Raw genomic sequence first — 131,125 nt, 5'->3', positions numbered from 1 at the left:
TTCGCGGTGGTAGACCTGAAGGACGCGTACTTCCACGTCTCGATTTTACCTCGACACAGACCCTTGATGCGGTTTGCATTCGAGGGTCAGGCGTATCAGTACAAGGTCCTCCCTTTCGGCCTGTCCTTGTCCCCTCGTGTCTTCACGAAGGTCGCAAAGGCAGCCCTTGCCCTGTTAAGGGAAGTGGGCATTCACATTCTCAACTATCTCGATGACTGGCTAATCCTAGCTCACTCTCGGGACATGTTGTTTGCACACAGGGACTTGGTGCTCTCACACCTCAGCCGATTAGGGCTTCGGGTCAACTGGGAAAAGAGCAAGCTCCTCCCGGTTCAGAGCGTCTCTTTCCTCGGTTTGGAGTTGGACTCAGTCTCTTTGACAGCACGCCTCACGAACGAGCGCGCACAGTCGGTGCTGGCCTGTTTGAAGGCGTTCAAACAGAAAACAGCGGTTCCACTGAAACTCTTTCAGAGGCTCCTGGGGCATATGGCATCCTCAGCAGTGGCCACCCTGCTCGGGTTGATGAATAAGAGACCGCTTCAGCACTGGCTTCAGACTCGAGTCCCAAGATGGGCATGGCGCCACGGAACACATCGTGTGGTCATCACGCCGGTCTGTCACCGTCATTTCAGCCCTTGGACCGACCTCTTGTTTCTACGGGCAGGTGTTCCCCTAGAGCAGGTCTCCAGGCGCATCGTGGTCACGATAGACGCCTCCAAAACGGGCTGGGGCCCTGTTTGCAACGGGCACGCAGCCGCCGGCTTATGGACGGGCCTGCGACTGCATTGGAACGTCAACTGCCTCGAGTTGTTGGCAATTCTGCTCGCCCTGCGGAGGTTCCGGCCATTGATCCAGGGCAAGCACGTGTTAGTTCGGACAGACAACACAGCAACGGTAGCATATGTCAACCACCAAGGCGGTCTGTGCTCTTGTTGTATGTCGCAACTCGCCCGCCGTCTCCTCTTCTGGAGTCAGCAGCACTTCAAGTCGCTGCGAGCCACTCACATCCCGGGCGACCTCAACACTACAGCGGATGTGCTGCCACGGCAGGTTACCCTCAGGGGAGAGTGGAGATTCCACCCGCAGGTGGTCCAGCTGATTTGGAGTCGATTCGGACAGGCACAGGTAGACCTGTTCGCCTCCCAAGAATCCTCCCACTGCCCACTCTGGTACGCCCTGACCGAGGCACCCCTCGGCATAGACACACTGGCACACAGCTGGCTTCCTGGCCTACACAAATATGCATTTCCCCCAGTGAGCCTACTTGCACAGACTCAAGGTCAGGTAGGACGAGGAGCAGGTCGTCCTGGTAGCACCCTACTGGCCCACCCAGATGTGGTTCTCTGACCTCACGCTCCTCACGACAGCCCCCCCCCAGCGAATTCCCCTAAGGAAGGACCTTCTTTCTCAGGGATGGGGCACCATCTGGCACCCGCGACCAGACCTCTGGAATCTCCATGTCTGCCCCTGGACGGGACATGGAAGACCTAAGCGGTATACCACCCGTGGTGGTAGACACGATCACTCAGGCTAGGGCCCCCTCTACAAGGCACCTGTATGCCTTTAAGTGGCGTCTGTTCGTTAAGTGGTGTTCTTCCCATCGGGAAGACCCCCAGAGATGAGCAGTCGGATCGGTGCTTTCCTTCCTGCAGGAGAGGTTGGAAGGGCGGCTGTCCTCTTCCACCTTGAAGGTGTACGTTGCTGCTATAGCAGCACACCACGACACAGTGGTTAGGGAAGCACGACCTGATCATCAGGTTCCTGAGAGGTGCCAAGAGGCTGAATCCCTCCAGACCGTGCCTCGTTCCCTCATGGGACCTCTCTGTAGTTCTTCAGGGTCTACAGAGAGCTCCTTTGAGCCTTTGCAGTCAGCTGAGCTTAAGGCACTCTCTTTGAAGACTGCCCTCCTGACTGCGCTCACATCCATCAAGAGGGTAGGAGACCTGCAAGCGTTCTCTGTCAGCGAAACGTGCCTGGAGTTCGGTTCGGGCTACTCTCACGTGATCCTGAGACCCCAACCAGGCTATGTGCCCAAGGTTCCCACGACCCCTTTTAGGAACCAGGTGGTGAACCTGCGGGCACTGCCCCAGGAGAAGGCAGACACAACCCTGTCTTTGCTGTGTCCGATGCGCGCTTTATGCATCTATTTGGATCGCACGCAGAGCTTTAGGATCTCTGAGCAGCTCTTTGTCTGCTTTGGTGCACAGCAGAAAGGAAGTGCTGTCTCCAAGCAGAGGATCGCCCACTGGCTCATTGACGCCATAGCTATGGCATATCACGCCCAGGACGTGCCACCCCCGGTAGGGCTATGAGCCCATTCTACCAGGGGTATAGCAGCCTCCTGGGCCCTGGCCAGGGCTGCCTCTCTAACAGACATTTGCAGAGCAGCGGGCTGGGCAATACCCAACACCTTTGCAAGGTTCTACAACCTCCGGGTGGAACCGGTTTCATCCCAGGTAGTGGCACGCAATACAAGCGGATAAGCCCAGGATAGCCGGCCGGGTGTATCGCTTGCACATAGCGCCTTTCACCTGCTCTGAGCTGAAGACGTGCGCCATTAATTCCCAGTAGTGTTCACAAACTATGTTCCCTGGTTGACTTCCTCCGAGCCCTGTGGCAGTCGAGTTTTCGGAGAGACTCGCTGCCAGCCCAGCACACGTGCTATCTAAGAGCCCTGTTCTGGGGTAGGTGCTCCGCATGTGGCAGTTCCCTGTAAGGTAACCCCATAAAATATATATCTTCCGCTAATTCGTTTCCCTGTTGGCAAACTGCGTCTTCCTTGGGCAGAGCCCCTCTGCCACAGTCTCCATGTTTGTAGTAACTCCTCCCCTGTTGGGTAGGATCTACCAGGAGAATCTCCACATGGTCGGCAAGACCATGTGACGTATTTTTCCACTTAAATATCCCCCCCTCTCTTTGGGCGAGGTGTGGTCTCCGCGGTGTGCTCCCCTTGGGAGGGACACCCCCCGACTAGATCTGGCAGCCCAGTCGGATAATCCCCCTTCTTTTTTAGGGAGTGGAAAAAAGAAGGGGAAAAGAGGCCACGACTGGGTTAGCCTGTCTCTATCTTTTGGGTAGTCGACTTGTCCCCAAAGGGCCGTTCGACACTCATAACTATGTTGGGGGAGGTTACGTGTCAGCCTGGTGCGCTGGCTATGAGGCACACAGTGGTCTGCCTGTCACACATTGCCAGTTCAGGTAACACAGTTCAGCCAGTTTTGTATAGGGACCCCTAGTGTCACTACATCGACACAACGTCGAGTGAGTGACATATAGGGAACGTCCTGGTTACTTGCGTAACCTCCGTTCCCTGATGGAGGGAACGAGACGTTGTGTCCCTCCTGCCACAATGCTGAACTACCCGCTGAAATGGCCGGACCTTGACTCGGCTCCTCAGCATAAAACCTGAATGAGTGGTTGCATACCATCTCCTTTTATACCTGTTTGTCCAGGGGAGTGGCATGCAAATACCACTCGCCAATTTTCATTGGCCTTTTATCAAAGACCAGAGGTGTCTCGGGCTCCCAAGAGTGACACCTAGTGTCACTACATCGACACAACGTCTCGTTCCCTCCATCAGGGAACGGAGGTTACGCAAGTAACCAGGACGTTTTCCTGAGCATCCACTGGGCGGCTCCAAGATGATTCTAATTTACCTGTTTTCTGTTTCTGGTCTCAAGAAGCAATGTAAAAACTACCAAAATGAGCAATCCAGATGGGGAACAACAACCAATTAAGTGTTAGTTGGAGTAAAAATGTATTTCAGGTTATGACTGTCATAACCAGTAGCAGATTTAGGCATGGGCGACATGTGCAGTTGCCCAGGGCGGCACCTTGTGGGGGGCGGCACAAGGCACCCACACAGACAACCCCCCCACCCCCGTCAACAACTTTGGCCCCTGACAGCACACTGGTGTTGAAGTGGGATTCGCACAAGGCACCATACACGCTAGAACTGCCACTGGTCATAACAACTCAAAGTATTTAATAATATCAACATAACTAACCTCGGAACATCAATTCATGTCATCTACCCACTTAGGTGAGGTACTGTCAATAAAAACTTTCATCTCGAATCTCTGAAGTATCGGCACTATAGAGCCACATGTTTTTTGACAACTTTTACAAATGTAATACTTTAAACATCACATTACCCACTAAGAATATACACTGAATGCAAGTGAAAACACTGGGGACCAGAAATTGAAAACAGGCGAATCGTCGAACACTTCCGCATTCAGGAAAAAGGTGGATTAGTCTAACTCTGTGGTGAGAGACAAAAACAAAAACAAAAAAAATGTTTGCCAAGTGTTGAAGGTTCTTTTGATATTTGCGTCCAAGAAAATGCATAATTTACAGCATGTTTTTAAAGCCCTAGGCTAAATGAAATAAGATGTGGAAGCAGTAAGTTAAATCCTCTGAGTACTGCAAAAGCCACACCAAGAGAAATACACAGCCGCTCACTGTGGGAATCTCTTGATTGCTCAACCTTTGTGTCAAAGAAGCCAGTAGAGTGAGAACATTGACAGGAGGGCGTACTGAACAGGATTCGGACAGTCAGAGAAATGTTTGCTATGCACAGAAACTCATTCTGTGCATACTACAATTCTGGAGGGGACTGGAACTTCTAAGAGTTGTTTGATTTTTACACCAATATTAGTGTATATATATATATCCTTCACCACTCTGGGTGCTTTAGTGTTTCAAGTCCTTCCAATGAATTTCAGCTCTGGTTGAATAGACAGAGATAAATATAGAGATAGATATAGAAAAGATATACAGTAGTTAGTGCACAGCAGTGAGATTTAATTGTCAATCATTCTGCATGGAGTTAAAAGACATTATCGGGTTTGGCAGCAATTTTCATCAAAGACTGTTTGACTGATTTCTGCAGATTCTTTTGCAGTGAAGTGTGCCATTAGTGTCACCAAAACGAATTGTAAAAATAATGATTATTTGATGATAATGACTATACTGTTGTTAACTTCCATTGGTCACACAAACGGATAGCCCTGTCCTAAATTCACATCATTGGTTGACATGTAGGCTGGCCGTGAGCAATACTGAAAGTGCCACAGAGCCAGAGTCACACAGTGTTTACACTTTTCAGGAAAATCAACCTACAATGGTGTTGGGCCTCATGTATTCAGATAGAAGACAAAGGCAGGCCTAACAGTCATAAAAAACATTCCTCAAGCCCCCTCCTTCTAAGTCATAAATCTTACTGATAAAATCGCGCCAAAATCAAACAAAGGGAGTCCTAAACAGACTACAGATCCATGAAGCCTTGCCCACTAAAGGATCGAGCACTCAACTCCTATTGGATGAGGCACACAACAGAACGTCCCTCAAACATGACATCATCAGGACTTCAAATAATTCTGAAATGCTTCCAAAGTTGCTTCCGGCTACTTCGTTCACCGAATACGGACGTAGCTTTTTGCTGCTCTCCGGTGTAACCTCGTGGCATAAGGAAGTAATGTCCGACTTGAAACTGTAGCCATACAATCTCCATCTCGCTGGACGAGTTGAGATTACTCTGTGTTCAACCAAACACTCTAACGGATCCGAAGGAGACCGCCGAGCAATTCGCATCTTCATCCGTTGGCCTACAGAAGTGAAGAGATTAAAGATTTCTCTTCCATCTTCAATCAAGTCGACATTTCTGAGTTCTCCGCCAGCCCGCCGAGAATCAACAGCCGTACCGCCCTCTGAGAATCAACAGCCGTACCGGCCGCCGACAGCGCGAGGAAACGGCTCTAGTCATCGCACGAGCCTCAAGAAACCGGGTCAAAGTTAAAGGACGGAGGAAAACACATTCTACCTGTGTCCTCATGCGATTCAAGTAAGAGGTTTACGTCTGGGCAGAGATAGAATATTATAGCGTGTTATTCTTGTGTTTCAAGGTTTTTGCTTGTACAGTTTACGGACCGCCATGTCCGCTAATTATTAATACTCAGGGTATTAATTATCACGAATTTGTTTTGCTGTATTGTAGTCCAACCAAATTGGACTGTTGTGCATTTTCGCCATCGCGGGTGAGACAGCAACTGAGTTCATCCATTAAAGAGTCAAATAACAAGGGACTTTTACGAGCCCCGCTCGTAAAACCGCGTCTCTGAGTGATGAACACGGCTGCTTCATCTCCAGCTATCGCGAAATCAGCTTTCGGGCTGTCACTTAATCATCTCTCTCTATCTCTCTCTCTCTCTCTCACTAACCACACTGACACACACACACACACACACACTGTCACACACACACCTTGTGTTATAGGATTATTTTTTATTTCCATATCTAATCATATCACTGTTTAGTTTGTAGTTGTAAGTCGGAAGTTTATTGACTGCATTGTATTAATTATTAATTGATATTACTGCATAAATAAACTTTGTTTATATTACAAAGAGAAGTGTTTTGGTTTGTTTTGCATACGCCTGTGTCGTGCTGACGGGATGTCAGTGCTCGGATTCAAACCTTCATTCATTGTTTTTTTATTCGAAAATCGATATTCTTCGGATGTCGATTTTCCTAAGAAAACAATCTAATATTGAGACTGTTTTAATATTCGGTTATTAGTCCCTGATTTCAGGGTGGTGCCCCGTCAATGTTAATCCTTATTAATATTCTATTGATTTTTGATAATTGATAATTATCTTTGATTGAATTAGAATGATCAATAAGCTAGTGTTAATTTTAATGTTTCTTCGATGTTAACAATTGATAAGTGTTGATTTTAAAGGATTAAAAAAAAAGCTAACATTGATTCTCATCAATGTTCTATTGATTTTAATAATTAATAATTATCTTTGATAATTATTAATTATTGCTAATAACCAAACTTGCTCCTAAACGTAGCACACTACATTTACTGGAGTCCTATATGAGGTTTTAATGAGTTAGATCCAATTAATTAATTTAAATATTGATTAATAACTACAGAAATAATTATTAATTATTTCTGATAGTAACACTGATCTAAACAACCAGTAAAGCCCTACAATGGCTTACTTATAGTTGTCTCTCCATATTATGCTTGGATAGGAGGAAGGATTTAACATTGTATGAATTCAATCCATTGAAGCAGATCTAAGCTTAGCTGGTACATTTAAAGCTTTAATGAAGCAAGGATGTATAAACCAGACAACTAATAAGGGAGACACACTTATGCAACCACCCACTTGTGGTTATCTTTGTGCCCCATGGCTGTGTTTTCTCATCTCTCCCACAAGACAACAAAGAACATGCAGTAAATAGGCACCTGCCAAGGTGTGCAGGTCTATTTAAAGCTAATGGGGCTGTTAAGTTCAGCTGAGCCTTCTTAGCCTTCAGGCTTCAGTTACCAGAGAAGAGATTTAGGTCCCAGCCATGCCTGATATTCAATGGTCCATTGTCCAGATGAAGACAGAGAGCCCTCATCTCTCAGCACATCTGTCCCCCTCAGTCTGCAAGTTTGTCACACAGTCACCAGAAGAAAGGATTTTCCCAGATAGATCCAAAATATACCCATTCTCATTCCACCCCAGGGCCCACACTAACCTCTGCTACCTCTGCGCAAGAGCTTCTGTATTATACAGCTCCTCTGAAAATACAGCTTCACAACACATCATGAACAAAGCAAATGTAGCAATATCACAATCCCCAGAGACAGCTAGACAAAGACTCATTTGTCTTAAAGGTTGATTGGGGCAGGAATCCAGTGGCTTTTTTTTCTTTCAGAAACACAACTCTGATGAACAATGACACACCCCAAAAGCAGGTCACAAAAAAAAGAGATCAGCTTTTTACAAGTTCAAAGCATTCTATAGACTTTGACACACAGTTACTGGCATGTATGCTTGCAACTTTTGAATACAGTTCTGTGGCCAAAGGAAAAATGATTATTACAGAGGGGGAAAAACACATTTTGTAGTGTAATTAGGAAAATAGAACTAAAAATGGGGTTGTTGGTGTAAAAGATTGAGACTATAATATTATTTGCTCCAGAGAGAGCGTATTAAGTGTATAAATTGTGTATTCCTCCACTATACACTATACTACATCGTGGGACCAAATTAACAGAGGTTCAGGGGGAGCATGTTAATTTTAATCTGACAAATTACAGCCCACGAGTAGGAGTATATAAGCCGCTGCTTACCTGCTTCCTGTGACAATTCTCCTGACATGACAGTCTTTCCCATCCACAACAGAACCATGTGTCGTCCTATTACTCTGCTTGAAGCATTCAACCTCCTCATCAGATAAGCCATTTTATCACAATCATTACGTTATTCAACAGAAGCTGCCGCAGCAACTCATTATTTTCAGACATTGTAATATGGTGGCTGCCACTTTAACACAATAGGTGGTTTTTCTACTTTGCCTTTAGGTCCTTTCCAACCATTACTCACCGAAGAAGATTCAATTGCATCGTGGCTGCCTCCTCAAGACCGGCCACTGCTTCACCATATACCCGTGCCAGGGACTGATTAACCACCAGGCTGATTGGGCCGTTGCCCAGGGGCCTCTAAATCTAAAGGGCCCTGAGCACTAAATCAATAATTTATTTATTTTTAGATATCTATTATAAATCCACGTAAATGTCAGCCTAATGTGAAATACCATTTGTTCTGCTGAATGTGTGCTGTAAAACAGCAACGCGAGCACAGTCACTCAAGTGCACGCTCAGAGAATCTGCGTCTCACAGGTGCAGTGCGTTAATTTGAAGGACAGAGAACAGTGTCTGATTTACAAAATGCAAGCACCATATTTCCCATCTCTGGGTAGACTACTGAGTGAGGCTACCTCCGCAAGCCAGCCAATCTGACCTATCTGAGTATACCTATGGTACAACTCCACGTCCGTACACAGGTCCTTTAATCTAAACCTTCCACCTGGATCAGGCCCTTATGTGAGGCCGCCCATGTAAGATGGCTGATTAGATGCAAAATATCAATGGTACAACCCCCTATAGCCGCATAAAAGTCCTTCGTCCAAACCTTCCACCCAGAGCAGGCCCTTGTGCGAGGCTGCCTCCGAAAGCCAGCTGTTCCAATGCAGTTTACCATGATCTAGCACTTCTGCCAGCCTTCAATTTGGTGATTCCTTCACCCATTTGGGGGCTTATATATATTGCACTTAATAATGGTTCTACTACAGCATATTGTCCATTACACCAACCATTCTATTCCTAAACCAATTCAAAGGCATTTAACCAGATCCCACCAAAGGCTATCTGAGCAGTGTCCTTTTTCCATAAATCAATATTCAGGAAGTCTGCCCCAGCATTCAGTAACCCTCAAATTTCTCTGCTCATTAAATGCTCCGGCATCAGAATGCCTCTAACCATCGATATCTTAACAAATGCCTAACCACCCTCCGCCTTGGTTACCATTCAGTAAACATAGCTTGCACGCTCGACGCTATGTTTATCCTAGCCTTCTTGGCTTTCTGCATGCTCAGAAATCACTGTCAATACACTGTTCGATCCCAAAATTCATACCACCTTCTCAGACCTGCAAATGATAGACAAACAAAACAATCAGAATCTTCATTAAACAAAGCAAACAGATCAAGTTTAAAGGGGCATTCGATTTACATTTTCAACTTGTCCACCCCCATCAAACCTTACCAATCTAAGTCCCCTCTTGATCCGCTATTCACCAATGATAATAACCATGCAGCTTCAAGATTCTGGTTCCAAAAGCACCTTAAATCAGTCCACCAGTCTGGCATCCTGGCAAAATTTTATTCCAGTCATTCATTCTGTATCAGCGCAGCAGCCACAGCTGCCCAAAAAGATTTATCAGAACAACAAATTCAATCTCTCGGTCGTTGGTCCTCAGACGCATATCACAGCTACATCAGATCTAATCGTTTCCACATCAGGAAAGCTCATCAGTCACTAATCAGCTAATCCCGTTATCAGTACCACCTGTCTCTATCACTCATGTCACCACCTGCCACGTCTCACTACATCCTACATGCACACACGTATGTGTATGTATCTCTTTGTGCAGGTATGCGTGCTGATATGTGCGTGTGTGTATGAATGCGTTTATGCATATGCATGTTGTAAACATTCCAGCAAGAAGGAAGCGGGAAGCGGGGTGGCAGTCCAGGTAAGTCAGCTTTTTATTCAGCGTTTGTAGCTTCACAATCACAGTCTTGGCTTTTCAGCTTCACCATCAGAGTTTTGGCTTTTCAGCTTCACACTCGACGTATATACTTTAGCTTTACTACAAACATACACTTTATCTTCACAATAAATATACGCTTCAGCTTCACAACTTCATGTTCCTCTGTCGCTAACTCTCTCTGTCTCTCCGGCATTCTTGGCAGGCTTTTCAAGCCCGTCTCCGTCGTCACTGTAATGAGACACAGGTGTTAAGCATCAGTAATCACCAGGTGATGGCCCTTACTGCTTCCTCTCTCCCCAATGACAGACACATGACCACGTCCCGCTCCACATACCCCCACCGCCCGACTCAGGCCCGGGCAACGTCCGGCCTGCTAACCGCCCCGATCGCTATCGCTGCGGTCTTATCAATTTGGGGACATACCTGCCCATGACCCAAGTGGAAGCCCAGATACCGTAATTCCACCCACACAATTGCGTACTTTTTCGGGTTTGCCGTGAGCCCTGCCCGCCTCAGCGTCCTCAGGACGGCTCTCAGAAGCTGCATATGCCTCTGCCAATCATTACTGTATATAATGATGTCATCTAAATAGGCGGCGGCATACGCAGCGTGTGGCCAGAGAATCCTATCCATGAGGTGCTGGAACGTAGCGGGAGCTCCGAACAAACCAAACGGAAGAGTGATGAATTGGTGTAATCCGAACAGTGTGGAAAAAGCTGTTTTTTCTAATGGAGCTCGAAGATCAAGGATGTACTGAATTTCATTCTTGCTTTGGGAAGTTCCTTCCTCCCGTGCCTCCCGTATGATGTCAAGCACCCCGCGGGGCCGGTGTCCGTACAGGAGCTCGAAGGGGGAAAACCCCATGGAGGCTTGCAGGACCTCCCTGACTGCAAATAATAGGGGTTCCAGCCATTTGTCCCAATTCCTAGCATCCTCGTGCACGAAATTGCGAATCATATTTTTCAGGGTTCGATTAAATTATTCCACCAGACCGTCCGTTTGCAGGTGATAAATGCTGGTGCTAATCGATTTAATCCCCAGCAATTTATAAAGTTCACGTAGTGTTCATGACATAAACGTTGTGCCTTGGTCGGTGAGGATTTCTTTCGGAATCCCCACCTGGGAGATAATTTTGAAGAGTGCCTCCACAACACTGCGTGCTGAGATGTTGCGTAAAGACACTGCTTCCAGATATCGTGTTGCATAAGCCACCAGGACTAATACAAACCAATATCCGCGTGCTGACCGTTCTAATGGCCCGACGAGGTCCATACCAATTCTTTTGAAGGGGCCTCGATTAACAGTAACGGGCACAATGGCACTCTTGGGGTGGCCGGTGGATTCACCAACTGACATTCGCGGCATGCTGCACACCATCTTCGTACATCCCCGTGAATGTCGGCCAATAAAAGCGGGCCATTAGATGGTGCAGTCCTCAGTGACCCACCATAGGATTGTGGTGAGCCGCCTGGAAAATGTTTCCCAACGGCTCCTCGGGACTAATAACAGGGTTGTATTTTCATGGGTTTGAGTGTCCTGCGTCACTCGATACAACTGGTCCCTAATAATTGAAAAGTATGGATATGTGAGGGCGACATCCGGCTGGAGCTGCTGGCCATCGATTACTCTCACTTGGTCAAAGACATGCCTAAGGATATTGTCATGCGACTGCTCTAGAGGGAAATCACCCTCCGGGAACTCCCTAAGGACGGGAATGCCGGGGGATTCCCCTCCTGCGTCGTTCTGACACTGAGCAGATGCGGATGGCCCCGGCTCCGCCTCCCCAGCCATTACGTCACACGACACACACCAAGATTTTGGTTTGAAGGACCCATCCACACATAACACTTTAATAATCTCTTAAACCCCGGCCAATTGGTTCCCAGAATCAGTGGATGGGTAAGGCGGGAGTTAACCGTGGCCTCCACTCTATGCTTTACTCCCTGAAATTGAATAATGGTAGTCACTACCAGATATTTGTGAACATCCCCATGCACACACCTCACCATCACCTTGTGTTTTGTACCCAAAGTCCCATCATGAACCAAGCCATGGTGGATCGAGGTTTGATTACAGCCCGAATCCACCAGGGCATGGTATGTACGCCCCTTAATTTTTACCAGTATACGGTACGTCCCTGCTCGATTGGGGGCAGTCTGTGGCGTGTCGGATACTCGGATCCATGTCTCCGCCCCCCTTACTGGACACCGACACTAGGCTTCCTGGCTGCACTTGTGGTGGCGGAGACATCAACCTGGGAAAGATGACGGAGCGGGGTAGGGGAGGGGGCCGGCGCGTAGTTCAGCCTGCAAAGGCAGGGCACCGGTTTGGGTGGCACCACTCCCCGTTTCTGGGGAGCGGGTATCGGGTGAGAGGGAGGAGAGGGAGGGGCAAGAGGAGAAGGAGAAGCAGAGAGAGAGAGAGAGAGAGAGAGAGAGAGAGAGAGAGAGATCTGGACTGTTCACCGGCTTCAGGGTAGGCCCCCATGTGGGCTTTGGCCAGCTGGATGGCGTCATCCACCGACGTGGGGCGATGGCACTGGACCCATTCCGCAGTTCTTCTGGGCAGGCGAACGGTTAGCTGCTCCAGCATCATCAGCTCGATGACACCTTCCATGCCGGGGCCTTCTCTGGCTAGCATCCATCTTCGGCAGGCATCATGGAGCTGCTGGGAAAACGCAAACAGGCAGCTGACTTCGCTCAGCGTGAGGGAGCGGAACCACTGGCGGTGTTGTTCTGGGGTGCGGCCAAACCATTGCAGGACAGCGGTCTTCAGCTTCACGTAGTCCAGGTTGTCCTCAGGTGGTAGATGCTGCGCCGTAAGCTGGGCCTCCCCGGAAAGCAGCGGCAGCAGGTGGAGGGCCAACTGGGCACGCGGCCAGCCGGAGGCGGTGGCTGACTGCTCGAAGATGCCCACGAATGCTTCCAGTTCATCCTGGGGGCCCATCTTGGAGAGTAGGATGTGTGGCTGCTTCGCTGCCTCCGGGGACATGGTGGAGGATCCGCCTGGACCCAGCCAGCTCCGGAAGTCCTGCCGATCCTCGGTCTGGGCTTGGAGAAGCTCCTGGTAGCGCCGCTCCTGGGCGAGAAGGGCTTGACAATGGGTCTACTGGATGCTAGCCAGGGCAAGGATGGGTGTCCAGAGGTGTCCATGGTGACCAGACTTCTTCCTTATCCCAGGTTTCGGCACCAGTGTAAACGTTCCAGCAAGAAGGAAGCGGGGTGGCAGTCCAGGTAAGTCAGCTTTTTATTCAGTGTTTTCAGCTTCACAATCAGAGTTTTGGCTTTTCAGCTTCACCATCAGAGTTTTGGCTTTTTAGCTTCACAATCGACGTATACACTTTAGCTATTTCAACAAACATACAATTTAGCTTCACTATAAATATACACTTCAGCTTCACAACACACACATATAGTGATATATATATATATATATATATATATATATATATATATATATATATATATATATATATATATTTAAACCAGGGTCCTCCTGTTCGAATCGCAGTAAGAGCCCTCCCAATCGAATGCGGAGTTGAGCCCACCCAAGTTCACACGTATAATGTGCCCTGCAGAGTGGACCTGCATTCAGATGCATGCTGGGCTTACCCATTTGAATGCCGCAAGATAACCACTCTCTCTTTCGAGCAGTTACCTGTTCTAATTGCAGTGTGAGCCCTCCCTTCCAAACGTAGCATGAGCCAACCCTCGTTCTCATCTTCCCCGTTCAATTACATGCTGAGCTTACCCGTTCGAATGCCGTGACCAAAACCTCTCTTTCTTTAGAGCAGTCTCACATTCGAATCGCAGTGTGAGCCCTACTTTTGAATGCAGCATGAGCCAACTCTCGATTTCACCTTCCCCGTTCGAATGCCATGAGCCCATCCATTTCTATGATGAGTGGTGGTCCCCCGTTCGAATCACAGTGTAGCCCCTCTCGACCAGCCATAGTACAAGAATGCACCTTCAAACAAATGCATAAAGCGCTCCCTCTATATAGATTTTTGGGGGGAAGAACATATTTTAAGAAGTATCCGCTAAGCCAATTTACCATATAGAATTGTCACTGTCCTAAATATTTCCTGCCATTGTAATGGTACTGATTTTCCACCTTAACACCTTTTTGGGGGTAATCAGGACTCGAGTAGAGTCTCGAGCTCTGAGACCTCCAGTATACGGACAGCAAGTCAGATAAGTTTACCTCTTCTATACAAGATTACATTAACATACGAACTACTGAAATGGAGTTAATTAACAGAGGTTTGGGAGGAGCATGTTGATTTTAATGTGACAAATCATTGCCCGTGAGTAGGAGTATATAAGTCATTGCTTACCTGCTTCCTGTGATAATTCTCCTGACATCCCTCCTCCACCCCATCTCCACAGTTCTCTAGATTCATCATTTATCTAAAGAAGTAAAGTCCGGAGGGTGGGGTGGGGCGGGGGGGGGATCATGACTCGAGTCGAGTCTCGAGCTCCAAGCCCTCTAGTATACGGACAGCAAGCCAAATAAGTACCTCTTCTATACAAGATTACATTAACATACAAACTACTGAACTATCTTTGGTTTGGTTACATTTTACCTTTTCAATTTAAAGTTGTTATTGTTCATCAACTGTTGGGGATTTTAAATACAGGACTAGATCAGTCTTCTGCCAAGAACATACTGTATAAAATTACTGTTGCATGGCAGATATTTCACAGCTTGTTAAACAGCACTGTATGTCTGTCTCTCAAATGGACTGCTTTGCACAGTCTGTTCCTGAGGACACCAATTTCAAACATGAACCATCTCGCTCACTATAAACATTTCTGCAACATAATATCTGGATTCTTATCTCTATTTGCTTAACTCTTTTCTTTATGAAATCTTTAAAGGTATACTCTCTTTCTTGATCCCCAAACAAAAAAATATATTAGGTTTTCTGCAATATTTAAAATGTATCATACCACAGATTTACATTTGTTCTTTTAGCAGACGTTTTTATCCAAAGTGACTTAGAAAATAAAAGATCCATCTTAGGGAGGCAGTAACACGAAAAGTGCTGCAACACATTGTTTCAGATGCATCAGAAAAGTGCTATTCAAGACAGAGATTAGAGTGCAAAATTTTTTTGTAATTATTTTATTATTATAATGAGTGTATAGTGAAGTGCTCACGAAACAGATGTGTCTTTAGCCATTTTTTGAAGACAGAGAGGGAGCCTGCTCCTCAGATGGAGTTCAGATGGTCATTCCACCACTGAGGTACAGTGAAGTCGAATCTCCGGGAAAGTGATTTGGTGCCTCTTTGTGTTTGTATAACAACACCGCTTATTTGCGGAATGCAGACTTCTGGTGGGAATGTAGCTTTGCAGGACTGATTTTTGGTAAGCTGAAGCAGACCCAGTGACTGTTCTGTATGCCAGTATCAGGGCCTTGAACTTAATACATGTAGCAACCGGCAGCCAGTGTAGAGAGACAAGGAGGGGTGTAATTTGCACTCTCTTGGGTTCGTTGAAAACCAGACATGCTGCTGCATTCTGGATAATTTGCAGAGGCCTAACTGCGCATGCAGGAAGGCCGGCTAAAAGAACATAACAGTAATCCAGTCTAGATATGACAAGAGAATGAACAAGGAGTTGTGTGGCATGTTTAGAGAGAAAGGGTCTTATCTTCCTGATGTTGTAGAGAGAAAATCTACATGATCTGGCTGTTTTTGAGATGTGGTCAGATACAATGATCAGATACGACGTTTATAACACGAGATAAGATATGATGTTTATAACCATTTAAGAACTGAATGTCAAGTCCAATGTACATTTCTGGATTTGCTTGCATACACTGTGCTTGCATACACTGTGCCAAAAATTGCTTGCATACACTGTGCCAAAAGTTAAAAGTTTATCTAGGTTTGATATATTGCATTATGTATTCAGAAAATGTACCATGAGACAGACTTTAAGTAATAATAACGAAATCTACACAAAGAAAACATGGTGTTTATCTCTGGACCAAATCAGTTAAAGTTTTTGTAATATAACCTTACAAAATGTGGTTACAGGTTACCACTGAATCCATATGGTGAGCAAATGAAATAACAGTAGAAAGTTTAAAGAAAGACTGAGCTCATTGGAAAGGGTTCTTCACAGTATGAAAGCACTAAGTAGAGCCACAAGGTCAGCCCCTCACCCAAAATCAACATTTGCTGTAGTGGACCGGAGATTCCTGGGGCCTTTTGGTTCTGAGAGCTCCAGATGAATGACACTAATAGGTCATTTTGCTGTAATCAAAACAACATGAGTGGACACTTGTAGATAATTGTAATGTGATGTTAAATCAAAAAAGACAAATGGCTGACAAGACAAATAATTGTCTCTCATTTATGGAATGTTCTGATTTCCATTGCTTAAATGTATCACCACAGTCCCACATTTGGCAGACACTTGGCATTTGGCAGATCCAAAGTAACTTACAGTGCATTTAAGCATATATATTTTATCAGCACAAATGCATTCCCTGAGAATTTAACCCATGACCTTCATGTGGCTAGCGCCACACTCTACCAGTTGAGCTACATTCTGTATTTTATTCAACCGCAGCACCAAGTTCTACAGAAAAGGCAATAGTTAACTTTAATTAATCAAATTTAATTAACCGTGGCCTGGGTAGCTCAGCGAGTTAAGACGCTGACTACCACCCCTGGAGTTGCGAGTTTGAATCCAGTGCTGAGTGACTCCAGCCAGGTCTCCTAAATAACCAAATTGGCCTGGTTGCTAGGGAGGGTAAAGTCACATGGGGTAACCTCCTCGTGGTCGATATAGTGTGGTTCTCGCTCTCGGTGGGGCGCGTGGTGAGTTGTGCGTGGATGCCGCGGAGACATAGCTCGTGTGGAGGCTTCACGCTATTCTCCGTGGCATCCACACACAACTTACCATGCGCTCAACAAGCCACATGATAAGATGTGCAGATTGACTGTCTCAGACACGGAGGCAACTGAGATTCCTCCTCTGCCACCTGGATTGAGGCGAGTCACTAAGGACCTAGTGCGCATTGGGAATTGGGGAGAAAAAATAAATAAATAAATGTAATTAACCAATGAACTTTGATAGGGTTGTAAAACAGACTTACTGTAAAACAGGATCTGGACGTGATTTGTCTCTTATAAGAATGTATGCTAATCTCCCATTGACTGGGTTTGTTTTCTGAGACTCTTTTGCTGTTCCAGATCTGCTCGCTTAATTATCCGGGTCCCTCCTCTTTAGTTACAGCTGTCTGTACTCTGTGTCTGCACCCTACAGCTGGGATGGAACGTCAACTAGGGGAGAGGAGTTTCAGAATTGGCCGAATCACAGAGAGGAGCAAAGCCACCATCAGGATTCAATTAAATCCCAGAGGGACCGGTGGGAAAGTAATTGGAGAATGACAGATAAGTCAGCTGCTCAGACGGAAATGCAGTAAAGAGCTCTTTCACTCAGGAAGAGGACTAAATGTCAAGAATCTGGTGTGCTGCCTGTTCTTCATTGTTCTCTAAGGGAGATGGTCAGAGTCAGGCCACTGGGCTGCTGTTGCCCACTGGCAAGCAAACACAGTCACCATTGTATTTCCATGTCAGGGGTTACCACTGAGGCATGATGGCCTTCACATCAGAGAGCTGGACCTCAGCCATTAAAGATGACCCCACTGCTTTGCCTCTGAGCTGTACGAGTGAAATGTGCTGGGATCCACATCCAGAATTACTCTGGAACTGGCTAATATATATGATCTGTTTTCTTATGGCCTTTTACTATAATGAGCACAGATTTCTGAATACACTCTTACCCTCGTAGTCCTATAATGCTGCAAAACAGAGCTCCTCTGCTAACTAGAAGGCAGTCAAGGGTGTTTTTTATTTAATTTATTTATTTTTTATCTATGCTTCAGAGAAGCACAATTAAGGAAGTTGTTATGGTTGTTCCACTCTATCAAGTGTAAATAATGAATGTAAAACAACCAAGGAAGATAAGCAGAGCTGGTGCAGTGGAATGGCATGACGAAGAAGAGCCAACAAAAACTGCTGCTTGTTCGGACTAGGTTTATAGTTGTCGGAGAACATGTTATAATTAGTGTTTACAACCCAGAGCCAGAACAAACTTCACACTCAGAATGAAAGCATTACTTGTGGCATTCACCCTATGCTTAACCCACAGCCATGAATACTAATAATGAATGAATTTTGAATGAATGAACTCACTAAACATCCTTGATTGTCGTTTCCTTAGGTGTCTCTACCAGGTGATACAGGCATCTTGTCTAATGGGATGTGCTAAAAGGCACCCCACTTTAAACTTCATTAGCATGTACAGTACATAGTACTGTAGGTTTGCAACAACACACCCCCTTCTTACCTATCTCAAGCTGAAACAGGACAGAGTAATGAAAAAATAAAATATTGACAGACAGACAGACAAACAGACAGACAGATATTAATTCATGATTATTCATGTACTGTTATTATAAAGTGTTACCGATAGATAGATGGATGGATGGATGGATGGATGGAATGGAATGGACTAATCAGGATCTAATGAAGAGCTAACATTAACTACAACATGAGTCATATGAATTCATGCATTAATAACGGTCACTTTAATTTCAAGTTAGTACATGTTTGATTGTTAATGCACTAAATCAAACAGGCTTTATAAGAAATAATGTGAAGTACTTCAACCTTGAATTAAATGTGCATAATACAATATGGACATAATAAAAAATTATTATGTTTTTTGTATGTATTTCGTTTCACCACAAACATCACTGGATGAAGCAGGATTATTCTGCATCATTTACTTGGATCATCCTTATTAAATGTTGAACATAAAGGATTAGTTCTCCCATAATTAAATCACCCTCATGCCATTCCAGATATGTATGACTTTATTTCATCTGCAGAACACAAATTAAGATTTTTAGAAGAATATCTCAGCTCTGTAGGCCCATACAATGCATGATGAAAGTAAATGGGGACCAAATATTTTAAGTTCCAAAAAGCACATAATACAGCATAAAAGTAATCTGTATGACAGTGCTTTAATTAATACATGTCTTCTGAAGTGATGCAATCGGTTTTGGGTGAGAATAAACCAAAATGTTAAAAAATTTTCACTGTACATCTTGCCATTGCAGTCTCTAGGCACAACCATGATTTCAAGCTTGGTTACACTTTCTATTGCTTGACGCATGCGCAGAGTGTTAGATGGTGCAAGAAAGTCCCATCGAGAATTAAATCATGATGGCCAAGGAAATTTATTGTGAAAAAGGAGCTATATTTTGGTGTGATTTTACGGAAAAGCGATTGGACAACTTTAGAATACATGGATTAAACCACTGGAATTGAATGGATTTATTTTCTGCTGCATTTATGTACTTTTGTAGCTTCAAAGTTTTGGTCACCATTCACCATTTAATGGACCTAAAGAGCTGAGATATTCTTCTAAAAATATTTGTTTGTGTTCTGCAGAAGAAAAGAGAGTCATACACATATGGAATTGCATGAGGGTGAGTAAATGATAAGTTTCAGTTTTGGGTGAACTTTTCCTTTAATGATTGCCACCGATAATTATTATTATTATTAATAATAATAATTGATCTCAACCCGCTCTGAGTGATTCTCCATTCCTATCCCTTCATATTCACCCTACCACTGTGGGCCCTACCACTCAGTTCACTTGTCATCCAAATGCAGGCCATGTCTGCATCTCAGCTTTTACCTCATGACAAACAAACCAGACGATGCTAAACAATATGTGATTTAACTGGGATGAATTCTAATGTAGTACATACATAGCTGATATTAACTTTATCATGATGTGCCCCACCAAGTAAAGTCATGACATGATGCTGCATTAACAAGTCATCAGTTGATGATAGTTCATGAGTAGTTAACAATGAGTTAATGATGTGCCTCACCAAGTAAAGTCATGACATGATGCTGCATTAACAAGTCATCTGTTGATTATAGTTAATGGGTAGTTAATAATGATGTGCCCCACCAAGTAAAGTCATGACATGATGATAGATTAACAAGTCATCTGTTGATTATAGTTCATGGGTAGTTAATAATGAGTTAATAATGATGTGCCCAACCAAGTAAAGTCATGAAATAATGATGCATCAACAAGTCATTTAATAGACATGCACCAGTGAAATAAATACCAAAATTTTTTTTCAAGATCTGCTTATTTTCATATCAAAATCCTCCAGCATATGTGACATTAAAAAACACAATATTTTAAGAGAAAACACCTTTAATGAGGAAAAAACAAAACAATACTAAAATACAAGTGTCAATCTTCCATCAAGATGCTTTAAATGAACAGAATCTCTTTTAAAACATATACCAACTCAAAAAAAAATCCAAACATACCTCACTTTTAAATGATTTATAAGGTCTGTTTCGTCTCCCTCTATATCTCCTTATGTCAAATCGGAAATAATAAAAATGTTAATGTTAGCACGTTCAAATAACAAAATGAATTCAAAAACTCCGCATAACTTCATCAAAATGCATATTATGAACACCCTGACTTCAATCCTTAATTCAGTTCAACAAAACAGCCAATAATTTTAGATTAAAAATGTCACACCTAGGGGTGGATTTTATAACTGACCTGTGTATTAGTTGCTGTTGACAGATTCTCTGTAGCTTGTCATCTGGTTCCATTGAAGGGCCTCCCCATGGCGCTGGAGACTGCGGAAGTATTATTCCATCATGTCTTTTGGAACTATGGCCTCCCGAAAGACATAGTGTCTGAACGCGGTCCCCAGTTCATCTCACGGGTATGGAGGTCCTTCTTCTCCCTCCTGGGGGTATCAGTAAGTTTAACCTCTGGTAATCATCCACAGTCTAACGGGCAGACGGAGCGGAAGATTCAAGAGATTGGCCGCTTCCTGCGGACCTACTGCCACAACCACCAGAACAGCTGGAACTGTTTCCTACCCTGGGCCGAGTATGCACAGAACTCTCTCCGTCAACCAGCCACCGGACTCACCCCGTTCCAGTGCATGATCGGTTTTCAACCTCCTCTGTTTCCCTGGTCTGGAGATCCTTCAGATGTTCCAGGTGTGAGCCACTGGTTCGAGGAGAGTGAGAGGGTCTGGGACTCAGCTCATGTCCACTTCCAACAGGCAGTTCAGCTCCAGAAGAGCCAGGCTGACGCTAGAAGGTCAGAGACTCCTACTTACCATCCTGGACAGAAGGTCTGGCTCTCCACTTGGTACATCAAGCTCCGGCTTCCTTGTCGCAAGTTAAGTCCCAGATACATTGGTCCATTCACAATACTAGTAAATGCAGTCACATACTGATTACAACTACCCTCACATTACCGAATTAATCCCATGTTCCATGTTTCTCTCCTCAAATCTCACTATCCTTCTCTGTCTCCTCCTTCCCCAGAGCCCAGTGAGACTGAGGAACATCCTCAGTCAGTACTCCTGGAGGATGGTTCGGTTTACGAGGTTCGAGCCATCCTAGATTCCCAACGTTGGAGAGCACATCTCGAGTACCCAGTAGACTGGGACGGTTATGGTCCTGAGGAGAGGTCCTGGGTTACACAAGATGACATCCTGGATCCGACCTTGCTTACCACCGTTCACGCGGAAAATCCCACTCGCCCAGATCCACGTGGACGAGGTCGGCCCTGACTGGCCCTCAGGCCCTCTGGAGCTGTCCCTGAAGTGGGGGGTACTGTCACGGATCCACCGGGCTCTCTCTCCCTCACTGCCGACACTGCGCTCACTTTCCCTTGAGTTCTAATTACACGCCCCTGCACATCATCAGCAGTCTAATCAAGGACTGCATTTAAACCCTGCTCTCACTCACAATCATTGTCTGTTCTCGTCTATGTTCTACTTGTGACCACAGACTCCCTAGTTTGTCGATACTTACCCATTTATACCTACTGTGTTTAGTGTTCTCCTCTACAGAGTTTGGTGTTGTGTATTCCCACGTTATCTCCCCTGTGTTTGGACTCTCTTGTGTTTGTTTATGTTCCCTGCAAAGATCAAAGGACTGTTGTGAGTTTACCTATCATCTGTACATCGCTACATAACTCTGTCTGGATCATACTCACTATCTGTTACCTTCGCTACTGTTTCTGGATTGTCTCACCTGTTGTTTACATTGCTGACTCACTTCATCTGTTCAATAAACCCTGCGATTGAGATCATCTCTCTCAATTTATAAAAAGTCCAAGGTACACCTCATTCTGTGTGGGCCAAGAATAACAGTGACTCAACCCTGCTTGACACAGAATAACTTATTAAGTGTCTGCTTCAGTTGTCTGCAGGATGACAGCGGCCTGTATTTCCAGTTGCTGTGTCCAGAGCTTCAATCCTAATCAAAGGCTCTTGATCCAGATCCTTGGTGGCCCTCAAAGCCACAGCCACAATTCTTGAGCCCCAGTAGACAAACCAGAGACTCAGACACGTACAGATTTTATTTCCCATGTGACAATTTGTGTTGAGCAAAGCTGCTAAAGCACCAGTTTTTTAATTTCAGTAGCTCGCTCTTGCATTACCACAGTCTGGTTTTGAATGTCATTAATAAAAAATTGACATTCAAAATAATCTCCCAACCTCTGGTATGAAAGAAACAGACATATGTGGTGCAGGGGCACATAAATCTGTTATTGCTTCACAGAGGAGGGCTGGCAACTTGGACAATACTTCAGCCAAAATAGAGCAGCCAACAAACCTCAAAGGGATCATTTACTGCTGAAGAATCGCAACTCCTTTTATTTATATGAGCCATTAATTAAAATGCTAACTAGATAAAATCCCATGAGACTCTCAATACAGTGTGGACAGACTTATACTAGAATAAATAGGGAGAGGCAAGAATTTCAAAAAACATACAAAATTTATTATGGGCTGTTCACATAGGATGCATTCTGGTGTTAAAAACAGCTGGACAGGGGGCCTGGGTAGCTCAGCGAGCATTGACACTGACTACCACCCCTGGAGTCGTGAGTTCAAATCCAGGGCATGTTGAGTGACTCCAGCCAGGTCTCCTAAGCAACCAAATTGGCCCGGTTGCTAGGGAGGGTAGACTCACATGGGGTAACCTCCTCTTGATCGCTACAATGTGGTTCTCGCTCTCAGTGGGGCGTGTGATGAGTTGTGCGTGGATGCCGCAGAGAATAGCGTGAAGCCTCCACATGTGCTACGTCTCCGTGGTAACGCGCTCAACAAGCCACGTGATAAGATGCACGGATTGACGGTCTCAGACACTAAGGTAACTGAGATTCGTCCTCCGCCACCCAGATTGATGCGAGTCACTACACCACCACGAGGACTTAGAGCGCATTGGGAATTGAGCATTTCAAATTGGGGAAAAAAGGGGAGAGACACACGGCACACAAAAAACAGCTGTACAGAGCATGATGGAATGAAACACACGGCACACTGGTGTACTGACCCCACCAGGCTTCTTAACCAGCGTAACCAGCAAGACTTCCTTGGTCACCCACCTTTACCAGAAAGACCATGCTGGATGACCTTTTTTTTTTTTTTTTGCTGGTAAACAACATGGCAATGCTGGTCCACCATCTAGACCAGCACCAAACCAGCATAAACCAGCCTGGAACACCATGGAAATGCACGCTGGTTTAAACTGGTCTTTTCAGCAGGGTATGCTTATCCCACCCCAAGATTCATCTAATTGGTCCATTGTTTTAAAATTGACATTGATGCGCTGTCGGCTACATGTCAAATGTTGAGCTATTTTTAACTTGAAACAGCATCCTATGTGGCACTCATGACATGAGACACTGCAAAATCACTGCAAAATCAACTGCCAAAGATGCCTAATGTATCATTTGTGAACAGCCCCTTAAAGGGATAGTTCACCCAAAAATGAAAATTCTCTCATACTCACCCTCCTGGCCACCCTTCTCTCTTTTGCAGAACACAAATTAACATCTTTAGAGGAATATTTCAGCTCTGTAGGTCCTCACAATGAAAGCAATAAAAGGGAATAAAATAATACATGGGAAAATTTGATGGAGATAGTGAAAGAGAGACACAGAGAGAGAGATGCTGAGATCTAGAAATGCAAGAGGTTGCCAAATGAAGAATGGGTGTGAGGTTTTCTCGGTTGCTGATGAATGTCTGCAGTGATGTGTGCAAGGCTCAGGGCCAGGCTGCTCCCTGCTCCAGCATAAATACTGTTCAGCCTGCCTGTTCAGCACTCAGCCACCACCAGCGCCACCAATCTGCCTAGGAAACGCAACACACTCTTCACTTACCATCTCCCTCCCCTTACCTTCCCTCCTCTCCCTTCCAGAAGAGTACAGCTTTTATTTGCTGTTTGCTACAATGGAATTATTGTCATGCATTTCTCACAGGAGTTTCAAAGCAAGAGCTAGTACAACTGCTATGATGTCGTGGGCAAATTGGAAATAACGTGTCTTAAAGGGTTAGTTCACCCAAACATGAAAATTCTGTCATCGTTTACTCGCCCTCATGCCATCCCAGATGTGTATGACTTTCTTTCTTCTGCAGAACGCAAACAAAGGTTTTTAGAAGAATATCTCAGCTCTGTAGGTCCAAACAATGCAAGTGAATGGTGGCCAGGGCTTTGAAGGTCCAAAAAGCACATAAAGGCAGCATTAAAGTAATCCATACGACTCCAGTGAGTTAATCAACGTTATCTGAAGCGATCTAGTTGGTTTTGGGTGAGAACAGACCAAAATGTTCTTCTTTTCACAATAAATCTTGACAGCGGTCTCCTTGGCGATCATGATTTCAAGCTCGATTACACTTCCTAGTGCCATCAAACACTAAGTCCATGCATCAAGTACTAGGAAGTGTGATTGAGCTTGAAATCATGATTGTGCCTTGAGATTGCTATGGCAAGTTGTACAGTTAAAAATGAGAAAAACGTTTTTTACTACACGAAAGCATTCACCATTTTTCAGCTGAAAAGTGACGTTTCAAACGTGTGTGATGAGTTGCCGCTAGCTTTAGCATTTTAGCCAAAACTTATATCTCATATAATGTACCTATTTACACAGCATTCAGCTCACATTTGCAAGGCAGCCCCATGCCTTCCGCTACGTAGGGCAAAGCTGTGACCACTGAGTTGCATGAAATGTCCAACTATCCACACACTATTTTTTTGATTGAAGAAGTACATCATCTGGGTACTTGTAGTACTCTTATTTTCATTTTCTTTTTCAGTGTGAACACACTACTTACACTACAAAATGGCATAGAATAGTGCAGAAGTACGCAATTTAAAACATAAAAGCAAGATTTACACAATTGTTTACATAGTTGACATTTTTAACAGTCCACCTAGAAGCAACATTGTTTTTACAAGGTACTGGGCTGATATTTTGAGCACTTTTTGGAATTAAATAATCACTAGATTTGCCCAAGTTTACCAGGTTAGTAGTATCAAATCTTTGAAAGATATTCAGAGTTTCGTTTAATGCACTTAGTGGCAAGTGAACTAGATGTCCACAAACAAAACTGTATATTTTTACTTTTGGCAGATTTTCTAATCACAGAGTCTATACACATTTTTTCCAGTGTTTTCTGTATTACTGCTCACAGAGACTGCCACACCATTATAAAAATAAAAAATAAAAAAAACAAACAAACATTTAATTTCAGATAAATCTGCTCCTATATGGCATATAAAAGCAAAATGAGCTATGGTTGGTCGCTTTACAAGTACATACAGTCTCTTCCTGTCTAACCAGACGTTACTTGGCCATAAAAAGCTTGCAATATGAACCAAACCTTTTGCCGTTTAGTCAGATCTAACTATGTAAGACTACAGAGTACTTTTGAAGCAACCATCCCACTCCAAGTTGGTGGCCCATTTCTCTAACAACTGAGATTCCCCCACTGATTTGTATCAGTCGATACTATCATTACCAACCCTCAACTATCACTGTCCTCTTCCTCTAACAGCACACATTTCTCTCTCCCCCTATCACTCAGATCTTGCTATGGAGAGAAAACTGCTCTGAGCACAATGTCTTGCCTGTCAGAAGCTGGGACAGCCATTCATTTATGTACAACACGATTGTTAAGATGTTTATTTCTAAAAGCGATAGCAGTTGCACAGTTCTAATGCATATCAGTTAATGTGAGCAGATTGTGAAATTTCAGACATGCTCATTCTTCGCCATTCAGTTCTTATTTTGCTGAAGCATTTCATCGATATGTAATGCTTTACAAGAAAACATCAAAAACCCCTTTGAAGAAAAGATCTCTGTTTTACACTGTATCTTCTTCCTTCAGTCCTTTGATTATGTTGAGATCTGGAGCAGAATAAGGGCAACTTGCCGAGGGGAGTGTCAGTGTGGAATTTGCAGGAATCTGATCTGGATGAGTGTACAAGTGTACCTTCACTTCCATGAAATAATCCTTTGTGTGCAGCTCCTCCAAATGTGGCACAGCCTGGCACAGGCCCAAGAGTGAGGGAGGGCAGTATGTGTACCATAAACACACTCCCCATCTCCCATCACTTAACCCTCCCTGACTTCATCTAAACTTTCCTCTCAGAAAAGGGGTTTGGCAGAGATGTTCTAAACCAGTTGTCATCTGCTGATGGGTCTCAATCCATAAAATGGGTCACAGGTCTGTTCTGATTGGGTCAATGAAATGACTAATGCTAAATGCAAATAATAAACTGTGACCAAATATATAATTGTGCATATGCATATTTAGGATATCAAAATAAATAGTCTTTACAGACTTTAAAACAGTGATTCTCAACCTTTTATTGATGAACACCCCCGACTTCATTCCTTTACCCCAAAAAAAAAACAAAAAAACAACAACATAAAACACAACTCAATATTTGCATTATTTGCTTCATTTCCTCAATGCAACTTCGACTGCATTGCATAAAGTTTTGTTAATAAATTCAGCAGGCTTACGTGTCATGAATGTGAGACCAAACCTTGCATTTCTTAAATTTAAGCAGATGGAAGGCTATATCTGGGGCCTATAAAATGAAAATGTGAAGACAAACTAATAATAAAAGTGCTATTGTTATTATATTTCAAAAATAAGCAAAAAGACCAATAATATTGCATGTTTTGTCCCTCTGAAATGCTCATTCTACATTACAGCATTGATTTTGATTTGGATGTTGGTATCAACAACAGTAAGGTTATCTATTACATCTGTAAAAAATTAAAATTGAACACCTAAATTATTCGAAATTAACAGTGTGACTGAGTTGGAGCTCCTTTCATCAGGTACTTATTGATTCAAATGAGTAATCTCTTGGAATTTCTGAAGGCAAACAAAATCAGTTATAATTTCTTACTCTCAAACAAAAATATTTTAGCCTATTTTTATTTTTATTTATTTTTATTTTTATTTATTTTTTAGGATTTATGCATTTCCATTTCATCTACAAAAATAGTGTATTTTGCATTTGCCCTTATGAAAATTTAAATGTATGTATTTATTTATTTTTATAGTTTTAGCAGTGGTATTTGTTACAAGACCATAGTAAGCACATGGAAGCATGAATCTTCTTGCAGCATGATTTCTTTAAAATACATTATGGCATTTTTGTAATTACAAACAGTAGGCTTACTCTAAACATGTAAAAACGCAAAATACAAACATTTAAAAGTTGTAACAATATGTGTTATATTTCCTCACTCCCCTAATGTAGCCTATGACAAATTTAATAGAGCTGAAGTGGTGATATGATAATATGTACTGTATTATGAATATATTTCAGCCTAAAGTACAGTTAGTGTTACTACTGTAAGCTCAAGGGTGGTCATGTAGAATTCTGTGCCAAATGCAGACGGTTTCCGTGTGTCACGCCGTGCTTCTCATTGGTTCTCGCAACGCTGCAATGATCAGAGGTGCGTGTTTAAGAGCTTGAGACCGCACCTGCTTTGCGCTCGTGCTGCTCTGTCCACTGAGCTGTATCCACCTCCAGAGCCATACAGGTGCATTAGCGGAAGTTGTGACTTCGCCTGTCTATTTGACACTGCTAAACCAGATACTTCAGATTCATCGCTAGACTTCAGAATCCGATGAACCGCAGTACAAATCAAATCAATCAAATCAAATCAAATCACTTTATTGTCACACAGCCATATACACAAGTGCAATGGTGTGTGAAATTCTTGGGTGCAGTCCCGATCAACATAGCAGTCGTGACAGTGATGAGACAGTACCAATTTACAATAACATCAAATTAACACAGCACAATTTAAACATCTGATATACACATAATTACACTCAACAATATACAAATAATAACGTACACTGTACAGTATACAATACGCACTATATAGATACACATTATTCAATAAAAATAAAAAATAAAAATATATAAAAAAGTATATATAGTATATATAGAATGTACAGTATTGTACTGTATTGACATTCAGGCTGTCGGTTGATAGTCAGATGTTAAGAGAGAATATAATATAATAATAATATAATTTATGACAGTCCGGTGTGAGATATAAGAGTAAGGGTAATAAAGTGCAGTGCTGATGTATTTTGATCATGGGAGATCAAGAGTACAAAAGTCTGATTGCTTGGGGGAAGAAGCTGTCATGGAGTCGGCTGGTGCGGGTCCTGATGCTGCGATACCGCCTGCCTGATGGTAGCAGTGAGAACAGCCCATGGCTCGGGTGGCTGGAGTCTCTGATGATCCTCCGAGCTTTTTTCACACACCGCCTTGTATATATTTCCTGGAGGGAGGGAAGCTCACCTCCGATGATGTGTCTGGCAGTTCGTGCCACCCTTTGCAGTGCTTTGCGGTTGTGGGCGGTGCTATTGCCGTACCAGGCGGAGATGCAGCCAGTCAGGATGCTCTCTACAGTGCAGGTGTAGAACTGTGTGAGGATGTGGCGGTTCATTCCAAACTTCCTCAGCCGTCTCAGGAAGAAGAGGCGCTGATGAGCCTTCTTCACAAATGCATATCAACCCATATAATGGAGTCTAGATAAACATTTTAATGCAAACAGAACTTGACAATAGATTTGATTAACATGACTGATAAACGCCCCCATTTGTAACCTAACGCTCCTTCTCTACTAATTTGCTCTCAGCGCCCCCTGGCATCCTTTGAATGCCCACTGGCTTTAAAAGTTAGGAGAAAACACTTCCTATTTTGTTGTCAAAGGCCAAGTGCCTAATCAAACTCTAAGCTATTTTGGCTCAAATTCATCTGTCACTTGATAGAATCTAGCCAAATATGGAAATACCAGCATGGACAGCTTGTGTGACATGTCTTCATACTCAAAAACTGTAATGTTAAAGGGATAGTTCACCCAAAAAATTAAAATTCTCTGATCATTACTCACCCTCATACCATACCAGATGTGTATTACTTTCTTTCTTCTGCTGAACACAAACAAAGATTTTTAGAAGAATATTTCAGCTCTGTTGGTCCTCACAATGCAAGTGAATGGGTACCAAAAACATTAAGCTCCAAAAGCACATAAAGGCAGCATAAGTAATCCATAAGACTCAAGTGGTTAAATCAACGTCTTCAGAAGTGATATTATAGATGTGGGTGAGAAAAAAAGTCCTTTTTTACTATCAATCACATTCACTTTTATTTTTGGCAATTCGCATTCTTCGTTCAAATCGACACCTACTGGACAGGAAAGAGAATTTATAGTAAAAAAGGACTTAATGTTTATCTGTTTCTCACCCACATTTATCATATCACTTTAGAAGATATATGTTGCCAAGTGGAGAAATTTCATTCAACTGATGTCCAGTGTAAAATCTTGGCCCTTCAGCAAAACCAGTTGAAACCACTGTTTTAAACAACCTACCTCACGTACATACACTTGCAATTTCTACTTTTTCTAACCTTTTTTTTTTTTTATTTTTTTTGGGAGGGTGTAAACTAGTTAAGGTTGATTCAGAGATGTTAAATAATATTTTTCATTTTCAATAAAATGTATGTGTGCATGTGAGACATTTTGACAACAGCTGCAAGCTGTAACTCTTCTCGTGTAGATGCAGTTGTCAATCTCAGCTGGGACAGCGGAGCACCTTCTTTGGTAAAACGAAAGCAGATGTGCACAATAGTGCTTCCATTGCCCTTGAATCTGATGTGTCCTTGGCATAACATAAAAGAAGGAAACTTTTCTGAGAGAAACCTTTTCAACTGAATTATGAAACCTAAGTTAGAAAACAATAACAAACCCAACAATGACATTTATGAAAATAATTTGTTTAACTTTCGCTAGACCCAAAACCTTACATTTTACTGTGATGCCACTGCTGATTACATTGTAAACAAATGAAAGTTTGAGACACAAAAAGCATACAAAAAGATATTTAAGGGAAAAATGAACACTTTAGCGTCTTAAGTGATCTCTATCCTTGTTTAAGGCTTTTTGTTAAGAATTGGGATATACCAGCACTTCATGTGCATGCAAATATCAAGGGCCTGCTTGTACTAGTTAGTCATGATATAAGAATTCAAAGACAGGTGCAAGTTACCGTGGCTTGGTTGTGATGCCTGAGGGTTATTTCTATAGGTATGTCTTCATATTTTGCAAGACAGAGTCATGCTCAAATTTCTCTGAGCTGAACCTCTGAGATTGAAAGTGTAGAGGCAGAGGGACTTTAATTCAGGTTCATCCGATATTAAGGAACAAACAACACAGTAAAAACTTGTTACGTGCAGTTGTTTTTACCTGGAAGAATTATTTCTACTTGATCTAATCCTTGAAAATGACTTTCAGTGGTGTAACCTAATAAAGTCAGGTTGATTCAGTCATATAAAATAATATTTTTGACTTGTATAAAACCAGTTAATTTAGATGTTACCACATGAAGCACAAGTTGTGTGACAAAATTTTTTTTACAGAGTATACATGTTATTTCCTTTATATACATACATACATATACATATATATATATATATATATATATATATATATATATATATATATATATATATATATATATGTATGTATGTATGTATATACAATTTTGTAATAAAAGCTACTATATGAAGATTGCACACATTAAAAAACTTTGTCAGATAAATAAATAAAACAAATTTGCTTCATGTGTTAACATCTAAATTTTTGGTTTTCAACTCAAAAATAGTATTTAACATGACCAGTTCAACCTGAATAACTATGTTACACCAACACCAATTTATTTATTCTTTTAAGTAGAAATATTGTATATCCATACCATATGGTAGTAGAAATATGTCCAAAAGGTAATAATATTAGGTTGCCACTTTTTACAGTGCAGGTACATTTTGTACATCCTTAACAAGATGTCTATGGCCAAATGGAGCATTTTAAGATTTGCAATTAATTTTCAGAATTCATTTAATTATATCTTACCCATTTTTAGTTAAATAGTCACGATCCCTTAACTTCCCACATTAGTACCAGAATCCATTGTGCCCTGGTGCTATGGAAACTAGCTGTTTGCACTACATGTACAGTGAACAAACAACTGCCTGTCTAGATATCAAGACCATGCTGTCTCCAGTTAAATGCATTGTGTTACAAAGCGATCCAATTCCTGCTCCTAAAACAAAATCCACATTAAACGATGGTGAGGAATATAGGAATAGTCATTTGCATGGAGCTTAGATCCTAAATTTGATTCCTCTTGGGACTAGAGAGCTTGGTCAAAGCTGGTGATAGGGGTGTCAAAGCATTTCAATCTCAAAAACTCATTAAAGTCACTCTGTTACGGATTTGCACTTTAAAGGCCTGGACAAAGGAGTCTTTTGACATTTAAGGACTTGCTCTGACTTCACCTCTCCTTTCTCCTCTCAGATGTAGCAGCAGTAAATCACAGTTGGCGAATAGAAGAGATGTTTCTGTCGTGACTGAGGCCAACAGTGCAACTTCAGCCCAGAGGAATACGATGAGAGATGATGTCATTTTGAGTAAAACAATCTGAGTGTCTGGTACAGGCCAGTGTATAAAAGATGCCTCATATGGGGAAATTAGCCTCCTGTTATTTCAACAAGCTGTTCAGAGTAGTAGTGTCTGAAGAGGTGGGCATACTGTGAATTTATGAAAGACCCAACAACCCCATGCACCCGTTCTCTAAATTCATTTACATTTATATACAGTACATATGTAAAATGTGTTAGAATGTTTTTTTTCTCATAAAAAAAAAAAAAAATCCTGTTGTAATCATAGTCCCACATAAACTTACAAAATGCATATCAGGGTAAGTTTCTTGCTGGCATGGTATAGAGTACACTGCTAACAACCATGGTGTGGTAACTTGATGTTAAATACATACTGGCAGCCAAAAGTTTGGAATAATGTACAGATTTTGCTCTTATGGAAAGAAATTGGTACTTTTTTTCACCAAAGTGGCATTCAACTGATCACAATGTATAGTCAGGACATTAATAACTTGAAAAATTACTATTACAATTTGAATGTTCAGAACTTCTTAAACTACTTCAAAGAGTTCTCATCAAAAAAATCCTCCACGTGCAGCAATGACAGCTTTGCAGATCCTTGGCATTCTAGCTGTCAGGTTTGTCCAGATACTCCGGTGACATTTCACCCCAGATTTCCTGTAGCACTTGCCATAGATGTGGCTGTCTTGATGAGCACTTCTCACGCACCTTACAGTCTAGCTGATCCCACAAAATCTCAATGGGGTTAAGATCCATAACACTCTTTTCCAATTATCCTTTTCTTTTTGTTTTTCTGTTTCAAATGTGGCTTTTTCTTTGCAATTCTTCCCATAAGGCCTACACCCTTACATGAAACTGGTGTTGAGCAGGTAGAATTCAATGAAGCTGTCAGCTGAGGACATGTGAGGCGTAAATTTCTCAAACTAGAGACACTGATGTACTTATCCTCTTGTTTAGTTGTACATCTGGGCCTTCCACATCTCTTTCTATATATATACTATTTATATACAGTACTGTGCAAAAGTCTTAGGCACATAAGATGTTTCACAGCAAAATTTGTCTTGAGATGGTTATTTATATCTGCTACTTTAATGTGTCAATAGGAAATATACATTTTATACTCACAAACATTCCTTTTGCAACTGGAATAAAATAGAATAGAAGAAAAGGTAGCCCTACAACAGATGGCATGGCCCTCACAGAGCCCCTCACTGAACATCGGGTCAGTCTGGGATTACACGAAGAGACAGAAGTAATTGAGACATCCTAAATAAATAAAAGAACTGTGGTGAATTCTCCAAGAAGTTTGGAACATCCTATCTGCCAACATCCAAGAAAAACTGTGTCCAGGTGTACCTAGGAGAATTGGTGCTGTTTTAAAGGCAAAAGTGTTCACGCCAAATATTGATTTAGCTCTTTTTCTGTTTACTGGACTTTGTATGACGTTAATTGATTAATGAAAACTATTTATGTCATTATTTTTTTAAGAAATCCTCATTTTGAAAGTTTTTCACAAGTGCCTAAAACTTTTGCACAGTACTGTATATACAGGGTTGGGGAGTAATGAAATACATGTAATGGGATTACGTATTTAAAATACAAAATATAAGTAACTGTATTCCACTACAGTTACAGTTTAAATCATTGGTAATTAGAATACAGTTACTTTCAAAAAGTATTTTGATTATCGAAGAGATTACTTTGCATTTTATTGTAATTTGTTTCATTTAATATTTAGTCCTTTCAGATGGAAAACATTTATACATATAAATGATGCGATCCAAAGTGCATCTGAACAGCAGTGAAACACTTTCTTATGATGTGTTACATTCATACGAGCAGACAGAGAAGTAAGTTTGAAGTAAGTTTGGAGCAGAAGAAATAGAAATAAACCTTGTGTAAATTGTCAGCTTTACGCTAATCTAAAATGCTATTTCTAGCCATTTTACATGCACGTTACCAGGCACGATCATATTTTTTATCAAGAAAATTCACGTTTAATTTAAGGAATAAATTCTGACTGGATAACATTTTCATTTTTCTCTATTTGTTTGTAGATTAATGAAGAGTGGAAAGTGAAAAAGGTGATTGAGAATGAAAGGATGTAAAATATTTATTTATTTGACATGTTAGGCCAGCAGAGAAGGCTTTGCTGGCCCTGAGAATTCGCCACTGAGTGTGGCTGATAAACAGCTCAATATTTAAGTAATTTTTTTTACTATCAATCTCAACTTTCACATTCTTTTTATTTTGTTTTTGGTGATTCACATTCTTTATGCATATCACCACCTACTGGGCAGGGAGGAGCATTTATAGTAAAAAGGTCTTAAATATTGATATGTTTCTCACCCACACCTATCATATCACTTCTGAATATATAGATTCAACCACTGAAGTCTTGTGGATTACTTTTATGCTGCCTTTATGTGCTTTTTTGGAGCTTCAAAATTTTGGTACCAATTTGCTTGTATTGTATGGACCTACAGAGCTGTATGTTCTTCTAAAAATCTTTATTTGTGTTCAGCAGAAGAAAGAAAATCAAACACGTCTTGCATGGTAAATGATGAGAGAATTTAAATATTTGGGTGAACTATCTCTTTAAGAAGCTATTTCTACCTGATCTAACCCTTACAATTTGTTTTTGTTTTTTGGTGTAACCTGATGTAGTCAGGTTGATTCAGTGATGTTAGATACCATTTTTTTACTTTAATAAAAATAATTTAATTTTATCACACAAAGCACATTTTTAGGTACAAAAAAAATTCAGTGTAAATAATCTAGCAAGTTTTTAAGAGTCAGATCAGGTAGTTCCTTAATGTAAAAACTGCACATTTTCACTTTTTACAATGTGGTTCCTAGCTTGTTGAAGCAGGTCATTTATGGTCATTGGCTGATGTAGCCAAAGTCTAGCCAAAGTAAATCTTAAGGCTGGTAGACGAGCTTGGTTAATTTGGCAAGAACCCATGGTCTAACCAGCTACCAATGACCCTAATGAAAGGGACATTAATGACACCTATTAATTTAAATACATACTTAACATCAAGTTACCATACCATGGTTCTTAGCAGTGTCCTCTACATCATTTTAAATTTACAGTATGCCCACCTCTTTAGACACTACTACACCACTGGGTGACATGACTTCATGCATGTAAATGCCACCAGAAGTGCATAGCTGCAGCTCCTTCAGAACCTCCTGTAATCCCATAGTCAGGAAACTGTTGTAACTGTAATAATTTTCACACCACACATGGTTTCATTTAGCTATGTTTCATTTCTCTGTAATTTCTTATAGATATCTGCACCCCAGGGCATACAGTAATCCATGTCCAGTTCAATCTATGTGTTAGCAAGACCAAGGAAAATGGATCATCTTTATCAATATTAATTCTTAAAGCTATAGTATATGACAGTGCTATTTTTCTTGATGTAGCAAATGATGTCTGTACAGTAAATGACTGAGAACGAAAAGTATATTGTTTACCTTGTTCTGGTTGTTTAGTTTTACCAAATGTACATAATTTGGTAACTAACAACTCCTTGCAATGTTATCCCTGTTAAACTGACATCCTTGTGACTTCTTTTCAGTAGATATTTCTAATTCTAAATTGACCAAAGCCATACAACAAAAACAAACATCTGTAGGCTTCATCTTGCCTCATAATAAGAGGAAAGGCATGATAGATAATGCAGCAACAACACTTATGATACAATTAAAGACCAAATGCAAGACAAAAGCCTTTAATGCACTTTTCCCCTGACTTGGCAGTCCTGCACCAGGCTAGCCACAGTCTTTTTCCAATTACTGTAATCACTGCACAGAAGTAACACAAATCCAAAATTACTAGGGCTCATTTGGATGGAGTAGCAAAGCACACATGCACCACATGCATTGATTGTGGTGAGGTATGATTATGGTAAATGTTAAACCTACCATTAGAAGCTGTCTGGTTTTCTACTCAACAGAGACTTACGCACTTGGTATATGTTAAATATATAATTTTTGTGACACAATCCATTTCATCAGCAATAATGAAGTGGAACATCAGATGCGTTTGAGAGAGCAGAGAACTTTCCCTTTCTTAGTGCTAATGTTGTACTATTCTTGTATCTTTTATTGTATTGCAAATAATAAATTATGATGCTACTTTATTGTTCTATATGGCTTTGTAAGATTTAATTTACTTGGTATAGACATACAAAAGCCCAATTGCATTGCATATGCTTAATACACAGTAATGCATTTGGCATGACTTGCAATAGTTAATCATTTAAATAAGTTAAAGCATTCAAGTAAAGCAAAGCCTTGATTTATTTTATATTAAGCAGTATAATGACTTGACTGTTCTGATGAAAATTTTGTCATCTTTTATCACCCTTGTGTCGTTAAAACATGTTTCGTACATATTCAGTATGTGTAATAGGTTTGTATGACTTGGTTTAATAATACAAGGTCACTGCTTATAATCCCTCATATTTACCTACCAGTGTAATGCAGTAGGAAATAAATGGAATTTAATGATTAAATATTTTTTCACAATTATTTTGAAGACATCTGAAAACATTTAGAATGAATTAGCTTGGTTCTGTTGCATGTAGTTATTTAGCTATTTATGATAGATAATGAGGTAATATATGAGAAAACAGAGAGATGTTTCTAACCAAACACATAATAATCACATTTAGCCATATGAGGATCTTTCTTATAACAACAGGGCCCCCTTGTGGTGGACATTTGACATGACAACTGAAAATGAGGACATGAATTAAAGGGACAGTTAACCTAAAAATAAAAATTCTGTCATCTTTTACTCAACCTCGTGCTGTTCCAAACCCGTATGACGTTCTCTTTTCCGTTGAACACAAAAGGAGATGTTAGGCAGAATGTTAGTCTCAGACACCATTCACTTTCATTGCATCTTTTTTCTACACAATGAAAGTGAATGAAGTCTGAGACTAACATTCTGCCTAACATCATAAATGATGTAAGAATTCTAATTTTGGGGTGAACTATCCCATTAAAACTAATCAAAAACTGATATCACTGAACATTGCCATCTTATTCAGTATCTTCTTTTTTCGGTTGCTTCCGTTAGGGGTCGCCACGGCGGACCATCCGTGATCTGCATATTTGACTTGGCACAGGTTTTATGCCAGATGCCCTTCCTGATGCAACCCCCATGGCTGGGGGACTCTCACTCACACCTACAGGGCAATTTAGAGTCTCCAATTCACTTAACCTGCATGTTTTTGGACTCGGAGGAAACCCACACGAACACGAGGAGAACATGCAAACTGTCTTATTCAATATCTAAATAAATATATTCCTAACAGGATTCATTATCTCATTATTCACTAACAGAAAATATGTACTGAAATGTATATGACAAAGCTCTAGATTTCAAGTAAATTCTTCTCTCAAAGATCTCATCAATGAAAATGGATTAGAAAGACGTTTCCAGGAGAATTACAACGCATTAAATAAGGTGTTGTACTCTTTTCTGTAAGGAGATTGCCTGTGTAAATATAATATGCTGTAAGTACATTTAAAAACTTGAAGACCACATTTCCCAGAATGCTATATTATAATCCACAGGAAGTTACAATAACTTAAAAAAAAATCTTTGTTGAATTTCTCAGTGTCATATTGTCTAACCTCCTGATAGTTACAGCTTGGGAAGAGAGACACCACTTTATTATGAAGCTGCTTTGCGGTATTACGTTGTTTTTAGCAATTGTTGTTGCCTATTACATCTACATCCCATTGCCCAGGACAATTTCAGAACCATGGAAACTGATGGTGTTGGATGCAGCATTCCGGGGGGTTGTGTGGATGGTAAGTATCACCTTTTAAAAAGTTCACCAGGTGAATTAGGGAAAGGACCATTTTGATTGGCTGGAAAGGGCAGCTGTTGTTCTGTTCTATTCTATTCTATGACAATAGAACTAGTATGTCAGGGTGTCTAATTTTAATACTCTTCAAAAAAAATAAAAATAATAAATAAATAAAATAACAATAATGATGAACGTTCATATTTGTTTTAGCATTGAACTTATGTGGAACTAATTCTCCATAAAATAATTAATTTACAAAGCTAATCAGAGCTCTTAAAATAATAAATGTAAATTATAAACAGCATAAAACTTAACAGAGAACATCCAGCATACAGTCTGATCTGTCTATTCTGTTGAACTGTGACCAACTTGGCACAACCATAGATTATGCCCAAGGGCATGATGAAATGCTCCCTTTGTTCACTGTCTTTATGAACTTTTCTCTCCTTTTCAATTGCAGTGGTTTGATGACACTTGTTCTCTTTGTCAGTGGACCAAAAATATCACAACATGCATACTGTATTTCAAAGCCATAAAGAGGGGAACAGTGAGTTCAGTACACTGATTTCTCACCCTGTTGTTTTAAAGGGAGATGTTTCTCACTCACTGGGCCTGAGCCATAGTGTCCATGTTATCAACTCTGCTGTGATCGATTTTGAAAGTCTAGTACCAGTCACAAACATCAAGATTCAGGTTGAAGATACCATATTTGATGGAGTTCATGTGCGTGTATACCACCCTCCTGGAAAAGAAGGAAAGCTAAGGAGAGCAGTGGTGTTTATCCATGGAGGTGGATGGTCCCTGGGTGCACCAAGTATGCCTCTGTTTCTGTGTGTGTCTGCAAGCATTTCCTTATAATGACTATAATAACCATTATTGAATATGTTTCTCTTTTGTGGGTTCAAAGGAATAAATCACCCAAAAGTTCAAATTCTGTTCTTCAAACAGACTGAGCTCACACTGAAATCAGAAACAGTAGGTTGACGTATTTTTTATTTATTTTTTGGTCTGTGCTAACTGAAATGCAAAACACTGCCCCCAGTGGCCAAAGCGGTAGGTGTTGTTGGGCGTAAGGGCAAGTGTAAGCTAAATTTTCCAGGTGAAATGTCTATGGAGGGGCACCAAAAGCAAATTGTGAACTGTGTTGTTTTCAGCTGTACAGGCTGTAATACAGTGAAGAGTAATGCATATTTTATAAACTGTATCCCCTAACACAAACCCCAAACCTAAACCTAACCATCAGTGGAGTACATTTAATCTGAGTCTGCATGTGGCTGATCCTAGGGTACTGGAACTGTCGGAAACAACATGCCGACTTCCTGTATGATCATATTTATTCACCCTCATGTTGTTCCAAACCCATATGACTTCCTTCTGTAGAATACAAAAGGTGAACTTTCACCTTTTAAATCCTTCAGGCCGTTGTTTTGTTTTGTTTTTGTTTTGCAAAGGATTAAAAAAGATTGAAAATATCCAATTCAAAATAATTCTTTGTTTTACAAATCTGATGTCGCTACTCATCTCATGAATGCGCTGAGAGGAGTTAGGGCAGTTTTCAATGAACAACAACTTAAGTTTCAATGTGTTTCTCACACAAAGCAATCATATGGCTTCAGTGGACTTGGAATGTAACACTCTGGTCTATGTTACCATTATGTTACCTTTATAGTGCTTTTATATCATTTTCAAGTTCAGTCGTTATTGTCCTCTACAGAGGCAATTTGGAATGTAGGCATCTGTTCATACATACACATAAACACAACTCAATTAAAAAAAACAAAATAAAAAAAAAAACAAAAAAGAAATTACAATGAATTATTTATAAAAGTGGTAACATCTGGAAGGAATGAGTATTTGTATCTGTTAGCCTTACAATAAATTTGTATCTCCGACCACAGGGAAGCAGCCAAAACTCAGTGAACAAAGGGTGACTAGGGTCAGAAAGAATTAGCGGAGCCTTCCTAGTTGCTCTAGTCACATACAGTTGCATCAGATTAGTAAATTCAGTACCAGCTAACTTACTACACATATTAACAATGACCCATAATTTACTCGTTTCTTACGTTAAGGTTTCCATACCAGCAAATAAAAGAAAAACATTAAAACTGATTCAATAAAACATTTTCAGAAAAGTGACATACATGTTAAAACTACAATGTTTCCTCAAGTAAAACAGTCGCTGGGGAGCTTTGCCTTGAATAACATCAGTATTAGCCTCAAATTTAATTATAATTACATCAACAGCCTGTATATACAGTGCATACGGAAAGTATTCACAGCGCTTCACTTTTTGTTATGTTACAGCCTTATTCCAAAATGGATTAAATTCATTATTTTCCTCAAAATTCTACAAACAATACCCCATAATGACAACGTGAAAGAAGTTTGTTTGAAATCTTTGCAAATTTATATTAAAAAAAAAAAAATACATAAGTATTCACAGCCTTTGCTCAATACTTTGTTGAAGCACCTTTGGCACCAATTACAGCCTCAAGTCTTTTTGAGTATGATGTTACAAGCTTGGCACACCTATTTTTAGGCAGTTTCTCCCATTATTCTTTGCAGGACCTCTCAAGCTCCATCAGGTTGGATGGGGAGCGTCGGTGCACAGCCATTTTCAGATCTCTCCAGAGATGTTCAATCGGGTTCAAGTCTGGGCTCTGGCTGGGCCACTCAAGGACATTCACAGAGTTGTCCCGGAGCCACTCCTTTGTTATCTTGGCTGTGTGCTTAGGGTCGTTGTCCTGTTGGAAGATGAACCTTCGCCCCAGTCTGAGGTCCAGAGCGCTCTGGAGCAGGTTTTCATCAAGGATGTCTCTGTACATTGCTGCATTCAGCTTTCCCTTGATCCCGACTAGTCTCCCAGTTCCTGCCGCTGAAAAACATCCCCACAGCATGATGCTGCCACCACCATGCTTCACTGTAGGGATGGTATTGGCCAGGTGATGAGCGGTGCCTGGGTTCCTCCAGACATGATGCTTGCCATTCAGGCCAAATAGTTCAATCTTTGTTTCTCATGGTCTGAGAGTCCTTCAGGTGCCTTTTGGCAAACTCCAGGCCGGCTGTCATGTGCCTTTTACTGAGGAGTGGCTTCCGTCTGGCCACTCTACCATACAGGCCTGATTGGTGGAGTGCTGCAGAGATGGTTGTTCTTCTGGAAGGTTCTCCTCTCTCCACAGAGAAATGCTGGAGCTCTGTCAGAGTGACCATCGGGTTCTTGGTCTGACTAAGGCCCTTCACCCCCGATTGCTCAGTTTGGCCAGGCGGCCAGCTCTAGGAGGAGTCCTGGTGGTTCCAAACTTCTTCCATTTACGGATGATGGAGGCCACTGTGCTCATTGGGACCTTCAATGCTGCAGAAATGTTTCTGTACCCTTCCCCAGATCTGTGCCTCGATACAATCCTGTCTCGGAGGTCTACAGACAATTCCTTGGACTTCATGGCTTGGTTTGTGCTCTGACATTTATTGTTAACTGTGGGACCTTATATAGACAGGTGTGTGCCTTTCCAAATCATGTCCAATCAACTGAATTTACCACAGGTGGACTCCAATCAAGTTGTAGAAACACCTCAAGTTTGATCAGTGGAAACAGGATGCACCTGAGCTAAATTTTGAGTGTCATGGCAAAGGCTGTGAATACTTATGTACGTGTGATTTTTTTCGTTTTTTATTTTTAATAAATTTGCAAAGATTTCAAACAAACTTCTTTCGTGTTGTCATTATGGGGTATTGTTTGTAGAATTTCGAGGAAAATAATGAATTTAATCAATTTTGGAATAAGGCTGTAACCTAACAAAATGTGGAAAAATTGAAGCGCTGTGAATACTTTCCGGATGCACTGTATTTTCATTATATGTAATAGTGCCAGGATATTCCTCAAAAATCCACCTTATGTGTCCTATAGAACAAAGTTTAATGGGTTTGGAATGGCATAAGGGGAGTAAAGATTTGTATTTTTGGGGGAACTATTCCTTCAGGTTGCAGAAATCACCTGTTTTGACATTTTTGTATGTGGCGCATGATTAGGTATATGTGGTGAGCCATATGACTTTTATCTGCCATCAGAGTTGGGGTCATATGACAGTCTGTGTAGAAAAATGGCAGCTGATCTGAATGCAGTGGTTGTAACGGTGGAGTGAGTATTCCTCAGAGCATTAATTTAGGAGGAGAGAAATCATCTATGGTTTTGATTATGTCACACTGCATGCCTGTTCTGTTTGTTCAGCTATCGCATGGCTCCGGATGTGCACTTCCCAGTGCAGTATGAGGAGTGTGTGCAGGCCACTAAGCACTTCCTGAGGCCAGATGTGCTGTCGCAATACTTAGTCGATACAGAGCGAATAGCAGTGTGTGGAGACAGTGCTGGAGGGAACCTGGCTGCTGCTGTGGCTCAAAGGGTACACTGTCTGTCTGTCTCTCTGTCTATATTTCTGTCTGTCTATCTATCTGTTTCTCTCTGTCTAGACTATTTGTTTTTAAACAAGTTTTAAAAAATCTGCCAGTGCCACAAATTTAATTCTCCTAAAACATGATTTGCCGCAGCATACTGGAATGTGGTTATGGTGATCTTTTGGGACAAACATGCATTTTCTTTCTTTCTCTCAATAGATTGGAATAGATGACAGTACCTCAGTGAAGTTCAAACTTCAGGTCTTGATCTATCCTGTGCTCCAAGCATTAGACTTCAACACAGCTTCCTATCAGCAGAACCAGAATGTTCCCATATTGTATCGCACACTAATGGCTCGTTTCTGGTTGGAGTACCTAGGTGCCAACCCTGACCTCATTCACTCTATTATTACTAACAACCACACAGCCCAAGACCAGAACTACGTGTCCCTGAGCCTTTCAAAACTTGATTGGACCATTCTCCTCTCTAAACGAATGATAAAACAGTACAAGCCGGTTTTCCCTGTGACTGGGTCTCCCAGTATCTTAAAGGAGGTACCAGCATTATTGGATGCCAGAGCCGCACCGTTACTTGCAGAAGAAGAAGTTTTGCGTATGGCGCCGCATGCTTATGTTCTGACCTGTGAGCATGATGTTTTGAGGGATGACGGGATCATGTATGCCCGGAGGCTGGAGCTGGCAGGGGTCTCTGTTACAAATGACCATTATGAAGATGGTTTTCATGGCTGTGTGAGCTTTGCTTTCTGGCCCAGCTACTTCTCTGTGGGAATAAGGGCAGTGCAGAATTATATAGCTTGGCTTGATGACAATTTGTAATTCTTTGACCTGCATGATATTTGTTACATATTTGCGAAAAAGCAGATAATGCTGTCTGTTATTACACACATTTGTCCATTAAGTTCAGTCATTTGCAACAAGACTGAGGAGTTGTGGTTTATATATTGTAGATAGAGTAAAGTGGCTTAAAGGCTCATATTAAGGAATTAGAGTAATTCATGTTCTGCTTTTAGATAATGGTAAACACGTAATAGTATTACTAATGTACTAAGAACCAAATGCCAAGGGAATTCCTCTTGAAACTGTTGTTCTTACATCACTACAGCTAAAGTAAAAAACATTTGGTCATCATGTTGTTACCAAACATGTATGAATTTCTTTCTTCCAGGAAACACAAAAGGAGATGTAAAGCATAATGTTTATTTTTAGTCACTGTTCACTTTCATTGTATAGGAAAAAAAGGTGCAATGAAAGGGAATGGTGATTGAGGCACATATTCCTAACATCTCCCTTTGTGTTCCATGGAAGGAAAGTCATGCAGGTTTGGAACAACATAATGGTGAGTAAATGGTGACTGAATTTTCATTTTTGAAAGATCTGTTTAACCTAGGTGAGTATGTGCACATTTAAGCCATACTTTATTAATTGTCAGTCAAGAGCATAGGCAGGAAATTACTTTTGGGTGGGCTTCATTAAAAATGGATGGGCCAAGTTTTCACCCAATTCTTTTCTTTTTACCAAATTTTCCTTATCAACAGAGAAGCGGCACATTCAAACAGTTCTTTCACACATTCAGAAATCAGATTTATGCATTTTTAAACTGTTTTTCTAAATATATATTTTAAGTCAAAGACTAATCTCTAATATTCTGGGTGGCCCACACTTGGCTACGCCACTGCTGTCAATTTACTGAATGGTTAAAATATCATTACTACTAATACTGTTATTAACTAAAAAAAAAATGTCACCATAAAATCCATAACATTTGTGTTAGACTTACAGTTTACTTTGAAGATCTGAAATGGAGGCAGAAATTATCACATGCTTACACTGAAATATTATGAGTGAATAAAGGTGTATGCATTGGTGCCGCATGGAAGATTAAAATAATATTCCACCAAGTTCGATTTAATTGTACATTATCTATTATTATATTTAAAAATATGAATGTCAGAGCATTTTTTGTTTGTCAAACCAAGGGCAAAGATTTTACTGCTGCTTTTCCCATTCCCTAATGACAAAGAACAACTACCTTTAGCTTTACCACCTTTATGTTCCTTTTATAAGCGCATTAAAGGGATTATTATTAAAACAAAAGTCTGCCATCATTTAATCACTCTCATGTTATTCCTGTATGACGTTCTTCCTTGTAAAACAAATGGAGGCAGAACATTCGTCTCAGACACCATTCACATTCATTTTATTGAAGAAAAAAAAAAGATGCAATGAAAGTAAATGGAGACTAACATTCTGCATTACATCTCCTTTGGTGTTCCTTGGAAGAGAGAAAGTAATACAGGTTTGGAATAACAGGACAATGAGTAAATGTTGACAGCACTTTCATTTTTGGTTGAGATTTCCAGACTGAACCTCTATGATAAAAGTTTGTTGGATGGTTTTGCTACCTAAAGTCTTCCTAACTCCTACATGCTGAGCTTCAGAAAGTGATATTTTTCAAAGTGAAATATCACATGATGTTCAAATGTGATATTTTAGTCATTTATTGAGATCCTGTATTGCCTATCAAAATACATCTTTAAGATTCGAATTATTTACATTTCATTGAAGTACGTCTATAAATACTGGCAATAATGCCACAATTCGGTCTAGGTTATGAACTACTGCCGACCATAAAACCTGAGTATGCACTGACTACCCAGCTCTGACTTGAGTGCAGTTAATTTAATGACTGCAATGAAACCTAAGCTTACTAAAGGTCTTATAGGATATACACAATCAAATAAGTTTAGTGCATTTGACACCAAATACATGAGACACACACGTTTGAAAAACAAGAAATAAAAAACTATAATTTATTTTTGTTGCAATTTCCATTATTTAAATGTGGCAGTGAATAAACCGGCAATAATAAGAGGTTCTCCAGTAATTCAAATTCAAGAAACTAAGATCTCAGTTCAAGTAATGACCATTGAAAAGCAAAAGGTGGAAACAATAACAACTCTACCAAACCAAAGGATTTGAAAACACAACAAAATTTCCCACTAAGATCTAAGACGATTTTCAATATTTGGTCAAAGGCCCTACTGATAGTGTTTTCAAGCATATTTAAGGATACTGATGAAGCACTGTCTACCCTGCTTCATTATATAAAACGTGAAACTGTAAAGACATGTTCACTGACCTTTCTCAACACATATTTCTAGTTTTGGTCCCTAGGACAGGAATCACAACACAACAGCAAGACAACACTAACAACTATCCAGGGTCAGCATACTGAGGGATCAATGGGTGCTAAAAAGGTGCTCAGGCAAATGCTTAAACAAAAACCACCTTGAATGTCTTTTTTTTTAGGGGGAAGGGTTGTTGTTTATCTAGTATTGATACTTTGATTCTCATATTGCTTTAAAAATATCACTGCCATGAATACATTCGCAGGCAACACATTGAACACTTTTACATTCACTTGTTTTTTTTAATTGTTCTGTTGAGAAATCAGTTTAAACCAGCTATGTCAAAACTTACGAGAAGTGTATAGCTGCAGACAGAGCTCCAATAAGGGGCGGGACCTCCAAACCACCAGCTAAAATATAGGGAGCCCCTTACCTAGCCCTTTCCATAACCCTAACCGTCTGTGGAGGTGTCACCCCCTTTTGGAGTTGGCGCAACCCGCTTTTGGAGTAACCCCACCCCCTTCTGGAGAACACTGTCCTGCAGCTATACCTACTTGAAACTTACTACAGTGGGAATGAAATGAAAAATTAATGCATTCTAAAAAACAACAAACAAACAAAAAAAATACTGTTATGTTAAGAATGGAGAAATTAGGTTATTTTGACATATTTGTGCTTCAACATCTCCACAAAACATTTAAACAATCATCTGGGCAGTAATGACATCATTTCAAACCTTCAACATTTCTAATAAATAGGGGTGGAGGCGCACAACCAAAAGATAGGGATGACACAGGAAGTGATGACTATGCCAACCAGTATAGGTCTACAGATCTCTAAAACAGCTAGCTCTAATGGGACTAAGTGCTACATTTTCCACCATAAGTAAACGCATGTGATTTTATCTTACTTAAGCAGACAATACCGATAATGTATAGCTGTGTTTAAATTTCATCTTCTATTCATGTTTCAAATGAATATTTTACATTTAAAAATACATTTGAATTACTATGACAAAATGTCAGCAGAATGTAAACAAATTTCAGCATGTTAATCATTTAACAGCTTTGGGAAAGTTTGTGATGAGCTATACATGTTAGTTGACAAAGACTGCAGTGTGGAATTGTTTAAAGTAATACTCATGAAACTTTAACATGTGGGTCATCGAACATCAAACAAAATGACAGGTGTTAATGTGACTTGTATCATTAGATCTTGAGTTCTGTGTGAATATAACAGCCACACAGAGAAGCATGCAGTTCCTTCAAAAACAAAACAAAAAGTCATAACACTCAGCTTCACAGTAACTTTCCATTACAGCAGTGTGTATGATGGTAGAAGTTGAACATGAAAATTACAGACAAGAGTTTTGGCAAACAGTTTCTGTTAGACTGAACTACAAAACGACCATGGCTGCCTTAAAGTTGCAACCCTTTCATGAGAGATCTATCAGTAGAGGGACATCCATCAACAATCAAAATGCATTTCAAGAGCATCTTCAAAATTCTGCTCCTCATCAGTACTGGAAGTGAGAAAAGAAGCCATAGGGGAGCCTGCAGACAGGCTAAGGACTCCCGTGTTTGGGCCAGAATTTCTAACTGAAATACTGGTGAGGTTGATGCCCAGAGTGAGCCTCGTTTGCTCCAGAGCTTTTTCTGGCACAGCGAAAGCCTCCAGCTTCTTCTCGCCATTGGCCATGTATGAATTCTGGCATCCCCTACAGATGCAGTCCAAACAGGCCTTCCGGTTTGAGTAGCAGGGACATCTTTGACCTCTGCACGTAAGAACACTTGGATTCTGGGTTGCTCTTCCACACTTGCAGCCTTTCTTCTCTTGCGTCTTTTTGTATACAACTTTGGGTGGCTGTCCCGGTAACATATTAGGAGAGAGCACCCTGTCCTTTGTTTTGGCCTTTGCCTTGGGTACGCTCACTTTAGTCTTAGGCTGAACTTTCTTATTACTTAGGTCGGCATTTATCTGTATGTTCTTAGATGAATCCAGCATGGTCTTGTTGACCTTCAGCACACCTCCATTAGGGACCACGACAGCAGGTGGGGTCAGGGCTTTAGGTTCAAACACTGTCTTCGGTGGTGCTGTGGAGGCTACTGGGGGTCCCTGGATGAAGCTGGTGATGGGCAGAGGTCGCAGCATCTTGCTGTCACTCTCCGAGCGAGAGCGCTTTCGGCTCAGTCTCACTTTTCTGTGGCCAGTGGCCAGGAACGTCATGCCCGTCTGAGGTTGCAGTGGGTGGCCCGGCGCAAGGGCAGCGCTGGTCAAGGACTGTGGTGATTGCTGACATGGCTCTGCTGCTGTTTTCAGCTGTCCACATGACACCACAAGCTTGTGCTGTTGGGCAACAGGATGGTCCTTGTTTACGAAGTCAGATACAAGGTTCTCTACAACACTTCGTGGGAGTTGCTCAGTGCCACTCATCTGACTACCATTGCAGTTTATCACACTGACATTGACAGTGTCTGTACTTAGTTCTTTAGAATTCAGAGGTTCACTTACAAGGACCGTGACCGGCTTGGGTTTCTCTAGTTCAGTTTGTACAATCTCCGAGGGTGGCACAAGTGTCAAAAGTGTGTCCTCGGAAATATGAGCAGAGGCAGGCAGCTTTATGTCAGCAAAATTTTGTGTGGAGTCCGTCTCTGTTTTAAGATGAGGAACATCCAAATTGTCTTTTACAGGCTTGAGCTCTTCAGTGATGCTTAACTGTTCTTGCTCTTCTTTTATCTCCAACACTTCTTCCAGCATCTTCTTCACCTCATGATAACCTTTGACCCCCAAGGCACTCTGCTCTGTTGTGATGCACACTGAGACACACTCACAGAGACTCTTGTAGCAGTCAATAAGAATCTGAAGCTGCTTATTCTCCTCAAACTGTTCATAGTCTTTGCACCAACTGCATGCTGGCTTCAATAACATCCTTTTGCCTTTACAACCCTTGCAAACATAGTGTTGGCAGGATGAATTTTTAGGAGCAATTGGATCCAGAAGCAAATTCCCTAGGTAAGAAAAAAACAGCTGAATTTTAAAAAAAATAAACATTTCTACAATAACAGCTCATTAAATTACTCTTTTAAAGCTACTTACCACAAGCAAGGCAGGATAGGGAGTCTCTAAAGAAAGGCAGGACGTTAAACAATGCTCCGTATGTCTCAAGATCCTGCGGATCGCACTTAAGAAGCGAGCGGCACGCCGAAACATACAGCGCGGTGGCGTTTACCGGGTTCATTTCAGCAACAGCATTCAGCGAAGAATATTACGGACTGATCAGCTAAAGTGAGTCTGACAGAGACTCCCACTGCAGAAGAACTGTGAGAACACAATCAACCAGGCTTGACCGAACGCCACAAACAAAGAGTGCAAGCGGACATGACTCGCGGTTTTGAGGATCCTGTTTGCTAACATGTCAAAGCTTTGCTGGATATAGGATGTTTATACATTTATAAACTCCTTCTTGATGCTCCAGAGATGGTTAGTACGAACAACTAAAATAAGCTCATGTAAACAGTGTGTAGCTTTTAAGACAAAGAATATTAATATCCAAATTGTCTCAAGATGCGGAGGGCTGCACTTTAGTGATAAAACACATACAGATAAAGACGTGGGTGTTGAACGGTATTTTCAACGAGACACACAACAGGCCTCGATATATAATGACGTTCCGTGTGTTATCAGTGCACACGTTTGAAATAAAAAAGACAAGGTCGGTTGCGCAAACATTATATATATATTTAAATAGTCCAGGTCTATGACAGCCGTTAGACTTGGAGTTTGATTGAACAGACCACACAGTTCGCTTGCTCGCTAGCTAATGTTGTGTTCACTTTTCTTCGTGTTGTTGAACGGGCGCGTTTTCCTTTGATTACACTGACGAACTCCCGTTGTAGGTATGCGCTTGTGTAGCGTTGAGCTGAATTCTCTACGCTGCGAAATATTTACATAGATTAGCCTTTGCTAAGAGGCATATTCGTTGATTGTTATTCCTCTGTTAACTTTTGCATCCTGAAAGGGACAATACCAAACAAGAGGAAAGAGCGCCTCGATTCAAACACGACCTCCAGTGACTACTGCCCCCCAGTGGCTGACTGTATGAATCACCCGCTACTGTGAGGAATGAGGTTCTGTGGAGAACATTGAGAACATATCTGCTGTTAAAATATTAGTAATGAACAATAGAGTCAATGCATTCATAAACATCCTCATGGGGTTCTACAAGCTCTACACATATAGTATATGAACGCCTTAGGGGGCGTTCACTCCGAATACGTCCGTGTGTTAAAAAAAATAGGATAGACTCAGCGCTACTAATTCTGGTTCCGGAAGTACAAATTCTTTTTTTCTTTTTTTTTTCATAGACAAATTGTTTTTCCAACTATAACTTCATACAATTTTAAAGACGTACCTACCATGATCTCCGAGATTGTTCATTGATGTATATGCTTCTGTTAAAGCCATCAGTCTGTGTATGTATGTGTGTGTTTGTTTGTTTTTTCACCTTAACTGCTTAAAATGTGAGATTAATAGGTGAAACATGGTCTAGCAGAGAAAGCTTCGCCAATCAAAGATACCCCGCAACATAGCCCAAGAAACAAGCCCTGGAGCAACGCACTGTGAATCACGCAATGGAGTCGGCCTCCCTTTGCCCTTAAACTGGTTATACACAGTATTTGCGCATATCATAATATTTTGCAATAAACATAAAATATATTGTTTCTATACTTATAGTCAAAAACCTAACATAAATAGTTTTATATATTCCCATCGCTTTTTATTTTATTACACCATTCACAATACTTCGTGGGATTGTAGTTTGTGCCCTGCACTGCCCTCATGTAAGTACACAGTCTTCTTGTACCTTTGTCTTTTGATCCGATTTTCAAATACTTTTTTGTTATGTTGTGATTCATCTCGGAGCTGGTTGCTTTGGTTCATGGCTTACAACTCATCTATGGAGGATTTTATGAGAAGCCTTTGCAAAAAAAAAAAACAAACAAACAAACAAACAAACAAACAAAAAAAAAAAAGTGGGTGGTTACTGTTGCGCTCTATTCTTTTTCATTTTACACAACGTCCTAAAAACATGAAGCCCCTGCACGAGACGCGGTGCAACGCTCAAATATGTCCATCTAGCGCAAGTTTATGTAAAATAATAATAATAATAATAATAATAATAATAATAAACTATTGAAAAACAGCGCAAACGTATGCAAAAACTGCCCCTAACACAAATATTGCATGTTTTAAGACTGTTAACGCCTGCTAAGTAAAGGGAAAAGGGAAAAAATTATTAAGGTACATAATAATTTCATGACAATACGGATATTTAACATATTATGTTACACAGTAATATGTGAAGTCGTTTTTAGAGAAAATATTGAAAATGTACAAACATTTGGAATTAAGACTGGAAGATTCGTTACTTTTTCAAAAAGAAAAAAAAAAGTAATCATTTCAATTTATTCTTCAAACCCAAAGTACCTGTTCACACGGCAGACAACAACCGCTTGGGAAGTGTAGTTTTTTAAGTGTAGTTTTTTTTTTTTTTGACATTACAGTGATTGGTTCCCCCATTCACGCCTCTTCGTTAAGCGCGTAGTGATTGGCTGTACAGATTTTGTACTCAACGGTGATTGGCTGAAGACACTGACAGTTATCTGACGTATCCGGTGTCCTTCATGCAGCAGGAATGGCGACCTACACGTTAATGCGAAGCAGTTTGGGACTGTTAAATGGCTTAAAATGTTCTTTTAAAAGTGTAGGCCAGATTCCATACGGGGCAGCGGCTGGAGCAATTACCCAGTCGAAAGTGTTGCAAAATGCGAGATGGTATGCTGTCAGCCACATCTCTGTGCAGGAGAGAATTGACAAGAAGCGAAAGGCAGCGCTTGCGGGAGGAGGACGACAGAGAATAGATGCACAGCATAAAAGGGTAAGATAAGAAAACTCACGTTAGAAGACATTAGAAGTGATGAACAAAGCGCTAGAGACTGAGGGCAGTGGGTACAATACCATGAAATGCCTCTGCGCAGGGTAAACTGACAGCGCGCGAGAGAGTGGAGCTCTTGTTGGACCCTGACTCGTTCGTGGAGTATGACATGTTTGTGGAGCACCGCTGTTCTGACTTTGGCATGGAGGCAGATCATAATAAGGTATGATACCTCTGCTGTGTTTACTAAAGTACTACACTTACTGAATGCAGAAATCATTTGAGTCGATTAGAAGTCCATTGTCTCTGCAATGTCATGCAAGACTAAATGTCATAGGTCACTTTTATATGCTCATTCTCTCTGTCTCTGTGCAGTATCCAGGTGACAGTGTTGTGACTGGACAGGGCAGGATCAATGGCAGGCTAGTCTATGTTTTCAGCCAGGTACGAAACAAGATTTTGAACCTTATTTTAGGCTACGATAGAAAAATATGGCTTTTAATAGATATGAATGTTTCCTTTGTTCTCAGGACTTCACAGTGTTTGGAGGCAGTTTATCAGGAGCCCATGCTCAAAAGATCTGCAAGGTCTATGTTTTGAACTGACTAAAGTCATTTGGTGTATAAACCCAGACCTAATGCACAGAAGAACAAGTTTTGACACAAAACTGAAATGATAACTGCTGCAATTTTTATTCACAGATCATGGACCAGGCAATAATGGTTGGAGCTCCAGTTATAGGTCTCAATGACTCTGGTGGAGCCCGAATTCAGGAAGGTGTTGAGTCCCTGGCAGGATATGCTGACATTTTCTTGGTAAGCTGAATTCTCACAAATATACAGAATATATGTAACATAAATATGTCAGAACTTCAATCATTGGCAATCATTGTTTTTTAGCGTAATGTATTGGCGTCCGGTGTAGTTCCTCAGATCTCTCTCATCATGGGCCCATGTGCGGGAGGTGCGGTGTACTCACCTGCTCTCACAGACTTTACTTTCATGGTGAAGGTAAGTGCATAAAATTACTGAGGTTGCAAATGTAACATTTAATACATTCCCACCTGACCAGAGTCTATTACCCTGTCTTCACCGGACTCGAGCGATGTTGCGTCGCAAAGGCTTGAGGCTGTCTACACTGGACACGTCAAAACAAACATTCTAAAACGTTTATTTGTCTTGTTGGCATGAGCAGCACATGCAGCTCAAAATGGGTGTTTACTGTCAGCGCAACTTGATTTATGCATCCATTGTAGACAGCATCATTGATTATAAAGGAAGTGATTTGCTTTTGTCACATCATGCTGTTTGCATTTGGTGTAGGCAGGGTGAAAGACTTAAAGGGATAGTTCACCCAAAAATGTTATTTCTCTCATCATTTACTCTCCTTCATGACATCCCAGATGTGTGACTTTCTTTCTTCAGCTGAAGAGAAACTAAGATTTTTTAGACAAATATTTCAGCTCTGTAGGTCCATACAATGCATTTTTTTTCTCCCCTTTTCTCCCCAATTTGGCATACCCAATTCCCAATGTGCTCTAGGTCCTCATGGTGGCATAGTGACTCGCCTCAATCCGGGTGGCAGAGGACAAAAGTTGCCTCCACGTCTGAGACAGTCAATCCGCGCATCTTATTACGTGGCTTGTTGAGCGCATTACCGCGGAGACCTAGCGTGTGTGGAGGCATCCACGCACAACTCACCACGCGCCCCACCAAGAGTGAGAAGCGACCATGAGGAGGTTAACCCGACTTGACTCTACCCACCCTAGCATCCGGGCCAGTTGGTTGCTTAGGAAGCCTGACTGGAGTCACTCATCACGCCCAGGATTCGAACTTGCGACTCCAGGTGTGGTAGTCAGCATCTTTACTTGCTGAGCTACCCAGGCCCCCCCATACAATGCATTTTAAATCCTTTTTCACTATGAATTCTCCTTCTTGCCCAGAAGGTGGCGATATGAACGAACAATGCCAATCGGCAAAAAAAAAAAAAAAAAGAAGATTGTGAAAGTGGATTGATTGTAAAAAAGGACTTAAATATTGATCTTGTTTTTTTACCCACACCTATCATATCGCTTCTGAAGACATGGATTTAAACACTGGAGTCATATGGATTATTTTATGATGCCTTTATGTGCTTTTTTTGAGCGTCAAAGTTTTGGCCCCCATTAACATGCATTTTATGGACCTACAGAGCTGAAATATTCTTCTAAAAATCTTAATTTGTGTTCAGCAGAGGAAAGAAAGTCATACACATCTGGGATGGCATGAGGGTGAATAAATGATGAGAGAATTTTCATTGCTGGGTGAACTATCCCTTTAAGAGTGTAAATGCATATTATTCTGATATAAATTCAAGTTTTTATGTGTGTCTGGCCTATTTTAATTTTAGATGCAGGTCCCTGTATTACTGACTAGAAATTATCCAGGCTGTCAGTAAATGTCCTAACAATCCCAATTAAGAGACATCCTTGTGTTTACAGGACACCTCCTACCTCTTTATAACGGGACCAGATGTGGTTAAATCTGTTACTAATGAAGATGTTACCCAGGAGGAGCTCGGTGGAGCAAAAACACACACTGCAGTGTCTGGTAAGTCAAGCCATTTGATTTATTTTTCTTGCACTAATTGTACATTCCTCTAAAAGTTTTTTATGAATGTTTTTGAGATTTTCTTTAGTTTGAATTAGCAAACTTATAGCTCACTCTTTTCTTGCCATTTTTCAGGTGTTGCCCATCGGGCTTTTGAGAATGACATTGATGCCCTTCTTAATTTACGAGACTTTTTCAACTTCCTCCCATTGAGCAACAAAGATCCAGCTCCTGTCGTTGAGTGCCATGATCCCAGGTGAGAGGATGTTTTTGTGCATATTTTTTTTTTCTGTATCAGTGCAGAGAATCTCAGCCAATGTCTTCTATCACATCTGATATTATCATGTCAATTTATTTTCCTCAGTGATCGCCTGGTTCCTGGTTTGGACACTGTTGTTCCTATTGAAAGCACTAAAGCCTATGACATGCTGGACATCATTCATGGTGTATGTGGATCTTTACAAAATGAATGATTCAGGTACTCAGATAAAGGTGGATACTTGGGTCATGCAGTTCTTATGATTCTTATTTCTGTTTTATAGATCGTAGATGAGAGAGAATTCTTTGAGATTATGCCCAACTATGCAAAAAATATTGTGGTGGGTTTTGCCAGGATGAAAGGCCGTACAGTAGGCATAGTTGGAAACCAGCCAAAAGTGGCATCTGGTGGGTGTTTAAACAAGCCTGTATTTTTACATAGTTTTTATATGTTTCACAGCAGTTGATTTTGTTTTGAATTCATTGCTATCCATTTCTTTGTACATTTCAGGCTGCTTGGACATAAATTCATCTGTTAAAGGGGCTCGCTTTGTGCGGTTCTGTGATGCTTTCAACATTCCCCTCATCACATTTGTAGATGTGCCTGGATTCTTGCCAGGTGTCTAGAGAATCCTTAGACAATCTGTTACTTAGCCTGGACTTATGACATTTATCCTGAATTGCTTGCAGCTTTCATGATTTATATAAGGTCATTTTGTGATTGAACAGGCACAGCCCAAGAGTACGGAGGCATCATCAGACATGGAGCCAAACTGCTTTTTGCTTTTGCAGAGGCAACTGTTCCAAAAATCACAGTGATCACTAGAAAGGTAGGAGGCATCATGATTTGCTTGTGTATGAGGTCTTAACTAGCTTGTACACTAAACCCTGCGTCTCCTGTCTCTAGGCTTATGGAGGTGCTTATGATGTGATGAGTTCCAAACATTTACGAGGAGATGTCAACTATGCTTGGCCATCTGCTGAAGTCGCAGTGATGGGTGCAAAAGTAACCCTGAGAACTAAAATGAGTGCAATAGCTAATGCAATTAAATTTTAACTGATTACTGTGGGTGAATAATGGGGATTTCTACACTGGACATTCATCAGCTTTTATTGGCAAACTGGGAACAATGTTGTTTTCATCCATAAAAATCAAGAATTGGTCCTGTACAAATGAACATCTAAATAAGAGTTAAATGCTTTATTCTACAGTATAAATAACATGTGAAGGCATTCAGAGATACACTAGCTTCAGCCTTCATGGTTGATGATATACACTTACACTGCAGCAATGATCACTATGCTTGGCTCCCAAACTTGTTAATTTCCCTTCAACTGGTTTTATTTCTATGTTGGAGGCTGTAGCAGTGAGTTGAATATAAGGTGCTGAGTTTGCAACGCAGCAGCAGAGATCATGTCACATGTTGAACTATTTACAGTACAAACTATAACCATTTCTGCTGGTAGACCTTTATTGGTAATTAAACAAATACTAATGCAACATTGATGCTATTGCTGATATATTCTGCCTGCTGTACAAAGGTAAAACAGTAACTAAACATTTGGTCAAAATTGAGTTCTGACCAAAATCATGTCACTTAGACTATGATCTGTTCTATGATAGACAAGTTTTGCTCACCTATGCTCGGAGTCAGAGAAAACAGAGTGTGAAATTTAATAATACATTTGGCTGGACAATCAAACAATTTGAAGCCATTTTGCTTAGTTTCAGTGTTGCTGTAGTTACTGTGTTTTGCCTTTGTATGACAGTGTATTCATTTGATGACTATATAATCGATTAAGTAAATCACTAAATTGCCCTAGGATGGTCAAAAGTTTTGAAACACTTATTCTTTATTACATTTTTTTTCACATTTTAGAATAATAGTGAAGTCATCAAAACTATGGAATAACATAAATGGAACTATGGGAATTATGTTGTGACTAAACAAAATCCAAAATAAATCAAAACTGTGTTATATTTTAGCATCTTCAAAGTAGTCACCCTTTGCCTAGAATTTGCAGACATGTACTCTTGACATTTTCTCAACCAACTTCTTGAGGTATCACCCTGGGATACCTTTTAAACAGTATTGAAGGAGTTCCCATCTATGTTGGGCACTTAGTGGCTGCTTTTCTTTATTATTTGGTCCAAGTCATCAATTTCAAATACTTTTTTTTATTTTTTATAAAATGTTAGTTTTATAATGAAATAAATGAATATGGTGGCACAATTATATTTTTGTTTACAAAACTAATTTCAAACATTTAAGCATACGCCTTCAGATCAAAAGATGATTTAAGATCACATGAAACATTTCTGTCAAGTGTTTCAAAACTTTTGACCGGTAGTGTATATATAATATAAAATGTATATATTCACACTGTCTGTCTGTTTGTAATTATTATTATATTTAGAAAGCATGCTACATAATGTATCATTTCATTTTTAAGGGTGCTGTTCAAATCATCTTCAGAGGAAAGGAGAACCAAGCTGAGGCTGAAGCTGAATATGTAGACAAGTTTGCCAATCCCTTCCCAGCTGCTGTCAGAGGTGCTCTGAGAACATCTACACAACACACATTCCCCTTTGTTTTAAATTGTGCTCCATTACAGCAGTGATCTGTTATGTGTAATTCTACTAAATATTTAATGTAAATTTATTTCACAGGCTTTGTGGATGACATTATTCAGCCCTCGACCACACGCAAGAGGATCTGCAGAGATCTTGAGGTGTTGGCCAGCAAAAAACAGTCCAACCCCTGGAAAAAACATGCTAACATTCCCTTGTAAATCTATGTGTGACACTACTTATTTTATAGCATTTCACAAATAATATCTGTTGATTGTTAGATACAGACTGGAGAAAAATCATGGTTCTTTGTGCCTTATCCCCGTATTTGTATGCATCATGCAGTTATTTAAACATTCTCGAAAAATAATAAAACACTCCCAGAATTCATGATTACATATTTAATATTTTTCTGAAAAAGTGAATTTTCCATAAGTTCACTGAAGAAAAGTTTTAGAACAGTTTTCCATTAAAAGGGAAAGTGGTACATAATTTCTAGGTATTACAAAAGAAAACCTTTTTATATCGAAAATGTACAATTTACAGGTACACTAGCAAAACTAACCAAGAGTTGGATTGGGAGTAATGACAATCATGGGAAAACTCATGTTGTTGACAGTACAACATTTCACTTTTTGAGATCACATGACCATAAAGCACTTAAACAGAGGCAGTCAGTGTCACAATACTTGAATCTGCCTCGCTCAAAACATGGCACAGCAGGATCTTCTGTTTGACCCAAACAAAAGCAGCTGGCAGAAACCCTCCTCGTTTTAATCAACAATAAATGTTCAATAGACATTTCACACAAATAAAGCCTCACCTCATTGAAAACTTAATCTACTGGAAATAAAAGATGACCATTCAAATGTTTTGCAAGCCAAAATACACAACGTGTAATTCCCTTTTAGGACAATTGTGTAATACACAGACATTATAACACAACTGTAACAACATTCTGACCAAACTTTTCTCACAATCGCTGTTTACCTTCTTTTGTCCTTTACCCAAAAACTACTGAAAACAAGAGAATGTTATTTTTATGTATAAATTTAGACTGATTGGGTTGTCTGGGTGAAAGAAAGAAGGTTTGTTAACCTTATTGTAAAACGACTCCATAATCTAACTGTACAGGGCAACTACATAGTAGGATGGATAAACACAAATATGTACATCTTTAACATATGGGACCATACATTCTTACATGATAAATTTGTACCACAATGTAAATCCCATCCAGTGTGATTCAAATGAGCTGAACAAAACATAGCATTCAACAGAACAATTCACCATATGTGACATGATTAGACTGAATCTGTTAAAATAATATCTGACTTAATATCTAAAGCTCCTCTGATGGAAGATTTGGGTTTGTGTAAAGTTCACTCCAGAATCACTGAAACTGGACTCAAGTGCCTCCATTGTTTGAGTTTGTTTGTTCCTTTGAGAATGTATCAAATCAAATCATATGCTCTTTTTCCATCTGTCATGGCACCTCAGAACATAGGCATCGTAAAACCCTGAAAATAAAACATGAATATTTATTTATTAATAATACATAATCACATAATCAGTTGTCGCATAATCAGTTATTCCCTTAATAGTACATTTGACTTAGCAGGTAGCACTGATTTAATGTCAGTTTCTCATTTCATAAAAAATGATGACTACAGGTGCATCTCAATAAATTAGAATGTCGTGGAAAAGTTCATTTATTTCAGTAATTCAACTCAAATTGTGAAACTCGTGTATTAAATAAATTCAATGCACACAGACTGAAGTAGTTTAAGTCTTTGGTTCTTTTAATTGTGATGATTTTGGCTCACATTTAACAAAAACCCACCAATTCACTATCTCAAAAAATTAGAATATGGTGACATGCCAATCAGCTAATCAACTCAAAACACCTGCAAAGGTTTCCTGAGCCTTCAAAATGGTCTCTCAGTTTGGTTCACTAGGCTACACAATCATGGGGAAGACTGCTGATCTGACAGTTGTCCAGAAGACAATCATTGACACCCTTCACAAGGAGGGTAAGCCACAAACATTCATTGCCAAAGAAGCTGGCTGTTCACAGAGTGCTGTACCCAAGCATGTTAACAGAAAGTTGAGTGGAAGGAAAAAGTGTGGAAGAAAAAGATGCACAACCAACCGAGAGAACCGCAGCCTTATGAGGATTGTCAAGCAAAATCGATTCAAGAATTTGGGTGAACTTCACAAGGAATGGACTGAGGCTGGGGTCAAGGCATCAAGAGCCACCACACACAGACGTGTCAAGGAATTTGGCTACAGTTGTCGTATTCCTCTTGTTAAGCCACTCCTGAACCACAGACAACGTCAGAGGCGTCTTACCTGGGCTAAGGAGAAGAAGAACTGGACTGTTGCCCAGTGGTCCAAAGTCCTCTTTTCAGATGAGAGCAAGTTTTGTATTTCATTTGGAAACCAAGGTCCTAGAGTCTGGAGGAAGGGTGGAGAAGCTCATAGCCCAAGTTGATTGAAGTCCACTGTTAAGTTTCCACAGTCTGTGATGATTTGGGGTGCAATGTCATCTGCTGGTGTTGGTCCATTATGTTTTTTGAAAACCAAAGTCACTCCACCCATTTACCAAGAAATTTTGGAGCACTTCATGCTTCCTTCTGCTGACTAGCTTTTTAAAGATGCTGATTTCATTTTCCAGCAGGATTTGGCACCTGCCCACACTGCCAAAAGCACCAAAAGTTGGTTAAATGACCATGGTGTTGGTGTGCTTGTCTGGCCAGCAAACTCACCAGACCTGAACCCCATAGAGAATCTATGGGGTACTGTCAAGAGGAAAATGAGAAACGAGAGACCAATAAATGCAGATGAGCTGAAGGCCACTGTCAAAGAAACCTGGGCTTCCATACCACCTCAGCAGTGCCACAAACTGATCACCTCCATGCCACGCCGAATTGAGGCAGTAATTAAAGCAAAAGGAGCCCCTACCAAGTATTTAGTACATATACAGTAAATGAACATACTTTCCAGAAGGCCAACAATTCACTAAAAATGTTTTTTTTATTGGTCTTATGATGTATTCTAATTTTTTGAGATAGTGAATTGGTGGGTTTTTGTTAAATGTGAGCCAAAATCATCACAATTAAAAGAACCAAAGACTTAAACTACTTCAGTCTGTGTGCACTGAATTTATTTAATACACGAGTTTCACAATTTGAGTTGAATTACTGAAATAAATGAACTTTTCCACGACATTCTAATTTATTGAGATGCACCTGTAGATTGCATAACCATGCTCAACAAGGCAAACTGTAGGCTCACACACAAAAACAATAATTTCAGCCTCACCGACTCATCCTCAATCATGGCTGCCGAGTCAAAGAAGTCAGGTCTCAACTCCGCCCTCTCACGCCTGTTCCTGGATGGAGGCTGTGCACGATTTCAGATAATATTATTTATAACGCTTTTTCAAATTGTATTAACATTTCATGACCACAGCATTCTGACTTTTTAGTAATAAAGTGGTCTAAATTTCTGGATAAGAGCCCTCTTATGAACAACTGCTCATATGTTAATTAAGACGTTATCTTGTATTAACTCAGTAACTGTGCAAAATGGAAGTTGATAAAAACCAACCATGTCACCAGCTAGGTTTCCATCCAAAATGTTTAGCATTTTTATGCGCATTTCTGAATATTCGACTAAAGAAAATACGAATCATTGCGCGTTTCCATCCACAACGTTGTTAAACTTCCGAATGTCAAGGGCTGTGTAGAAAGAACTGTGAGCCAAGGTCAGACCTTTTGTTGGGCCAATCACATCAAGCTATCGAACACCCATACCAACCGACAAGCATAATGCCATCGTGCTTTACATGCACAAATGGTCAAAAACATCATCAATATGTGAATAAACATTTTAACTAATGCAAAACTCAAAAGAATCCACCTCCTACTATCGCATTAAATTTCTATGTGAATTATGAGATTTTATTCGCATATCAAGCGTTTCCATTCAGGATTTCTTATGCACATTTTCAAAATGTGCATCAAAATAGTTGGATGGAAACCCAGCTGCTGACACCAGATAGGCTTAAGTATCCGCGTTAATTTCTGGCAAGACATAGCCAGCTCCTTACCAGATCAATCACCATGGTGTCTTCAAATTCTTCACTCATGTCTTCCAGCTGTCCGCGAGACGACATCATGACATCCTCAAAAATGGGCTCTGCATCATCCTCCATGAGGCCCCGTCTAGATGCGAGAAATAGAAAATGTATATGAAGAGAACCTCAACCTACTTAAGGCACTTGAACTCTTAAAGTGGCCTTTCATTAGGTTCTTCTAGTGAAATGTCCTACAAAGATTCCCCTGGTTTCTTCACTTACACAGTCTGTCGTACTCCTCCACTTCGGGCCTTAATGTAGTTCATGGCTGTGCGCTCTTTCCTGTTCACCTCCTCCATCTTCTGCTGACCAAGCCAGGACATCTGCATCTGAGGACTAAGACAGAGATTGCAGGAGACAATTTATACTCAACCTCACTAAATATTTCAAAAATTAAAACAATGACACAACAGAACCTAAAATACTTCCAAATGGGATGACCACTTACTTATGGACATAGTCAGATTCAGACCCGGGTTCAGAGTCCGGGTCAGGCATGTGCTCGGCAGCTTGACGAGGGCTTTCTCTGAGTACTGTTGAGGTGAGCTGGGGCGTCTGCAAGGCTCTGGGGGTCTGTAGTGTGTCATTCCTCATCATCCACGAGCCCTCCATACTCTCCTCTGCAGAACCACAACATCACACAAAACAGCCCATGACCGCTTGTTCTAAGCATGCTCAACCTACTTTTGAACAAATACAGGCAGTCCTATTCCTAAATTTGCTTGAGTAATGTGAACCATTATATCCTCACCCTCGATGCGTCTCTTGTGCACGGGCAGACGGCCCTTTTTGCTGCGTACAGATCCAGTCTTACTGCTGCTGCTGCCGCTGGTGATAGACATGCGGTCCTCGTCTCCACCTGTGAGCAGAGAGTTCCTGTAAGAGATAAGAGGCAGCCAGATGTCCTCCCGCCTCTCCATCATCTGCTCTGTCATAAACTTCTCCAGATATGAGTGCCTTAGGAGACACAGAAAACATAAAAGCATAAAAAAGCCACAAGTACACACAGTGTGAATGATGATTTGGTCCTTTCACTATAACAGGGCAGCTCAAAAACACAAAGTGCTCAGACAACTTACACTGTCTTCTTGTCTTGCCGAAGAAGCTTAGAGGAGAATTCACAGAGAACCTCTAGAAAGGCCAGATTTGGAGGGGGATACTCCAGACCTTTAGGATTCTGATACTTGAAGGCAAACTCAATCCCATCTCTGAATACATAAAAAATGTAGCAGTAAGTTTGCAGTATACACACTCAACTCTCAAGAGCCACAGGGCCATTCTACCACAAGCTTACTTGTGTAGTGTGGCCACAGCCTCTCTGGTCTTGATTTGGTCCAAGCCAAATGTGAGGGCAAAGCGACGGGCCAATTCCTTAATGCCGCTCACGTGAGATGACGTCCTGTCCAAGTTAGGCCCCTGATCCTGGATCAGCTCATTAAAGAGCTGAAGAACATAAGAAAATAGCAGGATTATTCTTTAAAATCTCTTCAATAATAATGAGAATGTCATACAAATACCTAGGCTGTTTTCTCACCTGTTGTAAGCTCAGAATGAGTGTCTTGGCACACAATATCTTGTCCGTCTGCCTGGTCTTGCTTAGCGTTTCCTTGATGATGTCTCCATAATCATTGTAGTACTACAAGAAATTACACAAGGACTCTCATAAAAAATAAGTACCAAAAATGACTGCTACCTTTACAGTTTAATAGAGGATGATATTTGGCACCCCTACCCTCATGTAGTGTTTGAAGATATCTGCAGCGGCAGGCATATCTACTATGTCATATATGATGAGCTTGCTGAAGGCTGCTAGAAGATTCCTCCTCTTGTGTAAGGCCTCAATCTTGTTAGCTTCATCCTCTTCATCACCTTCTGCGTACATGAGAACAATACTTTTCAGCTACACTTCAAAACACTGTTGTAGAGTCCTTGTAAACGCCTTATTACGAGGAGACTGTGATTATGAGGTGTGACTCAAGGTTCACCTATGCTCTGATTCTCATCATCCTGGTCAATAAATACGTGGTCAAGGACGAAGTTGAGCAGCTCGTTCTGTAGGGTGCTATCTGGGTTGAAGACAAGAGGCTGCAGACCCTCTCTGGCCCCTGTGGTGAGCTGGTGACTGAAGATCATAAGCAGGTCACATAGCAGCATGAATGCCTGGAGAAAGAGAGGGGAAGCCAAGAGGTTAGTGGCACAGCTTATTTGACTCTTGAACTTGCATGACTGCAACAGGCTGTGGGTGTTCAGCTTACCTGCTCTTTGACCGGTGTGTTGACATTTGATAAACACTGCTGGCACACAGCTAGAAAAGACTTGACAACCCTTCTCAATGCTAGGAGATCATCCTGAAGTTGGGATAGCAGAAAGACAATGTATTTTTGGTTGTAACACTCAAGGAAATTTTGGACTTGATGAAATAATGGATGAATAATTTATTTATTTATTTATTTTTGGGAGGGGGGGGGGTCTAATCACACTCAATAACAGATCAGATCACTTTGTTATATCAAAACAGAATGTGAGAGCGGTGGCCTAGTGGTTGAGGATCTGGGATGCCAATGAAAAGGTTGCAGGTTCAATCCCAAGTAACTTATTCCAAGGGTGCTCCAACAGTATCAGTTTATTCTACATTATGTTGAATCAGAACCATTTGCTAAATGGAAAATCATTAGAAAAATGTGTTACAGACTTTGGATGGGGTGCCTTCTGTGATCTTCACCAGCTGCCAGAGTATAGAGTAATGAGAACACTGAAGAGCCTGCACTGCTATCTACAAATCAAACAACGAAACTCATTCAGTATCAGGGTGCATGATCTTATCTTAATAAAATCAATGTTGCTTTAGTCACCAGACAGCACATCTCCAAAAACTCATCATATCAGCACCTGCTCTGGCATAGATCCCTGCTCTATTCCTGTCCTTAGCAACCTATAGCAATTCCCAAAGAAGTCCCATCTGGTCAAGTCATGAGCACTGATAAAGAGGAGAGATAGACATTGATAGTTCATTAGCACTCAATAACTTCAAGTAGTCAGAAGGATTAGCTTTTGCATCACGATTTAAAAAAGACAGCAGCGTACTTGTGAAAGGCAGTGAGTCTCTTTAGAGTAGAGAGAACATTGTAGATGTCGTCATCATCAGCCTCTTCTCCCTGCAAACAAGACAGACATTCAGAGAGAGCTTTGATCAGCAACCATGCCGCAAAAGCTATGAGTCATACATCCATACACAACTACCTATGAATAATGCTATGCCTCTAGAGACCAAAAAAAACTTCAAGCTGAGGCTGTCCAATTAAAATTAAAAATTAAAATATTAGTTGGATTTAAGTTAAAATGCACATTCCAATGCTAAAATGTGCATTTGAATTTTGGATGTGTGCTTCAAGCACTGACGATGACTTACAGTTCGTTTTGACCGATCACATTCTTGGGCTGAAACAGACGCAGCGCAACAATAAAACAGAATGCAGGTCTCTCAAGATGCGTTTAAAAGGTCGAATTTCTTTTTAAATTGACACAGCATCTAATAAAATTGCAGCACTACTGCACAAAACACTGAAAAAACACTGAGACACAGCGCAACGTTCAAAGACGCTCGTCTCGGAGAGAACAGCCCCTTGAATGGAGATCTTTGGCGGTTGTGTCTTGCTCTCTTATCAGCATCTCACTGTTAAAGCAGTCAGTCCATACAATATAACTGTAATTAATGAAAAACACTGCGGTACCACTGTTATCCTGAAGCTTAAGTCTGTGGTACACTGGTATAGGCTACTGTGCAACACCAAGTTAACATAGAATTTTCTACTCTATTGAACTGTTTCTTTTCTCGTTTTACTTTTTTACTTAAGATTTGAGAATATGAACTAGCTAACTCTTTTGACTTTATCATTTTTGCGGATTTTTGTTAACAGCCAAATATGTTTTTTGCTAAATAAATAAAAAAATAGCTGTAACACAGTGCTGTTTGGTTTATATTGATTCATTGCATCAATATCAAGACAAAATCGATTTAAAAATCAGATGTCTTTCAGCTTTTTTCCCCTAGCTGAAAAAAATGTTTAAGTTTAGAATGTTTAGAATTAAATAATTATATTATAATTTTGCTATTATTTAAGTGAAAATTTTAATTTAGTTTCTCAGCCCTGTTGACAGACCTAATACAGGTTGATTCGCTGATCGCTAATGCTTCATTTGTGACAAATTCATTGAAAAGAACTGACTCAAAACATTTATTTGTTCACAGATCAGACATAACTATGGCTTGCAAGTTGTACGCTAAGAGCAATATTAAGCCTATTAAATATTTTAGAGTAGAGCATCAATAGAAAAATGTTCATTCATTACAGATATTTCCATGACATCTCTAGGCATTTAGTAATTTCCATGACTTTTTGGGCCTGGGAAACACTATTTTAAATCTGTCCGTCACCTCCACAGATCCCTCACCGCCTGCAGCAGCTCTTCCACCGAATGGTTGAAGCGGTCAGCTAGTTCATCAATGAGCTGACTGCGAGTGATGTCCACGCGGTTCATGATGGTGTACTCTTCACTACACAGGATACTGTAGGTCTTACTGCAAGCCTCCAGCACCTCTGTATCTGTGTGCTTCTCCACCACAAACTTGATCTGCTTCAGTAATGCATCCAAGTGCTGGAACATTCAAATCCAGTCATCATCCAACTGTGAATGGAATGCAAAACAGATGGTGCATTTATGGAGATCCAGTTTGAAAAGCTTACCTTCTCCATTCTCCCAGCACTATACATGTCTAGGTCAAAGTACTGTGGGATCTGTAGGAGGTTGGCTAATTTCTCTGCATCTGTCTGATACTGTGGGTGGAAGACAGGTATATCAGCACACAAATGACTCAGTTATGATGTATGTGAGAAGACAAATAGAAGACAAGAGTCATATCATCCTACCTTTGAGAGTAACATGGGAAGAGCCATGATGAAGTGCTCCGTCAGTTTGTTTTTGTCATCAATCTGAGTCTTTCTTTCTTTTGCAGTCAAGACCTACACAGCAAATTAGAGGTATACTGATTAATCGGTACTGATAGTTGCTTTTTGGAATTATCGGTTTTTGAAAAAAATATATGCTGATAGTTTACGATATTTTATTTTTTCCTTATCAATGAAACTCATCTGGTGAAATACTGTATATACATACAAAACTCTACATCTGGTGAATCTAAAAAAAGCTTCAATTGGTAAATACTCACATATAGAGCATTGCAATGTAGCCAAATCTCTGTAATTTCAAAATAAGAGTCCCCGGTGTATTTCGAGCTTGTTTTTTAAAAAAAGTCCCACATAATGTACCAAATCTCTGGTTATTATTGGGATTTTGGTTGCATAATAAACTGCTTTTAGGATTTTATTCATTACCCTTCATAGTAAGAAAGAATAAGATATTTTCTTATTATTATATAGATCAATAATAATAAAATAAAACTATCGGCCAATTAATCAGTTATCGGCCTTTTCCACCACCTTAGTTATCGGTATCGGCAAATCCACTATTGGTCGACCTCTGCAGCAAATCAGAGGAGCTTCAACTCAATATTGAGTCACAATTCAACAATAAAATGATGCTGATGTGTATTAAGACCTTTTACTTTTCAAGTAAGAGCTGCACACAATTATATCAGACCAGAATTATGTAAGCAGATGAAATGTAATGCTAAATGAAAAACGAAATCAACTAAAATGGATATACATGTTTTCAATGTTTGTTCATGATTCCTAATACATTAACTCTTAGATCTGTATTGTTATGTGTTACAGTAAGAACTTTTTACATGTACTGTTTACAAGAACAGGCAGGATTGTAAACTGCAAAGTCAATGGAGGTCTTACCCTTTTTCCAGTTCCTCTCCCTACAGGAGGGTGGGCTTCAGCAGCCTGACGGATAGTACAGACAGTCAATTCGATCAGAGCACCTTCCTGCCTGTCAGACAACACTTTAGACAAACAGAGAGAAGGGGAGTGAGAAGCGCCTTTAAATGGGATGGAAAAAAAAACAGATGTGTGCATATCTGACACGTATCTCTCTAAGCTTTCTCTGAGCTTGTAAACTATGGCTCACAGGTCATGTTTTTTTAGTCCTAGCACCAGTGCAATCTCTCTGAGTGTGTCCGTACCCTCTTCTCCCTGCACAGGTTCCTCCAGCAGCAGCTCTGTCATACACTCCCAGTCTTTTAGCAGCTCCTGTGAGCTCTCCCACAAACTATCCACTAGATATGCAGCATGCTCATGCAGCTGAAAGCACAAACACATTCACATTAAGCACTGAAACACACATTCTCACGAACAATACAGTTGCAATATTGTTATTTGACGATATTCATACAAGATACTGTTTTAGCCTAACAGTTAAACAGTTCTGGCTGTAAAAGCAGCTTTACCTCACTCTCCAGAAAGAAGAGCACTAGCATGCGGATGAGGTTTCCATTTGGGCTGCTCCTGCCCCTGCGCTTGGCCAGAGCCTCTTCTGCCTGAGGATCATGTCTGCTGAACAATCTACCCGTGACGCAGAGAAACAGAGAGGATTGGGTCCGATTTTCTTCCTTGAGACAGTATGAATGTTTCAGGGTTCCCACATATTTTGACTGATAACTTTACCAGTTGTTCACCAGTTGTTTGTGACAACATAATTTTATAGAGATTGCACTTAAAAGAGCAATTTCTATCGAATTAAATAATTTAGAGCTCAGCATAGCGAGAAACATAAATTCCCATATATTTCCAAGATTTCCATGACCGTGGGAACCTTGAGGTTCATAAAATCTAGTATAAGCAATGTAGTATGTGTGCTGGGTACAAAATACCCACATTTTCATACCATTATACAGTAAAAGAACTATAAACAAGGCCCTTTCTATGAACTTGTTCTCTTTTCTATACTTTTCTGCATTTTTACTTATACTCTAGCATTTGTACTGTATTCTAACTTACTTAAACACTTGGCATTGTGATATTGCAAAAACAAATTGGGGACTCGTGATGTTCCTTATTTTTAAGTGGCTTTGGATAAAAGGCCACTATCTTGATTTTTTAGCATTTAAGCTAAGTTAGATTATTTTACTATATAACTTTTACATTTAAAAAACATTTGAGCCATCTTGCAGCCCCCCTTGGAAATTTGCTGAGGCCATTCTAGCAGCCCCCAGCCCCATGGCTGAGAACCACTGTCCTAAATTATTGTAAATGTGCAAATGCAAAACAAAAAAGAGCAGGTTTTGAAAGAAAGGAAGTTGACTCACTTTCGATGCAGGAACTCCCCTGCAGCCACTGCCACAGGCCTATGTGCAGAGTACACCAGATGATAGACATTCTCACAGTCTTCATTAGACAGAGCGTCCTCACTCCCCCTGGATGAATGAAGAATATTATAAATATATATACTGATAAAAAAAAGCTTCCAGACAGCAGAAGGAATTCACTTACTGTAGGATTAAAGTGACCAGTCTGATGGCCTCCACTGCAACATCATACTCTTTATCCAGGGTCATGGACACAATACGATCCTATAAGGAGGAGGATTTAACATAATCAAAACGTACCAGAGATTCAGAGAATTGCAATACCACTCCTGAAATGCTCTTTACCTTGAACCGGTTTGTGAAGAGCTCGAGTTTTGGAAAAAGTTCACGGTTTGTGTAGAGGTTTTGTAAGGCTTTCAAACATTTCAACCGCACTTCACCTTGCTGAAAATGTTACATTCTGATATTATTAAACTGAAAATTAAATTGCAACAGGAGCACAAAAAGCTGTTTATAGGTGTTTGCACAGATAGCATACCCGGTCATGTAAGGTCCATCCCACATATTTCAGATAGCTGTCATTTAGGAAGGCATCACTGTACATTTTCATCCACACACCAATCTCCTCTATACATATTGCTCTGATTTCAGCAATTGCATCCCTGTCAATCACACACAAGATATGATTACACATTGCCGGCTATGACAGCACTATAGTGTGCATCATTGTGAGGGTCTACAAATTTAAATCACCTGTAACGATGAACAAAGATTCCCTTGAAGATTGAGTTCATCATGTTTTCGATTTCATCTTGGTTTTCTTGGAGCTGGTGAGAAAGTTCATATAAGTAAATGATAATTTTATGGCCTACAAATGAGTTTTACACCAAGTGAAAGTTTTACACCAGCATTTAGGGTGTAATACCTCTTTCCTCTTTTGGAGCAAAAGTTCGAGTTTCTCATTGGCTCTCTTTCCCACCATTTTGTTGCGTTCTGCTTCGTACTGTCTCTGTGTGTTGTCCTGGTGAATGCTTAGGTTGAGAGCCACGTTCACCAGAGCTGTCATGAGCTTCATGGCTGAGGACATAAAAACAATGAAAGAGACATTTGTGTGGTTGAGATTCTTCAAGTGATGGGAAGTTAACATGGGCACAAACAACAAACCTGATAATGGCTTGAAAACTCAGAACTATTGTGGTTAAGCAGGTTTGGGAAACTGATTGAAAACAGTCATTGTATTTGAAATTCCATTTAGAGACACTTGTGGCCCAGAAATAATTTTCTTATTTATGTGGCACAAGTGGTACCCAACAAAAAAAGAATTCTCCTGAAACAGATAGTTTGTCCATCACGGCATTGGTTAAACCAGTGTTGTAGTGTAGGGCCGCTCAATCAAACAAAGCAATGTTTTGATAGCACCACAAAGCCATGAGCTGTGTTCCAAATATCACACTTTACACTATGCATTTACAAAATACACTATGCACTCAACCATCTAATGTATGAATTTTCAAAGTGTAGTACCCAAATGGAACACTTAAAAAACATTTTTTACTACACAAAAGCATTGCCGTTTAACAGCTGACAGGAAGTGATGTTTCAAAAGCATGCAATGTGTTCCTGCTAGCTTTAGTGCATTAGCCATCCTCTGTTCAACACTTGTATCCCAAACAATGTATATATTCACACAGCGTGGGGTAATGGTAAAGCATTCAACATATATTTGTAAGGTGCTGTCTTCAACAGACTTATTCACCATCTCTTCAATGGCACGAATGGTATAAAGCTCCTAGATCACATCTGATTTTCCAGAACTCACATTGTCTGGAGTTCTTTGTATACTGAATGTTCTTGGACAGGGACAGATATTTTATCAATGTTTACATGGAATGATCCAAAAACACTTTAAACTGCAGTACAGCCCATTAAAGAGACTGTAAGTCTATCCCTCACAGTCTCGTTGCCATTCCCATTAAAAATCAAAGATGGCGCTTACGTGAATATGGTCTACGAAGTTGCGCAAGTTGCTAAATTCTCCATTATTTAGAATTGTTTTGTCAGACCAGCAATGCAGCCAGGAAACTCCACCCCTTCCGCTATGTATGGCAAGCCGCAAGCACTGAGTGCATTAAGTGTCCAACATTCCACACTCCGTTTTGACGGTTGAAAAAGTGCATCATTCGGGTACTTATAGTACACGTCTCTTTTTTTGCATTTTCAGTGTTAACATGCTACTCACACGACTTACACTACAAAATGACGTAGAACAGTGCAGAAGTGTGTGGTCTGGGCACACCTACAGTGTTTACACTTTTTGGGAAAGTCAACTTTCGAATTATTTTTAAAAGCCATATCCCTCATTCAGACTGTGGCTGCTAGGTTGTATGACTGCAGTCAGATAAAGACATGTGGGGTGTTTACCTGCTAGAGTGCTGGTGTGTCTGAAGGCTCGGACCTGAGAGTCCGAGAGCCCTGTGAGCAGAGAGATGACCGTGTCCATCATGTACTCATCATAGATGATGCTGTACTGGCACTGACGGATCAGAACACTGATGAACTCACAGAAGTTGTAGCGAAACTTCTTCCACAATGGACCTGATATGGTCAAGGGGTAATCTCCACTGTCCTACATTAAAACGCAAAGTACAATCTATTCAGACTGTAGTTCAGAAGTCATTTAAATCCACAACCATTAGTAAATCCAAAAGAAAAGATACCTCATCAAACTCTTCTGTCATTTTGCGGATGATTTCTGCATTCTGCATGTTACGAAACATTTCAATCCTAACAGTGCCTGTGATAAAGGAAGATCAGTAAGAAAATCACTGCAATTGTGAATGAATAACAAATGATTAATATTCATTAATTATACAGAGGGACTTTTATGAGTGTGAGTTATTTGGTACCTTTACAGCCAGAGCACTGGATGAAGAAGTTAATGAGGTCCAGAAGTGCAATATCTCTGTCTTGCTTGTACGACTCAATCCAGTCATCAACCACTGACTGAAAGAAACATGAACAGCTGTGTCACCATTTAAACACTGTGAACCATTTGCTCAACACTTGCTCCTTTGACAGCACAAAATATTTTTGTATATTACTGAATACAGAATTTAATAATTGATTATAATAACTATAAGAACAACCAATGTTTTACATATTCATTTCTTATTCAAATAACATTTCTTGATCATTTTCAGTTGTAAAAAAAAAATGTACATCATAATATGAAACATTATAGGCAGAAAAGCAGAAAAGTGTTTTCTGCTAATTCTATTTGTGTCCTTTACCTGCATAGCGCTCCTTCCCTGTTTGACAACCTCAAACAGAGTGACAGGATCTCCCTCTCCGTTCTGCTGAGCCATGCCATTGGCCTTCCTCCCGCGCGGTGCTCCCACAAAGCCCTTTTCCAATGGTGACTTCCGAGGCTTCTTGTTGGGTGCCTGGAGTAAGTAGGAGAATGGAATAGCAAATTTAAACTATGAATAACACAAGGATGGTGGCCTCACAAAAATATGTTTTCTCCCTGTGGTCAGAGGGCTCAACAGCAAGGATGGCCCGATGGTCCAGGGCCAGTGTGAGAGATTTTAGAGCCAGTTGATGGAATAATCACTTGTACTTTTGGGCCAGTGCTGCACTTATATCTATATAGTTGTCTAACTGAGCGGGTTTCAAACTGGGGTCCAGGGACAACCGAAGGGGGTCCACAAAAATTTCAGTGTAAAAATGTTGACATTACACTTTAATTCTGAAATCATTAGATTAATCACGATTATTTTATTGTATTGACGACCATAGTAAAAAATAAAAATAAATTAGCATGTGTAACACACTTCAACGGAAGGAGGGAGCGAGAACCAGTTTGATGATATAAATAATATTTTAATGAGAAACTGAACCAAAAGACACACACACAGGTGTCGGGCAGCTGGCCGTAACTCTCTCTCTGTCGCACTTCTGTCTCCGTTCGCCTTTATCCCTCTCGGGCTTAATCAGCCTAATTAGGGGCCGGGTGTGCGGAATCACGACCTGGCCCCACCCTCCACCCTGCCACGTTCCTCCCTCGTTCTCTCAGGCCGGGGAGCCCCGGCATGACGTACACCCCCCCCCCCCCCAAACCCCCCACTTTCCCTGGCGGGGGGGGGCGTGCCTTCCGCCCCATCTGCCAGCAGGTCATCCCCGTCTACCTGGATCAGGGAGGGGACAAGGGGAGGGAAACAATAACAAAAACACAGTACCTACACACTATAACAGTGATCGTACCAACTAAAAAACACCAGTAGGGCTGGTAGGGGTCTCCTCTGCCCCTGGCAGAGGCCCTGACCACTCCAGGTGGTCGGTTAGGAGCCCCTCCTCCCCTCACGGTCGGCGGCCGTTCCTCCGCTCTCAGGCGGCCAGGCTCCTCCGTCCCCCAGCGGAAGGCCGTGGCTGCTCCGTTGGGGTGGATGGTAGTGGCGAGGACTCTATTACAGCGCATCCCTCCCTCCTTCCCGGGTTGCGTCACCAGTGTAACACACTTCAATGGAAAGGAGGCGGCGAGAACCGGCTTGATGATATAAATAATATTTTAATGAGAAACTGAACCAAAAGACAGACAGACAGACAGACAGACAGACAGACAGACACACACACACACACACACACACACACACACACACACACACACACACACACACACACACACACACACACACACACACACAGGTAACTCTCTCTCTGTCGCACTGCCGTCTCAGGTCGCCTTTATCCGTCTCGGGCTTCATCAGCCTAATTAGGGGCCGGGTGTGCGGAATCACGACCCGGCCCAATCCTGCCACAGCATATAATTTCATTTATTTGTAAGAAATTAGGGTTGTAATTCACTATTCTTTCTAAAGCTGCTTTGAAACAATATTGATTGTGTTATTGTATACATTTACAAATGTATTAAAATAGCTCTTTTCATAATAAATGTAAATATATTAAAAAATATAATTATTTAAATTGAATTGAATTGAAAATGTTTCTCTTCGGGTTTAGGAATCTAACTTTACTCCAGCATAAGAAAGATACACTGTTATCTTAATAAGAAGAAAATATTTTGCAGATATTTTAAAAATATTTGTATAATTTTTTTTGGCTTAAGTACAATGATGATATAAAAGCCAATTATAATTATTTTCTTTATTTTTTTCTCCCTTTTTCAGAATTCCCAATGCACTCTAAGTCCTCGTGGTGGCGTAGTGACTCGCCTCAATCTGGGTGACGGAGGACAAATCTTAGCTGCCTCCGTGTCTGAGATGTCAATCCGCACATCTTATCACGTGGCTTGTTGAGCGTGTTACCGCAGAGACGTAGCATGAGAGGAGGATCACACTATTCTCCACAGCATCCACGCACAACTCACAACGCACCTCACCGAGAGCGAGATCCACATTATATTGACCACAAGGAGGTTACCCCATGTGACTCTACCCTCCCTAGCAACCGGGCCAATTTGGTTGCTTAGAAGACCTGGCTGGAATCACTAAGCACACCCTGGATTCGAACTCGTGACTCCAGGGGTGGTAGTCAGCGTCAATACTCGCTGAGCTACCCAGGCCTCATAAAAGCCAATTATTTAATTTAGCAAACAAGAAGTCTTTACAATATCATGTTTACTACTTTTCTCACACACAGGGTCCCTTGCAAGGGGAACAAACAAATCAAATTTGAGAGCTTTTGGCATCGGAAATTTTAAAAACTCCTGGTCTAGTTGACTAATACGGAAGAGGATTTGTCAAAATTGCAAGAATAACTTGTGATAGTCTTGAAAGAATCAGTTTTATTATAAATGAATTGTAAAAAAAAAAAAAAAAAAAAAAAAAAAAGACAACACAAATGTGTTTAGATGAATTTATCTAATTAGTATGTTACAATATAGCAATTTTCGTAAAGAACTTAACCTATAATGAAAAAAATAAATAAATTCTGACACATAAAAATGTGAATTACTGGCCCAAATGGGCCTGTAGAAAATATCCTTATTGTTGAGTCCTGGGTCAGGAATGTAAATATAGACGTACAGGTGGTCTGCCAGGCCTTCCTCTCTTCTTCCGGCCCTTGCCATCTCCAGAGTCGTCCAGTTCACTCATACTCATACTGAGACTCACTGTATCCTGACCCGACTCACCTGAGTCCCTGTTACAAAAACACACTTCATGAACACAGCACTTCCACTAATTCTGTAATCCAAACAATGCACACTAGTTTAACATGTAGTTTAGGTGAAAATGAAGCTTTGACTCACTGTAGCACTGGGAGCTCTGAGGTGATCATGATAACAAACAAACAGCTTGTGTGTTACAGGTCTGGTGTCCAGTGCTGTGTGTTCCAGAGTGCTGCTGGTTGGGGACCTTACAGTGTGGTGTAAGTGCTGATAACAGTATTAACACTGCAACTCTAAACCTACAGACAGGACAGAGAAAAAAGATAAACACATTTTTTTTAAATTTCTTCATTCAAAAGCAATGTTATATGGACTGGAAAACATGCACTCTATGTGCCATGTTATTATTTAACTCACCGACTGAAGTTATTATGATTTCATAAAAAACTGTGCAACGTTTTCTTATTAAAAATGTGTGATAATAATCTGCATATTTTGAATCATATTCCTTAGGTGCTTTAAATTGCTGAGTATCACCCTCCATAAACACATTTCCTATTGATGTCAATGCCATGAACCTGAAAGTTTCCTTAGGGTTTGCAACATTGCAGACTTGACTGACAGTTTTATGGACAGGAAACATAATGTTAAAAAGGACTAAACAGAGACACCAACTGGCCAGTTGATGAACTGCAGCAGCACATCTTTAACAGAGGTGTCAATCTACATTATCACAGGGACGAGTTCTACAACTTCCACACACACGTATGCATTAGACATTTGGCCTAATAACACATTTTAAAATAGCATCGATTCCATGTCACTTTCTGAGTAAACAAGGCTGTTTTATTTTATTTTTTTATTCGGTTTAGTACCTTTCTATTTATAAACCTGACATTTTGGTCAATTGATTTGCTAAGGATATACTAAGGTTAAAAGCCAAATTAATCCGTGCAACTGACTGGCCTAAAGTTAATTAATAATATGATTATTTGGTTTGAACCTATAAGACTGAAATGATTGCACTACATGAATGAATTTAACTGAAGTTAACTATCACCACTAGGGGCAGTATGAACCATAAAGTACTTGACCTTTCATGATTATTTGACAGGATAACAATATATGTTTTTAGAGAATCTCCAGGCCTTTAAAAATCAAAATTAATGTTCTGTTGATTGCAAACGACTGTAATGTCAGTAAACACACTTTTTGAGGCTGTTTTTTCTCACTAACAGAATGCTGAACTCTAGAGAATGAAAAGCACTTCTTGGGCAACAGTAGGGGGCAGGCTAAGAAAGTTTTCATTAAAATGTTCCCACTCCACTAGTACTTAAGTGAGTTGAAATGTACAGTCCACTTGCTTTATTTCTCTCAGTTTGCATCTTTATCCCTTTCATGCAAACAACACAGTTACAGAGATACAAAAGGAAAACCAGCCTTTACGTTTTTCCACAGAGAAATATAGACGTTTGAATATGTCATTATGTCTAAAAAAAAAAAAGAGTAATTCCATAAATCAAAAATAATTTATTTTGCCTTATTCATCTAGAGACCATCGCTCATCTTAAATTAGTACTATATGATCAGTGTAGTTCAATTAATGAGTTAGGACAAGACAGGCCTTTTTGAAGCATGCACTACAGTAGGGGACTTGCATGTCTGATTTATTTGAATGATGACAGTTTAAGTTGCGGTGAAGGTTATCCTCTTTATACTGCCACTAGATGGCTGTACAATGTAGGAGTCTTGAAGGACTACATCTTTACAGGTTTTATAACTATACTGAACTTAAAAAGTGATTTATTCACCTTTGGATACATATGGATTCCATACCTATATGCCTTTCTTTTTTTCCCAGTGAAACACAAAAGGAGAATTTTTGTTTTGGGATTTTATCCCAATTCCCATTGCACTCTAAGTCCCTGTGGTGGCATACTGACTCTCTTCAATCTGGGTGGTGGATGAATCTCAGTTGCCTCTGCCTGAGAACATCAGTCTGCACATCTTATCACGTGGCTTGTTGAGCGCGTTACTGCAGAGACCTAGTGTGTGTGGAGGCTTCACGCTATTCACCGCGGCATCCACACACAACTCACCACGCGCCCCACCGAGAGCAAGAACAACATTATAGCGACCACGAGGAGGTTAACCCAACGTGACTCTACCCACCCTAGCAACCGGGCCAATTGGTTGCTTAGGAAGCCTCACTGGAGTCACTCAGCATGCCCTGGATTCGAACTTGCGACTCCAGGTGTGGCAGTCAGCGTCTTTACTCGCTGAGCTACCCACAAAAGGAGAATTTTGAAGAATGTTCACACTGCTCTCTTCCATACAATTCCATAAAAGCTCAAAAAAGACATAAACACATGATTAAAGTAGTCAATACAACTCATGCACTATATTTCAAGTCTTCTGAAGCCATTGGTACCTTTGTGTGAGGAACACACTGAAATTTTAGTTGTTATTCACTGAAAATCTTGCTCGACAGTAGGGCTGTCAGTTGGGCAGAGAAATAAAATTCAAATTTTGACCTTAAAATTTTCTACATTTGAATTAAATTTGAATTTAAAAGTCAGCTGATTTTTAAAATGGACTTTATTTCCTTTGTCCACAAGAGGGCGCATTGAATACATATAACCATGCAGCACTGTGTTATATTATTACAAAGACCATTCCTGGCTGTTAAAAAAAAAATTTAATTTTAAACTAATTCGTGCGTATTTTTCTTAAATTCGACGAATATTCAAATTTATATTTGACAGCCCTACTCGATAGCTGTGGTTACCATTCACTGTTCACTGTATAGAAAAGAGCAGCTTAGACTTACTGCTATAAAATAACGCCTTTTGTGTTCCACTGAAGTCATACAAGTTTCGAAAGACTTGAGAGTGACTAAATAATGACAGAATTTTCTTTTTTGGGTGAACTAACCTTTTAAGCTGAGCCGGTGTCACAAACACTGACAAAACCTCACTTGAGTGGTGCAGACAGCCAAAGTGTAAGAGATTTTTCTTGCATTATATGTGTTTATATATCAGGCTTAGAGGAAATAAGCTGTACAGATCAAAGAAAAACAGAATGACAGAGTGTAAGAAAACATTATGTTCTATTTCTCCATCACCTCTCTGGTTTCTGTGTTTCTATAATGACTCTCTAACCTTGTCCTCCGCTGCGACATGAACACATGGCATCGCTCTAAATATGACCTCCCCTCCCTGTCATGGTCCTGTCACTCTGTCAGTCTGGATTTTTGTGTGACATGACTGTGACATCATAGCGCACGGTTTCGGTTGTTTTCCCTGCCGTGCGCTCCTCTGTTGGTTTCATGTTTGGTTCGGTTTCGGTTGGTGTCGGGATTCGGACACATATGCTCCTTGATCTGTTATTGGCATGAGTGCATTGTGCTTATGTCATCTTGGAGGCATGCACTCATGTCAATATCTTCGGTCTGTCTTGTTTCAAGTCTGGAGCATGATGTCTGGATCCTGACTTCCCTGTCTGGTTCGGTTTCAGTCTGTGTCGGGATCTGGACACTCATGCTCCATGTTCTGTCTGTTACTGACATGAGTGCATTGCGCTTATGTCATCTTTGTGGCATGCGCTCGCGTCAATAGTTTATGTCTGTCTCTCGTGAACACGGGTGCGCCTCGCGTTGCGCCCAGATTGTGAGCTGTCTTCATGTTGTGTTCTTCACTTCGGTCTGAGGTGTCGGGTTTGTGAGTGGCTGAACTCTCACACAGGTGTCTTGTTTCGTTTTGTCACCTGTTGCATGCATCGCGTGGCATTTGTTTAGTGTGGGAATGCGTGGCATTGCTTTGTTTGCAATTGCTACGCATTCTCTCGTCTTGTCTGTTGGTTGGCATGAGCATATATTGCCTTACTGTCTTGGTGATGTGCGCTCATGCCATTCGGGTGTTTGTTGTCTTGTGAGAGCACGTGGCTTTGTTTTGTTTCTGTATTGCCGCGTGTCTCTCTGTCTTGCGTCATCCCCCACCTCCTTGTTTGCCTATTATTAGTTTATTAGTCACACTTGCCCTGTCTGTTAACTTGTTTGATTTCTATCCCTATTTTAGTCTCTTCGTGTGTGCTGTCCAATGCCCGTTCGTCTTGTTCGTTGGTCTTGTTTTGTGTCCCATGTCGGTCTGGTTTGCTATCCCAGTTCCTGACGGTTCCAGTCGGTCCCGGTTCCCAGTTACGTCTGCCCCAGCCCTACTTCCTTCAGTTCTGCCTGGATTATCCTTTTCACCTATGGGGTAGTTTATATTTGGTTTTTGCCTTTTTGTATTAATAAATCCCCTTTATTTTTTACCCTGCATTTGGGTCCTGCCTCTGCTAAATCCTGACACTCTCCCACTGCTGTTAAACACTCACATCGGCCACACAGCCAGATAACACCGCACCGATACAGCGTCTACACTGCAAGTTACGTGCCAAAACTAGAACACACCAGGATCAGAAATTAACTAGGGCTTGGTGTAAAAATGCCCCAGAAAGTGACAAACTGCTACATGTATTTACAATAAAGGCGAAAAAATGGCCCTGTAGTACTCTGTTATTATCTGTTATCTAGCCTATCATTTGATATATTTTGTAATATTCTATTATAGGCCTATCTAGTTAAGGGTTTAGTAATAAAGTAGTTTTATTCAGCAGCAGAAAAATATATGCCCTCATAAAGGTATACTGCTCATTTAAAGTAATGGGCCTTATACAGTACATGAAACATGACAGATGGCTTTTCTGTGTAAATTGTGTGTAAAAACAATTTTAGGTAAATAGTTGCATTCAATCCGAAACAGTTTGATCAGAGACGGCGTACTTGTATTAAAATGAATGGGAGAAATTGGAACGTCCAATATGGTGGATGTAGAAAAGGAAGTCCCGCCTTGCAGGTAAAAGAGACAATCATCTTTTAGATACAGACATCGTCAGTCAACTCAGGAACATGCACACCAATTAGCAGGACTAGTGTTGGGAACCAAGAACCAGTTCTTGTTCAGAACTGGTTCCATTCTTTACAAAATACCGGAATAGGAGGATCTTCGTGACTTTCGGTTCCATTAACGGTTAGCCTGCGTGAATTTTCTGCCAATGCGGCTGGAACACCGTACGGAAATACTCTGACAGTGTTTCCAGCAGCGCATTTCTGCAGTATGCTGCCCTCTACTGGGTCAAAAGTGTAAAACACACAAAAAACGTACTCTTATGAGCCGAATCTGTTGAATCTACAGCGCGAAATATACAGCGCTTCCAGATCAGTCCGATTCCAGAAAGGATGACTCACACGAGCCGATTCATTTGAATCTAAAGCGTAAAACTTACAGCGCTTCTGGTCTAGTCCGGTATAGTATTAATCTTACCCTGATGTGCAAGTTATGAATGTCCAACTCAAAATTAAATAAGAACTGTTGAAGTCTTACAAGCTTGAAGTGCAACATTAGACAACAGAACACAGTCTTAACTGTTTCTGGAAATGTTACTGTTATGTCATGTGACTTTAGACATGTGAGACTTTAATCAAGCAGTGCAGTTACTGACTGGTTGTTCATATGACAATGTTTAATTAAACATACACGAGTTTTGTAATACAAGGAATTTATATTTCAAAACAATTATGAATGAAATATGCCATCACATTTCTTGGTGTTTAGACACAGTCCAGATATAGCCTAGTTAGAATCAATTATTGGATTGGATACATGTCTCTAAAAAGTCAGCAAGCACACCTTTTACAAGAATTGTATTAAATTTCTGATTCTTTATATCTGCTCTGTAGAAATCTTAAAGGATCTCATCATTTGGCAACAGACTGCAGAGGTGAGTAAATCCAATAAGAAATGTATTTCTCATTTTCAAATAATTCTTCCTCAAAAGCACTTAAAGAACTACTGGAATCATTACTGGAACCGTTAAGGAACCAGATTCATTAAGAGAAATCAGAATCGGAATCGTTAAATTCCTAACGATTCCTATCCTTAAGCAGGACCAGCCTGAAAAATAGCATTTTTTTTTAGCGTGATCAGACCGAAAAAAGCTAAATTTATGATAACATTGTTGTTACATTTTATTGCTGATTTGAAATATGTTCTTTGATCGTTATCTTGACCAACCGATTTCGAGATTTCTGTCTTTCCCATTCAAGTAGATAGGAGCTGCACTTTTATGCTGCTTGTTTCCACAGAAAATAGCTCCCCGGGAGCGTTCCAATAATGGTGGTCAAGTGAACTGACTTGCCTTAATAGAAACTTTGATTGAATTCAACAGGACAATTTATGCATGAATAGATTTATGAACAATTTACAAATACGTTTTTTCTGTTCATGTTTCATGTTTAAGTTGTGTGTATTTTTTTTTAAAGACGTTAATCTACTTTCTGCTATCCCAGCTTAATATGTAGAGACAATTATAAGTATGCTAAACCATTCTTATGTTGTTTGTCAGAGAAGTATAAAAGCTGTGGCTCTGTGGCACTATCAAAATATCGCTCTGCATTGCCTTATTATCTTGGCGATGTGTGCCCTGACAGCCCGACTGGGCTTGACACAGCAACAATTAGTACATTTACATGCACTTCAAAAGTTTGGATTTCTACCTAAACCAATAATTCATCTTTTAAAAATCTAAAGGCTTCAGTCCTACTGAAATCACACTAGTTCAATGTTTGCAAAGTCGGACTAACAGAATAGATCATGCAATTGTAGCTCAGCTTCGTCCAGCATACACGTTAGGAGTTGGAGGGGGTGTGAGCATATTTTTACAGCCTCCCTTAAAATTACGCACTGTCATGTATATTTGGACAGACAGATGAAGACTGTAGCTCGTCTTTGTAAAAACCTGATGTAGTTTGATTATTGCTAATGTAAACATACTGACTGTCTCAACCAAAGCTGTGAGTTTTGGGTGAGACCATCTATTTGGGAGTGTTTGGGAAACCTGTACAAAGTGCTAGTGTGAAAGCACCCTGAATCACTGTGCATTAAACTCATACACTCATCAAAACCTCTGCTTTTCTCAATGAACACAAAAAGGAGCAATGCACAAGCAAGACACCATGTGATTCTGTCAGGTCAAACTACTTTCCAGACCGTGGCTTTGGTTTCAGTCCTCTGTGGGGAGGGTTGAGTGATAAATGTCTAAATAAAGGTGAACAAGATCGTGTATGTGTTGTTTCTGGAAGTGATTCAGTGAGTCAGTGCCTGTGTTTTATTGATTTCCTGTTGCTGAATTCATGGCCTGAGAGAAAACACAAGTCAATGAACATCACCCAGGACATTAAATATATATTTAAAAACAACATCTAATTTTCTTGAAGGGAAAAGAGGAAAAGCATAATCGGCCAACAGAGAAAAACATTAAGAGTGTGGGCGTAAACAGACGACCTTCAATCTAGTCCTTGTGTTTAGCTGAATCAATCTGAGGCACAGTGAAACTCTCTCTCTCTCTCTCAATTCTAAGTGCTTTATTAGCATGACAAGGTTGCTTCGAATTGCCAAAACAGCACCACTGAAAACAGAGCAACAGAAACAGAAATAGAACAAGAAGCAAATAGAACAAGAAAAAACAGTAACAGAACCATAGAACAATAGTAACAGCACAGTAATAGAACATATACAAAACAAATGTATAACAATTAAAAGCTACAGTAAATACAACATCAATACAAAAATTGGATGTTAAATAGTTATGTGGAGCAGGACTATTTTTATATATTTGGCAGACGTGACTTCAGTGTATACATTTTATCAGTTTGTGCGTTCTCTGGGAGATGAACCCATGATTTTGGTGCTGCTAGCATCATGCTCAACCAGTTCAGCTACAGGAACACACATCTCACACAATCTCATTGCACTAATAAGATTCCACAGTGGACGGAAACTTTTGGGTGGATCGGCCAAGAGAAATTATCAAATGTATGAGATCTGTAAACTTTTTATTTATTTGTTTATTTTGCTCTTTTTTTATGTTTTTAATGTTTAGCTAATTGTTTCCAGGGGCGTATTTAGGACATTTAGCAACTAAATGTTTTTTTTTTTTTATTTTTTTACATGCAAAACATATGGAACATTAAGAGGCCTTGTGTCTGAGAACAGATATTTATTATAATATGGGAATTTGGGGGATTTACCCAAGAAATTTTAAAACAGAATGGACATTTCAACCATAAAATGGACTAATTTCTATAATTTTTTTCCATGCACAATTTGCTGGCGTGTCCTTGGATGGATGAAAATGGCAAATGGGTACAGTCGCTATCTATGCACTGATTTACTGCCAATAAAATTACTTTTTTTTCTCTGATCACTAAAGTGGGGGAGAGATGACCTTGCTACGATAGCGCAGTAAGAGAAAAACCATAAAGGAATCAGGTTCCGACAAAGAGAACAAATATTTTGAGCTATCTATGGCTGTGACCTTTTCCCTGACTTATGAGTAAGAATTAATAGCAAATAACATTATTTTGTTTTAGTCGTACCAGGTATATATATATAAAACATATTTTATCATCCAAAATAATTTATTTCAGAGCGGTTTACTGTTTTTATGCCAACACAAGCTGCTTTTGATGCAACAAAAAAAAGTTTTAACAAACAAAATTCATAATCAATTCCTACATATGATTTGTAATTAACAATATTTTATCTAAAAAAAAATGGATGGAGTTTAGAGTTTTGAAAGGATTTTACTGTAACACCCAAAGTTATTTAATTCAGCATTTTATGTCAACTCGATCTGGTTTTGATTAAGAGGTTAGAAGTTTTTAAATATATCCTAATTAATACAATTCATAGGAATCAATTAACATAAATTATATTTGTTAGAAATATTTTTATTAGATGGGGAATATAAAGTGGTTGGAGCTGCTGCATGATACAGGATGCCCATTAACTGAATGCTTGTCTCGTTATAATTAGAGCGATCGAGTTTGTTTTTTGAGCTGCTGTTGTTTTGAAAGCTGACACTACAGCCTGATCTCACAAAAAAAATCGGCAAGTTTGTGCCGATTTTTCGTTTGCCGAAATCTGTATACATTGACCAAATTTGAAAACACTGCCCCCACAGGCTAAAGCGGTAAGTGTTTCAGAGCATATAAACAAGTGTGACATCCATTTATGTCTAGGAGAGGTCGCCAGAAGCCAGTTGTAAAAAGAATTGCTTTCAGCTGAACAGGGTGTAAAACAGTAGAGAGAAATGCTTATTTTATTAAATCTGCCCCCCAACCAAAACCCAAATCTAACCTTAACCATTAGTAGAGACACAATGCAATGTTAGGGACAAAAACACAACCTCCTTATCATGCTTGTGATTGTTTATACAAACATGATTACTTTGTTTGATTGGGGATTGAACTGTGGTCTCCCATGTAACTGATGCAACACACTACCAGTTGAGCCATGAAGGAGAATAATTATTGTTGAGCTGTTTCAAATATGTCCGATGGGAGATAGGACATGTCAGTGAGTCAGCATACTGTTGCCGATCCTAGGGTAACAGAAATTTGGGAAACAGCATGCCGACTTCCCGTGTGATCATGTTGGACACTATCCAGCCCAACAGGCTCTGACGTTAGCGGTTCATGGTTTGAGGCCAGCAAGCTTTTGGCTGTTGGTGGAATAGGGGCAAGACAATTTTGCAATCAAATTAAAATCAACAACTTTAAATCAATAGTTTTATATTTTTTCCATTGTTTTTAATTCAATCACATCATTTGCAATGCTTCATGGGATTGTAGTTCAGTCATTACCTCCCTGAAGACGTTTTTTTTACCATTTTCAAGTACTTTTTTGCTTCAAATTTAAGTTAAAAATGCTGTGATTTATCTTGGAGCTGGTTGATTTGGTTCATGGCTTAGAACTCTGGAAAAAATACTTCTAGAACCAAGACGGCTGAAAAAGTGGGTGGGCACTGTTGCACTCTATAGAAACCAAGCTTGCCAAAATGAAATGCAGATTGTTGCGGTCATGGCTAGTTAGGACATAAATGAGTAACCTGGAAGAGAGACTGTTTATCATTGTTAATCGCATTTTCACCTCTGGACAGGACACAGTGGGCAGTGCCAGTGTAGTGACAGATTTGTGCAAAATTTGAAAGGGCATCATTCAAGTTCAACATTTGCCCTCTACCGCTTGCATGATTGTTCATGAAATATTTTGACTTTGTGACAAAGCTTTCATGTGTGTAGTACTCTCAGCTCTGTTAAACACATTTTGCGACTTGTTAATGAGCAACAGTCAAGGTAACAAGAATAAAGGGTGCTTGGGATTCATTTTTGGTTGCTTTCTTTGTCCCTCAGGGCATTTGCTACAGGCATCAGGATGCTACAAATCTCTTATCTGCAATAAATCGGCATTATATCACTTCTATATTAACTTCACTATGTAAAATCACTTCTTTACAGCTCTCAGAGACCTTCTGAGCAATCAGTCCCCTCCTTTCTGAACTTAAAATAAAAAATATCTCTCAACTTTTTACACCATGTCGGTTTGGGAAAGTGTGGTCATTTTTTTTTTTTTTTTTTGCAAAATATGTAAGCTTTGTTAGGAAAACGTTTATCATGAACATAAATGTAAAGGATTGTTGACATGAAAGGTCAAGCAGTGTCCTATAGCTTTGGCATGCCAAACCTCATCTAAAACTATTTTGAATAACATCTAATTCTTGTATAGTTATTATATATGCAGTTTTTATTAACTTTGTTTACAGGACTATATAAGCAGGGCTCAATATGAAATCACATTCACAACCCATTTTACTTGCTTAATGTCACATTTCTGAGTATATGACAAAAACATTTCTTAGTTCTTTTTGTCAATTTGTCATTCTTTTGTAAAGAAATCTTAAAACTTTATATAAAGGTTTTTTTTTCTAGCATGTAAAAATTCTAAAAATAAATAGCTAAATAATAATAAAAAAACAAAGCCCCAGCACCAGTGAAAATGTTGTCAAGGCAGGTAAAAATCTGAACTACTGGCCCAAACAAGAAGAAAAAAAAAACTTACTGACCTTTATTGGGGTGAATAACTAATTTAGGCCCTATTTAGGTAAACTGCAAAAGAAAAATATTATTGAAAATGATAAAAAAGAAAGAAATGGCAACCAACCAAAGCACCTAATCTATAAAATCTCTTGATGTTGAAAAAAAGTTTGTGTCCATGTTGCTGACCATCTAAACACTCTTGTGTTAGAATCAACTTGGAAAAGGGTGACAAAAACATACTTAGAGCTATATTGATGCACATGTCTTGAACTGCTGAGCAAGTCTTGCCAGGGCACATTGTAATTGCTTATTACTCATACAGCTTATTATTAAATTACACTGGTGGTTTGAGGGCATGGCAGGAATTGTGCAACATTATAACAGGAATATAATTATTTTACGTCAGTGTTTTTTAGAGTGTTGCTGCCCAGGACTACTGCCAAGCCAAGCTGGGACAATATTATTGACCATCGGCTACATTTTAATTCATAATGGCCCATAAATGCACTGACCCACACAACGCCAATGAGAGCCTTTAAAGTCACAATGAGCTGTGTTATTTAAACACAGTGAGTGAGTTTTGAATGTGTGCAAAATCCTCTGATTTAAGAATTGGGCCCTATTAAAGCAGAACAACCTGAGAACGACTCTGTAGCTCTATAAGGAAATGGATCTATGGGTAGAGATGAGTGAAAATCTGTGCAAACTGAATAAAACAGGACTTATTCAGACCAGGGAGATGTTAAGTTTCAAATAAAACCTTTTTAACTGGCATTCTTCTTCTTCAGATCATTTTCTCCTTTAGGCAGGCTTGAGGCAATGATTAGTTGACTTAATAATAGATGACACAGTAAGCAGCATGTTTACCCAGGGATTTATGATTTGTTCGGCTGAGCATGTGCTTTAATTATGTTATCTTCAAATATTACATAAAGGGCCGTAAGATACCCACAACCATTAAAACAGCCTAGATAGCCTAAATAATACACTACCGGTCAAAAGTTTAGCGTCACTTACTTATTCTTTATTTTCATTATTTATTTATTTTTATTATTTATTTTTTCACATTTTAGAATAATAGTAAAGTCATCTACACTATATGTAATAACAGAAATGGAACTGGGAATTATGTTGTGACTATAAAAATCCAAAACTGTGTTATATTTTAGCATCTTCAAAGTAATCACTCTTTGCCTAGAATTTGCAGAAATTTACTCTTGACATTTTCTCAACCAATTTCTTGAGGAAATCACCCTGGGATGCTTTTTTAACAGTATTGAAGGAGTTCCCATCTATGCCTGGCACTTATTGGCTGCTTTTCTTTATTATTCAGTCAAAGTCACCCATTTCAAAAAACGTTTTATTTTTTATTTTTTATTTTTATACAATTTTAGTTTTGTAATGAAATAAATTAATATGTTGGCACAATTATATTTTTGTCTACAAAACTCATTTCAAACATTTAAGAATACGCCTTCAGATCAAAAGGTTTTTAAGATCATGAGAAACATTTCAGTCAAATGACCCCAGACTTTTGAACAGCAGTGCAGCTTAATTGAATAAAAAGTAAACATTCAGTGCAAAATTACGACATGCAGTCAAACAACATCACCAATGATTTCCTAACAGCCTGCATTGCTGTTCAAGGATGCTGAGTTTCAAATTTCAAGAGCTAGTCCACTAGCTATTCCAATATCTGTTCTTTCCAAGCTGAACACCTGTTTCATTAACAGCTGTGAAAAGTCACGCAGCATTTAAAATGACATAAATGGAGCATTTATCACTGCCAGAGCTCAGTTCAACCCCATAAATATGATAAATTCAGACATCTACTGAAAGTCTGTCCTCTCTGTGAGCATCAGCACTTTATTACAGAAACAGACCATCATCACAGTACAGTTTAAATCAGTGGTCGACCGATATATCGCAGAGGCCGATAAAATGGGCAATATTCTGACTTTTTTAATTATCGCATAGGCCGATAAATTTTCCCGTTTGGCCGATTTTTTTCCTGAGGGCGCATAAAATCGCCTGCTTGCATGTGAAGCGACTGAGACATGTAAACGACCAGTCACGGTTCGTTTTGTTGTAATGGGCCATCAACAGTAATAGACCAGTGTGCAACACAGTCCATCGATCCACATATCAGAGCCGCGACAGACGCGTTTGAGCTCATAACGTTAAAGTGCTCGCCTGTTCCATTCTCCCTCTCTCTCCTCAACAGTTTCCTGTCACTTTTAACTGTTTTGTCTAATGATAAAAAAGCAAATATCAATAAAACTAATATCATATATACTGTCTGCAAATATCTCGTTTAAACAGATGTAATAAACCAACCACACACAACTTCAGCAGATCAGCATCCTGTGAAACGCTCATAAATCTTCCTCTGATGCACGTATTCTAATAGTCTCTCCTCAACAGTTCCCTGTCACTTTTCTAATGTTAAAAGGCAAATATTAATAAAACTTGTATTATATACCATCTGCAAATATGTAGATATCTCGTTTAAACAGATATCATTCACGAACCTCACGAAAATCCAACGTTTTCTTCCCGTTGAGCGCTCATCTAATATCTTCCTCTGAAGCACGTATTCAATCAGCCAGAATCAAAAACTTCAGGATCAGAATCAAAAGTTCCTCTCAATCACAAATCATGACAGTCACTCTGTGACAATCCAAGTAGGCAATCCAGGCTGTTTAAACTGTCAGGAGATTGAGGCTTGTGCTGGATCCGCATGAGTGCGTAAGTGCAACTTCAAGGCTGCGTCCGAAACCAGGAAAATATTGCCTCCTGTGGCTGTATATGGAGGTACGATGAAAATAAGGTGCTTTTCAAACTGTTCAGAGACCAGTTTCCTTAAGAGTTCCATTCATTCAAAACAGATGTCAGTTAAGCCATTAATTGGTTAGGCAGCAAGGTAGCAAGTCAGCTGCCTATGTTTTCGGATGCAGCCCAAGGTAAAAGCGCGTCACGTACTATGGGTAAATGCCATATTCACTGTGCAATGTATGTACAATTGGTTTGATTCGATATTTTTTGAGTAAATGCGATTGCTAATGTGGACATGCCATCCATGGTTGCTGGACTACTGTGTGTACTGTTATTTCCTTCTTCCTAATATATTAACATTGCAAATAAATTACTAAAATTGGATGACTAAACAGAAATCTGAAGAAACTGCTATTTACCAATAAAAATACAATATTATTTTTGAGTTTTGTGTGAAATTTAGTAAATATAGTGCTAAATAAGAGTTTATTTTTTATTATTTTTAGCAATTTTATGTTTGTTACTTACTATATTAAATTGTGTGATATATCAGCATTGTATTGGCCTAACGGCCACCCTGCTCTCTGGATATTGGCATCAGCCATTAAAAAACCCATATCGGTCGACCACTAGTATAAATCTAGATATATTAACATTTACATATATGTCAGACATGTGTATGTATAGGCTATTTGTCAGACACTTTTATCAAAAGTGACATATAGTGCATTCAATGTATGTATTTTATCAGCATATGCGTTTTCCTGGGAATCAAACCAATTGAGCTATAGGAACTCACTGAATGCAGAAATGTAATCTCCTTTTCTGCACATTTTAAATATGAAACGTTTATAATGGAGAGCTGGCTGCATAATTTCAACACTACACTGATGGTGATCTGCTCATTCACCATCTTTACTCTTGAGGGTGGCTGCTGCATTGAGTGTAAAACCTTAAAGAAAATTGCAACAATAGACCTGATGATTACATATGAGAAATAGCATGTCACAACTCAACAGCGTAATGGGAGGGGAGGACCCACAGGTGTGAACCCAAACAGCTTTTCATCACAGATCAAAAGATCATTGTGCGTGATATGTGTTTTATGTGTTTAAGTGAGGCCACCATTAATTAATTAATTTTTAAAGCTGTCATATTTTTTAACCAAAAAAAAAAAAAAAAAAAAAGACAGTGTGACACTGATTTCCCATTTTCATACTGTAGGCCTGCAGTACAATGATATACTATATATCATGCGACAGTACAAAAGGTAGGGATTTTGTTTTAACGTTTTTAAGTCATTAAAACTAATTTTTTAACCACTCCACAGATTTCATATTAGCAAACTATAGTTTTGGCAAGTCATTTAGGACATCTACTTTGTGCATGACATGAGTAATTTTTCCAACAATTGTTTACAGACAAATTGTTTCACATTTAATTGACTATATCACAATTCCAGTAGGTCAGGAGTTTACATACACTAAGGGTACGTTTACATGACAACGATGAACTAAAAACGGAAACGTTTTTCCTTTGTGTTTTTGAAAAGTTTCACGTACAGACGACAACGTTGTCAAAATGATCCCCATTCACACAGAAAACGGAAAAATGCTGTATTATGCATGACAGGCCAGTAGTTGGCGATGTCACTTTGTAAAGAAAAACTACGCGCCTGCGCACATAAGCATTCTTCCATAGAGCGGTGAATACAAACAATGAAGATGGCGATCGCTGGTTGTAGTAGTGATGCAGTAAATCTACACTTTGCTGGAGAAGTGTCAATAAACTCAAAATCTTGAGCAGCACACAGTCCTGTAGTCCGCCATTGTAGTTTTGAATGTCTCGTGCGTTGTTTTGAAGTACTCGCGCACATGCCTATAGACTGAACACGTAATACGCGTGCGCATGACGTCATCGTTTTCACAAATTCGCGTTTTTCTATGTTTACACGGAGACGATAACGGTATCATTTTCAAAAACTTCCACTTCAAAAACTTTGAAACCCGTTTTCAAAAGTTTGCGTTTTCAGGCCCCAAAACGCTGTTGTCGTGTAAACGAACAGCCAAAACGCATAAAAAGTTTTCTGTTTTTAGTTGAAAACGTTGTCGTGTAAACGGCCCCTAAGTTAACTGTGCCTTTAAGCAGCTTGGAAAATTCCAGAAAGTTATGTCAAGCCTTTAGGCAATTAGCCAATTAGCTTCTGATAGGAGGTGTACTGAATTGGAGGTGTACCTGTGGATGTATTTTAAGGCCTACCTTCAAACGCAGTGCCTCTTTGCTTGACATCATGGGAAAATCTAAAGAAATCAGCCAAGACCTCAGAAAAAAAAATTGTGGACCTCGACAAGTCTGGTTCATCTTTGGGAGCAATTTCCAAACACCTGACGGTACCACGTTCATCTGTACAAACAATAGTATGCAAGTATAAACACCATGGGGCCACGCAGCCATCATACCGCTCAGGAAGGAGTCTCATTCTGTCTCCTAGAGATGAATGTAGTTTGGTGCGAAAAGTGCAAATAAATCCCAGAACAACAGCAAAGGACCTTGTGAAGATGCTGGAGGAAACAGGTAGACAAGTATCTATATTCACAGTAAAACAAGTCCTATATCGACATAACCTGAAAGGCTGCTCAGCAAGGAAGAATTCACTGCTCCAAAACCGCCATAAAAAAGCCAGACTACAGTTTGCCAGTGCACATGGGAACAAAGATCTGACTTTTTGGAGAAATGTCCTCTGGTCTGATGAAACAAAAATTAAACTGTTTGGCCATAATGACCATCGTTATGTTTGGAGGAAAAAGGGTGAGGCTTGCAAGCCGAAGAATACCATCCCAACCGTGAAGCATGGTTGTGGGGGTGCTTTGCTGCAGGAGGGACTCGTGCTCTTTACAAAATAGATGGCATCATGAGGAAGGACAATTATATGGATATATTGAAGCAACATCTCAACACATCAGCCAGGAAGTTAAAGCTCAGTCGCAAATGGGTCTACCAAATGGACAATGACCCCAAGCATACCTCCTAATTTGTGGCAAAATGGCTTAAGGACAACAAAGTCAAGGTATTGGAGTGGCCATCACAAAGCCCTGACCTCAATCCGATAGAAAATTTGTGGGCAGAACTGAAAAAGCATGTGCGAGCAAGGAGGCCTACAAACCTGACTCAGTTACACCAGTTCTGTCTGGAGGAATGGGCCAAAATTCCAGCAACTTATTGTGAGAAGCTTGTGGAAGGCTACTTAAAACGTTTGACCCAAGTTAAACAATTTAAAGGCAATGCTACCAAATACTAACAAAGTGTATGTAAACTTCTGACCCACTGGGAATGTGATGAAAGAAATAAAAGCTGAAATAAATAATTCTCTCTACTATTATTCTGATATTTCGTATTCTTCAAATAAAGTAGTGATCCTAACTGACCTAAGACAGGGAACGTTTTCTACAATTAAATGTCAGGAATTGTGAAAAACTGAGTTTAAATGTATTTGGTTAAAGTGTATGTAAACTTCTGACTTCAACTGTATATGCACTGTGTTTTCGGCTTTTTCTTTACCCGCTTATACACGCGGCTCTGTCAGTCAGCAGCTTTCTCCACATCAACATAATTTTCCCACGACGCTGGAGTGAATAACAAACATTGCATCTTAGGAAGACATTATTTGTTATTTTCTGTTGCCTCGCTTATTTTCAGATATTCCTTTCTGGTAATAAAGTTGTTGCTATGTTTGTTTCCTTAATTTTCAATAGCGACCAGCAGTGAAAATTTGCTGCAATAGTTGGGTTTCCCTCTTACATCAAACTCCTGGATTACCCCAAGTACTTGAGCACATATACACCGACTTGAGGGACAGTAATCATTGTTTTAAATTGGTGTGTTTAAATGGGTATAGCTTACAGTGTGTGTGAGATTTTCCCTTTTCCCACTGTACTCCCAGAAACGCTGAATTCTTTCCGCTGTGTTGACTTGTTGATATGATGTAGAGCTACATCCTACGACGGTCTGTTCCAGGCACATGCGCACTCCTCAAAAACCTGTAAGAATGGCACTTAAGCATATATGGCCACATAAGCCACTTTCTCTGAAAGAAACCTAAGTTTGTTAAACAGCTTTCTATTAATCTCTTAAATGGCATAAAGAAAACAGCGTTTCCCGTTTCAGAACGCCACTTTCTGCAAAAACCCTGTAATGAACCATTTTTGTAAGTGCACGTAAACTGAGTCATTTGGATAGGACTAGTTTTCCCTGAGGAGGTCAGGGAAATTTGTGTTTCACAAACATACTTTGTGATTTTAATCCTGTCCGAATCTAACAAATATGTGTTTTTATCTCACAACCTCTGTAAAAAATTACAGAGCAAATTACCTACTGTTTTTAGGCTAACTCAAGGGTTCTCTGAGAAATCAAATCTCATCCGAATGCAAATGTCTGTGATTGCTGATACTGAATTTTTACAAAGCATTTCCTCATATATTTTGACCTGCATGAACTACCGTTAAGATCATACTTAATGCACGGCAATTTTCTGCCTGCAGTGTGCCTTTCAATATGGATGTAGATTTTTTTGACATCCGACGAAAAAATAAGAAAATTAAATAAAAAAGTAGAGCCAAATCACGAAATTTGCTCAGACTGGCACTGTAAAATCAGCGTCGGGCAAGATACTCATCTTAATTTAGCAGATCAATTATGTAATGTTATAATTATATAATTTACTGATAAGTCTTACTTATTTCAGTGTTTATTATATGCAGCCACTTCTATAAACTCATGTTAAGTTTATTTTAGTAGGATTTTTAAATAAGTCATTTATAATGCATAATTAATAAATGACAATTAATTCAATAAATTAAATTAGTTATTTAAATTAATTTAAATTAATTCTTCAGAGTTGCACATTTCAATGGTGGATATGAGCTGCGCTTCAGTTTCCTTTAAGCATTAGATATTGTAACAATGTTTGTTAATGTTAGGCCTTATAAACGTTATTTTAAATGGATATCTATGGTATAGAATAAATTAAATTATTGCTAAATTACTGCTTAATTTATTAATCCACATACAGTAAATTATATGACATATTCAATATTCAAACTTATCAACAGCCGATTTAAATTGAACAAGTTACTTACTGCGTTCAGTAAGCCCTGTGGTGGCGACTCAGTGGACCATTCATCCCTTTAGATCTTCAATGGTGATCTTGTTCATGTAAGATCATCGTTAGATCATTTTTGGCCTCAGTGGTTGCACTTTGTAAATTAAAAATTTGAGATCAGAGTTCGTGGCAAATAGGTCTTATTAGAGCAGATGCAATAACAATGGCGGTGATTCGTGAAATATTGTCACATATTCCCTGTTTTTGTGTTGACTTATGTTGAAATTCTTGTTTATTTCCTGTTTCCTGTTGGTTTGTAGTTTCATTTTATGATTGGTTTTCCCCTGATTGTTTTCACAGGTGTTCCTCGTTCCCTTGTTTGCCCCCATGTATTTAAGCCCTTGTTCTCCCCGGTTTCTTTGTCAGTCTTCACATGTATTGTCTTGTTCTGTGCTTGGTTTCTCGTGTTTTTGTTTCATGTTTGAGTTACTTTGTTTATTTTTGGTTTCCATTAAAAGCTGCATTTAGATCCTCATTCCATGTCTGCCCCATTACAAATATGCTATTCATGCCATATTCTTTATGTTGGTTACACCTCCAAAACAAACAGAACAGTTAAGCTGAATTACTTTTGCTATTTTGTACAAATCAAAATTCACATTGGCCTACTTATTTACATGTCAAAACTAAACTATTACATTTTTAATAAATTGTACACAGAAATCGAGCAACATGACAAACTCTCCCATTACAATGACTGCTGTCACTCACTGCAGGTTTACACTGTTTGAGACTTGCATTTCGACACAAGCTCACTGACACTCCGCACAAAGTTCTGCACTCTCGCGAATGCTCTAATTAAAAACAAAGCTGTCTAATCAGCATAATAAATCAATTTGCACCGCGTCTATGCCTTGATTGGAATGGAAGCATTTTAGTTTTGTCGTGTTGCTCATTTGCAGTGTATTTACCATCTACGTTCAAAGCGAGCGGCACAATATGCGATGCATCCGAAATAATTCCAAAGTACTTTTGTTCTACAGCTTCTTTTCGAGTGTCAGGTGATGTTTAATTTTTGTGTGCCTCCATGAACAGAGGTGAAACACAAAGCAGGCCTCTGGGCATTTAAAACTTGTGCATTAGGATCAGTTGTCATTACTGATAAGACAGAGAACTAATTTAAGCATCTCTGATTAGCCATTGCCATTTATTGCTCAGTGGAAATGTCTGTGATTGGTTAGAACACTCAACCACTGCAAAAACATGTTGTAAATAGAAACTATTGACACAACAGGAGCAGATTTAACTGAATGCTGTAATCGTCAGTTTTCAAGATTACATAATCGTGGCAGAAGTAATTGTAATTGCGATTAATTTTGCAACCCTAAGTTTTACTGTTTCTAGTCTTTTGTTTTTAACTCAAGTGTTATATGATGTGAAGCAGCTGTTTTTTTAACTGATGCCAGACTTATCACTCATTTGTTTTGATTAATCAAATCCTTTGGTGTGCTTCCATCAAGTTCCAAATAAAAGAGAAAACAATTAAATGAAGTACTGTTCATTAGAAAAGTATTTAATTTACTGAATTATCTCACCATTACCATATGGTTATTTCAAATATATGCCAATTTTTTGTTTAGTTTACAGCTAAAATTTCTATATCATGGTATACCATTCCCCTGACATAATTGCTCATAATTGCTAGAGTTTGGTCAAACTACCATCCCCCCATACTAACCACACTGATGAAGTGAAAAACTGACATAGTCTATACAAGGATAAGAAGAATAAAGACTTAATACAAACACACACAGACTAAAACAATATTCTGTACTGAAATTAGGTTAAAATAAGGAAAGCCCAAGCAATCTTTAGTGCTTGTCAAGATAAAATAGCTGAAGTGAGAAATTAGATTGGTAGAGCAGATTCCAAAAGGACATCCTGTAGATAAACAGTCCTGCACACTGACTGATCTCTCCCGTGTGTGCTCTCTTCACTCAGCCAATCAAATCAAACCCGCAGCTTATGACCTACAAGTGTTGCCATGGTAATGCCTGCCTTCTGGAATACATGTCATGCATGTTAAGTGCTTTACAGTAAAAGAAGCATACGCATGCGTAGAGCACGTTCACATCCTTGGCAAGTGCTATTGCTCACACACACACACACACACACACACATACACACACAATGGAGCTATTAATCCACTGGCCACAAATGGCCATACATCTTGACAAGAAGAACACATGTATGAGAGACAGTCACCATGCTTTCACAAAGTCATACTTACCATCCTGCTCAATACAGAATGAATTACTTTAAGATTACAAGAGAAGGCTGGAGTTAATGTAAACACATCCAGCCAACTTACAGTAAATGACATTCGATGCAGCCAGAGAGAGAAGTTAATTCAATGGCTAATGGCAAACTGTTCACTCTTACTCTTTTAAGAGGTGGATTGCTCAAGGAAGAGTTCCTCTAAGGTCTTTGAGAGTGAATCCATGAAATTTAAACATTATACAGACTTACATTAAGGCTGCACTGCAAGAGAAGAGTGAGTTGACTGGCCTAACACGACCCAGATTCAAAAGACCACAAAACTATGAGTACAGGGCAAACATTAGTTAATGTGGTTACACTAAACTTCAGCACTATTTGATTATAAAGCCCTGCTGTCAGTCTGCTAAACCTAACATCTAAATATCATCAACAGAACACAAACATTGCATATACAGTATACATACTAGAAGTGGGGGATAAAATAATATTTCAAAGAGTTCAAAGAGTTTTTAGTTACATTTTTCAAATGAATATTTTTGGGATAAATAGATTTACCACCACTCAGAGCAAGTGTGTGAAAAGGCTAAATGTACTGTGGCATGAGGTAAAAGATGACTCAATTATTACTGATATTAAACCAAAATACAAACTAAGAACTAGGGCTGGGCGATATGGCAAATACATTTAAATCACGACTTTTATCAAACTTATGGACAATTCACGATTCTATTTTTGAACTTTTAAATTTACTCTAACATGATTCTAATTGTATGTTCTTTATTAGAATGCAAGGCAACCTGGTTAGAGAAATCCAAGTTCTTTTCATTATAGGAAACAAAGGAATGAAAAGAAGCACCCATAACTGTCACGTAACTAACGCTTTTTTATGAGTAAAAAGAAAGTGTCATTTGTGTCATTAACATGCGCACACTGAGGCCAGTTATGGTCTTAAGCCTGTGTATAATGGGCGAAGATAAGCTACAATCACACTGTGAACAATCGTACTTGAAATATTACCACTGTCGTTTAAATCAGTCTCCGTGTTGTTAACCTGCCACGTTCATTTGGAGCGCGCCACACGTGCAGCTGATCAGATCGAGAGCAGCATTAAGACAAGCGCTGTGAATTATTTTTCTCTTCCTTATTCAGCCTTTGGTGGATTTACAAATCTAACTATAGCGTTTGCAATATTTTTATGCAAAATCTTGATTCCTCGAATTAATTTTTTTTTTTTTTTTTTTTTAATAAAAAAAAAATAAATAAATAATTGGAAACACCACCCAGCCCTACTAAGAAAGAGCTAAGAGTATAAGTCTATAAATTGTTTTGTCTGTAGAGACTGTCTTCATAGCAAGACTGCAAAGGTTTTTATTATACAGTTGTGCTCGAAAGTTTGCATACCCTGGCAGAAATTGTGAAATTTTGGCATTGATTTTGAAAATATGACTGATCTTTTATTTAAGGATAGTGATCATATGAAGCCATTTATTATCACATAGTTGTTTGGCTAATCCGAGAGTGAGCTAGGATTAGCCAGTCTTCGAGATAGTTGAGGATGCGGATGCCCACTTCCCATAGCGGGGCAACTTTCGTGAAGACCACTGAAACTTTTTCAGAGGCTCCTGGGGCATATGGCATCCTCAGTGGCGGCCACACCGCTCGGGTTGATGCATACGAGGCCGCTTCAGACCCGAGTCCCGAGATGGGCATGGCGCCGTGGGACACATTGCGTGGCCATCACGGCGATCTGTCACCGCCTCTTCAGCTCTTGGACCGACCTTGCATTTCTACGTGCAGGGGTTCCCCTAGAGCAGGTTGGAAAGCGCAAGCCACGCGTCCAAACTCCAGGCGAGGGGGACCAAGGGGACAATCACGTCGGATGTACTGGTGGGTGGGGCCTCGTGGTGGGGCGGAGCCTGAGGCGCCACATTGAGGGGGCTCGAGCCCCGACCCAGTGGCCGCGCTGAGTCCGGGGACATCGAAGCACTTACCTGGCTCCGGATACCCACCATAGGGCCGGTCAGGGAGGGGGAGGAGGAATATCGTCCCCGCAGTCCGTCAGAAGCAGCCTGGTGTGGGCGTGTTTGTGTCACAGCTGGGCGCGCAGGGGTGGGGGGGCCACCCCTGGAGCGCCATATGGGCCATAAGGGAACGGTGGTCAGTGGTCCTGACAACGACGGCCATGAGCACTGGATATGTGACCCAGGGAATAAGGAAACTGCTCTTTTGTTGAATTTTTGGGTACTGCAGCCCCTTGGGCATGCGGCGAAATCAAAGAAAAAGGAAACAAAAGATACTCCTCCCGGCCCTCCACCGGGGGATGGAGTGGTCTGTCCACCAGCTCCAGAGCAGCGGGTCTCCTCGTCCCTGGGTCACCTGTCTCAGGGGCGCTTCAAAGCCTTCCTCGGGTTCTTGGCAGCCGGCTGTGAGACGGGTGGCGTCTGCTTCCTGCGGGTGGCTCCGCGCCGGGGCCACGGGGGCGGGCTGCGGCAGAGCCGGTGCTGTTGTCGCAGGTGGACGCCCTTGGCGATGAGCAGACGGGGTGCGGAGTCTTGAACCACGCCGGGGCAGGATGTGCTGAATAGCCTCCATCTGCTGTTTCACCGCTGAGAACTGCTGGGCAAAGTCCTCAACGGTGTCGCCGAACAGGCCAACCTGGGAGATGGGGGCGTCAAGGAACCGTGCCTTGTCAGCCTCCCTTATCTCGACCAGGTTGAGCCAAATGTGGCGCTCCTGGACCACTAGGGTGGACATCGCCTGCCTGAGAGACCGCGCCGTGACCTTTGTCGCCTGGAGAGCGAGGTCGGTCACCGAGCGCAGCTCCTGCATCAATCCCGAGTCAGAACTACCCTTGTGCAGTTCTTTTAGCGCCTTGGCTTGGTGTACTTGCAGGAGAGCCATGGTGTTCACGTTCTTGCCTGTCCAGCAGCACCGTAGGCCTTAGTCGCGAGAGACGACGTAAGCCTACAGGCTCTGGACGGGAGTTTCGGGCAGTCCCGCCAGGTGGCGGCGCTCTGCAGGTACAGGTGCACCACAATCACCTTATCCACCTGGGGAATCACCGAATACCCCCTGGCAGCCCCACCATCGAGGGTAGTGAGAGCAGGGGAGCTGAAAGACCGGGATCGGGCAGTGAAAGGTGCCCTCCATGACCTCGTCAGCGCCTCGTGCACCTCCGGGAAGAAAGGGACCAGGGCGGGGCGTGGCCATGAGCGGCGCTCTGGGCCCAGGAACCAATCATCCAGCCGTGAGGGTTCAGGGGAGAGTGGAGGATTCCACTCCAGCACGACACTTGCAGCCGCCCGGGCAAGCATGTCCGTCAGCTCTGCGTCGGCCTGCAACGGGGCGACCATACCCGAAGGTGGAAGCCCAGCCGAAGCCTCAGCGTCAGACTGGACGAGCCCACTCTCCGATGCTGCGATCAACAGCTCATCCTCTTCGCGAGCTCCGAATGAGAGCGGGATTTCCGGCGGAGGTGCTCCCATTGAGGTCCCCAAATCGCCCCCAGTGCTAGCCGATGCGGCCTCATACCCGTAGGTAGAAGGACCGAGGCAGGGAGCCGCTGGGGTGGCTTTCCCTCTTACGAAAGTAAGCCACGACCGCAACATTGCCATAGTCATGTTCTCGCAATGAGGACATGACCCGTCCACGAATGACGCCTCCGCATGTGCGGCGCCCCAAACACGTCAGGCAGCGATCGTGGCCATCAGAAAAAAGGTAACGACCGCAACCAGGAATTATACACAAACAGAAAGGCATTTTCAAAAAGACGCTCCTGTGAGTGCCACGCTTTAAGTAGAAGAAAATATACTCTTTTAGGAAAAGAATATAATCTTTTAGCCTGCCGAAGCACCCAGGGGCGTTCTCTGTACTCCACCGGTGCAGAGGAGGAGAAGCTGCTGAAATGCACCGTAAATCCAGCAGATGAGGTGAATGAACTCGGCGGATGAATTCAGCTCAACGAGTAGAACCGCTCGGCTCCGAAGAGAAAATCTGAATGAGTGGTTGCGAGCCAGCTCCTTTTATACCCGTATGTCCGGGGCACTGACATGCAAATTCCAATGGCCCACTTCCGATAAATATTTTATAGTTTATGGCCATTAATTCAGGTAAAACTCAATATGGGAATCCAGATAACTTTATTTACTGAACAGCAGGTCTGTCTGTATGCTGTCAATCAAAGCTCAACGCGAGTCTGCTGTTAAATCCAGAGCTGCACGTCTCGCGCCCCACAGACGCAATATAAAACTCTGGCTTACCTGAGGGAGAAATGGCTATGTCTGCATGTGAAATTATGAAGTTTTACTCAGTAAGGAACTAAATGTCCAGATGCTTAAGGGCATTTTACACGGTACGTGGCAAGTGACAAGCTTTTGCGATCTGCATGTAGCACACGCGCAACAATGCCCACAACAGCTGCAGCACAATGCAACAGTGAAAAAATTTATCACGTGAATACTGTGAATATTGTATTCCGTTTTGCATGCAAGTGATAGTAAAAAAAAACAAAACAACAACAAATAAATAAAATGTCTTTTATATCTCTGTGAAACAGTTTAACCACATAAATAGCTTATCCTCAATAAACAAGATTGGTGGGCAGACATTGTTTCTGAAAAGATAAAATATTTTATTTCCATGGCCTGTTTTCCCATTTGTTGAGTTCTAAACTAAAATGGTTAGATCATGTTGAACTAGTTAAAGAAAAAAGTAGATCTTGCATTTAAAAAGGGCACATATGGAGAAGCCAATCTCTGTCAGCTTGAATGATTTTATATTATAGATCTGCTTTGAGTGTCTGTTGGCTTTAGATATTTTTTGCACAATTGTTTTGTTGTTGTTATTCAATCGTAAAATGCATCAAAACTTAGGCTAATGAATGCATTTTAGCCAAACGTGACATTTCATTACCAAAACAATCAATAGTGACAGCTCTACTATTGGTTTTACCAATATATCGGCACCGATGGTTGCTTTTTGGAACTACTGATTATTGGCAAAAATCAACACAGATAGATTTCTTATTATTATTCCTCCATTTCTAGCGCTATAGGGTTCTATAATTAGAATGCTTTGCTTCTACAGTATAACAGCCTCTTGAGGTTAAATAAAAACAATCACACACTCTGCATGGAAGAAGCTGATTTAAAACATAGACATAGAAAACCAAACTATTTATACAGCACACATTATCATTACATATGGTACAATAAATCAATCATTTGTAATAATGTAATAATTGGTGGTTTGACAATTCACTTGTTTGTAACTTGCTGCATTGGAGAAATGACTGTTCACTGACAAGGTGGAGAGGACGCTAACTTTAGCTTTTGGAATAGTTAGAACAATGTTACAAAGTAAACTGCTTTTTTTTTTTTCAAAATTTTTTTTTTTTTATGTATGATTAACATAATAAACTGCATCTTGGAGTTTTTTTTTTTTACTTTTGTTGCCTGTAAGGAAAGACTAAGGAATATTTTTTTAACATTCAATAAATCGATTTCTAAAAACTATCAATCGATTAATCGGTTGTCAGCCATTTCCACCAGCTAACCAACCAAAGTACGCTTTTCCCTCATGTGTTTTTTTAGTAATGCTGATATGCCAATGCTCTACGCTACTTTTATGGCTCTCTGATGAAGGTGAAAGTTCATTACTCATTGCGCAAAGCACCAAAGTCCAATGAAAATGAATAAAAAAACAAGTCAAAAGTTCACAGTTTTATTAAAATCAAAATTTTGATATAGCAATATTATTGTATCTCTTCCCAGATGTCGATACAATATCACATCACACTGCTGATTTCCACCCCTAATATACAAATAATGCATGCTCATATATAATACATATACACAGATACTATTATTTATATTAAATAGACACTCAGAGAGTACATATTTACCTATTCATGTGTTATTTGATTTACTGAGTAGCTTTATTGTGCAGTATCAGCCAGCTATTAAATAATCAAATAGGTGTACTTGTTAGACGTGGTGAGACTACACTGAAATAAAAATATCAACTCTTCAAGAAAGCATGTTGGGGCGAAGCCCAACTCTATAGCAGTACTGAAGCACAGGGTGGGTGATCTGCTATGACGTTTGCCCCATAAAGTCAGAAGTTTACATACACTTAGTTTGAAGTCATTAAAACTCATTTTTTAACCACTCCACAGATTTCATATTAGCAAACTATAGTTTTGGCAAGTCGTTTAGGACATCTACTTTGCGCATGACATGAGTAATTTTTCCAACAATTGTTTACAGACAAATTGTTTCAATTTTAATTGACTATATCACAATTCCAGTGGGTCAGAAGTTTACATACACTAAGTTAACTGTCCCTTTAAGCAGTTTGGAAAATTCCAGAAAATTATGTCAAGCCTTTAGGCAATTAGACAGACCCCATGCATACCTCCAAAGTTGTGGCAAAATGGCTTAAGGACAACAAAGTCAAGGTACTGGATTGGCCATCACAAAGCCTTGACCTCAATCCAATAGAAAAATTTGCAGGCAGAACTGAAAAAACATGTGCGAGCAAGGAAGCCTACAAACCTGACTCGGTTACACCAGTTCTGTCTGGAGGAATGGGCCAAAATTCCTTCAACTTATTGTGAGAACCTTGTGGAAGGCTACTTAAAATGTTTGACCCAAGTTAAACAATTTAAAGGCAATGCTACCAAATACGTGTATATAAACTTCTGACCGACTGGGAATGTGATTAAAGAATTAAAAGCTGAAATAAATCATTCTCTCTACTATTATTCTGACATTTCACATCCTTTTTTTCCCCCTTTTCTCCCCAATTTGGAATGCCCAATTACCAATGCGCTCTAAGTCCTCATGGTGGCATAGTGACTCGCCTCAATCCGGGTGGCAGAGGATGAATCTCAGTTGCCTCCGCATCTGAGACAGTCAATCCTTATCACGTGGCTTGTTGAGAGCGTTACTGCGGAGACAAAGTGTGCGTGGAGGCTTCACGCTATTCTCCGCGGCATACACGCACAACTCACCACGTGCCCCACAGAGAGCGAGAACCACATTATAGTGACCACGAGGAGGTTACCTCATGTGACTCTACCCTCCCTAGCAACCGGGCCAATTTGGTTGCTTAGGTGACCTGGCTGGAGTCACTCAGCACGCCCTGGATTCAAACTCGTGACTCCAGGGGTGGTAGTCTGTGTCTTTACTCGCTGAGCTACCCAGGACCCATGATATTTCACATTCTTTTTTCCGATTAACATTTTTTGATTCATAGATATAACACAGAAAAACATATATACATTGAATCAACATTTAACCCCCACTATTACCCCTCCCCTTCCCCAATCACCAACCCCACCCTGACCCCCAACAAACACCCCTGTGGTCACACATAAGAATACACACACACAAAAAAAATATAATAATAATCATACACATCCAAAACTTTACCTCTCTCCACGGCCCCTCCCCGAGAGTCCCCCAAAAATGCTAAATAACTGTCCCATTTCCTATCAAACAAATCCCAAATCCCCAGCCTTCTACATGACACCTCCTTGAAAGCTACCACACTCCCCATCTCTGCACATCACTTCCGAAATGAGGGCGCTCCAGGCGACTTCCATCACCTTAAGATAAGCTGTCTGCCTATCATAAAACTGGTCAGAACCCAATTTTTTGATGACCGCCCCATCGCCCAAAATACAGAGTCTGGGGCAAAATGAAAATTGAGTGCCCAATACGTCACACATAAAACTCTGAACCTTCAACCAAAATTCTTGGATCTTAACACACCATCAAAAAACATGGGTTGTGTCTCCACCTTCTGATTGGCCTCGCCAGCAGGTGGGTGTGTCTTTAAGACCAAGCCTATACAATCTAGAGGGGGTCCAATAGAATCTATGTAAAATCTTGAATTGCATAAGGCGCAACCTTGCATCTCTAGATACAGGCTTCATGTTTTCTAGAATCCTAGCCCACACTCCCTCCTCCAATACAAAGTTTAAATCTTTCTTCCATAATCTCTTGATAGAAGTTAAAGCTCCACCACCCAGACTCTGAATTAGCAGGGAGTAATACACTGATGCCTCATGACCTTTTCCAAAACAGTAATCACCTCTCCCAAAATTGGACAGAGCAGGTGGCACAGCTGTAAATACCTAAAGAACTGAGATCTGGGAATCCCAAAATGTTGAACCAAATTTTCAAAGGATCTTAACACTCCACTCTCATACAGGACACCGAGCATATTAACATCCCTCACAATCCACTCTGACCAGCAGAAAGGGGACTTATTCATACATAACTTGGGGTTCAGCCATATGCTCCGAATTAAACACTCTGGACACTTTTGTCCATACTGAGTGCAAATGCGAGATAACGGGGTGTAATTTAACTTCTCTGATTAGTTTGATAGAAAGGCTTTGCAATGGTGAAATAGGGGCAAGAACTTCCTGTTCAATACAAAACCAGGAAGAGGCTCTCTCAGGTGGAAGCAACCAATGAGCCAAATGTCTGAGACCCAATGCATAATAATTAAAAGAAATCTTGGGTAGGCCTAGCCCACCTTTGTCAATTGGCCTATGTAACTTATTGAAATGTAATCTGGGACGCTTACCATTCCAAATGAAGGACTTCGCTATGTTATCAAATTGCTTGAAATAAGAGAGGGGGACATCTACAGGGAGAGATTGTAGCAGGTAGTTGAACTTTGGAATACAATTCATTTTAATAACATTAACCTTCCCAACCATAGATATTTGTAATGAAGCCCACCTGCCCACATTGCTCGAAAACCTTTTTATTAAGGGGTCAAAATTAACTAAATCACACAAATTTGCTGGGAATAAAATGCCCAAGTAGTTAATGCCCTGTTTGGGCCACTGGAAGTTGCCCGGCTGAAAAGCTGTCACTGGGCAGTATGCTGTCAGAGCCAAAGCTTCGGATTTAGATCAATTGACTCTGTATCCTGAGAACTTAGAAAAGGAATTCATAATTCTGTGGAGGCAAGGCACAGACCTAGTGGGGTTGGAGACGAATAATAAAATATCATCTGCATAAAGCAAAAGCTTATGCGCCATACCTCCCGCCACCACCCCTGGAAAATCATCTTCCTTTCTTATCGCGGCTGCTAATGGTTCCAGGGCAAGACAGAACAATAATGGGGAAATAGGGCAACCCTGCCCGGTGCTCCTATCCGGAGTAAAATAATCTGAAATTAATCCATTTGTTTGTACCGCTGCTACCGGGTGTCTACAAAGTAACTTAATCCATCCAATAAAAGTATTCCCAAACCCGTATATTTCCAAAATCTTAAAAAGATAATCTCATTCTACCATATCAAACACCTTTTCGGCGTCAAGTGAGATGGCAGCGACCAGAGTCTGATCATTTGTCACTGACCACATGATACTGATGAAACGCCTAATGTTATCAGAATATCTGTGGCCCCGAATAAACCCTACCTGATCTATATGTATAAGAGATGTCATCAATTTACTTAACCGGTTAGCCAGAATTTTTTGACAATTTTTTCTAGCTGGATCAGGGAAATTGGACGGTAACTCTTACACTCGCTTGGATCTTTGTCCTTTTTAAGAATCAGACTGATCCGGGCTTGTGTCATGGTTGGCGGAAGCTTTCCATTCTTTAATGATTCCATATAATCTTCTAACAAAAGTGGAGCCAGTTCTGTAGAATAAGATCTAAAAAATTCAGCAGTAAAGCCGTCTGGAGCCTTAACTGTAAGCAAGGCCTTAATTACCTCTTTACCTCAAGGTTATCTCAGAATCAAGAAAATTTATTTGCTCAGTCTTCAGTTTAGGGAGTTCTAATGGTTCCACAAAGTTTCTAATATCTTCATCAGTAGACGAAGATGTGGAACTATAGAGATCAAGACAGATTTCTTTAAAAGCATTATTAACATCAATGGCCGAGGTAAATATTTTACCACCAGCAGATTTCACGGAGGGAATGGTAGAAAAAGGCTATCTCTGCTTTATATATATATATATATATATAGCCAAAAGCTTCCCTGCTTTGTCCCCCGACTCAAAGTATGACTGTCTTGCCCTGAATAGCCAAAACTCCACCTTCCGTGACAAAATAGTATCATATCTGTATTTCAATCGGGTCAATTCTCTGAGGCCATCAGATGACATTCGGTGCTTCAGCTCTGCCTCAGCACTTTTAATATTCCCTTCCAACTCTACGAGTTCTCGTGCTTTGGATTTTTTAGAAAATGAGGCATAATGTATGATCCGACCCCTAAGAACTGCCTTAAGTGCCTCCCAAGCCACACCCACAGAGGATACTGAGGACCAGTTGGTCTCCGTATAAACATTGATTTCAGCCTTTAACATTTGTTGGAATTCAGGATTTTGCAAAAGGGATACATTAAAGTGCCAACTATATGATTTGTTTTTCTCCGTATGTGGCAGCATCTCTAAACTCACCAGGGTGTGATCTGAGATGAAGATGTTTCCAATTGAGCAATCAGCAACAGATAAAATGAGGGACTTAGATATAAAAAAGTCTATTCTAGAATAAATCTTATGGACTGATGAAAAAAATGTATAGTCCCTACCAGATGGGTTCAAAAGTCTCAAAATATCTGTAAGACCACGATTTTTACACATCTTGGGGCTTACACACTTTTGCTTCACTATGATCAAGGACTGAGTCTATCAATAGATTAAAGTCTCCTCCCAGTATTATATCATGAGGGGTGCCAGCGGCTTGCAACATCCTTTCAAGATCTATAAAAAGCCCTGATCATCAGCATTAGGTGCGTAAATATTAGCCAAAATCAACCTTTGCCCCTGAATTTCTGCTAAAGCAATAATGACTCTTCCTAATTTATCTTTAATCTGTTTGAGACATTTGAACTGTAGATGCTTTCTTATCAGTGTAATGACTCCCCTGCTCTTACTTGAGCCAGCACTAAAGAAAACATGTCCACCCCATATCTTCCCAAATTTTGCAGCTTCTTGCGGGGAAAGATGCATTTCTTGAAGAAACACTATATCATATTCTTACGTTTAAGAAAAAAAATGGCCTTCCTTCTTTTTATAGGGTGCCCCAATCCATTCACATTCCACATGAAGAGAGACAATCTACTCATATTAACATTTGACAATTTGACATATTAGAAAAAACAGATTGTTTGTCAAAAATAAAATGATAAAGACCGCATTCCAACATTAGTGCAACAATCAAACCCCAAACCTCCCCCCGAACCAAACAAACTGAAAAAAGAAAATGCACGACAGTTGGCGCACGACAGCGCCAACTGGTGTCCATCCCTCTAAACTCAAACACTCCATGTACACCTACGAGAGCCCCCACAACAACTTTGCCATTGGATTGCTCAAGTCCGGTGTTTCTATACAAATTTTGTGAGACAGAATTACACAACAGAAGATAATCTATAAAACAAACTCCAGCCAATAGGCGGAATAAACAAACAGAACGTGTAGATTCATCCACAGAACTGTCCCGATGGTGTGTTCCTCCACAAAACAAGCTCCAGCCTCTAGCAGAACCAGCAAAAAAAAAAAGCCATTCAGTTTCCTCAGGCAGTCAAACGAATGTTCAGTGATCCGGCCCATTCGACTGCTACATGAGTGCAACAAATGACCCAATCACTCCAATGTCCTTCAAGAAATACTCCACAAAACAAATAGGAGGCATAAGCACAAAGAACATGCAGATTCATCCACAACACTGTCCCGAAGGAGTGCCACTACACAAAGCAACTCCAGCCGCTAGGCAGAACCAGCACAAAAAGAAACAAAAAAGGCACTCAGTTTCCCCAGACGGTCAAGTGAATGTTCAGTGAGTCAGTCTCACTTGGCTGCAACGTGAGTACCACAAAATAACTTACTTGGTCCGTTGACTTTATGAAGAGCATGGCTTGCTGGGGACATGTAAATATTTTGCAGCCATCCTTAGCATCTATTCTCAATTTGGCTGGGAACATCAGTGCCAATGCGACTTTCCGTTGATGTAAGAGTTTCTTGCATTCCTTGAATCGATCACATTTCTCTCTTGTTAAATTCGCAAAGTCTAGGAACAAGAAAATGCTGTGGTTCTTCCAAGAAAGCCTTCCTTTACTCCTCGCCTCGTGTATCATGAGTTCCCTATCGGTCACTCACTCGACGTTGTGTCGATGTAGTGACACTAGGGGTCACACTTGGGAGCCCCGAACACCTCTGCTTTTTGAAAAAAGGCCAATGGGAATTAGCAAGTGGAATTTGCATGCCACTCCACCAGACATAAGGGTATAAAAGGAGCTGGTATGCAAACACTCATTCAGATTTTCTCTTTGGAGCTGAGCGGTTGCATTCAGTGCACTGAATTCAATTCAAACTCAGTTCTCTTTACCGTTCACCTAAAACTGCTGGCTCTCCTGCAAGTTCACCAAGCCAAGGCGCTAAAAGAGCTGCACAAGGGTAGTTCTGACCCGGGATAGATGCAGGAACTGCGCTCGGTGACAGACCTCGCTCTCCGGGCAACGAAGGTCACGGTGCGGTCTCTCGGGCAGGCGATGTCCACCCTGGTGGTCCAGGAGCACCACCTTTGGCTCAACCTGGTCGAGATGAGAGAGGCCGACAAGGCACGGTTCCTTGATGCCCCCATCGCCCAGGTTGGCCTATTCGGCAACAACGTTGAGGACTTTGCCCAGCATTTCTCGGCAGTGAAGCAGCAGATGGAGGCCATTCAACACATCCTGCCCAGGCATGACTCAAGACCCCGCACCCCGTCTGCTCGTTGCCAAGGGCGTCCTCCTGCACAGCACCGGCTCCGCCGCAGCCCACCCCCGCGGCCCGGCCCGGAGCCCACTGCAGGAAGCAGACGCCACCCATCTCACGGCCGGCCACCAAGAATCCTAGGAAGTCTTCGAAACGCTCCTGAGATGGACGACACAGGGACGAGGAGATCCGCTTCTACGGAGCTGGTAGACAGACCACTCCATCCCCCGGTGGAGGGCCAGGAGGAGAATCTTTTGTTTCATTTTTCGCTGCATGCCCAAGAGGCTGAGGTACCCAAAACTTCAACAAAAGAGTGGTTTCCTTGTTCTCTGGGTCACATGTCAGGTGCGCACCACCGTCCCATTTCGGCAGGTTTGGCGCTCCAGCGGCGGACCCCCCGCCCCTGCGCGCCCAGCTGTGGCACAAACACGCCCACAATGGGTTGGCTCCGACAGACTGCGGGGACGATGTTCCTCCTCCCCCCTCCTCGACCAATCTTATGGTGGGTATCAGGAGCCAGGTAAGTGCTTCGGTGTCCCTGGACTCAGCACGGCCATGGGGCTCGAGCCCCCACGATGTAGTGCCTCAGGCTCCTCCCCGCTGCGAGGCCCCACCTGCCAGTACGTCCGACGTGATTATCGCCTTGGTCCCCCTTGCCCGGTGTTTGGATGCGTGGCTTGCGCTTTCCAACCCTTCGCGATGGCTGAACCGGACCGTCCGACTAGGCTACGCGATTCAGTTCGCCAGGTGCCTGCCCAGGTTCAGCGGCATCCACTTCACCTCGGTGAAGGGCGAGAGCGCTGCTACTTTGCGTGCGGAGATCGCGACCCTTCTGCGCAAGGGCGCGATAGAGCCTGTCCCTACAGCCGAGATGAAGAAAGGGTTTTTCTGCCCTTACTTGATCGTACCGAAGAAAGGCGGTGGGTTGCAGCCATTATTGGACCTGCGAGTTCTGAACAGCCTTGTACAGACTTCCGTCCAAGATGCTGACGCAAAAATGCATTTTGCATTGGTTCACGGCGGTAGACCTGAAGGACGCGTACTTCCAAGTCTTGGTTTTACCTCGACACAGATCCTTCCTGCGGTTTGCTTTCGACGGCCGGGTATACCAGCACAAGGTCCTCCCCTTTGGCCTGTCCTTGTCCCCTTGCGTCTTCACGAAGGTCCCCTGGAATCTCCACGTCTAGCCCTTGGACGGGATGCGGAAGACCTAAGTGGCCACCCGCGGTGGTAGACACGATTACTCAGGCTAGGGCTCCCTCTACGAGGCGCCTGTATGCTTTGAAGTGGCGTCTGTTCGCTAAGTGGTGTTCTTCCCAATGCGAAGACCCCCAGAGATGTGCAGTCGGATCGGTGCTTTCCTTCCTGCATGAGAGGATGGAGGGGCGGCTGTTCCCCTCCACCTTGAAGGTGTATGTAGCCGCTATTGCGGCACACCACGACACAGTGGACGGTAAGTCCTTAGGGAAGCACGACCTGATCATCAGGTTCCTGAGAGGCGCTAGGAGGTTGAATCCCTCCAGACCGCGTCTCATCCCCTCATGGGACCTCTCTGTAGTCCTTTGGGGTCTACGGGGAGCCCCCTTCGAGCCCCTGGAGTCAGCTGAGCTTAAGGCACTCTCTTTGAAGACTGCCCTCCTGACTGCGCTTACTTCCATCAAGAGGGTAGGGGACCTGCAGGTGTTCTCTGTCAGCGAAACGTGCCTGGAGTTCGGTCCGGGCTACTCTCACGTGATCCTGAGACCCCAACCGGGCTATGTGCCCAAGGTTCCTACGACCCCGTTTAGGGATCAGGTGGTGAACCTGCAAGCGCTGCCCCAGAAGGAGGCAGACCCAGCTTTGCCGTTGCTGTGTCCGGTATGTGCTTTAAGCATCTATTTGGATCACACGCAGAGCTTTAGAAGCTCCGAGCAGCTCTTTGTCTGCTCTGGTGGACAGCGGAAAGGAAGCGCTGTCTCCAAACAGAGGATCGCCCACTGGGTCATTGACATATCACGCTCAGGACGTCCTGGCCCCCGTGGCGCTACGAGCCTACTCTACTAGGAGTGTAGCGGCCTCCTGGGCCCTGACCAGTGGTGCCTCTTTGGCAGACATCTGCAGAGCAGCGGGCTGGGCGGCACCCAACACCTTTGCGAGGTTCTATAATCTCTGGGTTGAGCCGGTTTCGTCCCGTGTGTTGTCAGGTCCGAACAAGTAAATTCCGCGACAGCTGGCCAGGTGTACCACTTGCGTATAGCACCTTTCGCCTCCCATGAGGTGAAGACGTGCGCCTTTGACTCCCAGTCGTGTTCACAAGTTGTGATCCCTAGATGACTTTCCTCCTTAGCCCTGTGGCAGACGAGTTTGCGGAGAAAAAACTTGCGTGACCCATTTGAATTCTACTTAATTTTGAGTTTTTTACCTTAAAGCACTATGGAGGAAGTCAAACATCTCAAACTGTGAGAAGGCCCGATAGTCTAACCAAAACTGATGAGGAAAACAGCTAAAACAATGTGTCATGTGGCAACAATTATGTGTCATCCGTCTTGCAAATTTTTAAACTACAACTTAATAAAATTCAGTTCGAATGATGTTAGATATTAGAAAACAAACCGGCTTTGCTTTCAGATATTCAAATATTGTCTATAGAGATTAATTAAACCATTAAGAGCCTAATGAAGTGTTTTAAAATAATAATACTAGTCAACAACATCAGACAGAAATGTGAAATTTAGCATTGTGGTAAGATTGATTACCACTTTTTGAATACCACCAACTTTCACCAAGTAGTTTTCATTTATAAAGTATTTAATTCAATGACTGGATTTTTCAAAAATATACATTAAAATATGTTTATTTAATATATAAACCAATTTTTATAGATTTTTTTGAAAAGTTTATCTATAGTGTGTTATATATCATTATCGTCATATAGAAATGGTGATATCATGATATAAGATTTTGGACATGTCATCCACCTCTAGACCCACAGATGTATTATAGTGGAAAATTATTCAATAAACTAATGTTTTTTCAACTTTTGAGGGAATAAGGTCCCATTATCCACATATGTGGACTTCATTTTTTTTAGTGCACTGACGCACGAAAATTAATGGATTTTTTTAAAGTGCCATATCAAACAAAACTAGAGACACTACTCATTACAACCAAACAGGTGTCAATCAAAAATCAATGTCATGCTGTTGCGTATTGTGACACGGTGCGCCAGATGTTTAACCCTTAAATGACAGTGTATAGTCTTGTGAACAGTATTCAGTCGGTTTTAATTCATTTTAATTATGCGTTGAGTATAGCAAAGCCAAAATACAATTTCCACACATGTGGACGTGGGGTTGCACGAGGGTATACTTTCAAAGGCTAGAACGCCTGACCATGTGTGAGAAATAACCGGAAAATAATGTACAGTATACCCTAGCCTTCACGTCCAGTGTAGACAAAGTGTAATAATGTGCATAAACTCCACAATCGATGCATTTTTAGCATTGGAATTTGTTACACCATCATAACAAGACATAAAGAAAATGAAAGGCACAGGATAATATATAAACCCTGTATTAAAACTGATTGTTTCGTACTGTAAACACTTCCCTCTTAAAGCATTTTCTTGAATACTAAAATTCCAATCTGTTCCGCAGAGGGAGAAAAAAATGGTAATGGCAGTGTGTGATTTTGAGTTAATATCATGTAAAAAGGCAGTTACATAAAGCACTATTTTTATCCAAACCTTAGTCTGCACATAACCAGCTGAGTGCAGAGTGTCAGACTCTGTTGAGACAAGCTTTTGTCACAACCGCAGCTCTGAGCCGTACACTACAAAAGGGGCATTTACCTGTGAGAAAGGAATGTCAGATGAGGGGAATGAGAGAGGTCAGATTTTAGAAAGCTAAGGGCTATGGAAATAGCTAGATGGGATATGGAAATAAGCAGTAAATAAGAACAACTTTTGAAATGATGTTTATATTGGTTGACGAATATGGGGTTTTCGATGGCAAATCCCATAGATAACTGAAGACAGCAGGGTTGATGGCCAACATGGCTGATATATCCTTTGATATATAATACAATTTAATAATAGTACAAGAAATGTACACAGAATTGCTGAAATTAACATTTATTTTACATAATTTTTAATAAAAAATTCACAAAATATTTGAAAACTGGCAGTGTGCTTCTGATTTAAGTTTATCTGCCAATCAGGCACAGCTATCGGGCAATGGCAATTCCAAAATGTAATGGCGCACCAATCAGGAAATTTGAGGCCAACATGCTTACCAATATTTTAAAACTATTATCAGCCGATACAATTCAATCACAGATATTTGTTTTAAAGTGTCCATTGCCACATTTTGCAAAATTGACTTATATGTTAATGCCTCATACTGTAAGATTACATTTAATCTATATTAATTGTGAAATGCTAACAGTTATTTGAACTGAAAACAGTTATGAATACTTCTGTTGTCACTATCAAAGCATAATGACATACTGGCAACCAGAAAACCCTGAGAGCATCATACACAGCATACAGCAGAATTATGTTAAAAAAATAAGATTAATATATCCACTACAAGCTCCAAAACTGTTCCAGTGAGAAATCATTAGTGTCTATTTGGCTGTTTGTTCACCGTCTTTGGCATTTTGTCATAATGCAGGTCACTAATTATTAAGCATCTGCATGAAGACACACTGAAGGTTAAACTGTTATTGCTATTATTAGTGGTATTGCGATGGATAGGTGGTTAGTGGTATCAATCGATCGGTGCATCCCTAACAAAATCGACAAATATGGGCAAATTAATTAATTAATTAATTGGCTTGGCCAAACTATATCAAATAAGATGCACACAGATAGCTGAATTTAAATGAACACTTACTATATTTTACACAATATTTATTAAAAATTCATTTAAAAATATCTGAAAGGAGAAAATGTGCATTATCTATTCACAAGGAGGTCAGTAGATTTGGGAAAATCTCTATATGGCCAAATATCCCTAGTCTTTACAATAGCTAAATTTGCAGGTAACCCTGTTGTTCCTCTTACACAAGTGCAGTACACTCCATACATGTTCAGCCTATAACCAGTTTAAAGCATAAAGGTTTAACTGCACAGTAATGAGATAAGGTGATTCAAACAGCAGATGACTCACTCGGGGGACGTGTGAAGCACTTAATCTTCAGGGATCTTTGTCCAGTGATGGGGGATTCTACAGGATTAACCCTGAATGCTGTGCCCTCTTTAATCTTCCAAGACGGGCATTTTGACCAATCCACTATACAATACTAGAGTAGACTGCAAAAACCCTGGAATAAACCATTTTCTTAAATGCATGTCAATGTGGTGTTACTAAAACAAATTCTGTCATAACTGACAAAACGGGTAACGGATCAAGTACATATAAGCACATATAACATACACAATTTCACAACATCATATTTATTAATGGAGTACGTGGAATTTGTACATTTTGACCAAAATTGGTTGTAGGTCACAGGCCGGAGAAATCCCCGACCTGATTTCGGTGACGGGGGTATGTGATGAGTAGGGCAGGGCCAGGGGAGGCGGGAGTATTTAAGAAGAAGAGACAGCGGCAGATGGGAGAGAGATGCACGAAGCTTGTCCACGTTCTTGTGTGTGTTTTATGATTTGACGTAGCTGGCTGAAAAGCAGTGCCTGTTTTTATTTCTTTACACACTGAAAAGTGTCAAGCCGGTCCCAGCTTCCTCCTTACTGTCTTAATTGTTACAGTGTAGAATTAATATTTTTATAATGTACCAAGTTTGAAAGTCCCCTGTATAATCAACAGCATTAGCTGAGGCCAAATTTCTTTCATATTTAAGCAAAATGGACATTATTATTACTGAAACATACACAAATGAATCAGAATCAAATAAAAACAAATAGAAATCTGAATCGAATCGAGAGCTTGTGAATCGGAATCAAATTAAAGTGGGAACACTTTATTAAAACCCAGCCCTAATTTCTATCACCAAGAACTAATGGCAGCACATCACAGGTTTACAAAATTGCTGAAAATTATATTTACACAAACAGAAATAGTTCAATATCCACTGACAAGACTGTTGGTAAAGTATCACTATAAATCTGTAAAATATATCTGTCCATCACTAGTCCCAATGACTGAAAAAAAAAAAAAATCCCATTTCTGTGTTTCTCTAACACACACAAACACACACACACACACACACACACACACACACACACACACACACACACACACACACACACCAGCTGCTGCTGCTGCTCAATGTGTGAGAAACTACAGTAACAACTGATGAGACAAATCCATTGAGAGCTTGTCTATACAGGCAAACAGGCTGGCAATGTGATTTTCTTTGTTTCTTGCAAGACAAAAGCTTATTCTCCATCCAGACAATAATCTTAACAATTAAATCCTATTTAAACAACATTCTAAAATGTTCTTATTAACAACAGTTTTATCTCCACAGCAGATAGTGTGCAGTGGTCACATGCAGTTAAATGGGAGAAGCAGAGTGCTTTTGTGCTGGTGTCATTGCAGTAGCAGCAGTAGTGATGTCAAAAGTACAAGTCGATAGTAAAATAAAAAAGATGTCAAGATACCATTGTTTCTGCAGTACCGATTACCGACTCAATTCGGTATCCGCACGCTGTCTGTCTGACACACACAAATCTGACATATTTGGGGGGGAATTAATGCATAATTAATCAAATTAAAATTGTGATATGTCCTAGTGTGATTATTAAGCCACGAAAGACTACAATCTTAGTCTGCATGAGATGTGTGCTTTAAAGTGAATGTGTGCAGACCGCTCATAACTCCAAACTCAACAGAATCATGCATGCTGTATGTTAATGAGATCACAGAGCAAAGCACTCATCCACTGTGAAGCACGCAGCACATGCAAACTATATGTTTATATAATTATATCACAGCATTTGCACTTTAAATGTCATGAAGAATCAAATTTTCCTTGATATTTTGACATATAAGTGGTCTTTCTACAATAAAAACCTACTGTAAATTTCAGAACTCCAAACTTAATCCCCAATGCAATAAAAGCATTTATTGAAAACAAGCTGCCAAAATGCCTCGTTCTCTACTTCCATAATATTGTGATGTCATAAAGCGTACTCATTAATTCATGACCACCTCTACAGCAACAACTAGGGGTGCGTGGATCGATCCTAAAGTATCGATACTTCCAAAACTGATGTTGTATCAAAAATATAGATCCTCACACAAAAAATATAGATTATAGCATTTTTTTAAAACTATATCATGAGCTTCAAAGTTAAATAAAAAGAATTAGGTTATATTAACTTGTGCAGAATGGGAACTATTTTTTTTCGCTCATCTTAACGTGCATAAATGCTGAAAGACGCAAGCAGACAAGCACTTGCGCCGTCACAACGCTTGTTCAAACAAGAGGGAGCAGTGTCATGCTGAGGTAATGAGAAAAAAATAGAGAAACTGCTTCTGGAGTAAATTCACACTAAATAAAACGTCTCGGTTACGTATGTAACCTCGGAACCCTGAGACAAGGGGAATGAGACATTGCATCACTAAGCTGACGCATATGGGGAGTGTCCTTCTACACGACCTAGTTGAAACCTTTCTACAATAACAGCAATTCAAATATTGGCTATGGTGTTTGAGCCCCGCCCTTTTAGGCGTGAAGCTGTCCACTATAAACATGGGCACGCAAACACCATTCCTCCGAATTTTCTGACTGAGGGACAAAGAGCGCATCACTCGCACCTCAAAGAACTCTGAGTCTCGTAGTGCGGCCAGCTTACGCAATGTCTCATTCCCCTCATCTCAGGGAACCAAGGTTACGTACATAACCGAGATGTTCCCTTACAACTCAGTACACTTGACACTGCGTCACTAAACGTCACTAATGGGGAACAGAGACCCATCACGCCGCACTACACAACATAACCTTCCATAGAGGAAACATGACGCCACGGTCCCGTGGGACGGCGACCGACATGAGTATGCCGCAAGTGAATGGCCCTCATGGACAGCCAGGAGGGGAACACTCAGAATATATATATGAACTATGGTCAAATAGTATGGATTAACCCCTTCACGAACCCAGTCAGAAAGGACGTTTATTTATAAAGTGCCTGTAACTTTGGGAACACAACGGTCCGAATGCAGGTGGTTGTGTAAAGTGACAGGGAGCTCGTACTTAAAAAGAGGGGCATAAGTATATATTTAGCCAATAAAATAGCAAGCGCTCTAGACAGAGAAGACTTGTTTTCAGAAAGACGTTATGTCTAGGTTGTAAAACTTTTTGAATGTGTTTTGAGAAGACCATCCTGCTGCAAAACATGTCTTGCAATTCGCACTAGCGATGCACCGATACCACTTTTTCTCTTCCGATCTGATTCCAATATCTGAAATCTCAGTATCGGCAGATACCGATCCGATACCAGTGTTGTTTTTTTGCATAATACATTTAGAATAACTTTATTGTGTGGAACTAATTGGGAGTACTCTTTTATATGTAAAGAAACACAAACCTCTAACTACACATTATGTCAATATAAATGTATAGCCTATTAAAAACTTTATTGTTAACTAGTCTACTGGATAATGTAGCAGCAAAATTAACAGTAATTCCAGTCTAAGTGTTCAGTAGAAATGTTTTTTTTTTGTTTGTTTGTTGTTGTTTTTTGCAAAAAACATTAAATTTGTATCTGGACTTTGAAGGATTCAGATCTCTTTTTTTGTTCAATTTAGTTGTAAGATATCAGCTCACTTTTCATTCACAATTATTTTTTGGAACCCATTAAACTTAAATATTGTTATAATTTGTAAACAAATAATAATAATAATAATAATAATAATAATAATAAATTATTATTATTGACTTTTAGAATTTTAAATTCAACAGTAATATATTTCAATCATGCACCTTTAATTTTAAAACCCTCTGGCTTTTATTTTGACATTCTGAACTCTCCATGATGTCCTGTATGTGTCTGTTTGTAAGCAAGTTCACAGTTGTTTCATTCGCTTCTTATTCAAATTCTGGTAAAATGCACCCCCGCCGTTCTAAATGCATAATATAAGTGAACCGAACTATTGAGCATCTACATCTGAGATGTTGTTCGTGAGTAACGTTCAAATGCTGCGCAACACGTAAAGGCTAAAAATAGCCGCGAGTGTGTGTGTCAACAGAGCAGCGGCATTCAATAGCGCGCCGGTGCTGTACGTGTATACTATATTTACTTATTAAACACAGCCTTTTGTGGTTCACAGAGCTATCGAACATCGTCAAGTGGTTTTGAATAAAATGCACGAGTCATATGAACTGCTTTAACTGTGTTTTTATGGTTCTTTTATGTCATTTTTGGAGCTTGACAGGAACGAATATGGATCGGTATCGGCTCCGATACCACGACTGGAAAGCCAGGGTGACCGTATCAATGATCAAGTGAGAAAGTCTTTGCTTGGAGACGAACATTTTGTGTGTCCTCCATAGCACACAAAGAGTTGGTCAGACAGTCTGAACTAACGTGTGCACTCAACATATGTGTGTAGCGCTCGCAAAGGGCATAACAAATGCAAGGACTGTTCCTCAACCGAATTAAATGGAGGAGAGAAAAAGTCTTGAAGGTGAACCACCTGCGCTCTGAAGGGTGCGGTTATAACTTTAGGCACATAGTAATTTCTGAGTTTGACGATGGTTTTGAAAGACCCGGACCAAACTCCAGACATGAATTGTCAACTGACAGTGCTTGCAAATCACCAACCCGTATTACTGAGGACAAAGCCAGCAGTAATGCGGTCTTAAAAGAAAGCACACGCAATTCAACACAGTCCAGAGGCTAGAAGGGAGGCCCCACGAGCACTTTTAGGGCCAAGACTGTGTGAACGTATCCACAGAGACAGAGAGCATGGCAAACAGTGTAGCCTAGTGTTGTGTAACTATTCCTAAACACCAAATGGAACCCATCTGGACTATTTTTAATTGTTGGTGTATTTAAACACACACTAAATGGACATCTTTAACCGTTTTGATGCGTTTCTGACTATGTGCACCTCAGTACATGATGATACTGGAAACCGGATGCGTGCGTCTTCATTGTGCTTTGGACTATGAATGTGTCACTTGGGTGTGTCTTCAGCGTATTTCAGCGTGAAAACCAGACATAAAACGATTCATCCTTTGCAAAGGAATTGTCATTGAAGGATGGGGCAGTTAAAATCACTATTGGACCCGATTAAAAATGAAAGTAAACAGTTCCATTCATGAATATTTGAAATGTCATGACTGTTTGCTGAAAACTTGCTGAAAACTTGTCTACGCACGTCAGTTGACACGATGCAACACAACGGCTTGAGGCTGTCTACACCGAGCACGTCTACACAAACTTTCTAAACCATTTATTTGTGTTGTTGTTGACAGTAGTAGCGCCAGCGGGTGCAGCGCAAAATGGAAAGGGAGATCTGTTTACTGCAACGGACGCTTCCATGGTAGAAAACATCATTGATTATAATGGGTTCTATTGCTTTAGACGCGACGCACCTCTCGCATCCAGTTGTGCTTGAGATAAACACTTTAATATGTTTGGATGCAATGTGTTGGATCTGTGTTATGTGTATATCCTGAGATGTAGATTTATAATATTGTGGGGTTGTTCATTCTCTTCTGATTGAATTTCAAATATGGTTGTATTTGAGGGGCTGCACGATGTTAGCCAATCAGAACAGTGGGCATTTACGTTTAAAGGAGGAGTTGAGGCCAAAATCGAGTGTTTAGACAGAGGGCCAGGAACAGGATGGAAAATGATCATATATTACTAAATTATGACTGTTTTGGTGAAAAACAACTTCACTAACATTATCACTGGACCTCAGGGAAGATAATAAAACTATTTTAAAAAAGAGCATTTCATGACCCCTTTAATGATCACACTGGGCCATGTAGCTAACTGTTTATTCAGACTTCTGTACCTTCTGTCAAAAGCACACATAAAAAAATAATAAATAAATGCTAGATGCCTGAAATTCAAGAAATTGCAACTGAAGTACATTACAACTAATTTGTAAAATGTAATATTCACTGTAGTAATAATAATAATAATACAATAATAGTAATAATTAAGCAATATTTCACAAGCAAGTTTGGTAAAAAAAAAAAAAAAAGGTACGTTGAAAAGTACTTGTTCAATATTCATTTGTTAAAAGTTTTAGGAATTCATTTGATTAGAAACTCTTTTGATGATGGAATTAAATTAAACTTTAAAACATGGAATTCTAAAATTAAACAAATAACTGAAGGAAAACACAGGTTTAGGGGAAAGAAACAGATTTCAGTAGGGCCCTGCTTAAAAACAATTAAGCAATGCATACTTCTTATGAAGGACATATGAACACTTGAAATACACATGCATTTGTTTAATTTAAATGTAACTTTTTAAGCTATAGGAGTCTAAAGAAGTGTGTTCAACAGCACATTACTATATTAGCATATTTTTTCTGTGGTATCGATAACCATCAAATTTCACTGGTATCGGTACTGACTACTGCAATTTTGGTATTGTGACAACACTAAGCAGCAGTTATGGCTGCTCCACTGCAGGCGCTCACAAAATGGAGACTGCAGGAGAGGGTGGAGAGAGACACAGCATGGAGCCAGTTAACAGAAACTGCTGCACATTAACAAGCTTCTGCCATGCGCACCATTTACTCTTTGTTTTCATAGTAATGCAAGTGAGATTTAAAAACAAAAACACACATATCTGTACAGCCACTCATATCAGAGAGATGATCTGACGAAATGGAGATATCAGATGCTAATAAATGGTCATCTTTCTGGTGTCTTTTTATGCTTACATAAAGGGTCAACATGCAGTACTTGAAATGTAAGTACAATTTAACAACAAGTATGTACAAGTAAATTGTTTGAAATGCTTGTTAAAGACAATTCAAATAAAGTGGGTTCCATTTCTTCTAAATATTTCAAACAGCAGCAATTCAATTAAATTAATTTAAATAGCGCTTTTCACGATACATATTTTTCTAAAGCAGCTTCACAGTCCCCCAGTGAGCAACCCAAAGGTGATTGGCAAAGGTGATTGGCAAGTAGATTAAGAAACCTAGGAGGAACCGAGACAAGCAAACTACATTATGAGAAACCAAAACAAGTATACTACATTATTCTCACATGAGCTCACCTTGCATGTTTAATTAATCAAATTTTGAGTTAATTTTTGGAAATTCAATCAAATAATGTGTCACAAAGAAAATAAAAATAAAAATTAGGTTAGTATAGCTTCCAGTTTATTAGTTGAAATTGAATGTTGTGTCAAAATGAGTCAAATGTCAGATTTTAAAGTAACGTCAAATGTCATATGCATTCATAAAGCAGAGGATATCTGACACAATCTCTGATTTTGCAGATGTCTGTTTTGAAATATTTTTTAGTGTAGACCAAGACAATCAACCATCTACTTTTGAGTATGTCCAACAAGGGGAAAAATGCTTTGAATTTACATGATTTAATCATGTACATTGGTTCCACATAAATCTATTAAGTTACTACATCAACATATTTTAGCTCATTAATTCTTTGTCAGAAAACATAATTTGTCCATGTAATTTCAACATAAAGGAATAAAGTTATTGTGAAATTACCCAATCAGGTAGCCTCAAAGTGATTTTATACGTGTCCCTAACATGATTCATTTCTTCAGTTTTACATAATATTTTCGTGTCACATTACTGATTAATGTAAAAAGGTTATGAATGAATGAACGAATGTACATTACATTTATATAGTGCTTTTCTTACATTACACTCAAAGCACTTTACACAGTGAACAGGGGACTCTTCTCAACCACCACCAGTATACAGCATCCACCTGGATGATGCAACGGCAGCCATAGTGCCCCAGTACACTCACTAGACCTGCCACGGTATCATAATTTTCACACCAGTGCGGTGTTCGCGTTCAAACCGACTAACCACTGGTTGGATGCTAGGTGGTACTATTGGGTAATTTTCGTTAAGCAATAGCCTGCACAATAATGCAAGGCAGCTTGATTTCAAACTTTGAACTTTATTTTTTATTTATTTTAACTAAATTTTCAAATGAAACTGAAAAAACTGAAGTGCAATTAAAATGTGTGTTGTTCAACTTTATGAAAGATGGCTTTTCAACAGTTGTGAAGGGCAACATCTCTTTGGCAACAAACCAACTTCATCTGTGCATTCTCTCCATCATGGGCTACCGGTCGGGTATTTCGTTGTCCGGGCAAATACATCACTTATTGTGGGTTGTTGCGGGTTTAATGTTTGTGTTTTATTACCTTTCATCCCAGGACCCAGTTTTGCTGCTTTGGAAGAGTAATGACTATGAATGTGTGAATAAATTAGTTTTGTTCCCTCCTAGGGCTGGGTGATATGCAAGAAATATGTTCACGATATTTTTATTAAAAAAAAAAACATACATATCACAATTTCAAATTACATCGTCAACCCCCCAGCTGAGGGATCGGTCAATATTCTTGCTTTAGTGATTTTGCATTGAAAATTAAATTGATTTATTTAAAAAATGAAAAACTTAAACCAAAGACATTTCTAAATTCAAATTGTACTTCAAACAAAACGAAAAAGCAATTAAAATAACAAAGTGGTAAAAAAAAAAAAAACATATATAACCACCTTTCCATTTACTGTCAGGCAAGTATCTGTCTATGACAATGGTAGAAAATTACTAATACATATTAAGATCTAAAAGCAATTCTAAATGTAAAAATAATAATCATAATGATGATAATAATCACTAAAATATAAATCATGGTTCGAGGTGAACGTGTTTTTGTATTATTTTGATTTAATCACAGATGTATAGGCTGCAGAGTTGCGCTCACAACGAACTGCTCTGTGGAAATAAAGTGAACTGAACTCAAAGCACATCCTGAGCTGAGATGTCTGAGGTCATTTACAGCATTCTTATTGATGATACTATTCTTGTAAAAAAATGTCAGAAGACTGAATCAAAGAAAGAGTGAGTATTCCACGAGACTGTACGCCTCCGAACAAACAGCGCGTCAGAGATGCGCATAGATGGCTTTTCTGTCATCTGTTCTTAAAAATATAATAAAGTGTGTTTCTTCAAGCGCGTGTCTGAGTGTCTAACAGCATTTCTTGTGTCATTTCGAATCCGAGACGTCTTTCAGTTACCCAACATGCACATTATGTTCACTACCTGCAATTAAACGTCTTTTGTCAGTGCGCATACTTTGCTGCCTGTGTAATTTGATACGTTGGTGAAGAACATCTGGCTTTCAATGCGTTATTTAAGTTCATTTATCATGGGTCACAAACTCTTCATTAGGCAACTATACTTTATTTAAGGCTATTCTATTCGTTAGGCTATTGTATTGATATTGGAAGTTCCATTCATAATGTCTCCACCGGTATTGTCACTTGTACTGAGTAAAACCAGTAACACCATACACAGTGGCAATCCTAATGCTCACCACACACCAGCTATTGGTGGAGAGGAGAGATAGAGCCAATTCATGTATGGGGATTTTTAGGAGGTCATGATTGATAAGGGCCAACAGTGAAAATTTGGCCAGGACACTGGGGTTACACCCCTACTCTTTTTTGGGATTTTTAATGACCATGTAGAGTCAGGACCTCAGTTTAACATCTCATCCAAAGGATGGTGCCTTTTTACAGTATAGTGTACCCATCACTATACTGGGGCATTAGGACCCACACAGACCACAGGGTAAGCACCCCTACTGGCCTCCCTAACACCTCTTCCAGCAGCAACCATAGTTTTCCACAGGAGGTCTCCCATCCAGGTACTGACTAGGCTCAACCCTGCTTAGCTTCAGTGGGCACCCAGTCTTGAGCTAAAGGGTGATATGGTTGCTACCAATATACTAATTACTTAACTTTTAGCTTGCAATAGCATGCATTAGCATTCTAAATGCTAAGTAGTAATTGCTCCTCGAGTACAGTAATGCAAAATACAGAATGTTGTTTGTCTTCCCTACCTCAACCTAAGCAAAAGCTCCACTCGTCACCACAATGTTAACCCAGTGCAACAAAATCGGTTCTAAATCCCAAAATAAAAACATTAAACACTTTCTCAAAGTCTCCCCTTTTTCTCTTGCTCAAAAATGCATTCAAATAACACTAAATGTAAAAAAAAAATCCTGTCAGCATCAAGTCCCATGCAAAGCATGCTGAGAACTACAAATCCCCAGCCCAAATCCCCTTGCATGTTTTGTTGGACATACTTGATTGGTTCTCATTCACCCTGCATAATGTAATTAGGTAGAGTGCATATTTTAGACGATTACATTAATCGAAAGTAAAGAAAACAAGTTTAGAAAAGAAACACAATTTTGTTTTGTAGATTACAAATAATATGATTTAGTAGATTGGACAACCAGCGTTTTACAGTTTTTTATTGAGCCTTGGAATAAAATAGTCCCTTTCTTTTGTTGCTATGATTTTTGTAACCTTCAACAAGCTCACTCTTCATTAGACTGAGTTTGGCCTCAGGTCTGAGTAAGACTTTGATAAAGTGCCAGCAAAAATCTGTTGTACTATGCCAAGTGGTTGAGCGCCACTCAAAAGTGATTCAAAATAAACTCTATTAGGTGAAGCTAATTTAATGTTTATGGTTTTGCATGATAAAAAGGCCCAAAAGTACAGCAATCACTCAGCCAATAATGGGATTCTTTCTTGTGGACCATTCTTGTGAAAACTGCCAGCATCTAAAGCAAACATTATAAAATTCTGCATTTTTATATAATATGTTGTTTTTATTGCCGTATTATCTCCAACAATAAGCCTAACCATGTTCCCTTCAAAAGCAGAAGTATTAGAAAGTAAAAGCAAATATAATTGAAGTAATAACTGAATAGCACAATGAAAGGGCTGATTAATCCAGTTAAATCACAATTGTAAGAGCACAAATGCCAGATTCATGTGGTTTACCACAGATCTAGATCCCTCTCTAGATAGCATACACCAACAGATGGATCCACCCTTCCCTCAATAAATTGATTTTTCCTTCAAGCCTGGCACTAAGTGAACCCTACTGACGTCATACCGATCATTCTGAACAGGACCCTTTCCAATCATAAAAAACAAAATCATGCACAAGCACACACATGCCTTGTAGACTGACAGGAAAGAAGTCTGTAAGTGTATGTTGAATGAACAGGTTGTGGTTGCTAAAGGACTTGATGAGCCGCTGTTAAACACCTCTGGAACAGAGCATTACAACTAGAGACTGAAAGTAATTGATAGAGGGAGGATTTCATACTCTCAAACAACTAGGAAAATGGGATGAAAATTAGACAAACAGTTAAATAAACAGTCTCCTTACAATGAGGAAAACACTGGACACACTGATCTAGAATCAGTTTTCTCCAGATGTTTTTTAAATGTCCACACTTTCATCAACCACAGAAAGTACTATGCGCTCCTGCCGACTTCTTTTTTGGTAGACTTGCATGAAAATGGTTACATCATTTGCACATCACAGACAAACTCAGCTTGTGGTTTTCCTGCCCGTCTGCTTGTCTTGATCTGCAACACACATCTTTACAGTAATTCTATCATTACATTACAATACTGAAACTTAAGATTGAAGAGAGGCCACAAGATCTTAATATTACAATCCAGTCAATAGTACTGCCTGAAATCATAAAATTCAAATAAATTCAATAAAAAAAATAAATAAATAAAAAACAATGACTGTAAGGCTTTTTGGCTTAGAAAATGTACAAATACATACTTCTTTTTTTTTTATTATTATTGCTGTTTTAATAATTACATGATAATGATTCATTTACAATGAGCTTTAAAGCTTCTTGGACAATGTTCTTGGCTTACTGAAAGCTCACATTAAAGTAATTGTTCACCCAAAAATTAGACTTCTAATCTTTAGATAATAATTAGACCATCATTTACTCACCCTCATGCCAACCCAGATATGGGATGTGTATGACAAAAACAAAGATTTTTAGAAGAATATCTCAGCTCTGTTTGTCCATTCATAAAAGTAATCCATAAAACTCCAGTGGTTTAATCCATGTCTTAAAAAGGACTTCAATACTGATCTGTTTCTCACCCACACCTATCATACCGCTATTGAAGAAATGGATTTAACCAATGGAGTCATATGGATTACTTTTATGCTGCCTTTATGAGCTTTTTGGAGCTTCAAAGTTCTGGCCACAATTCACTTGCATTGAATGGACAAACAGAGCTGAGATATTCTTCTAAAAAACTTCGTTTTTGTTCCACAGAAGAAAGAAAGTCATATGATTCTGGGATGGCATGAGGGTGAGTAAATGATGAGAGAATTTTCATTTTTGGGTGAACTATCCCTTTAATTATTTGTGTTTAAAGGCCACACAGAGCAGTTTTCAGCTAAATTGCAATGTGTACTTACAATTATTTAGTTCTGAACACTCTTGCTTTAAACTCCCAGAGCACAAAATGAGACTTTCTTTAGGAAATTACCATTCCACTAAGGAAAGCTGAAAAAACTTTGAGGGAAAAACTGGGATTCCCTATAAAATAAACCACAAGACCTGCAAACCTGTTGAACTGGACTAGTTTGTTACTGATATAATGCAGAACACTGTTTTAGTTCTTTGAGAATCAATGCTCCCAAATATTGTATGTAATAGGCAGGGTTGGGGAGTAACGGAATACATGTAATGGGATTACGTATTTAAAATACTAAATATATGTATTTCGCTACAGTTTCAATTTAAATCGTTGGTAATCAGAATACAGTAACATTCCAAATTTGTTTTGATTACTGAAGAGATTACTTTGAATTTTTTTGTAATTTGTTTCATTTAATATTTAGTCTATTCAGTTGGAAAACATTCATCCATATAGGAGCTTTTGAACAGCAGTGAATCACTGTTTTATGATTTGTTTCATTCATACGAGCTTAACAGATCAGCTAGATCTTGTTTCTACAGCTTATCAAAATACAGTTAGAAATGCTCTGGCAGGGGGGCCTGGGTAGCTCAGTGAGTATTGATGCTAACTACCACCCCTGGAGTTGGAAGTTCAAATCCAAGGCATGCCGAGCGACTCCAGCCAGGTCTCCTAAGCAACCAAATTGGCCTGGTTGCTATGGAGGGTAGATTCACATGGGGTAACCTCCTCGTGATCGCTATAATGTGGTTTGCTCTCGGTGGGGCTCATGGTGAGTTGTGCATGGATGCCGCGGAGAATAGCTTGAAGCCTCCACACGCGCTATGTTTCCGCGGTAACGCACAAAACAAGCCACGTGATAAGATGCGCGGATTGATGGTCTCAGACGCAGAGGCAACTGAGATTCATCCTCCGCCACCCAGATTAAGGCGAGTCACTACACCACCATGAGGACCTAGAGCGCATTGAGAACTGGGCATTCCAAATTGGGGAGAAAAGGGGAGAAAATATTAAAAAAATACAAAAAAATAAAAAAATGCTTTGAGATGAAACATAAATCCAATTAATACATGATTACATGCCTTGTCAATGTTTTTATGTGGTTAGGTTATTTTTTACAAGAAATGCTAACCAATGTAGTCTTATCTATATTATCATATAGAAAGCTACAAATAATATATTTTCTGCCTCATTCTATGAACAGAATCCACATACAATCAGAAAAAGATGTGGTTGTGAACACTATGTGGGGTTTTGAAGTTTGGAGCAGCAAAAATAGTTAACCTTGTGTAAATTGTCATGTGAACATTTAGCTTTATGCTAAGATCAAATGCTATTTCTTGCCTTTACATACAACTGTTATCAGGCGTGATTATATTTTATAATGAATTCTATGACAAAAATGCACATTGGAGCATAACTTTTTTCTCTAGTAAGACATTTGATATAAGGGCAAAGATCTTATTCTTAATGCGAATTTAAATGTTGTTTTCCTGTAAAAATATCTAAAAATCCTTAAAATAAGATTCATTTACTTGAGAAGCAAAACTGCATAAGATATTTAGGCTTTTTTCAGAGAATGTATTTTTTACAGTGGTGTATTTTTTTTTTTTACTTTATTTACTTGTTTATAGTCAAAAGTAGTGAAAAAATCTACCATTGCTGAAGAAGTAATCCAAAGTATTTAGAATATGTTACTGACCTTGTGTAATCTAACGGAATACGTTACAAATTATATTTTACAGCATTTATTCTGTAACCTGCAGCGGAATAGTTTCAAAAAAATAACCTTCCCAACCCAGGTTATAGGTTCCTGTAGCTCAGTGGTTCTCAAAGTGTGGAGCTTTAAGGTATTTTAAGGGGGGGCGCCGAAGACTGACCGTTCTTAAGTCACTTTCACACATTCAGCAAAAATAGTGACATAGTGACAAGAACCAATGTGCAAAATTTCTACACCTCTGCTTTTTCTCCTGCTTTGTTTAAACTTTTGGCAGGCACCGCAGTAATGTAATGTAATGTAATAGTGTCAGGTGCGCACTCATCTGCGCTTATGTAAACAAAGATGACTCGCGCGCCAGTTACAAATGGGGGAAACGATTAATTAACACTGATATTTCGGTCGGTCCCTCACACAACACTATCGAACGGCTTCAGAAGAATTGATATATAAGGCACAAGAGTTAAGGACGACTTTTGGAACTTCGACAGCCTATCACCATCCTCTCATCCCTCAGTCTTGTCGCTGCACGTAGTACCTGTTACTTTTCTCAGCGCTGGCCAGGATGGGCCAATCACAGTCGTTTATTCTTACTGGAAGTTTACTGGAGTTTAAAAATGCTTTTATAGCTACTACTGAGGCGGATTAACATTCACAGATATGAATCCTTGCAATTATTATTATTATCTTAAAATAAATGAATAATAATAATTAAAAAAAAAAACTACCCAGTGTAAATGTCTCTATTGAGAGAAAAACGTTCTGCTAGGCAGATGAATGGAGGATTCGGTTTGCAATGTGTTCATGCCCAGGGGTTGCTGCTGCAGCAGTATCACTTTTTATTTATTTATTTTTCCTTCTGTTTTTGTATGGTTTGAAAGTGTATAGGCATAATTAAAATGTTTAATGTGTTTATGTAATACAGAAATTATACACAAAATACCGAACAATGTTGGCATTGTGATAAATGTTCATTCATTCACATTCTTTTTCAGTTAAGTGCAACTTTTCATTTAGTTTTCATAGTATTTCTAAATAAAACTTTTTTACGTAATAAGAATATACGCGCGAAAGTTTTCGTCGTTTCAAAGGGGGGCGTGACCAAAAACATTTGAGAACCACCGCTGTAGCTCAACATGTAGAGCATGGCGCTAGCAGTGTCAAGGTCATGGGTTTGATTCCCAGGGAACACACAAACTGATCAAATGTATACACTGAAAGTATCTACCAAATACATAAATGTCACATCTAAACAATTTTTTCCCAATAGTTTAAGCCAAGTTAACGTATTTAACAAACTTGACTGAGGGAAAGCGTGAAATAACTGTGTAATAACACAGGTAAAGTGTGAGCTGACTGTTAAGTTGCACTTCTAGTGTGATCTTCCTAAAGTCTGAGAAACTACATTTTAAACAAAGGTGAAAACTCAACCCCTCCCCCTCATAAACACACGTTTACCCGCTAAAATCTTTCACATTCATTACTGGCACACTGCTCAGCAGATTCCTCTCTATTATAGCAACACAATTACTCTATCAGTGTCTCTCACACTGAAATTAACTTTGTGATTTAATACTATGCATTTTCACATTTTACATTTTGAGTCTTCTGTTGACAAGTTTTAAGTCTGAAATCTTTTCTTGGCTTTGGACGACAAGAATGACACTTACAATAACGGAACCTGTGATGCGTGAAAAGAAAACTTTATACACAAAAACAACCAATATACACACGCCCGCAGAAATCAGAGTGTGTCATAACTAAACCTATTATTATAATGAGTGCAGCTCACTGTCTGCGACAAATCCGATGCAGCTCTGCAGACACACATGATGTCAATAACATTGTTGTATAAAGAAAATAACACCTTTTGTTTAAAATCGAGCCACGTGAGCTCTCAGAGCCGCAGATGAGCCGCTAAAGCTCGGCTGCGGGTGTGTGGATCTGGCCTGAGGAAATGTAGACAGTGTGAGAGGAGAGGAGAAGCCGCCCATCCCCCACCAGCCCTGCTGTCCTCCATCTTTAATCTCCAGACCCGCTACCCTTCACACAGCACTAACGGCACACAAACGCACGAAACTCACCTGGGATGCTCATGGCCGTATAGGTCGGCGTTCCCGCGATTCGGAATTCGAGTTTAGTTTTCCTATGTATGGATTTATTAATTGAAAATTGAACCAGGAGATGGAACCGCTCCTTTCAGAAGAGCAGCAATCCTAAACCGCCATCTGGTGGCATTTTCCACAATCGAATGGCGCGTGTTGACATCGGAGCCCGAGCGCCCTCTGGCGGACACAGCCGGTGACAGCAGAGGCGCTGCGGGCGGCAGGGGGAGAAGGAGAGACCCTCAGATGCAGGGCAAGCGAGTAACCAGTCTATACGCTAAAATACCGCAAAATATGATGCTGACATGTTTCTTCTTAATAAGAACACGTGATTCCTAACTGATAAAGAATTTAGAACTGTAGAAAAATACAATTATATTTATTGATTAGTTTTAATGTGTTAGATTAATATTTCAAGAGCTCTAAACACATGAACACCTGAATGCCTAATAAACTGAATTGTGTTTGAATATAATGATTGCAATATTTAATATATATATATATATTTTTTTCATTGTGACTGAAAATAGGCCTATATATGTTTTTGACAGAAGGGAAAACTTGATCTTTAGGTAGACTTGCTTTAAACACTTCTATTTTCCCTTTTTCCTCTTTTTACTGATTGTATTAAATACATCTTCTTTTTTCATTTGTGCTTAAGCTTGTTTCCTTTGACATGTAAACACAACATATTATAGCCTTCTGTCTTCAGAAACTGACTAATCTGAAGTAACCTTTGTGTAAGTAATTGCACTAGAACATAGGCCTAATGTGGGTGGTCTTCACACTCAGATGTCCCAGAGGTCTGGTCTGGTCTGGTCAACACTATAGCCTCTCATCTTGTTGCAAGGCTGATGAGTCATTCAAATTAAGAGAGAAGTCTGGATCACGATGAAAACAATGATCATGATATAACGTGTGCTGCTTAATTAGCTTGATTTGTGAACCACACAAATATATTACATAATATAACATTATAAAAATATAACATTCATGAAATGTGAGCAGAACTATTTTTTTTAAACTGTTCATGAATGAATGGTTTAAGTCTTTAAATAAAATGGTTTAAAGCTTTTTAAATCCATTCAAATATAAATTTTGCATTGAATTTGATGCAAAAAAAAAAGTAAAGATGGTTTCACAAATGTTTTCCACATGAATTTGTTTCCAATGTTTCATTTGTCTCATATTTTTACAGTTGGGTTTATTATTCACAGTGATTTATGCTTTTAAAAATATTTTATGAGGTTTGTCTAAATCCTTTCCAACATGTTTTGTACTTTTGGTGTTCCTGCATTGCATGACCAGCATGATTGTGTGACATGAAATAATATAAAAATATTAACGTCAGGATGTTGGAAAATACTTTACATCTCATACTTTATGTAGTAATAACATTGAATCTAATTCATATCTGGATAGATATTAAATCTAGAATCCAACAGACAGACAGAGATAGATAGATATCAGAATGAGTATATCTCTGCATTTTCACATTCACAGCAGCACAGTGTGAATATCTATGCAGCATGGTTTTCATCAGTTCCAACTGGTTTAATGATCTGTCGGAATACTAAGGAGAGCTCTCACAGGAACTGTGGTAACATGCTGCACAGTGTAGTACTGTGCATGTCTCCTTCATGCCCCATCTCTCTGCCTATCCCCAGAGCTGCACAGCCACACGAGGACTTGGGCATTAAAAGGCAATGTGTTT

General features: G+C 40.2%; 4 protein-coding genes across 8 annotated transcripts; 2 read left to right on the top strand and 2 right to left on the bottom strand.

Moving 5' to 3' along the window:
* Nucleotides 1–37,704: 37,704 nt before the first annotated feature.
* On the top strand, nucleotides 37,705–45,628 carry LOC127441523 (neutral cholesterol ester hydrolase 1-like). Of its 2 annotated transcripts, XM_051699052.1 has the most exons (5): nucleotides 37,705–37,844; nucleotides 38,432–38,657; nucleotides 41,909–41,978; nucleotides 42,069–42,240; nucleotides 42,452–45,628. In XM_051699052.1, exons 1-5 carry the CDS (start codon nucleotides 37,707–37,709, stop codon nucleotides 43,067–43,069), a joined length of 1,224 nt encoding a protein of 407 aa, XP_051555012.1. In that variant the 5' UTR covers nucleotides 37,705–37,706; the 3' UTR covers nucleotides 43,070–45,628. The 2 variants fall into 2 exon arrangements, with proteins under 2 accessions (XP_051555012.1, XP_051555013.1); XM_051699053.1 differs by lacking the exon at nucleotides 41,909–41,978 and having other exon boundaries at nucleotides 38,432–38,673.
* Nucleotides 44,736–49,793, bottom strand: LOC127441521 (E3 ubiquitin-protein ligase MSL2-like). Its single transcript, XM_051699049.1, has 2 exons — nucleotides 48,478–49,793; nucleotides 44,736–48,389 (listed from the first exon to the last, which is right to left on the bottom strand). Exons 1-2 carry the CDS (start codon nucleotides 48,617–48,619, stop codon nucleotides 46,849–46,851), a joined length of 1,683 nt encoding a protein of 560 aa, XP_051555009.1. The 5' UTR covers nucleotides 48,620–49,793; the 3' UTR covers nucleotides 44,736–46,848.
* Nucleotides 49,794–50,937: 1,144 nt separating this feature from the next.
* LOC127441522 (propionyl-CoA carboxylase beta chain, mitochondrial-like) lies at nucleotides 50,938–57,130 on the top strand. Of its 2 annotated transcripts, XM_051699051.1 has the most exons (15): nucleotides 50,938–51,319; nucleotides 51,420–51,539; nucleotides 51,692–51,760; nucleotides 51,847–51,903; nucleotides 52,018–52,131; nucleotides 52,216–52,326; nucleotides 53,796–53,904; nucleotides 54,040–54,160; nucleotides 54,269–54,350; nucleotides 54,447–54,570; nucleotides 54,674–54,781; nucleotides 54,892–54,992; nucleotides 55,070–55,168; nucleotides 56,617–56,716; nucleotides 56,834–57,130. In XM_051699051.1, the coding sequence occupies exons 1-15, from the start codon at nucleotides 51,077–51,079 to the stop codon at nucleotides 56,953–56,955; spliced, it is 1,680 nt and encodes a 559-aa protein (XP_051555011.1). In that variant the 5' UTR covers nucleotides 50,938–51,076; the 3' UTR covers nucleotides 56,956–57,130. The 2 variants fall into 2 exon arrangements, 1 of the variants encoding a protein (XP_051555011.1); XR_007897318.1 differs by lacking the exon at nucleotides 56,834–57,130 and having other exon boundaries at nucleotides 55,070–55,639; nucleotides 56,617–56,715.
* Nucleotides 57,131–57,842: 712 nt separating this feature from the next.
* On the bottom strand, nucleotides 57,843–129,573 carry stag1a (stromal antigen 1a). 3 transcript variants are annotated; one of them, XM_051699031.1, is made up of 34 exons: nucleotides 129,391–129,573; nucleotides 74,414–74,571; nucleotides 74,190–74,304; nucleotides 71,436–71,588; nucleotides 71,052–71,148; nucleotides 70,863–70,939; nucleotides 70,567–70,771; nucleotides 69,071–69,222; nucleotides 68,899–68,972; nucleotides 68,684–68,807; nucleotides 68,491–68,589; nucleotides 68,330–68,409; nucleotides 68,146–68,253; nucleotides 67,288–67,402; nucleotides 67,024–67,141; nucleotides 66,740–66,843; nucleotides 65,804–65,896; nucleotides 65,621–65,710; nucleotides 65,328–65,531; nucleotides 63,960–64,030; nucleotides 63,765–63,852; nucleotides 63,568–63,648; nucleotides 63,131–63,223; nucleotides 62,861–63,035; nucleotides 62,608–62,747; nucleotides 62,410–62,511; nucleotides 62,170–62,318; nucleotides 61,955–62,083; nucleotides 61,627–61,832; nucleotides 61,324–61,495; nucleotides 61,098–61,211; nucleotides 60,849–60,963; nucleotides 60,059–60,139; nucleotides 57,843–58,254 (listed from the first exon to the last, which is right to left on the bottom strand). In XM_051699031.1, the coding sequence occupies exons 2-34, from the start codon at nucleotides 74,440–74,442 to the stop codon at nucleotides 58,231–58,233; spliced, it is 3,777 nt and encodes a 1,258-aa protein (XP_051554991.1). In that variant the 5' UTR covers nucleotides 74,443–74,571; nucleotides 129,391–129,573; the 3' UTR covers nucleotides 57,843–58,230. The 3 variants fall into 3 exon arrangements, with proteins under 3 accessions (XP_051554991.1, XP_051554992.1, XP_051554994.1); XM_051699032.1 differs by having other exon boundaries at nucleotides 62,608–62,744; XM_051699034.1 differs by lacking the exons at nucleotides 74,190–74,304; nucleotides 74,414–74,571; nucleotides 129,391–129,573 and adding an exon at nucleotides 72,409–73,114.
* Nucleotides 129,574–131,125: the final 1,552 nt, after the last annotated feature.

The sequence above is a fragment of the Myxocyprinus asiaticus genome, chromosome 5 (assembly GCF_019703515.2).
Source record: "Myxocyprinus asiaticus isolate MX2 ecotype Aquarium Trade chromosome 5, UBuf_Myxa_2, whole genome shotgun sequence".
Lineage (NCBI taxonomy): Eukaryota > Metazoa > Chordata > Actinopteri > Cypriniformes > Catostomidae > Myxocyprinus > Myxocyprinus asiaticus.
Note: the sequence above shows the minus strand (reverse complement) of the source record. Positions and strands in the feature narration are given on the sequence as shown.

Bases quoted from the DNA above. Each gene is read 5' to 3' on its own strand.
- LOC127441523 (XM_051699052.1), top strand. From the start codon at position 37,707: ATGAAGCTGCTTTGCGGTATTACGTTGTTTTTAGCAATTGTTGTTGCC. The intron at 37,845-38,431 runs GTAAGTATCACC...GTTGTTTTAAAG, and splicing joins TCCGGGGGGTTGTGTGGATG to GGAGATGTTTCTCACTCACT. The intron at 42,241-42,451 runs GTACACTGTCTG...TTCTCTCAATAG, and splicing joins CTGCTGCTGTGGCTCAAAGG to ATTGGAATAGATGACAGTAC.
- LOC127441521 (XM_051699049.1), bottom strand. From the start codon at position 48,619: ATGAACCCGGTAAACGCCACCGCGCTGTATGTTTCGGCGTGCCGCTCG. The intron at 48,390-48,477 runs GTAAGTAGCTTT...TTTCTTACCTAG, and splicing joins CCTATCCTGCCTTGCTTGTG to GGAATTTGCTTCTGGATCCA.
- LOC127441522 (XM_051699051.1), top strand. From the start codon at position 51,077: ATGGCGACCTACACGTTAATGCGAAGCAGTTTGGGACTGTTAAATGGC. The intron at 51,904-52,017 runs GTCTATGTTTTG...TTTTATTCACAG, and splicing joins ATGCTCAAAAGATCTGCAAG to ATCATGGACCAGGCAATAAT. The intron at 52,327-53,795 runs GTAAGTGCATAA...TTGTGTTTACAG, and splicing joins ACTTTACTTTCATGGTGAAG to GACACCTCCTACCTCTTTAT.
- stag1a (XM_051699031.1), bottom strand. From the start codon at position 74,442: ATGATCACCTCAGAGCTCCCAGTGCTACA. The intron at 62,512-62,607 runs GTAGGGGTGCCA...AATTTCTTGTAG, and splicing joins TCTTCAAACACTACATGAGG to TACTACAATGATTATGGAGA. The intron at 61,212-61,323 runs GTAAGTGGTCAT...TCTCTGTCTTAG, and splicing joins GAATCTGACTATGTCCATAA to TCCTCAGATGCAGATGTCCT.